Source organism: Hyperolius riggenbachi, chromosome 1, assembly GCF_040937935.1.
Source record: "Hyperolius riggenbachi isolate aHypRig1 chromosome 1, aHypRig1.pri, whole genome shotgun sequence".
Classification (NCBI taxonomy): Eukaryota; Metazoa; Chordata; class Amphibia; order Anura; family Hyperoliidae; genus Hyperolius; species Hyperolius riggenbachi.
Window position 1 is genome coordinate 662,091,102 of NC_090646.1, and position 121,896 is coordinate 662,212,997.

General features: G+C 47.5%; 2 protein-coding genes and 1 long non-coding RNA gene across 4 annotated transcripts in view; 2 read left to right on the forward strand and 1 right to left on the reverse strand.

Moving 5' to 3' along the window:
* The window catches only part of LOC137532233 (von Willebrand factor A domain-containing protein 5A-like), a 473,069-nt gene extending 439,535 nt beyond the window's left edge, over nt 1-33,534 (forward strand). For both annotated transcript variants that reach the window (XM_068252513.1, XM_068252522.1), the window contains exons 23-26: nt 13,766-13,935; nt 28,534-28,660; nt 32,539-32,675; nt 32,733-33,534. In XM_068252513.1, coding sequence (XP_068108614.1) covers nt 13,766-13,935; nt 28,534-28,660; nt 32,539-32,666 — 425 coding nt within the window. In that variant the 3' untranslated portion in view covers nt 32,667-32,675; nt 32,733-33,534. The remainder of the gene's footprint in view (nt 1-13,765; nt 13,936-28,533; nt 28,661-32,538; nt 32,676-32,732) is intronic.
* A 9,695-nt stretch (nt 33,535-43,229) lies between these two features.
* VCP (valosin containing protein) lies at nt 43,230-112,646 on the reverse strand. The gene is made up of 17 exons (XM_068252548.1): nt 112,485-112,646; nt 69,673-69,784; nt 68,872-69,044; nt 67,348-67,490; nt 66,617-66,747; nt 63,392-63,523; nt 61,531-61,633; nt 60,399-60,532; nt 60,160-60,295; nt 59,173-59,285; nt 57,569-57,733; nt 57,356-57,478; nt 54,876-55,088; nt 54,474-54,782; nt 52,703-52,858; nt 48,895-49,049; nt 43,230-43,929 (listed from the first exon to the last, which is right to left on the reverse strand). The coding sequence occupies exons 1-17, from the start codon at nt 112,640-112,642 to the stop codon at nt 43,827-43,829; spliced, it is 2,559 nt and encodes an 852-aa protein (XP_068108649.1). The 5' UTR covers nt 112,643-112,646; the 3' UTR covers nt 43,230-43,826.
* On the forward strand, nt 46,356-52,945 carry LOC137532254 (uncharacterized). Its single transcript, XR_011023896.1, has 2 exons — nt 46,356-46,444; nt 52,491-52,945. It is a non-coding gene; the product is annotated as an uncharacterized lncRNA (long non-coding RNA).
* Nucleotides 112,647-121,896: the final 9,250 nt, after the last annotated feature.

The following is a 121,896-nucleotide window of genomic DNA, read 5'->3' on the forward strand; positions in this document are numbered from 1 at the left end:
TACTAATAAATGTTACTTTAGACTGTAAGTAACCTGTCCATTGTCCGGCCATTTTTTTCAGAAGGGAGGTGAGTCCACCCACTTCCCCCTTTTTAACAATTTTAACTAATTTTATTCTGCTTGACGCCTCTGTTATCGTATTTCAATATGATGAAATGCCTGGACTATGCCGAAAAAACGGCCATTTTGAGTGCTTACAGACAGAATAACCAAAAGCTAGAGCACCGAGGGACGGCACTCAGGCTTTTTAATGACTTCTCATTAGAGGTATCACAACTAAGACAAAAGTTCAACGCAGCATGTAGCGAATGCGTACGGAGGAACTGGAAGTTTACCCTGCTGTACCCAGCCATTCTAAGGTCACCGATGATACAGGAACCACTCACATATTGAAAACGCCGCAAGAAGCCGAGTCTCTGTTCCTAGGTAAAGACACGGCAGAAATAGCCGCCAACAGACCATCTCATCAAGCAGATGACACAGGATGAAAATAAGATGATTTAAAGCGGCAAACTGACCTTCCAATTGTAAACGCCTCTTTTGTATGGAAGATTTAGAAATGGACCTTACACCTGGATTCAACTCAGTAGCCTTACAGTAAAGATCGTTTGTACAACTAACTGACAATAGATATCCAAGGCTTGGCTGATACAAACTATACCAGAATCAGAATCATTTATTTCGCCAAGTACAACGGGGGTTGTACCCGGATTTATTTTTGGCACATACAGGGTCGGTGATGGTACAGCAAAAACGCAAGCAGTCATGTACATTGCATTTAGTAGTGAGTACACAGTGCATGGGACAATACTTAGTTACATAGTGGAAGGCCCTGAGCAGACATCCAAGTGCTATGTGAGTGGAGCGCTACCTACTCTGCAGCACTCAACAGCTCTGCAGCTGTTTGGATGCCCCCCAGAATGCAGAGGAAAGAAGCGTAGAGAGATGCCTAGATGGAAGAACTTACAGATGGACCGAGGAGGAGAGGGGGTAATCCGCTGCCGTATGTGTCACTCAAACGCTTCTGCAGCAATACTTGAATCAGATACCCCCCCCCCCCCCCCCCCCCAGTCCAACCCTGGGGAAGAGAGAGGGATGCGAGAGAGAAAGGAAGGAAAATAAAGATGAAGTGAGAAGGACAGTGAGGAGTGAGTCCCCTTATGCAGGGCAGCTGTTAGATGAATCAGGTGAGGAAGTGACACAGGTCAGATGGATCAGGCGTCAAGGTGGCTGGGGTCGATGTGGCTCAGGAGGAGCAGACCGCGCGGTGAGCCAGTCGGGGCAGGGAAGCCGGTGGGACTTACCGCACGCAGGTGGCGAAAAGTCTTTTTGTCTTTTGTGATCATTGCCCCCTTGGCGGTGGAGGATCTGGAGTCAGCTCGGACCGCTGTGGTAACTGTCCCGTCTGGAGCAGCAGTAGTGTGAACTGGATCCCCAGTGGTCTTTCGCTGCATGGGTGGCCCTGGAGGTGATGCCAGCCAGAGGTGTTCCAGGGGGCCCTGGGGTGATGCCAGCCAGGGGTGTTCCAGGGGGCCCTGGGGTGATGCCAGCCAGGGGTGTTCCAGGGGGCCCTGGGGTGATGCCAGCCAGGGGTGTTTCCGGGGGCCCTGGGGTGATGCCAGCCTGGGGTGTTTCAGATGGGGGTAGGCTGTGAGGCGCTCTGAGGTTGCGGTGGACTGGTGAGCTCGGAGGAGAGGAGCTCCTCCACATGGATGGCTGAGCAGGCTGGAGGCTGTGGCTGGTGGAGACCCTCTCTGCGGCCTGAGGATCTCTGAGCGGTGTGTCTGGCCCCAGTGCAGTTTCTAGGCTAAAATGCACCCAGGGCGAGGGTGTAAAAATTGCCCCCCCCCCCCTAGGTTAGATAGGTAGGTGCCTCTCAGTATAGGTTAGATTAGGTAGGTGCCCCCTAGTATAGGCTAGATTAGACAGGTGCCCCCCAGAATAGGTTAGATTAGGTAGCTGCACCCCAGTATAGGTTAGATAAGGTAGCTGCCCCCCCAGTATAGGTTAGGTAGGTGCCCCCCAGTATAGGTTAGGTAGGTGCCCCCCAGTATAGGTTAGATAGGTAGCTGCCCCCCAGTATAGGTTAGATTAGGTAGCTGCCCCCCAGTGTAGGTTAGATAGGTAGCTGCCCCCCCAGTGTTGGTTATATTAGGTAGCTGCCCCCCAGTGTAGGTTAGATAGGTAGCTGCCCCCCAGTGTAGGTTAGATAGGTAGCTGCCCCCCAGCGTAGGTTAGATTAGGTAGGTGCCCCCCAGTGTAGGTTAGATAGGTAGCTGCCCCCCAGCGTAGGTTAGATTAGGTAGCTGCCCCCAGTATAGGTTAGATAGGTAGCTGCCCCCCAGCGTAGGTTAGATTAGGTAGCTGCCCCCAGTATAGGTTAGATAGGTAGCTGCCCCCCAGTGTAGGTTAGATTAGGTAGGTGCCCCCCAGTGTAGGTTAGATAGGTAGGTGCCCCCCAGCGTAGGTTAGATTAGCAGCTGCCCCCCAGCGTAGGTTAGATTAGGTAGGTGCCCCCAGAATAGGTTAGATAGGTAGATGCCCCCAATAATGGAGGGGGGAGCCGCAGGGAGGGCAGCCCGACCTCTCCCTCCCTCTCCTCTCCCGGGCGCCCTCCGTGCTCCCCCCTCAGATGCAGAGTCCGTGAGCAGCAGGGAAGCGCTGTTTACAACTCACCGGCTGCCTGGCTCCAAGCGCTGCTCTCTCGCCGCTGGTCTCCTCTCTCTGTATACATACTGATACACGCTGCTTCCGGCTACAGGAAGCAGCCTGTATCAGTACGTATACAGAGAGAGAGAGGAGACCAGCGGCGAGAGAGCAGCGCTTGGAGCCAGGCAGCCGGTGAGTTGTAAACAGCGCTTCCCTGCTGCTCACGGACTCTGCATCTGAGGGGGGAGCACGGAGGGCGCCCGGGAGAGGAGAGGGAGGGAGAGGTCGGGCTGCTCTCCCCGCGGCTCCGGCTCCCCCCTCCATTATAGCGCCCCCCTCCCAACAGCGTCCCGGGCGGCGGCACGCTCCGCACGGGGCAAGAAACGGGGCTGTCTGGCCCCAAACAGCAGCGGAGGATTGGCAGCTAATAGAGCATCCTGGCAGCGGTGGCGTCTCCCAGCATATCGCGGTCTGAGCACGTGGGCCCGAACAGCTGATGACGAGTGGTGGAGGACCCGTCTGTGTGCCGCGGCGATGATCTTCCCTTGCGATAAGAGATGCGGACCCAGCAGCAGTTGTAGAGAGCGGTGTCTGGCCCCAAACAGCATCGGAGGTTCGGCAGCTCATCCTGGCAGAGGTGGCTTCTCCCGGCATCCCCCGATCTGGGCACGTGGGCTCAAACAGCCGATAGCCCGAACTGCCGGCTGACCGCGAACCGCTGCCCGATGTCAGACACGCACGAGACCAGCATGCCTGTGACCTCCACAACTTATCCCGGAGGCAGAGGGGCCCGGAGGTGAGCTAGAAAGGAGGATTACAAGAGAAAATAGAGTGAAGCCCGGAGCCCTGTGGCCGTGGTGACCATGTACAGCGCCATCTTGATATCACACAAGTAGTCACTGACAGGCTGCTCTGCAGACAGCCATCCTCCACTAGGGAAGAAGTGGAGTCACCTTACAGGTTTGCAAGAGTTAATATGGCCAATGTTAAGATGCCGGGTTTCACCTGGCACGGTCATGTAAAATATTTTGAGTTCTATAGCATGTTTGGGGTTTTCCTGGGGATAAGGTTAATTTGGGGGGGAGGGCCTTGTCACTGTTTCTCTTATGGTATAAAGTCATATAATATTATAATGCTTGTTCTGAAACGTTACACATCTCGTACTAAGTCATCATGGTAATTAAAGTTTGCACGTGGAACGTGAAAGGGCTTAGAACACCACGAAAAAGATCTATGGTGCTTCGCCATCTTAAGAAACTACGAACAGAGGTGGCACTCTTACAGGGGACACACCTAGCTCAAGATCACTTCAAATTTTTAAAGCGGTACTGGGTGGGACAAATCCAGGGTTGGACTGGGCCACAGTAGTGCAGTTTTTCCCCTCGGTGGGCCCTGCCTCCAGGTCTCTGGTGGGCCCCCCTTCCTCCTCGCCTGACAGAGCTCCAATTGCTGCCTGCAGCACAAAAATTATCTTCTCAGTGCTGTAATCCCTCATGCTGAGAGCAGTGGCGTAGCTAAGGAGCTGTAGGCCTCGATGCAAATTTTACAATGGGGCCCCCCAAGCACTCTATACATAACAATTGATACGACGCACCAAAACCTGCCAATGGCAACTACAGTGTCAGAGGTGCAAGAAAGGGATGGGAAATAGCTTGTTAATTATTACCACTGTTCAAAGTATCTATAGAAGTGATTATTATGAGCACAGGACCAATAGAGGTAATACTGTAGTTGAGGGAGGGCCCTTCAGGGCCCCTTTGGCCCAAGGGCCCCAATGCGGTCGCAACCTCTGCAAAGTAGGACATAACTTTATATTGAAGGCGGGGACTCTATGCAAAGTTTTGCTGGGCAGCAGTATCTCTGAATTACAATGCTGTCCATAATACATCATGACCACGCCCACCTTCCGGTGCATGGTCACCCCAGGTTGAAATTTCTTTGGTGGGCCCCCAGTGTCCCAGTCCGACCCTGGACAAATCTATGGATCCCCTGCGTATGGCAGAAAGGCAGGGGTTATAATTGTACTACACAAATCCTTAAAGAGAATCTGTATTGTTAAAATCGCACAAAAGTAAACATACCAGTGCGTTAGGGGACATCTCCTATTACCCTCTGACACAATTTCGCCGCTCCTCGTCGCATTAAAAGTGGTTAAAAACAGTTTTTAAAAGTTTGTTTATAAACAAACAAAATGGCCACCAAAACAGGAAGTAGGTTGATGTACAGTATGTCCACACATAGAAAATACATCCATACACAAGCAGGCTGTATACAGCCTTCCTTTTGAATCTCAAGAGATCATTTGTGTGTTTCTTTCCCCCCGCAGCTATCTTCCACTGAAGTGTCAGGCTGTTTCTTCCTGCAGAGTGCAGACAGCTCTGCCCGTATGTAATTCATCAGTATGTGAAAGCCCAGCCAGCTCAGAGGAGGATTTATCCAGCTTGTAAAAGATAAGAGAGAAGCTGCTCTAATCTAAATAATACACAGGCAGTGTGCAGAGATGGGCCTGGAGGGGGGGGATGCATCACAGAACCACAACACTGAAGAACTTGGCAGCCTTCCAGACACAGGCTGACAAGTCTGACAAGAGAGAGATAAGTTGATTTATTACAGAGATGGTGATAGTAGACCGTGCTGCAGTAAGCCAGAACACATTAGAATAGCTTTTGGAACTTGTAGGATGATAAAAAACAGGATGCAATTTTTGTTACGGAGTCTCTTTAAGGTTTGATCTAGGCGAAATGAAACATGATGACGAGGGGGGATGGGTAGCAATAAGGGGTAAACTGCATGGTGAAAATGTTCAGATTGTAAATATGTACGGTCCAAATGAAGACAACAGAAAATGCCTCTTGGAAGTGCAAAAAGTTTTAATGGTTTCTCCCACTCCCAGCTGTATAGTAGGGGAGGGGGGGGGGGGACTTTAACACAATAATGGATGCCACAGAGGATAGAACCCTAAATACCAAATTGACCTCTACATACCAAAAGAAAATCAAAAATGGATGCTCTTTTGTAACAGAGACACAACCAGGGCCGGATTACCGATCAGGCAACAAAAGCAGTCACTTGGGGCCCCATTCAGAGTCAAAGGGGCCCCATCAGCACATAAACCAGCCCTCGCCATCCTGTCAGCAGTGGCTGGATGGTATGATGGTTAAAGGGACTCTGAGCCGTGCAGTAACTATGGAAAGATGCATATCATTTTAAAGCTCTCTTTCTCCTCTTTCCAATGATATATAAACCACCCTACGCCTTTTAGTTTTCGATATTTTCACGATCGAAATCGCGGCCCCAGCAATTTCGATCGTGAAAATAGCGAAAACTAAAAGGCGTAGGGTGGCAGATTATCTACCATTGGAAAGAGGAGAAAGAGAGCTTCAAAATGATATGCATTTTCCATAGTTACATTGTATTACACAGGACGACTTTTCTCCAAAGGCGGCAGCTCGATTCAGCACAATGCAATGAAATATAAGGAACCCAGGGGGATATAATTACAAACATCATGCTGGTAGGTGTGAGGAGGTAATTAATTAGTTGTGGGTATGCTTAAAGGCATGCCCACAGGCACTGCTCGGAGCCCCTTTAAGGGCCCTGCCTCTGACACTGGAGACCAGGGTTTGAATCTCGGCTCTGCCTGTTCAGTAAGTCAGCACCTATTCAGTAGGAGACCTTAGGCAAGTCTCTCTAACACTGCTACTGCCTATAGGGCGCGTCCTAGTGGCTGCAGCTCTGGCGCTTTGAGTCCGCCAGGAGAAAAGCACGATATAAATGTTATTTGTCTTGTCTTGTCAAATGATGCCGTGCGCTGCTAATTGATTTCAGAGCCAGGCTCTCCTCCTAGGTCCCCCTCCTGCTACTGTGCGCTCTGCCGCTGCCCACTCCTCCCTCCCTTCCCACAGAGAACCACAGCTGCAGCAAGAATGATAGCAGCAGATGGCAAACGCTCACTCACCTATCCATGATCCAATCGATAGAGATTCTGTCATCTGAAACCCATCTGTCTCTTCTACAGTACAGCCGCTCTCTCTGAACTTCCTGATTTTCAGATCAGACAGGAAGTAGGAAGTAGTAATAGTAGTAGTAACAGAGCGGCAGCACTCTAGAGGAGACAGATGGGCTCCGGGTGATGGGACCTCTATTGCTTGGATCGCAATAGGTGAATGTGATTCATCTGGTGCTGTCATTCTCCCCCACTGCGGCTGCCTTCTCTGCTGGACTATCGTATTCACTGGGATGGAGGCTGCATGGTGGCTGTCTAGTTTGGGAGGAAATCGGTTGTTCGGTGGTGGGGGTGGTTATGTAATTCTGTCTGGGGAACGGCTTCCGGTTTGGTGGTGTCCAGAGCTTTCTGCTATTGCCAGGCTGGAGATGCAGGGGGAAAGTGCTGCTGCTGTGATATCTGGCGCCCTCTTTGTCATTGCTATTCCCTGCATTGTGCACCCACAGAGGAAAGCGGGCTGTTGCCCATAGCAACCAGTAGCTCGGATGCCCTGGTGTGTGCGGCATGTTGCTGTGCAGCTGCATCTTCTGATTCTATTACGACATGATGGGGGGGCCCAAATCAGTTACTTTGCTTAGGGCCCCATTTAGCCTTAATTCGGCTCTGGACACAACTTATAGATGTCTGGAGGCTATTGCACCCATACGACAGACAATATTCCTTTTATTCAAATCCGCATGACATGTGGACACGCCTAGATTTTATATTCTTGTCAGCCCCAGTATTAAGCAAAATAACTTCTGTAGAAATATTAGATATGGTCATCTCTGACCACAGCCCGGTCCAGCTGGAAATGAGAGAAACTATACCGAGAGGATCAGACATTATCTGGTGCTTCCCCACTTACCTATATGGCGATGAAAATTTTGCAGCAATGATACGCCAGAGGTGGTTTGAGTATAGCGAAGATAATAAAATACATATGTCAAATCCGATATTATATTGGGTGGCAGCCAAACCTGTTTTGAGAGGCAAAATTATGGTTTATGTGCGGGGTGAAAAAGAAACAGACACAGGAGCAATACATAAAAGCAGTAGGACAGGTCAGGGAAGCACACAAACAATATCTGCAAAATCCTTCTAATAATCGCCAACAATGGCTTAAAGCCAAAGCAGGTGTAGATAGATGGATGAAAACTAAAGAAGACATGACACAATCCTTTACTGAAATACCGTAGACATGGAAATAAGGTAGGCAAACTCCTCAGCAACATTATAAAAGCAGAAAGGCCCCAATCCCATATATCCGCCATAAAAGACACAAAAGGTTCCATATTGAATGACCCACGGTGCATCAATGCATGCTTACAGCAATTTTACGCCAAGTTATATGCAGATCACCCTGATAGAGATGACGCAAACAAAACTGACAGCATCTTAAATGATATTAAGCTACCAAAATTATCAGAAGGGGACCTAGACTATCTCCATGCAGACATCACACAAGCTGAAATAAATGACACTATTAAACATTTAGCAAATCAGAAGTCCCCAGGCCCAGACGGCCTCTTGGCAGAATTTTTCAAACTGTTGTGTGCTGATATACTCCAGCCTTTGCAGTCCTTGTTTAACCTCCCTGGCGGTAAGCCCGAGCTGAGGTCGGGCTATGCCGCCGGGAGGCACCGCTCAGGCCCCGCTGGGCCGATTTGCATAATTTTTTTTTTGTTACACGCAGCTAGCACTTTGCTAGCTGCGTGTAACCTCCGATTGCCGCCGCTATACCCGTCGCCGCAGCCGCCCCCCTCAGACCCCATGCGCTGCCTGGCCAATCAGTGCCAGGCAGCGCTGTGGGGTGGATCGGATTCCCCTTTGACGTCACGATGTCGATGACGTCGGTGACGTCATCCCGCCCCGTCGCCATGGCGACGGGGGAAGCCCTCCAAGAGATCCCGTTCTTTGAACGGGATCTCTTGATCTCCGTTCGCCGAAGGCGATCGGAGAGGCTGAGGGGATGCTGCTCAGCAGCGGCTATCATGTAGCGAGACATTGTCTCGCTACATGAAAAAGAAATAAATAAAAAAAAAAGGTATTTGCTGCCCCCTGGCGGATTTTAACAAACCGCCAGGGAGGTTAATGTGATAATTAAAAAAAGGAACATTACCTCCTACCGCTCAGACAGCTTATATTAAATTGCTTCCTAAACCAGGTGAAGATCCCACACTTCCCGAAGCTTACAGGCCCATTTCCCTGATGAACCAGGATATTAAAATCTTAAATAAAATCATAGCAAAACGATTAGCAGAAACAATGCATAAGCTGGTCAGTCCCTCACAGTCAGGGTTCATTCGACATAGACCTGCAACTATGAACATTAGGAAGGTACTTACAGTCTTAGACTATGTAAAGTCATACCCAGCCACTTGTCGTAACCACACCATATTACTACTAGATGCTGAAAAAGCTTTTGACAATGTGCGCTGGGTATGGCTGCTGAAAGTCCTTGAGAGGATGAATTTTTCAAGGTCCTTTATTAATCTATTAAAAGCCATGCATGTGAATCCTAAAGCCCATATATATATATACTCAGGGCTTTATCTCTCCCAGCTTTCCCCTAGCCAAAGGAACACGTCAGGGGTGCCCCCCTCTCACCTTTACTATTTGATCTATCACTAGAGCCATTGCTGAGAGCATTGAATAAAAACATTAGAGGGATACAGGTAGGAAATATGTCAGTTAGTCAAGCAGCATTTGCAGACGGCATCTTACTTTTCCTGGCTAAACCAAAAGAAGACCTCCCCAAGGTTTTCCAGATAATCCATCGTATAGGGCAGCAAAGTGGATTCCGCATAAATAAGAGTAAGAGTGAATTACTATTTCTGACCGCTGGGAATGACTTGGTAAGAGTAGCACAAGAGCAAGGCGTAACAGTCAAAACTCAGGTGAGATACCTAGGGGTAAAACTGACAAAAGATCCTAATTCCCTATATACCCTCAACTACATCCCGCTTTTCAACAGCATAAAACAACTGCAAAGATGGACAAATTTGCCATTAAATCTCATGGGAAGGGCCACAGTCCTCAAAAATTTAATTTTTGGAAGACTACTATACCCATTACAAACTATACCCCTTTTACTGAAGCATAAGGATATACAAGAAATTGATAGATTACTTACAAAATTTATATGGGCAGGCCGCAAACCACGAATAGCCATGGCCAAGGTAAAACTACCGAAAGACTGGGCAGGCTTGGGCCTTCCTGACTTAAAGAGACACTGTAACAAAATTTTCACCCTTAGTTCTTCTATCCTATAAGTTCCTTTACCTGTTCTAATGTGCTCTGGCTTACTGCAGCCTTTCCTATTTGCACAGTAGCTGTGTTATCTCTGTTATATGATCTAATCTTCTCTCTTCTGTCGGCTCTGTCGGCAGAGACTGGAATGTGTGGAATGTGCAGGGCTGCTTGTGATTGGTAGAAGCGATACACACACCCTCCAGGCCCCCTGCAGGCTCTGTATGACTCACACACTCTGCTTATGTGAGCCTATCACAAGCTGGCTAGTTTGTTTGTAAACACTGCCTAAAACTGGCAATTACAAGCCAGGTTTGCAGCAGAGAGTGGCAGAAACAGCACAGAGGGGCCCAGGAGAACATAATGAATAGAATGGTATGCTTTTTGCTGTAAACATTTTAGAGTACAGATTCTCTTTAAGACTGTATAATCTAGCGTGTCTTTTCCAACAAATAAGAGTCTGGGTGATGAGAACTAACATCTACTCAAACACCCAACTGGAAGAAGCGTTCCTTGAACCCTGGACCACAATTGCAATCTTACATACCCCATATAAAAATCTCCCGACTTGACTCAAAAATAGTAGAACAATAATTGACACATGGGCTACATGGAAGGCAACTAGGAAACGGTTTGGTAGACCTTATCACCTATCAAAGTACATGCCCCTGTGGGGGCACCCAGGGTTTCCAGCCAGCATAGCACACAGTGGGTTTTTAGAATGGGAGAAAAAAGGTATAACGAAATTGGGAAATTTATGGTCTTTAACCTATTTTAGTTCCTGGACGTAGAAACTACGTCCAGGAACCATGCGCGCTCCCGCGGCCGATCGCGCACATGCACGCGCGCTCCCGGCCTGCGGTTCGTTAGCCAGGCAATCAGTGAATCAGGCTATGGTGCCCGATCACTGATTCCTCTCCCCCGCTGAAAAAGCGACAGCTTCTCTCGGAAGCTGTGCTTGTTCTGGCTGTTGCCTCCCCCATGTGTCTCTCTAAGCGTATGTTACGCTTAGAGTGACGTCATGTAAACAAACTCATGTCAGCCATCTTGTGGCCAAAAAGTAGAACTACAACAAAAAGTAAAAAAAATAAAATTCAAACACACATTTACATTATAAATCTCTTGTTTACATCCCACCCTCCCAAAACTACCCAAATAAAATGTTTAATATAAAAAAACAAAAAACATTACAATAAAAAAAAAACATGTAAATATTACTAAACTTTTTAAATATCAATGTAAAGATGAAATATTTCTATATTTTTTTTATTTTAAACTTGTAAATAGTGATGGATGCAAAACGGAAAAAATGCACCTTTATTTCCAAATAAAATATTGTCGCCATACATTGTGATATGGACATAATTTTAACGGTGTAAGGCCCGGGACATATGGGCAAATACAATACGTGAGTTTTAATTATGGAGGCATGTATTATTTTAAAACTATAATGGCTGAAAACTGAGAAATAGTGATTTTTTTCCGTTTTTTTCTTATTCTTCCTGTTAAAATGCATTTACAGTAAAGTGGCTCTTAGCAAAATGTACCCCCCAAAGAAAGCCTAATTGGTGGTGGAAAAAAACAAGATATAGATCAGTTCATTGTGATAAGTAGTAATAAAGTTATAGGCTAATCAATGGGAGGTGAATATTGCTCAAGTGAAAACGACGGAACGCGAATGGGTTAAAAGTGAAAACTGGTGGTATTCATTTCAAGAGATAAGAGCCTTATATGGGATTCCCAAACAACATTTCCTTTATTACGCACAACTAAAATCCTTTGTACATTCACATGAACGCGGATCTTTTTGATCTCTTTCCCCGATGTGGTTGAAGGAAGAGAACACTTGCTGATATTCACCACAATCTGCAAGTTCTAGAGTTGGAATCCTTAGCTAAAAATAATTTTAAAAGTTGGCTCAAAGACATAGACTCGGGAGATATAAGCACTGCCATCATAGAGACTAGTGAGGTCCCTGGTGTTGAGTGAAATTTGGAGATAATCCAATAAACTAATCCATCGAGTGAAGTACGCCTTCTTTATAAAATACAACAGCCCACCACCACATTATAATCCCGAGTGCCCCAAATGCGCAACCCCAAAGGCAAATTTGTTTCATTGTATGTGGTCCTGTAAGGTGGTAAATGATTATTGGAGAAAGGTTAAAGTCTATATACAAAAAGTTTGCAATATCTCCATTGAACTGTCCTTCCAATTATGCTTATTTAAAGGGACACAGTAGGGGGGTCAGGGGAAAATGAGTTGAAGTTACCCGGGGCTTCTAATGGTCCCCCACAGACATCCTGTGCCCGTGCAGCCACTCCCCAATGTTCCGGCCCAGCCTCTGGTTCACTTGTGGAATTTCAGACTTTAAAGTCTGAAAACCACTGCGCCTGCATTGTCGTGTCCTCTCTTCCCCTGATGTCACCAGGAACGCTCGGCGCAGGAACAGACCATACAGGGCCTGCACAGTACGCTCCTGGTGACATCAGCGGGAGTGAGAACATGGCAACGCAGGCGCAGTGGTTTTCAGACTTTAAAGTTTGAAATTCCAGAAGTGAACCGGAGGCGGGGTCCGGAGCATCGGTGAGTGGCTGCACAGGCACAGGATGCCTGCGGGGGACCATTAGAAGCCCCGGGTAAGTTCAACTCATTTTTCCCCTGACCTCCTACAGTGTCCCTGTAATTATATACCGGACACAGAACCAAGTGGAGCAAAAACCAAGTCCATCTCAAAATTGGCTCATCTCATATTAATTTCAGCGAGGAAAGTGATCTACAACAAGTGGATATACGCTAGTACTCCTACAACTTGGGATCTTAAAGAGGAGCTGTTACACTTGTTCAACCTGGATAACCTTGAAACAAAACAACATAAGGAGAGATCCTCCAAAAAGTTTTTCTCAATTTGGGAAAAGTTTATCCTAGCCACATTTACACAACAAGAAATCAGAGGACTAATGGATCCATATAAATATACGGCCTGGTACGCAGTAAGGGACCTACAAGGAAACTTGGGAAAGCTTAAAGTGTGAACCGGCTATACATTTTCCTGGCCTATAAGTAGTAACTACCAAACTAGTGAATCTATCTTTCTATGATGGCATAAACAAAACTATAAGCCATAAAAAGATGACTCTGATACATTTACCAACTTAAGAACACAGAGAAATAGTGACAAAGGTGGGGAGGTCGGGGAAGGTAGGGGGTTTAGTAGGTTTATTTTGTGGGGGGAAGGGGGGGAGGTTTCCATTAGATTGCAACAGTAAAATCCCCGTTATGCGGGGAAGACTCGAAATAACTTTTAGCAAACAAAGATGTACCTAAAATGAGTGTCCTTGCACTTTGCAGAGCTCAATGTACACACAAATACCGTTTTTATGCTCTGTACCATGACAAATGTTGGAAACTATTGGAAAATTATTCTGAAAAACAAATAAAACATTGTTATAAAAAAAAAAAAATTGCGAAAATAACTGGAGGGGGAGAGTGGAAGGGAGGACCCAGGTGAGGGAGGGGGTGGTCCAACCCTCCCCGCTGCTGTGCCCGCTGCCCCGCTTCCTGGCTGCTACCCCTCCAGGCTACCTGGGGGCAATTATACTAGCTATGGAGGTGTATAAGAGATCCGCAACGATGACGTTGAGGGGAGGAGCAGGCAGTAGGCAATCCGCTTTGGAATCCATTTCTGTGTGCAAAGTTCTCTGTGTAGAGGGAGATCCGATTTTGCATTGCCTTTCATTGTTCTGCATGTAGGTCTGTGAAAATCTGCAAAAATCAGTTCACTTTTTTTAAAACGGAGCTCACGGATACGTTTTTTGAAGTGTGTGAAGATGGCTGCTAGCTGTAACCTTAACCATGATTTTTATTATTATTATATAGCACTAGACGAAGTATACTGCGTACTACCACCTCCCCCCGTACCAGAGACCCCGGCTATGGTGAAGCTGGTCGCTCTTCAGAACGCGGACGGATCCTGGAACCTGACCCCCAAACTCTCTGCCATCCTGGGGATATCAGAGGCTGACATAAAGGCCAAGAACCCGGACCAGGTGAGGTCACCAACATTTACAGAGGGATGATGTAATTATTAATAATATATATAGCTCCACCCTATTCCATGGTGCTGTACAAAGTAAGGTACCAACGTGGCTGTAGAACACAGAGGTAGGAAACAACCTACATGTAACAGTAATCAGTACGAACCGCTGCATGACAAAACATACAGCAATGATGGGAAACAATAGGAAAGAGAGCTCTGCCCTTCACCAGCTTACAATTTAGGATACTAGAAGTGAGACCACGAGGAAGCTGTGCATCAGGAAACTGTTAGACTTTGTTCACATCTAAAATCGCAATCGCTGAGGCCAGCATTTTGTGATTTTGGGAGTGATTTTTTTTATTTCCCCTCCCGGCGCTTACCTGTGCACTACAATTTTTTGTTAAAGAGACACTGAAGCGAAAAAAAAATGATGATATTATGATTTGTATGTGTAGCACAGCTAAGAAATAAAACATTAAGATCAGATACATCAGTGTAATTGTTTCCTGTACAGGAAGAGTTAAGAAACTCCAGTTGTTATCTCTATGCAAAAAAGCCATTAATCTCTACGACTTTCAAAGTCGTGGAGAGGGCTGTTTTCTGACTTTTATTATCTCAACTGTAAGTGAACAGTTTTCTTTTTCTCTGCCAGAGGAGAGGTCATTAGTTCACAAGCTGCTCTGAAAGAATCATTTTGAATGCAGTGTGTTGTGTAATCTGCACATATTAGAGAATGATGCAATGTTAGAAAACACACTATATACCTGAAAATAAAAATATGAGAATATTTTCTTTGCTGCTAATCTTCTAGTAATTATTCATAGTACACAACCAATTCATTATATCATATTTTTTTTTCGCTTCAGTGTCTCTTTAACCTCCTTAGCGGTAACCCCGTGTGTGACACGGGGTAAGCCGCCGGAGGTTGCCGCTCAGGCCCTGCTGGGCCGATTTTAATAAATTTTTTTTTGCTGGACGCAGCTAGCACTTTGCTAGCTGCGCCAGCACCCCGATCGCCGCCGCCGCCGCGCGCCCGATCGCCGCTATCCGGTGCGGTGCGCGCCCCCCCCCCCAGACGCCTGCGCTGCCTGGCCAATCAGTGCCAGGCAGCGCCAAGGGGTGGATCGGGTCTCCCAATGACGTCCCGACGTCGCTGACGCAATCGCAATCACAAATCACAAACGCCAGCAATTGCGATTTTTCATTAATTCTGTTATGCGATTGCGATTTTTCATTTGCATTGCATTATCACTCTAGGCTCTTTTCCACTATGAAATGCGATTGCAATCGCGATTCAATTTCCACCATACGATTGCGATTGAGCTACTATACTCAGTATAGTGAAGCTCAATCGCATCCAAAGCGCAGCAGGACGACGATCGTTTTTTGACCAAAATCGCATTGCAATCGGATCGCACTAATGGAAATGGCTGCTGCAGTTTCCATTAGTTTAATGCACCTTGCGATTTGCGATCAGAATCAAATCGCAAATCGCAAGGTAGTGGAAAAAAGCCCTAAAAATCACTCCAGAAAGCGTTTGCGATTTCCAAATCGAATGGAAAATACTTCTCATGATTTCTATGATAAAGTGACAACCCTAACAATGTAAAAATCACTAGCGATTTGCGATTTAGCGATTCAGCTGTGTAGTGGAAAAAGGCCCTTCAGGTGATTTTGTAAATCACCGGCGCTTAAAGGAATACTGTAGGGGGTCTGTGTCTGCACAGTATGTTCCTGGTGACAGCAGCAGGAACGAGGACATGGCAACGCAGGCGCAGTGGTTTTCAGAATTTAAAGGTTGAAATTCCAGAAGTGAACAGGAGGTGGGGCCGGAGCATCGGTGAGTGACTGCGCGGGCGCAGGATGTCTGCGGGGGGCGGAGCATCGGTGAGTGACTGCGCGGGCGCAGGATGTCTGCGGGGGGCGGAGCATCGGTGAGTGGCTGCGCGGGCGCAGGATGTCTGCGGGGGCCGGAGCATCGGTGAGTGGTTGCACGGACGCAGGATGTCTGCGGGGGCCGGAGCATCGGTGAGTGGCTGCACGGACACAGGATGTCTGCGGGGGCCGGAGCATCGGTGAGTGGCTGCACGGACACAGGATGTCTGCGGGGGCCGGAGCACCGGTGAGTGGCTGCATGGACACAGGATGTCTGCGGGGGCCGGAGCATCGGTGAGTGACTGCGCGGACACAGGATGTCTGCGGGGGCCGGAGCATCGGTGAGTGACTGCACGGACACAGGATGTCTGCGGGGGCCGGAGCATCGGTGAGTGGCTGCACGGACGCAGGATGTCTGCGGGGGGCGGAGCATCGGTGAGTGGCTGCGCGGGCGCAGGATGTCTGCAGGGGGCGGAGCATCGGTGAGTGACTGCGCGGACACAGGATGTCTGCGGGGGCCGGAGCATCGGTGAGTGACTGCGCGGACACAGGATGTCTGCGGGGGCCGGAGCATCGGTGAGTGACTGCGCGGACACAGGATGTCTGCGGGGGCCGGAGCATCGGTGAGTGACTGCGCGGACACAGGATGTCTGCGGCGGCCGGAGCATCGGTGAGTGGCTGCACGGGCGCAGGATGTCAGCGGGGGACCGTTAGGAGCGCCGGGTAATCTCAACTCATTTTCCCCCGACCCCCCTACAGTATTCCTTTAAAAAAAAAACGCAAAACGCCCTTGGTGTGAACAAACCCTAAGTTCCTGTGTTATATTTAGGGCTCTTACACTGCATTTGTACTTAGAGATTTTTCCACTATTTTTCAGCAATACTCAGGGAAAATGCAACTTGCACGGCATATCTGATCAAGAAAAATCGCAACACAATCGCAACACTTGCACGCGTCAGCAGCAGTATATCTACGCCCCGCGGTTCCTCTCTTACCGCTCCAGGGGCATAGATATTCCTCTTCAGTTGTCTATGGGCGGCGCTAATGCGCATGGCCACGACCCCCCCTCCCCCCAGTGATGGTGCACCGATCAGTCAATGGGAACACAGTTTCCAATCATTGATCAAAGTACCGGTATCAATGATCGCCGGCATGAGATGCCTGCGGTCATTGTTATAATGAAAGTAACATAGCATTACTTCTTGTTGGCGTACTAACAGTGCGCTCAGGAAGATAATGCATGAGGACATCTTGTGGCCAAATAGTAAAATTAAACCTACATTTTTTTTTTTAATAAATGGCCTACACATATGATTAAAAAGAAACCCAAACCTCCCCCACTTTCCCATAGTTACCAAAATAAAACATTTGCATTTATTTAAAAAAAATGGCAGTTAAAAAAATACATAAATAGTTACCTTAGGGACTAAACTTTTTTCATGAGGGTATATTACTGTTAGTATAGCAAATAGGGTCTTGTAATTAGTGACTGACAAAAAATACATATTTATTTCCAAATAAAATATTGCCGCCATACATTGTACTAGAGACATAATTGAAACATTGCAATAACTGGGACAAATGGGCAAATAAAATAGGTGGGTAGTATGTATTATTTTAAAACTACAATGGTCGAAAACTGAGAAATAATGAATTTTTCCCATTGTTTCCTATTATTCCCATTAAAATGCATTTAGCATAAAATAATTCTTGGCAAAACATACCCCCCCCCCCCCCCCCAAAGTAAGCCTAGTTGGTGGCGTAAAAAACAAGGTATAGATCATTTTGTTGTGTTAAGTAGAGATAGGGGTTATAGGCGAATGGATGGAAGGAGCGCTAAAAGGGGAAAATTGCTCTGTACAAATAGTATCCGCCAATTACATTTTTAAATTCTGTGTGCTGCATTTTGTAAAACGCACTGTGACCTCAATTGCATCGCAAAATGCAGCAGGAACGCGATCAGTGTAAAAGAGTGCTTAGGGGATGAGCAAACAGATTTTGCAGAATTCTGAATTTTGCATTGGAGTTTTGTAATTTTGGGCTCAAAGTCGAAATTCAGATTTTTTTTTTTGTGTGTGTGCTAGTGATGGGCGAACAGTGTTCGCCACTGTTCGGGTTCTGCAGAACATCACCCTGTTCGGGTGATGTTCGAGTTCGGCCGAACACCTGACGGTGCTCGGCCAAACCGTTCGGCCACATGGCCGAACTAAGAGCGCATGGCCGAACGTTCCCCGAACGTTCGGCTAGCGCTGTGATTGGCCGAACGGGTCACGTGGTTCGGGCCCGAACGCGCTCTGATTGGCCGAACGGTCACGTGGTTCGGGTAAATAAATACCCGAACCACGTCATATCTCCGCCATTTCTCTGTGGGTTTAGCTTTGGGTAGGCAGGCAGGGTAGTTCGCTCTCCAGCCACGCTAGCCAGGGTCCCCCCCAGTCATTGTGTGTCGCTGCTGGGAACAGTAGTACACCGCTCGCTCAGCCACACTATATAGCATTCTGTTCACTGTTCTGTGTCTGCTGGGAATAGTGGTACACCGCTCGCTCAGCCACACTATATAGCATTCTGTTTACTGTTCTGTGTCTGCTGGGAATAGTGGTACACCGCTCGCTCAGCCACACTATATAGCATTCTGTTTACTGTTCTGTGTCTGCTGGGAATAGTGGTACACCGCTCGCTCAGCCACACTATATAGCATTCTGTTTACTGTTCTGTGTCTGCTGGGAATAGTGGTACACCGCTCGCTCAGCCACACTATATAGCATTCTGTTTACTGCCACTCTGTGTACCTCGCTCAGCCACATTATATAGCATTCTGTTCACTGTTCTGTGTCTGCTGGGAATAGTGGTACACCGCTCGCTCAGCCACACTATATAGCATTCTGTTTACTGTTCTGTGTCTGCTGGGAATAGTGGTACACCGCTCGCTCAGCCACACTATATAGCATTCTGTTTACTGTTCTGTGTCTGCTGGGAATAGTAGTACACCGCTCGCTCAGCCACACTATATAGCATTCTGTTTACTGCCACTCTGTGTACCTCGCTCAGCCACATTATATAGCATTCTGTTCACTGTTCTGTGTCTGCTGGGAATAGTGGTACACCGCTCGCTCAGCCACACTATATAGCATTCTGTTTACTGTTCTGTGTCTGCTGGGAATAGTGGTACACCGCTCGCTCACCCACACTATATAGCATTCTGTTTACTGTTCTGTGTCTGCTGGGAATAGTAGTACACCGCTCGCTCAGCCACACTATATAGCATTCTGTTTACTGCCACTCTGTGTACCTCGCTCAGCCACATTATATAGCATTCTGTTCACTGTTCTGTGTCTGCTGGGAATAGTGGTACACCGCTCGCTCAGCCACACTATATAGCATTCTGTTTACTGTTCTGTGTCTGCTGGAAATAGTGGTACACCGCTCGCTCAGCCACACTATATAGCATTCTGTTTACTGTTCTGTGTCTGCTGGGAATAGTAGTACACCGCTCGCTCAGCCACACTATATAGCATTCTGTTTACTGCCACTCTGTGTACCTCGCTCAGCCACATTATATAGCATTCTGTTCACTGTTCTGTGTCTGCTGGGAATAGTGGTACACCGCTCGCTCAGCCACACTATATAGCATTCTGTTTACTGTTCTGTGTCTGCTGGGAATAGTGGTACACCGCTCGCTCAGCCACACTATATAGCATTCTGTTTACTGTTCTGTGTCTGCTGGGAATAGTAGTACACCGCTCCCTCAGCCACACTATATAGCATTCTGTTTACTGCCACTCTGTGTACCTCGCTCAGCCACATTATATAGCATTCTGTTCACTGTTCTGTGTCTGCTGGGAATAGTGGTACACCGCTCGCTCAGCCACACTATATAGCATTCTGTTTACTGTTCTGTGTCTGCTGGGAATAGTGGTACACCGCTCGCTCAGCCACACTATATAGCATTCTGTTTACTGTTCTGTGTCTGCTGGGAATAGTGGTACACCGCTCGCTCAGCCACACTATATAGCATTCTGTTTACTGTTCTGTGTCTGCTGGGAATAGTGGTACACCGCTCGCTCAGCCACACTATATAGCATTCTGTTTACTGTTCTGTGTCTGCTGGGAATAGTAGTACACCGCTCACCCGCCACTGTATAGCATTGTGCTCTGTGTCGCTGCTGGGAATAGCGGTACACCGCTCACCCGTCACTGTATAGCATTGTGCTCTGTGTCGCTGCTGGGAATAGTGGTACTGTATAGCATTTCTGTACTGCCACTGTACAGCTGCCAGTCAGCGTGTACTGTAAGGATAAGTGAAATGAGGAAGAAATCCGGTGAAAGAGGGAGGGGCAAGGGAAGAGGTGTTTCCCCTGACGGTTCACGTACAGGCCACAGCGGAGCACCCAAGAAAACCCACTCAATACCGCCCATGTTGTCCAGGACAACAACCCTCACAAATCCAAAAGAACAGGACCAGATAATTACTTGGATGACCTCTCAAGCGTCCAGCAGTGGGTTAAGCAGCACCAGCACATCACGCACGAGGTCCGAGTCCTCAGCCAGTTACAAGGAGCCAGTGGGCACAAAGCTGACACAACCGGCAGCGACACCACGCACACAACTGCCAGATAACCAGTCCGATGAATTACCTCAGGACACAATGGGGTATTCGCAGGAGCTATTCCCAGCCCAACAAACTTCCACCTTTCAAAGGTCAATGGAGGAACAGCCAGAAATGTTGTGCCTGGATTCACAACCGTTAACTGTGGGAAATGCACCGCGCACTGAAATACAAGGCGAGTCCGAGGAGGACTCGGAAACCCAAATCCAAGAGCAATTTGGGCAGGAGGGGTTGCAATTGCAGGAGGTCGGCCGACAAGATCTGGAAGACGACGTTGGAGTGTGCTGCGCAGAGGTTGTTGTGGGGAGCTCTACTCCACGGCGGCGGCCCACAATGACATATGACGAGTTTGAGGAGATGGAAGAGGAGGGTATGGACAATGTGGACAGAGACCCAGATTTTGTTTGTGAACGAGAACATCGCCGTCGTAGCAGCAGCACAGATGAGTCTGTTGAAGAAACCAGTGCTGCACGAGTTCGCCTTGTGCCACAAGGTAGGCGGCGCGCAATTTCAGGCACCACAAGCGTGGAAGTTCAAGTGAGAGGCAAAAGAGGAGCAAACAGAAATCGCCAGCAAGGAGGCAGGTGCTCCAAAGTCTGGGCTTTCTTTGAAGACTGCACTGAGGATGTTACCATGGCGATTTGCAAGGTGTGCAAGACCCGCCTGAGCAGGGGGAAAAGTATTAACAACCTCTCCACCACCAGCATGAGCCGTCACATGCTATCCAAACATCCCACTCTGTGGGCAAACGCGTCAGGACAGGGTACCAGAAACAACACTGCCTCCCTTGGGTTCACCAGACTCACCACCAGACCCGCCTCAGCAGCAGCAGTAGCCCAGCCATTGCGTGGTTCACAACATTCACAAACATCAGACGACGCTGACACAGTCACTTTCCGGAGTAGTGCTCTTGAGGTCTCCCAGTGTTCATCAAACACAACAACCAACAGCCCTTCCGTGTGCAGCGCTACGGTTCAGTTGTCTGTGTCGGAGATGTTTGAGCGCAAGAGGAAATTGCCAGCAAATGACCCCCGGGCCGTGGCAGTAACAGCCAGCATAGCCAAGCTTCTGGCCTGCGAAATGCTGCCATATCGAGTGGTGGAGACAAACAGCTTCAAGGGCATGATGTCAGTGGCCATCCCACGTTACGTGGTTCCCAGCCGCTACCACTTTGCGCGCTCTGCAGTGCCTGAGTTGCATGAGCACGTGGTCAGCAAAATAACCCGAAGCTTGAAGAATGCCGTTGCCTGCAAGGTTCACCTCACCACTGACACCTGGACGAGTGCGTTCGGCCAGGGTCGATACATCTCCCTTACCGTGCACTGGGTGAACCTTGTGGAGCCTGGCAGCGATTCCTCACCTGCTACGGCACGGGTGTTGCCCACGCCACAAACAGCTGCACCGCCGTCCCTCCCACTGGATAACAACAGCAGCACCTACCTCTCTGACTCCTTCTCCTCCAACGCATCTCAAAGCTGTACCTCATCCGGAAACGCTAACCCAGCAGCAGTAGGATCGTGGAAGCAGTGCAGCACAGCTGTTGGCATGCGTCAGCAAGCGTTGCTGAAGCTAATCTGCCTTGGGGATAAGCAGCACACAGGGGAGGAAATTTGGAAGGGAATAAAGGAACAGACGGATTTGTGGCTGGCACCGCTGGACCTGAAACCGGGCATGGTTGTGTGTGATAATGGGAGTAGTCTCATTCGCGCTTTAAGGTTGGCTAAGCTGACACACATCCCTTGCCTGGCGCACGTGATGAACCTAGTAGTTCAGCGGTTCCTGAGGACATACCCAGGCGTGGCCGATCTTCTGTTGAAGGTGCGTCGAGTGGCCAAACATTGTAGAACTTCCAGTACTGCTTCGGGGGCACTCGCCAAGATGCAGGAGCGCTTCAATCTCCCCCACCATCGCTTGCTGTGTGATGTCCCTACGCGCTGGAATTCTACGCTGCACATGCTAGCCCGCTTTTGCGAGCAGAAGAGTGCAGTGGTCCAGTACATGACGGCGCAGTACCGAGGCGCATCCGGCCAGCTGCCAAGCTTCTGTGGTTCCGATTGGGCCAACATGTTGGACCTCTGCCAAGTCCTCCAAAATTTTGAGCAATCCACGTTGCTTGTGAGCAGTGACAACTCTTCAGTCAGCATTACCATACCACTGCTGTGTTTACTGAAGAGGTCGATGTTAAAAATCAAGGAAACAGCTGTCATGATGCAACTGGGGGAATCTGAAGGAGAAAACGATCAGCGTGATGGTACCAACATCAGGCCATCCGCCTCAGGGAACGCTGGCCCCAGCAGCTATGACGAAGAAGAGGAGGAGGAACAGCTGGAGTTGGAGCAGGAATTTCATGCCACCACTGACGAGGGCCAGAGCGGTGCACGTTGGACTTCCACAATTCAACGCGAATGGTCAGCAGAAGCAGACCAGGAGGAAGGTGACGACTATGATGCATCACAACAACTATCACAACGCTCACAAGAGGATGATGAGGATTCTGGTAGGACTCTGGCACACATGGCTCAATTCATGCTAGACTGCATTGAACGTGACCCACGCATTGTGCGCATTCTGGACAACACCAATTACTGGGTTTATACCCTTCTGGATCCACGGTACAAACACAATGTTCCAAAACTGCTTGAAGAAAGAGTCAGACAGGTCAAAATGGAAGAATACCAGCAGGCCCTTGTGGAGACTTTAGAGAGGAGATTGACATCCTCCCCCTCCTCTAGCCAGTTGTACGCCGACAGACTGACTTCCGCAAACCCAGGACGACCAGGAGGGCAGCAAACAACGCAAGCCGCAGCTAGTACCCAAAAGGGAATGGTATCGGCAGTGTCCTTGGAGTGGGAAAATTTTCTGACACCCATGCAGCAGCAGCCCACTGAACAGCAAGCGTGCAGATCCACCTCCAACACCGATCGCCTGGAGAAGATGGTCAAGGACTACATGTCAGATGACGTAGCTGTGTCTAACAATCCATCTGCACCCTTCAACTATTGGGTATCGAAGCTAGACACCTGGCACGAACTGGCAATGTACGCAATAGAGGTGCTGGCTTGCCCGGCAGCCAGCGTTATGTCGGAACGCTGTTTCAGTGCTGCCGGAGGCATCGTCACAGATCGGCGTATCCGCCTCTCCACAGAAAATGCAGACCGTCTGACTCAAATTAAAATGAATCAATCCTGGATTGGAAACGACTACGCAACACTCCAGGACCCCAACCAAGTAACATGACCAATGAACATCTGGGATGGTTTAGCGTTTCCGGTCCCTGTTTATTGAACCTCTCATCTGTATTACACTTATGACTGCATGGCGGCAAAAAGCATTGCTGTATCCGCACGCTTTTTGTCCTCATGCAAGGCCTGTGTTGTTGTGTCTCAAAAAGCTTGGCCTTCTCCTCCTGCGCCTGCTCCTGTTCCATCACGTCTGCTGCTGCTGGGTTAGCATTTCCAGTCCCTGTTTATTGAACCTCTCATCTGTATTACATTTATGACTGCATGGCGGCAAAAAGCATTGCTATATCCGCACGCTTTTTGTCCTCATGCAAGGCCTGGGTTGCGTCTCAAAAAGCGTGGCCTTCTCCTCCTGCGCCTCCTCCTGTTCCATCATGTGTGCTGCTGCTGGGTTAGCGTTTCCAGTCTCTGTTTATTGAACCTCTCATCTGTATTACATTTATGACTGCATGGCGGCAAAAAGCATTGCTATATCCGCACGCTTTTTGTCCTCATGCAAGGCCTGGGTTGTTGTGTCTCAAAGCGTGGCCTTCTCCTCCTGCGCCTCCTCCTGTTCCATCACGTGTGCTCTGTGCTGCTGCTGGGTTAGCATTACCGGTCCCTGTTTATGGAACCTCTTCTCTTTATTACATTTATGACTGCATGGCGGCAAAAAGCATTGCTATATCCGCACGCTTTTTGTCCTCATGCAAGGCCTGGGTTGTTGTGTCTCAAAGCGTGGCCTTCTCCTCCTGCGCCTCCTCCTGTTCCATCACGTGTGCTCTGTGCTGCTGCTGGGTTAGCGTTACCGGTCCCTGTTTATTGAACCTCTTATCTTTATTACATTTATGACTGCATGGCGGTAAAAAGCATGCTATCCGCACGCTTCTTGTCCTCATGCAAGGCCTGGGTTGTTGTGTCTCAAAAAGCGTGGCCTTCTCCTCCTGCGCCTCCTCCTGTTCCATCACGTGTGCTGCTGCTGCTGCTGGGTTAGCGTTACCGGTCCCTGTTTATTGAACCTCTTATCTTTATTACATTTATGACTGCATGGCGGTAAAAAGCATGCTATCCGCACGCTTCTTGTCCTCATGCAAGGCCTGGGTTGTTGTGTCTCAAAAAGCGTGGCCTTCTCCTCCTGCGCCTCCTCCTGTTCCATCACGTGTGCTGCTGCTGCTGCTGGGTTAGCGTTACCGGTCCCTGTTTATTGAACCTCTTATCTTTATTACATTTATGACTGCCTGGCGGTAAAAACCATGTTACCTGTGCAAAGAAACATGACATTTTCAGCATTTAAAAGACAATTTTTCCTTTGAAACTTTACAATCAATTTTCTCAAAAACTATAAGCTCTTTTTGCTAAATTTTTTTTTCCTCTTGTACCCACTCCCAAGGTGCACATACCCTGTAAATTTGGGGTATGTAGCATGTAAGGAGGCTTTACAAAGCACAAAAGTTCGGGTCCCCATTGACTTCCATTATGTTCGGAGTTCGGGTCGAACACCCGAACATCGCGGCCATGTTCGGCCTGTTCGGCCCGAACCCGAACATCTAGATGTTCGCCCAACACTAGTGTGTGCATAAATAGCATGTCGAAAATCTCATGCATCCAAGCAACATTCACCTCCCATTCATTCGCCAATAACTTTATTGCTACTTATCAGAATTAATTGATCTATATCTTGTTTTTTCCGCCACTAATTAGGCTTTCTTTGGGTGGTACATTTTGCTAAGAATTATTTTTTTCTAAATCCATTTTAACAGGGAGATTAAGAAAGAAATGAAAAAAAAAATAATTATTTCTCAGTTTTTGGCCATTATAGTTTGAAATTAATATACGCTACCGTAATTAAAAATCATGTATTTTATTTGCCCATCTGTCCTGGTTATTACACCATTTAAATGATGTCCCTATCACAATTTATGGTGCCGATATTTTATTTAGAAATAAAGGTGCATTTTTTCAATTTGCGTCCATCACTATTTACAAGCTTATAATTTAAAACAATATAATAATATACTCTCTTGACATGCATATTTAAAAAGTTCAGACCCTTAGGTAACTATTTATGTTGTTTTTTTTTATTGTAATTTTTTTTATTTTTTTTTATTTAATTTTTTTTAAAAAAAATTTTTATTTTTTTAAATAAAAAAAATGTATTTGGGTAATTTTTGGTGTGGGAGGGAAACAGCTAATTTTAAATGTTAAATAATTTGTTTAATAAAAAATGCATGTGGGTGCAGTTTACTATTTGGCCACAAGATGGCCACAGTCAAAAAACTCCTGGATGTGAACGATCTCGCATCCAGGAACTACAAAGAGGCTGGAGAAACGTTTCAGGGGCAGAAAGACGGCGGTCTCTAATTAGAAACCGTCGGTTTTTCTGCGGGGGAGTTAGAACGGTGAATGGGAATTATATTCCCATTCACTGATTGGGGGGCTAGCGGCAGGCAGCGGGAGCGCGCACGGGAGTGCGCCCGATCGTGCCCACCACCCAGAAGCAGCAGCAGAGCCTATCTGGACGAACTTACTCGTCCAGATAGGCTGAACTGGTTAAGCAATACCAGTTTCCTGGTTGTCCTGCCGATCTTCTGCCTCTAATACTTTAAGCCACAGACCTCGAACAAGCATCCAGCAGATCAGATGTTTTTGACAAAAATCTGACAAGATAAGCTGCATGCTTGTTTCTGGTAGGTGATTTCGACAATATTGCAACCAAAGAGATCAGCAGCAGCACAGCCAGGCAACTGGTATTGCTTAAAAGGAAATAAATATGGCAGCCTCCATATCTTTCTCGCTTCGGTTGACCTTTAAATATGGTCTTGTTGGAATGAACGCCCAGCCATGGTTCTCACAAAAAGCACAATTTCCCTAGACTGTGAGTTATAATTCTTCATAGAAAAGAATCTGGTTGGAACTTGGGAGTGGGATCATAATACAAGTTAAACTCTCCCTCTGTCCATCACATGATGTAAATCGTAGTAGACTTCAGCAAAAAAGATTCTATTGAAGCAAAGTTTGTCCATGCAGAATCCAGATCAGTGCTCATCTACCCGGCCATGTCTACTGTAACTTCTCCTCTTCCTCCTCTGCAGTGCTCATCTACCCCGCCATGTCTACTGTAACTTCTCCTCTTCCTCCTCTGCAGTGCTCATCTACCCCGCCATGTCTACTGTAACTTCTCCTCTTCCTCCTCTGCAGTGCTCATCTACCCTGCCATGTCTACTGTAACTTCTCCTCTTCCTCCTCTGCAGTGCTTATCTACCCCGCCATGTCTACTGTAACTTCTCCTCTTCCTCCTCTGCAGTGCTTATCTACCCCGCCATGTCTACTGTAACTTCTCCTCTTCCTCCTCTGCAGTGCTCATCTACCCCGCCATGTCTACTGTAACTTCTCCTCTTCCTCCTCTGCAGTGCTCATCTACCCGGCCATGTCTACTGTAACTTCTCCTCTTCCTCCTCTGCAGTGCTCATCTACCCGGCCATGTCTACTGTAACTTCTCCTCTTCCTCCTCTGCAGTGCTCATCATCTACCCCGCCATGTCTACTGTAACTTCTCCTCTTCCTCCTCTGCAGTGCTCATCTACCCCGCCATGTCTACTGTAACTTCTCCTCTTCCTCCTCTGCAGTGCTCATCTACCCGGCCATGTCTACTGTAACTTCTCCTCTTCCTCCTCTGCAGTGCTCATCTACCCCGCCATGTCTACTGTAACTTCTCCTCTTCCTCCTCTGCAGTGCTCATCTACCCCGCCATGTCTACTGTAACTTCTCCTCTTCCTCCTCTGCAGTGCTCATCTACCCCGTCATGTCTTGTGTAACTCCTCCTCTTCCTCCTCTGCAGTGCTCGTCTATCCATCACGTTTTGTGTAACTCCTCCTCTGCAGTTCTCATCTACCCCGTCACATCTTGTGTAACGCCTCCTCTTCCTCCTCTGCAGTGCTCATCTACCCCGTCATGTCCTGTGTAATTCCTCCTCTGCAGTGCTCATCTACCCCGTCACGTCTTGTGTAACTCTTCCTCCTCTGCAGTGCTCATCTACCCTATCATGATTTGTGTAACTCCTCCTCTTCCTCCTCGGCAGTGCTCATCTACCCTGTCACGTCTTGTGTAACTCCTCCTCTTCCTCCTCTGCAGTGCTCATCTACCCCGTCACGTCTTGTGTAGCTCCTCCTCTTCCTCCTCTGCAGTTCTCATCTACCCTATCATGTCTTGTGTAACTCCTCCTCTTCCTCCTCGGCAGTGCTCATCTACCCTGTCACGTCTTGTGTAACTCTTCCTCCTCTGCAGTGCTCATCTACCCTGTCACGTCTTGTGTAACTCTTCCTCCTCTGCAGTGCTCATCTACCCCGTCACTTCTTGTGTAACTCCTCCTCTTCCTCCTCTGCAGTGCTCATCTACCCCGTCATGTCTTGTGTAACTCCTCCTCTTCCTCCTCTGCAGTGCTCATCTACCCCGTCACATATTGTGTAACTCCTCCTCTTCCTCCTCTGCAGTGCTCATCTACCCCATCACGTCTTGTGTAACTCTTCCTCCTCTGCAGTGCTCATCTACCCCGTCATGTCCTGTGTAATTCCTCCTCTGCAGTGCTCATCTACCCCGTCATGTCCTGTGTAATTCCTCCTCTGCAGTGCTCATCTACCCCGTCATGTCCTGTGTAATTCCTCCTCTGCAGCGCTCATCTACCCCGTCATGTCCTGTGTAATTCCTCCTCTGCAGTGCTCATCTACCCCGTCATGTCCTGTGTAATTCCTCCTCTGCAGTGCTCATCTACCCCGTCACGTCTTGTGTAACTCCTCCTCTTCCTCCTTGGCAGTGCTCATCTACCCCGTCACGTGTTGTGTAACTCTTCCTCCTCTGCAGTGCTCATCTACCCCGTCACGTCTTGTGTAACTCCTCCTCTTCCTCCTCTGCAGGGTATGGACATATCGGTGTGGGCGACGGTGCTGGCGGTGATCTGGCTTCACCACAACTGCCGGGATCAGAGGGAGGAGTGGGAGCTGCTGGAGAGGAAGGCTGTCCAATGGGCCACATCTAAAGCAGGTAAGTCCTCTGGAGATTAGCCGGCTGGGTAGCGGACTCCTGAAGGTGTCCATGCACTGCTATTGTCTGGGACAGATGTACCAGGCAATAAAAAGTCAGAAAGATTTATTTTACACAGTTTTGCTAACTTTTTTTGTTTAATTTGTCTGCATCCTGTTGCCATACTGTACAGTTCAGTTCATTTAGTAAAAGATAAGAGCTTCGTTTAAGTATTATTAACTATAAACTGCATGCTGGTTTTCAATATATTCATTACTTATGTTTGTCACATGTGAATACAAACAGTAAAAGTGTACCTGAGACATTTAAAATGAAGGGTTTATACTTACCTTGGGCTTCCTCCAGCCCCCTTTAGTCTGTTTGCTCCCGTGCCGTTCTTCCTGTCCTCTCCATACTCCAAAATCCAGGAGCGTTCTGCACAAGCGCTGTTACTTAAAACTGCAACTACTCTTGTGCAGAACGCTTCCAGCTATGGGAGTGCATGGCCAGGACCCCGGCTGGATTGCAGACTCCACTGTGGGTCAACAGAAGGGACCAGACTGACACAGAAGGAGCTAACAAGCTACAGGGGACTGTAGGAAGCCCCAGGTAAGTATAAATCCTTTTGTTTTAAATGTCTCAGGTTTATCCTAGTCAGTTACTGAAGGTAAACAACCTTGCCTGTATTCATGCTACCTGCAGGAAATGGGAGTACATGAGAGAACTCTGACATGTAAAAAAACACACAATTGGTTCACACGATGGCCAGGGGCCCCGGACCTCTCTCACTGGCCGTGGGCCCCAAGGCCAACATGAGATACCTGGAGGGGAGTGCAGGTGGGTGGGCCTGGACCTCTCACACCCAGGCTCTGGACATCTCGCATCCAGAAAACCCACCAACACTGCCTCCATACTGAATGCTAAATTCAACACACACAAGCAATAGAACACAGCAGTACATGCATCCAGCTACATTTAAAGTGGTCAGCAGGTGCTTGTCAGCCAATCAGGATGCACTGTCATACACCCTTTACCTGCCATACCACATCTAGCAGCCATTAGCATTCAGGTGGAAGGCTTCAGTTGGACGCCATCGCAAGAATGCGTTGCTAGCAGGACCGCCCCGTGCAGGCATCCCTCCCACAGGGGTCCCTCCCTAACCGCTCACCTGTCCGCCATGTCCTAGAGCTGAAAGAAAACGTTTAAAAACACACGATTGGTTCACACGATGGCCAGGGGCCCCGGACCTCTCTCACTGGCCGGGGCCCCAAGGCCAACACGTGATACCTGGAGGGGAGTGCAGGTGGGCCTGGACCTCTCACACCCAGGCTCTGGACCTCTCACATCCAGAAAACCCACCAACACTGCCTCCATACTGAATGCTAAATTCAACACACACAAGCAATAGAACACAGCAGTACATGCATCCAGCTACATTTAAGAGCTCTGACATGAGCAGAGGAGGAAGTCAAATAGAATGATTTTTTTATTTTTTTTTATATATTTTCGTATTGGCTTTCTGATTGGCCAATTATAAAGCAGGAAGTTTGAACATTACCAGGTCCCGTGTCAGAGTTCACCTCAGCTATAGCGTAATAGCGTTCTGCTCTACTCATCCATTTATGCATTTAATTCTGCTTAACGTAGTTTCTTGCATACAACCCATGGTTTCTTGTGCTACTCCTGGACAGGGATGGTCGGAAATGGCAATTTCCGTTTCTGTGGAAAACCCGCATTCCGCCATTGCCGATTTCCGCTAACGATTTCTACGGTACATACCAACGCGGATTTCCGCCGAAAATCGTGGAAATTTCCGCCGACTTTAACATCGATTTTTCTCAAAAACTATAAGGTCTTTTTGAAAACTTTGCTATTAACCACTAAAGTCGTCGGCTTTTGACTGTAATGTAAAATGCTGAAAATCCGCATTATTTAATATGCGGTAATTTTAAGCCAATCAGAATACTCAGAATGAATAAGCCTATCAGAGAATCCGGAAATTTCTACCTAAATCCCCATTCTCTGATTGGTTTATTCATTCTGAGTCTTCTGATTGGCTTAAAATTACCGCATATCGGATAATGCAGATTTTCTGCATTTTACATTACAGTCATGTCACCGACTTTAGCGCTTAATAGCAAAGGGCTAGACACATAGCCGGCCTTTGACCTGTGCGACCAGAGCACAGGGCGCCGGCTTTCAAGGGGGCGCCTAATAGCTGGTTACCTATACTGAGAGCACCTACACCTGATTTCCTATACTGGGGCACCTATAGCTAGCTACCTTTACTGAGGGCACCAACACATGGCTACCTATACTGGAGGCACCTATTCCTGGCTAAGTATGGGGGTGATGGAGATCTTCAACTGACTTCCTATACTGGGGGCACTTATGCTTGGCAACCTACGCGTGGTGCAAATTGTTGGTGCTGTGCTATCATTGTAAATGGGGGTGGGGAGGGGGGCGGATAACTGTCCCACTGATTGTTTTTATTCCTGAAAGGTTCTAGCCTTCATTGCTAATTATATTCAGGATAATTCACTCTTTCCATCCATTCATGGTTATTAATAGTATTTTTCCTATTATACATATGTGAAGTGTCACAGAGATCTGAGCATTTGGCGTGATGTGTCACAACGTCAAAAAGGTTGCTAACCACTGTCCTAGGAGATATCTCAGGAGAAAAGGTGAATTGCATATGGGCCTGTGTGTGTGTGTGCGCGAGCATGCGCGAGGAGGATGTGGGGGGGCACAAAAATCTGGTTTCGCTCAGGGCGCTGTGAAACCTAAGGCCGGCCCTGGCTAGACACACCAGTTTCAGGGTTTATTAAACAGAAGACTGTGAACAAGATGAAAAAAAAAAGTTTTTAAAAAGACCTTATAGTTTTTGAGAAAAATCGATGTTAAAATCGGCAGAAAATTCCACGATTTCCGCGAAAATCTGCCTACTGCACATGCATTACCGATTTCCGCATTCCGATGCGGAAATACAATTTCCGACCGGAAATGTGGAAATTGCATTTCTGCGGAATCCGAATGAGCATCCCCTACTCCCGGACTCCCCCCCCCAAAAAAATTTTGCAGAACAGACGCAGTGAGCTTTATACTTTACCTCATTTCGGTGGCGGGTCAGGTCCTTTTCACTTCTCCTTGTAGCCAATCACCTTGTGGCTCCCAACACTGCATGTCACGTGATGGGCATCGGACGCCACAAAGTAATAGGCTGCACGGTGCCGCTACACATTGGGTGAGGAGAACCTGTCCCGCCACTGAAATGAGGTAAGCTCATCTGGATGGACGGACAGAGCATTCTGAAGGAAGCACAAGGAATTTCCACTGCCTTGCACACCAGGACACCCCTTCATCCCCATTATGGTGGGGGTCTGACTGCATAGGCTTTGGTTACACCCCTGCTGCTGTTGACTGATGAAATCCCAAGCTACCGTATGATGGTGGAAACATACACGTTCACAGTACTGCAGATACCACCTGCTGGCAGAATACAAAATTGCAGCACTTGTACATGGGGTGGAAGAGGCAACTTGCTGGCAAACAGCAAAAGTCCATCACAATTCAGAGGTATACTGCCAACAGCTGGCAAAGCACAGTAGTATCACTTTCCTGATCTCTTCTCAGGCTACTGGAAGTAATCTGGGGTTGCAAATATCGGTACAAATCCATCACACTAAAGGACCAACTTGGAGGACAAAAGTCCTCCTCCACACTGGGGGACTTCCGCCTGACGCTAGGACACTTTTGCCTGACAATCTTATGAAAGCTAGCAATGTGCATATGACTCCCCAGGGCATATTGATAGAAAGGGTGTTTTTGCTATGCTGTTTCCCAAAAACAGACTCTAGTTTATTGTCTATAGATGTTTTTTTGTTATGTCTCTGCAGGTTCCTCCATGGCAGAGTTTGTCAGAGTCGCTAATGAGCTGCTGAAGTCATCCGTGGACCCCAATGTGTTCAGCCAATCAAGAGAGACAGAGGGAGGAGCCAAGATGGCAGAAGGTTCCTCTCTGTAGTTCCGGAAGGTTTCTGCCCTGTAGGGAGGAGCCAAAATGGCAGAAGGTTTTCTGTAGTTCTGGAATGTTTCTGCCCTGTAGGATGAGGCGGCTGATACTGTGCCGAGTTATATTTGTGTGTTGTTATTATATGTAGTCCACGATGATCGGAGCTGCACGGAGCTCACTTATGCGGGATCGGGAGGAGATATTTCTGCGCAGTTTACATCTTGGGTTTTTGCCATTCACATCTTTTATTCATTAAACTTTACTGTAATAACGCTTTAAGGACAACACTACACTGCTGCCTGCAGTTCTGGCTGTAGTAAATGAAAGGGATGCTCTTATACTGACCACTAGAACACTGTGGCAGAACTGTGGTTTAGAAGCTCACATGGAAGCCCGGCTCATATAAGGGTTGCCAATAATGCATTGTAAGTCCCATTATTTGGATTTCAGGCAACTGGAGATCTCAACTAACCATCAGGATAAGCCATACCGGCTATATCCTGCGCCCAAGTCTCCTGCCGGCGAATTCTCTCGTACTCCCTCCATCTTGTATCCTCCCACATGTTCCTGCTATTAATAAGTTCTGTTTACTTCTGTTGGTTAAGGCTTGTTCAGGAATGTTGTGATACTAAAAGTCAAATTTTTTGTTCTTTTAAACCAGGGGTCTCAAACTCAATTTACCTGGGGGCCGCAGGAGGCAAAGTCAGGATGAGGCTGGGCCGCATAAGGGATTTCACAATCAGCAGCAAAACCATCCCCCCCCCGTCCCTTGCATGGATTTTTATTTCAAAATCAAATTCACACTGAAGCGAATTATTTTGTCTATTTTACCTTATAGTTCGCTTCAGTGCTCCCATTACAAGTAATCCGCCGTGTCCCCGCCGCAAAACAAGGGTTGCAGAGCCCCCAAATCGCCCGGGGGGGGCAATCCGCCGGCATTTCCTGGAAGGGGCAGAGCTTTCAGCTTCGGCTCTGCCCCTCCTGGCGTCAATCGCGGCGCATGGCCGCCTCTGCCCGCACCTCTGTCTTCCTTCACAGAGAGGGGCGGGGAGAGGCGGTGATCCATGCGGCGATTGACGTCAGGAGGGGCAGAGCTGAAGCTGAAAGCTCTGCCCCTTCCAGGAAATGCCGGCAGATTGCCCCCCGGGCGATTTGGGGGCTCTACAGCCCTCGTTTAGCGGCGGGGATGCGGTGAATTACTTGGGAGCACTGAAGCGAACTATAAGGAAGCTTTTGCAGGTGAGGGCCACAAAATATTGTATCGAGGGCCGCAAATGGCCCGCGGGCCGCGAGTTTGAGACCCCTGTTTTAAACCCTAAGAAGATATGTTTTATTCTACTAGTGTGAATTTAGATTGATTGTTCATTTATTAGCTGGGAGTATACTGAAGTTCCCAAGTTCTGTATATCGGTTATTCAATCAGAGGAATGGTTACACCAAAATCCTAAAATTATAGATTACAGGGTTAGTGGTGGAACCCCAATGTGTGCAATTTTTAAAGGAACAATAAACAAATGAAATCACCAAGTGAATCTATCCTCCTTCTCCTAAAAATGACTTAAGATATTACACTGTTTTATATTTAAATCTATTTTATAAGTTTTGACTGTTTTTGTTCAATGAAACATTAATCTAAGTATTCCAGAGTTAAAATCTATGAACTTCTGACCCTTTTTATCTCTTCCCTGCTCTCAGAAGCCATTTTCTGCTAGGAAAGTGTTTTATAGTTGTAACTTCTTATCAGTTAGGGTCACACTGTAGCCTGACCCAGTTCTAACTCAGGCAGGAACTGCCACTTACATACCTGATGGTTAACACAACATAGTTATGTGTGCTAGGTCTCTACATACATGTCTATTTCATCATGTCATGTCACGTCACCTCGGGTATCCTTTAAGTAGATATAGTGCATAATGGATGACTCCACCAAAAATAGATGCTCCCAGTGGTCAGAGTTCAAGATGGGATATACTTGAGTGAGACGAGGACCGGGTCAGCAATGAATACACTTATTTTATTGTTTTTCTGAGTGTCTATAGATGAAAATAAAGGCTTGCAAGGAAACGAGCAAATGTGAAACATGGAGGTGGCTTGACTAGGTTTTGGGGCTGCTTTACTGTGCCTAGAACAGGGTGGTTTTAGTCTGTGCAACAATGAAATATAACAAGTACCAAAAAATTCTGGAACAAAATATCATATTGCCCAGCACCAGAAAGCCCCACCCCTGTCCCAAGTCATGGATTCTCCAACAGGAGAATGACCCAAAACACACAACCAAAAGCACCCAAAATGGCCAAGAAGTGATCTTTTATGAGGTCCAATTACGTATCCCATGCAACATCTCTGAAAAGAAGTGAAACATGCAGTCTTGAGAAGCCTCCTACAAACCTGACAACTGCAGCAGCTCACTCAGGAAGAGCGGCCAAACTACCTACTGATAGGCACAGGAATCTCACTGGGAGCTGTAGAAACTTCTAGTTTAGTGATGGACTCAAAGGTTGAGTCCCAACATTCCATTAATTCGCTTTCTGGTAGTCTGCAGAATCAACACTATAGAGTAAAGTCTGGAAGTGAGGGTGAGGGGAAATGAATAGGGATGACCAATGAGATGCAGATATTTCCAAGTTCATGCTAGGTTATGTACATTTTTATGCAAATATATGCAGCCTGAAAATAGACCAGTCAAGTCCCACCAAGTTTTAGAGCGGTCCACTTTGAAGCCGCATATATTTGCATACAAAATGTCATAATCCTGCATGAACTTGCAAATATTTGCATCTCCCTAGAATTAAACTCCTGACTTAGGGTACGTACAGACATACGATAACAATCGTTCGTTCTGAACGACGTTAAAGGAGGTATCGACCGATGATCGTCTGAAGAAAGGCTACTTTGAACATCGTTCGTGTACGAACGATCTTGGAACGAGCGTTGCGTGCGCAACATGATGTATAAACTGATTTCAAACACAAGTGTCAAAAAGAACTGTTTGAGCATGTGCAAAGCTTTGAGAACGAACGAACGACCAACGACCGATCGTTGTACAGACATTACTTTTTGAACGATGGTCGTTGGTAAAGAACGATCCATTCTGCCAGATCTTTTCCAACGACATATCTCGTTGGTCGGTCGTTTTAATGATCGTTCGTGCACTTTTTACGAATGATCGTCGGGCAATGCCGTCGGTAACGATCGTTTTAAACGACTATAGTCGCATGTCTGTACGCACCCTAAGGATGATCAATGGCATGCATAGAATATCTCCTAACATTCAGATTACATGTAAATTATATGCAACTTGAAGTTGGGCCAATCAGAATAACTTCGTCAATTTTTATTGGTCCAAATTCAAGCTGCATAAAATTTACATGAAATTTGAATGCTAAAATGTAATTGCATCTCATTGATCATCCCCACTTGCGGAGGTTCCGTGTTGCTCAGTGAAGTTATGTTACATGAAAGTTGCAACAGGGAATGATGTTAGCTTTGAGTAGCTATGAGTATGTAGCTATTGGAAATTGAAATTTTAATTAATTAGATAACCCCCTCTCTGCTGCGGGCAGCGCTAACTTACAGTACACCTATGCCACCACCTATAGCCGATGCATTCCGCTTGCTGTCTAGTTATGGATTCACGAGTAGTTACCTACAGGGCAGCCATCAGGGGGCTACAAGAGGGACAGTAGTATGGGGCCCAGGAAGGGTCTTGGGCCCAAACAGAGGCAGTGCCAGTCGAGCCTCTGCTGGCAAATACTGTGGCATAACAGGAGTTGTGTGGTCATCTCCCTCTTCCCTGGTGTGTGATTGTTGAACATGCATCAATGCAGGGGGGGGGGGGGGGGTGGTTATGGGCGAAAGGAAAGCTACTTTGACTCCACCCCGCATACCGTGGCTCCACCCCCCCCATACAATCTACCTATCAGATTGTTATTTGGTGTGAGGAGGGCCCTGAAGATTTACCAAGTATGGGGCCCAGAAAATTCTGATGGCAGCCCTGGTTACCTACTCAAATTTGTGATTCAGCTGTGTGCATGGGAGATGGGGGGTTAATTACCCAGAATTCCATCTATGCATCCCAAACGTCTTGCACGCAGCCTATTGGATGCGTTGCAAGACTCAATACCGCGCACTTCTTCCTTCAAGCTGGAAGGAGGAAGTGCAGTAGTGAGTCTTGCAAGACATTTGGGCCACATAAAAGAGGACGGACTTATAAGTAACCCCCCCTCTCCCAGCCGCACAGCTGAGGCAATTAAGCCTCATTTGAATCATGAATTTAAGTAGGTAACTACTCGTAAGCCCATCACTATTGCTGTCCACGTACTGCCGCTACTTCCTCCTGGGTTTGAAGGAGCAAGTACCGTGGAGTTACCTGGACCACATAGGCTATAGGCGACGGTATAGGTAAGTTAAATACCCCTAAGCTACAAGTAATCAAAATGTAACTTAGATAGCGCTATGTACTGATAGCAAACAATAATAGGAGAGTTTGAAAGCCTGGAGAGGGATTTCCTTCTGACACTGCTGAATTTCCTCCCGATACTCTCAGCAATGACAATACCTGTAATACTTTTCCTGGTCGCAGCTCTGGAACAGTTTTCACTAAGGTTTAACCTCTGGGAACATCATCTTGTTCAGTTTATGAGGCGTGGCTACTACATGAGACTGGCTGGGATTTATTACTACAATTGTACAACTTAATTGTTTCCCCCTTCAGCCTATATACCATTGCATACTAATTTCCCATCATTGGTGCTGTAGATCAGGGACAACGAACTCCAGTCCCCGAAGGCCCAGGTCCTCACATATTTTTGGCACAGCTCAAATTGATGGGACTGAATCAGGAAAGGTGCAGCCCACCAAATAGAATACATCTCAGTCCATCCTAAGCACTGGCATGGATATGGTCTTTGTGGACTGGCGTTAAACACCCGTGCTGTAGATCGTCTGGCGTCATCTGCATCCGTAGCACTGACATTTTCTTCTATAACTCATCTGAAACCTGCTGCCCTTCAAGGCTGATTCTCACCGTGGGTGACAGTGCTGTCCAGAATCCAAGCACTGTTCTTCCACAGCTCATGCCTCCTTTTCCTCAATCCTAGCTTGGCAAAGCCTCAAAATAATAATATTGGTTAATAATCTGACCCTCTGCAACTCATTCAACTATTATGCCATGGATATGATGAAAAACAAAAAAGCATGGTTTGTTTTGGAGTTGCTCATGCTTGCTTTTGGATGACCTGGGTATTCCTAGCTTTCTTCTGTTTCTGAATAGTACAAACCCTCTGCAAGAGATGCAGCAGTGGAGATGAGAGAGCATCAGACCTTGCACTTAAAGGAATACTTAAGTCAAAAAAAAAAAAAAAAAAAAAAAAGACTTTTACTCACCTGGGGCTCCCTTCAGCCCCCTGCAGCTGAACGGTGCCCTCGCCGTGTCCCTCCAATGCGGCTGGTCTCGCCGGCGGCCACTTCCGGTTTGGCCGTCACCGGCCGACAGGCTGTGAACGCGGCTGATTATCCGCGTCCCCGGACGCAATAGCATTGTAGAAGGCGCTATTGCGTCCGGGGACGCGGATAATCAGCCGCGTTCACAGCCTGTCGGCCGGTGAGGGCCAAACCGGAAGTGGCTGCCGGCGAGACCAGGCGCATCGGAGGGACACGGCGAGGGCACCGTTCAGCTGCAGGGGGCTGAGGGGAGGTCCAGGTGAGTAAAAGTCATTTTTTTTAAGTGACTTAAGTATTCCTTTAAGGTTTAACAGTGAAACAATACAGGCATTCCAGACAGACTTAAGATATCAGCCTTACAGCAGTTTCGCGATGTCATCACTTCCTCAGAGACAAATAGGGCATCTCTCGGTCTCTGAGGAAGCGATAACATCGCAAAATGGCTGTAAGGCCAGTATCTCAAGTCCTTCTGTTTATCTGGAATTCCTGTACTCTTTCACTTAAAAAAAAAAAAAAAAAACACCCTAAGTGGAAGCCGGCGTAACTTGGCCCCACCTGCAGGATTTTAGAGCAGGCAACCCCCTGGGGCCGTTTTGTGGGGGCTGGAGAGGGCGCAGCATGAGGGGAAAGTCGTGGCCACAGTCGGCGGAGCATTCCCACCCCCGTCCCCTCGGGGCTCTCCCTTCTGCGCTCCCCTCCAACTTAAATGTGTGTCCGCGGGCAGCAAACAGATACATACCTTCCGTGCGCTCCACCAGCCTGCATTCCTCTCGCTAGCCTAATGTGACTTCCTGGTATCGCATCAGAGTCTAGCGAGAAGAACGCAGGCTGGAGTGCATGTATCTGTTTGCTGCCCACGGACACACATTTAAGCTGGAGGGGAGAGCACCGAGGTGAGGGAGGGGGAGGGAACGTCCCCCTCTCCGCCGACTGTGGCCTCTGCTTTCCCTTCATGCTGCGACCCCTCCAGCCCCCACAAAACGGCCCCGAGCGGGCCGCCCCGCAGGAGCAGGGGCTGCAGGCCCTATTGTTACGCCAGTGTCTGGTGCTCTGTCTCATCTCTACTGCTGCATATTGAAGGTCTCTATGTGAGCACAGCCTGAAGGGGATGGTGAACAGTTCTCTCAGCCAAGCATCTAGTGGTGACCATCTTGTCTTCACTAACAGCTATCCCGCTGTAAGAGACTTCAATTGTTCCAGGAGTTTGGAGTTTAATACACTGCTCCAGTTTAACCTTAGAAATCATTCCAGCAAAGCAACTTCACACTTTGTTTTATAGCTGCCTACAGACCAGCTACAAAGAAAAGAAAACGATGCTCATCTCAACTGCTTCTGATAATTCACCTCGAAAGCCCCACAGCTTCAAGTATACGACTCACGCCACAACCAGTCTTGTTAAAGTGTACAGAAAAAGCTCTGGTACAAAAAACAGATCCTGATCTAAAGAGTGGGAAGCCTCTGGATCCTATTGAGGCTTCCCTCAGTGTAGTCTGGTCCAGCATTGCTGAGCACAGATCGCCAGAAGATTGCCGACTAGACCTTATCAGCCATCACATCGAGCCGCGCTGCTAGACAGGAGCTGCACCAGAGGGTGCCAAGGGAAGCCTCATGATCTACATGCTTCCTTCTATTTAGCTAACTACGGTAGTATCTAGTTACAGTAAACCTCTGGATATAGTAAACTCAGTCCTCAGGTCCCAGCAGGGCTGTGGAGTCGGAACAAAAACCATCCAACTCAGACTCAAGTTTGTGAAACCACCGACTCCAGGAAACTAAAATGACTCAAACACTTCAACTCCTTAGTCCAGGGGTCTCCAAACGTTTTGGGTCGAGGGCCGGATTAACATACTTCAGACTGCTGGGGGGCCGGAGGATACATAAAATGATGTAGAAGTCTTTGCGGGCCGGACAGTGAAGCATACCCAGATGACAACCTGCAGTCCTATTGGACAGCAGTGTCACCTGATGTGGAGTTTGATTGGAAACCAGCAAATTACGGCTTTCTGGCTTCCATGTGGATGGATGGTGCCAGCACATGCGGACCACCAATATTTAAAGAGAACCAGAGATGAAGCAACCTCATGTATTTTACCTTATAAATCAGTGGGAACATGACAGTAAACACCTAATCTGCTCTTTGTTACATTGTTCTCTGTTTAATTTGCCTGTTATCACCTCTAAGATAAGAATCCCGACTAAGCAGTCGGTCTGGCTTTGCTACAGAATAATTATAGCTGAGACTGTGTTCTTTGCTGTCTTCAAGTCCAAGCCTGCCCCCTGCTGGCTTTGCTCAGGAATCATTATAGCTGAGTCATTATAGCAAAGCCAGAATCAATGCTCAGTCCGGGATTCTTATCTCAGCTAGATAACAGACACTTTTAGCAGTGAGGATGGAACAGAGAGCATGGTAAATGTTTTCTCTAATGTTCCCACTGATTTCTATGGTAAAATACACAAGGGTGCTTCGTCTCTGGTTCACTTTAAAGATGTAGCTGACCGCATTTATAAGTAATACATTTTGTGCGGCGGGGGGGGGGGGGTAAAAAAGCCTCAGGGGGCCAAATTTGGCCCATGGGCCTTCGTTTGAGGACCACTGGCCTTAGTCTAATAGTTACCAGAACTGTGGATTTGGTACAAAAATCATCCTGCTCAGTTTATGAAACCAACTCCTGGTACCCGAAACTGCCCCGACTCAGACTCCACAGCCCTGGGTCCCAGCATGTGTCTGTATATACAATATATGACCAATTCTGATATACTATCATTTTGATGTAGTGAACTACTCCCTATATATATAGGGATTCTACTGATCTATTTGAAAATAGCCACACCCTGTATATTGGCAGAATTATTCAGGGTTGTTTCAAAGCGGTCTTAAAGTGAACCAGAGACGAAGCACCCTTGTGTATTTTACCATAGAAATCAGTGGGAACATGACAGTAAACACCTAATCTGCTCTTTGTTACATTGTTCTCTGTTTAATTTGCCTGTTATCACCTCTAAGATAAGAATCCCGACTAAGCAGTCGGTCTGGCTTTGCTACAGAATAATTATAGCTGAGACTGTGTTCTTTGCTGTCTTCAAGTCCAAGCCTGCCCCCTGCTGGCTTTGCTCAGGAATCATTATAGCTGAGTCATTATAGCAAAGCCAGAATCAATGCTCAGTCCGGGATTCTTATCTCAGCTAGATAACAGACACTTTTAGCAGTGAGGATGGAACAGAGAGCATGGTAAATGTTTTCTCTAATGTTCCCACTGATTTCTATGGTAAAATACACATTAGAGAAAACATTTACCATGCTCTCTGTTCCATCCTCACTGCTAAAAGTGTCTGTTATCTAGCTGAGATAAGAATCCCGGACTGAGCATTGATTCTGGCTTTGCTATAATGACTCAGCTATAATGATTCCTGAGCAAAGCCAGCAGGGGGCAGGCTTGGACTTGAAGACAGCAAAGAACACAGTCTCAGCTATAATTATTCTGTAGCAAAGCCAGACCGACTGCTTAGTCGGGATTCTTATCTTAGAGGTGATAACAGGCAAATTAAACAGAGAACAATGTAACAAAGAGCAGATTAGGTGTTTACTGTCATGTTCCCACTGATTTATAAGGTAAAATACATGAGGTTGCTTCATCTCTGGTTCTCTTTAAACTCTGACAAAACATTCAACATAAGGGCTTGTTCAACTACAAAAACTTTAAGTGCTAGTGATTTTGAGAAGCTCTTGCTAATGCAATGGGGGATTTTTATAAGATCACATCGCTCCAGTGTGAACACTAACTTAGGACAACATTAGCATGAGCTTTTAAAAGCACAAAGAGCTTAGAAAAAGCTCTCGTAGTGTAAACAAGCCCTAAGGGTCCATTCATACTAGAAATTGCGAAACGCAAACGCTGAGTGTTCTTCTGGCGTTGTTTCCCAGCGATTCTTCACTGTATAGAAAGCATTTTTCCAGCGATTAGCATTTTGTGATTTCTAGTTCAATTTAGCCTGCAGAATCGCTCCACAATCGCTCAGAAAACGTTGCAGGCAATACGTTTGCGTTTCAGCAAATCGCCTAGATGAGAACACTTCCATATACTTTCATTGTACACACTTTTTAAACCGCTAGCGATTTTCAGCAATGCTGAAATCACTCTGAAAATGCACAAGTGTGAATGGGCCATAAATGTATTTCCCAACCTTTTAGTACCCATACAGTTATATTTGCTTTTGTGCACAAGTAATATTGTCTGTTTACAAATTACAAGATCCCAACGTGTAGGTTATCTGCTCTGAAAACTGCCATTGCATTTTACTCAAGCTGCTTTTATTATTTAAATCTTCTAGTGAGTTATTCTGAACTGTGTGCATGCTTGAAGCAGAGAGAGCTTGTTTTCAGTTGTTACACACAATATTACAACTGCGGAATGTAAACGAAAGAGGTTATTGCCTTTCTGGATGCGGATCATAAGCTGAAGGGGCGTTCCAGTGCAGAGCAAAGTGCTGTGTTTAAAGGGAACCTGAGCAGCATACCCACAGCTTCTGCTCGGGGGCCCTTTTTCTATTTGTTTTTTCTTGTTCTGCTACAAATGGTTTTTGTGATAGTAGCTTTAAAAGCTGTAAGGAATCTTTTAGAGCAAAGAAGAAAAGCAGAGTTTCAGACCATTTTAAAGGGGTTCTGTAGGGGGCTGAGGATAAAAACCACCACTTACCTGGAGCTTCTATCTGCATCTGTAGCAGTAATGTCCCACGCCGTCCTCCTCTGATCTGCCGTTCCCCGCTGCCGGCACCGGGCAATTATTCATCTGACATAGCCGAATAATGTGCTCTGCCGCTCGCGTCATCGGAAGCTTACTGCGCAGGACGAAGTTTTCATGTACTGCGTCTGAGCAGTAAGCTTGCAACGACACAGGCAGGAGCAAGCACGGCCGCGCAGCTGCAGTTGGACGGCGTGCCGCGCTAGACCGGGTCCGGCAACGGCGGATCAGAGGACGGCAGCATGGGACATTACTGCTACAGGGGGCTGATGGAAGCCCCAGGTAATTGGCTTTTTTTATCTCAGCCCCGTCCCTACAGAACCCCTTTAAGCATTTTATTCAGCAGCAGACCGTGCAGTGCGGGGAGATGACATATGACAGGAAGGCCAGCAGAATCAGTGAACAGTCAGTTTATTCTCACGTTAGACGTCAACCTGCGTATTTTTTATATTTTTTTTGCTTTTTATTTTTTAATCCAATAACATCAATATTTAAAGTGGATCTTTCCTCAGATTCACGCAATCAGGTTTCTTTTGCTTTAAAACACAGTAATGCAGTATATATAGATTTATATAAAGGGGGAAAAAAAGTATACCCTATAATTGCCCCTGTAGCCCAGGAAGCTGCTTTCCGAGCATGGTGCAGTGCATGCTGGGAGCGCAGGCTGCAACATGAAGGCGGGCAGCCTGGGGACAGCACAGCGCATGCACAGCCCCGGGGACAGAAAGCCGCCCGCTAGGCTGATATATAATCCCGCTCTGTGTGTTAGAGCAAGTCCATTCTTGTGTGGATCTGATGAAAGGTTCTCTTCAGAGCAGTGACAGAACTTCAGCCTTTATCCAGAGACCTTGCACCCCTCTTCTCGAAAAAAACAAAAAAAGCAGGAGGGGGTGCGCAGCTACACTGTTCTAACTGAGTAATGAAAAACAGAGTGTCCATTCAATGGAGGAATTTATCTGCTGTACAACTGGAACGGCGCTCGGGGCCCAGTCTAGGCGTAAAGGTCATCTTCTTCCTCAGCAAAATGGCTGCCTCCGGATCCCCCTCCTGCTCCTGGGTTTGGACCGGTTCCTCCCTGTCCTCCAGAGGGGAATCTGAAAGAGAGGAAACATTGCGTCACAGGCATGGGGGCATCATAGCAACTAAATGATGTTTAAAAGGACCACCATCACAAAATCATAACATTAAAAATACAAACATGTAAAATGCACTATAAATGACTTCTCTCCTATGTTGCCGTCGCTTACAGTAGGCAAGAAAAATCTAACAGATGTAACAAGTTTTGGACTAGTCCAACTCCTCATGGGGGATTCTCAGGTATTTAAAAAAAGCACTTACTGAACACAAGTTGCTCAGTCCCGCTGCTAAAATAGTGTGCAAGAGTAGGGAGGCTGGCATCTTTCTATAAGCCCTTTCTAGGGAGTGTTTTTTCAAAGAATAAAAGATAATACTGAAACTCCCCATGGGGAGATGGACTAGTCAAAAATCTGTCAAGATTACTGCCACCTACTGTGACAGCAACATAGGAAAAGGTAATTTATAGAAGTGTGCATTTAACCACTTCAGGACCACAGTGCTAAACCCCCCTAAAGACCAGGCTGCTTTTTACTAAAAGGGCTACCGCAGCTTTAACACCAAGCTGCAGGACCACAACTCTGCACACGAGTGATCTCTCCCCTCCCCCCCAACAGAGCTCTCACTGATCGCAGTGCTGTACATGTAAATAGACGGCGATCATGCCGCCTAACAGTCTCCCAAGTGGCAATAGCCGCTCAGAGACTGAAGAGGGGCGGAGCTCCGCCCCCGAGAAGGTGATGCGCGCAATCTCCTTCAGTAGCTGGCTCCAGGACTTGATGCCAATTGGGGCTGCCGCTGTGGCCACACCCATTGGCGCGGGGCGGTCTTCGAGTAGTAAAAAGGAGTTCTGTGGGGGTTCTGCTAAGGATAAAAACCACCACTTACCTGGGGTTTCTATCTGCCCCATGTAGCAGTAATGTCCCACGTCCTCGTCCTCCTCCGATCTGCTGTTCGCCGCCGCCAGTCCAGCGCAGCACACAGTCCAACTGCAGCTGTGCGGCCGTGCTCGCTCCCACCCACGTCATCAGAAGCTTACTGCGCAGTACAAGAAAACTTTGTACTGCTCCTGCGCAGTAAGCGTCCGATGACGCGAACGGCAGCGCGCATTATTCGGCTATGTCAGACGACTAATTGCCCGGTGGCGGCAGCACGGAATGGCAGATCGGTGGGGGACGGCGTGGGACATTACTGCTACAGGCGGCTGATAGAAGCCCCAGGTAAGTGGCGGTTTTTATCCTTAGCAAACCCCCACAGAACCCCTTTAATTTATATAAATTTTAAAAACTAGAATGTTTCACGGTAGTGGTGCTTTAAATGACAGAATTGCTACAAAGACTGGTCACATGCCCGCTGGAGTGACATCATACAGAGCGGGTGCGCTTTGCATTTATGGTCCAGCATTTCGGATTTTTAAGTGACAATTGGTTGTAAGCTCAACCGACTCATGAGATTCACAACAGATGTGCAGGGAATGTAAACAGAATATAGTCTTGCTGAATAATCCTGATTAACACGATATAAACGCTAAGTTCAAAAATAATGATACAGCAAGCCCCCCAGTACCTGGCAGAGACGAGGGTTACCGGCTGCATGAGCTTACAGCTTGCATGAACCCGCGAGAAAACATTAACCATCTTAGCGGTATGGACGAGCTCAGCTCGTCCATCGCCGCCGATGGCTGCCGCTCAGGCCCTGCTGGGCCGATTATGTTCAAATAAAGAGCAGCACACGCAGCCGGCACTTTGCCAGCCGCGTGTGCTGCCCGATCGCCGCCGCTCTGCGGCGATTCGCCGCGAGCAGCGGCGAAAGAGGGTCCCCCCAGCCGCCTGAGCCCAGCGTAGCCGGAACAAAAAGTTCCGGCCAGCGCTAAGGGCTGGATCGGAGGCGGCTGACGTCAGGACGTCGGCTGACGTCCATGACGTCACTCCGCTCGTCGCTATGGCGACGATCTAAGCAAAACAAGGAAGGCCGCTCATTGCGGCCTTCCTTGTTTATTCTGGGCGCCGGAGGCGATCGGAAGAACGCCTCCGGAGCGCCCTCTAGTGGGCTTTCATGCAGCCAACTTTCAGTTGGCTGCATGAAATAGTTTTTTTTTTTATTTAAAAAAAACCCTCCCGCAGCCGCCCTGGCGATCTTAATAGAACGCCAGGGTGGTTAAAGGGGCACTATGGCGAAACATTTTAAAATTTAAAATATACGCAAACAGACAAATAAGAAGAATGTTTTTTCCAGAGTAAAAATGAGCCATACATTGCTTTTCTCCTGTGTTGCTGTCACTTAAAGTAGGTAATAGAAATCTGACAGGTTTTGGACTAGTCCATCTCTTCATAGGGGATTCTCAGCAAGGCTTGTATTCTTTATAATGATATTCCATAAAAAGGATTTAAACAATGATGTTGGCCAGCCTCCCTGTACGCTACAAAGTTTTTTGGCAGTTGGAAAGAGTAACAGCCATCCACTAAGTGCTTTTGAAAAGAAATAAATCACTGAGGATCCCCTATGAAGAGATGGACTAGATTTCTACTACTCACTGTGACCGCAACATAGGAGAAAAGTAATGTATGGCTCCTTTACTCTTATTTGTATACATTTGCACATATTTTAATTTTACAATTTTTCGCCCTAGTGCCCCTTCAAACTCCCCCCATTACCACCCTGGAGCAGCAGAAACCACTTGCCGATCCGGGAATTCTGTTACACATCCTGCGTCTCCCAATAGTTTCCCGCATCCCCGTTTGGCTCCCGGCGTGTCACCTGACTGGTATGGGGACAAGTGACATGCTGGGAGCCACACATGGACACTGGAGAGCCGCTGGGAGATGCAGGATGTGCAGCAGATGGCTCCGGATGAACAGCAAGTTATTTCTGCTCAGAGAACCCCTAAAGCTTCGCCCTTCCTCTAATCCCCCAGGCTTGCCGGTTAGTTGAGACCTCCGGATACCAGAGTTCTAGATAACAGGGTTTTGCTTTACATTAATTTAAATTTATTTAATGAGCCAATTAAGTTTTAAACTGATGAGGAAGTGAAGAAGAGCAGACAATAGTTACACGTCTTCACTCTAAAATGAACTTCTTTCAATAAATAAAGTGCAAGTAAAATACTAACAACTTTTTATAGTTACTATAATCTGCTTAAACTCACTGTCCATATGTCAGGTTGTACAAAGGTGTCCATTAACAGTACAATATTTTTCTCAGATGTGATCATTCGATCAGGATTTGCAGGATTGTAAGTAATCAGGTAATTATTGATTGTTCCCATAAACGGGTCAATAAAGGCTGGTGCACACTACAAGCACTGTTTAAAGCGGTATGGTCAATCAAATTTCAACAGCAACTGGTCTGAGTGTATTAAGTGATAAAGATGCTAATCCTGCATTCAAAACTTTGCTGCTGTTATGATTTGGAGTTATCACATACATTAGGAGCACTGGCCCTTTAATAGCCATTGCCATTCAGTTGCATGCTGGGGGTTCTTTTTAACTAGAATATATTCCTCCTCTTCCATTTCCCTGCCTAGCTGCTTATCTCAAACACCTCTGTTCACTTATTGTGTTTACAAGCAAGGCTGAGGTGACTGTGCAGTTCCCAGTATACACCTCAGTGGGAGTGTGAAGACTCTGGGAGGAGGGCAGCTAATGAATACACAATGAGGAAGAGAAGGGAGGGGGGGAAACAAGAGTCAGGGAGGATATGATGTCAGCATTAGCTTGGCAAGATGTCCACTGCCTAGAATAGGATTTTCTGCTTTTCCTTTGTAAAATTCACAGGAATCAGTACGTGGATAGCACAATACATCTGTTATGTAAGTAGAAGTAGTATTTATCTACTTATACTGTAGATGTGTTTTTTATTGCTAGGTTAGCATGGGTGTCGCTTGTTCTTTAAAGAAAACTTGTAACAAAAAATAAAATTAAAAAAAGCCCTCTGGGGGATAAGTACCTCAGGAGGGGGAAGCCTCTGGATCCTAATGAGGCTTCCCCCGTCCCACTGCCCCCTGAAATTTGGCAAGGTAAATACTTACCTACCGCTATCCTGCGCAGGTACACTAGCGCTCTACTGCGCAGTTAGGAGTCAGTTTGTGTCTGCGCAGTAGAGCGAATACGATTGGGCTTGGCTATCTCTGCGCAGCCCAAAGGAAGAGCGGCTACTGCGCATAATCGTGGAAAGTTAAATATATCAAGCCTTAACAGACTTGTTGGGGCGGGACCAGCGCTGGGTCCCCCGCGGCTACAGGGATGGGGAAGCCTCGTTGGGACCCTGAGGCCTCCCCCTCCCGAGGTGAGTACCCCCCAGAGAGCTTTAAAGTGGATCCGAGGTGAACTTTTACTCATTGCATAATTGTGTTCCTGTACTGTAATTCCATATAAACTAAACAAGCCACGCCCACAGGTTTTCAGAGAGCCAAGGCATTTTCAGACAGTAGCAAAGGCTCATGGGAGCTCAGTCTGGGCAGGAGGAGGTGTTACTAGCAAATTGATTTCAGAGGCAGAGGGGAGGAGGGGGATTAGGTTTTTTTCACAGGCTGAGTGCTCAAGATACAGATAAGCCTGCCTCTGTGTAATGCTTACAAACAACATGGCCGCTGTCATTGTACCACAGGAATAAATAATCATATTCTATTAAAGCTGTTTGCAGCTAGATTTGCTGTGTAAACCATCTAAACTTCAGGTAACATATATAGACAAGTTACATGTTATAGTTAGTTTTTCATCTTGGATCCGCTTTAAGCGCTAGAGATTTGAAAAGCTCATGCTAATGCAATGCAAGATTTTTACAAAACCACATCGCTCAAGTGAGAACACTCACATAGCATTAGCAGCAGCTTTTCAGATCACAATCACATACAAAAAGCTCTTATGTGAACCAGCCCTAAGCGCACTCTCCCTTCAGATACGATCGTAAAATCCAACATTCCGATCGCCAAAATTCAGTATTCCAATCTCTGCCAATCACACAGCAGTAATAATAGCTCAGCTTACCTGAAGCTGCCGAAGCCACGGCTCTGCTGCAGCGTCTGTGCAAACATTTCGTATTTTCGGATGTCGTTGTCGCTGACGGAGCGGCGGGCAAAACGCATGGCTTCCTCGAAGTGATCCCGGCGGATTTCAGGTACTGGATCGTCCTCTTCTACTTCCTGTGTTAGAGAGAGGTGTGGCCAGGGTCAGTGTGGGGGTAGCTACTCGCACGAATCCTCAGATCAAGGTCTGTACATGTGGGGAATACCTCGCTGTACTCTAACTGGTAACACACCAAAGCCCAGAGACTCAGTGATCAGGACAGGCTCTACAATATCGTGCAGAGTGCAACCAGGATCTCCCATGTGTACAGAAATGGAGGATAAGCACACAGATGCAGCAGCTCAGGCCTAGTACACAGGGGCCAATATTCACAGAACTTACTTTCACTTTCTCCCTGGAGCCAGAGACTGTGCCACTACTGTTATCTCCAGGCTGTGGAGGAGATTGTGACAGCAGCAGATAAAGGTTTACAATGCGAACAATGCAGATGTATTCTGGATGGTGGTTGCGAGCGCTGCACTGATTCTCAGTAGCAGACCGCCGTTTCTCTTCAGCTCCAGCAAAATGTAACTTTAGGCATACATGCAATGGCAGCTTCCTGCACTGTACGGTGGCCTGAGGGTGATTTCTTAGTGGTTTGCAAAAGTATTCGGCCCCCTTGAAGTTTTCCACATTTTGTCACATTACTGCCACAAACATGAATCAATTTTATTAGAATTCCACGTGAAAGACCAACACAAAGTGGTGTACATGTGAGAAGTGGAACGAAAATCATACAAGATTCCAAACAATTTTTACAAATACCTACAAAGTGGGATGTGCATAATTATTCAGCCTCCTGATTCAATACTTTGTAGAACCACCTTTTGCTGCAATTACAGCTGCCAGTCTTTTAGGGTATGTCTCTACCAGCTTTGCACATCCAGAGACTGAAATCCTTGCCCATTCTTCTTTGCAAAACAGCTCCAGCTCAGTCCGATTAGATGGACAGCGTTTGATCAGCAGTTTTCAGATCTTGCCACTGATTCTCGATTGGATTTAGATCTGGACTTTGACTGGGCCATTCTAACACATGGATAGGTTTTGTTTTAAACCATTCCATTGTTGCCCTGGCTTTATGTTTAGGGTCATTGTCCTGCTGGAAGGTGAACCTCCGCCCCAGTCTCAAGTCTTTTGCAGACTCCAAGAGGTTTTCTTCCAAGATTGCCCTGTATTTGGCTCCATCCATTTTCCCATCAACTCTGACCAGCTTCCCTGTCCCAGCTGAAGAGAAGCACCCCCAGAGCATGATGCTGCCTCCACCATATTTAACAGTGGGGGATGATGTGTTCAGAGTGATGTGCAGTGTTAGTTTTCTGCCACACATAGCGTTTTGCATTATGGCCAAAAAGTTCCATTTTGGTCTCATCCGACCAGAGTACCTTCTTCCACATGTTAGCCGTGTCCCCCACATGGCTTGTAGCAAACTGCAAACGGGACTTCTTATGCTTTTCTGTTAACAATGGCTTTCTTCTTGCCACTGTCAATTAGTTGTGCACTACACAAAGTTGGTCTTTGTGGAAGAGTCTCCCACCTGAGCTGTAGATCTCTGCAGCTCGTCCAGAGTCATCATGGGCCTCTTGACTGCATTTCTGATCAGCGCTCTCCTTGTTCGGCCTGTGAGTTTAGGTGGATGGCCTTGTCTTGGTAGGTGTACAGTTGTGCCATACTCCTTCCATTTCTGAATGATCACTTGAACAGTGCTCCTTGGGATGTTCAAGGCTTTGGAAATCTTTTTGTAGCCTAAGCCTGCTTTAAATTTCTCAATAACTTTATCCCTGACCTGTCTGGTGTGTTCTTTGGACTTCACAGTGTTGTTGCTCCCAATATTCTCTTAGACAACCTCTGAAGCCGTCACAGAGCAGCTGTGTTTGTACTGACATTGGATTACACACAGGTGCACTCTATTTAGTCATTAGCACTCATCAGGCAATGTCTATGGGCAACTGACTGCACTCAGACCAAAGGGGGCCGAATAATTATGCACACACCACTTTGCAGTTATTTGTAAAAATGTTTGGAATCGTGTATGATTTTCGTTCCACTTCTCACGTGTACACCACTTTGTGTTGGTCTTTCACGTGGAATTCCAATAAAATTGATTCATGTTTGTGGCAGAAATGTGACAAAATGTGGAAAACTTCAAGGGGGCCGAATACTTCTGCAAATCACTGTATACAGGTGCATTACTTGCAATAAAAGCTGGTAGAATATATCGGTGATAAGGGATACGTAGGCAGGTTTGTATTCCATGTTATAAAAGACTTATTTTGCTCTGAAGTAAAATTCATTCAAAAAAAATGACCACCATTTATTGGTACTCCATGCCAAGTGTAGTGTGCCTTCCGAAAACAGAAGAAATTTGTGATAATTCAGCTTAAAGTGAACATCTGGTTACCCACAATGCATCACTACTGAGTATGCAAATTATCTATTTATACCCAGCCTGTTTCTGACTTTTGGTCCTCTTCAGTGTATGGCAGGGATTGATATGGCTTTATGGGATAGGGGCTTGGATCATTACGAGATACCCAAAATCTTGGGGTGACCCATAACCACTAGGAAGGTATAGGGGACTTAAAGAGACCGAAAAGCCCTCCTATCAAAAAGCAAAGTGTGCTTTGCCTTCTCAAAACAAGAAATTTGCGATAATTCAGCTTAAAGTGAGCATCTGTGGTTACCCACAATCCACTGCTGCTGAATATGCAAATTATCTCTTTATGCCCCAGAAGCAAAGCTTGCACCCAAAACCGCTGGTGTATAGCAAGCCTGTAGCTTTACATTTTACAGAGTACGCCATAAAATTATTGTGATTTAAAAGGGAACTCCAGTGAAAATGTATTAAAAAAAAAAGGTGCTTAATTTTTACAATAATTATGTATAAATGATTTAGTCAGTGTTTTTCCATTGTAAAAATCTTTCCTCTCCCCGATTTACATTCTGATATTTATCACATGGTGACATTTTTACTGCTGGCAGGTAATGTCAGTGGAAGGAGATGCCGCTTGCTTTTTTGGCAGTTGGAAAAAGCTGTTATTTCCCACAATAGCCTCAACTCACTAAGCTTTATCAATCACTTTATCAAACGTTTGATAATTTACCTCATGGGTAAAATCTAATTTTGAATTCACTAAAGGGTTATAGATTTATTGAACGTTTTATTGATAAAATATTCGATAAATATTGAACGCCTTAGTAAATTCAAAATTAGATTTTACCCATGAGGTAAATTATCAAACGTTTGATAAAGAGATTGATAAAGCTTAGTGAGTTGAGGCCAATGTAACAAGGCTCCCACAGTGTGATGTCAGGAGCTCAGAGCTGTGAGGCGCTGACATTTGTGGGAGGGGTTTCACCACAATATCAGCCATACAGCGCCCCCTGATGATCAGTTTGAGAAAAGGAATAGATTTCTCATGGGAGAGGGGGTATCAGCTACTGATTGGGATGAAGTTCAATTCTTGGTTACGGTTTCTCTTTAAGGTTGTTATAAATTACTGCTCCATTTCAATTTGCAGTCAGCTGTCAACTTCCAAGCCTGCCTGTGAGCTGTAGCTCTGACCCTCGTTATTTGGCCGTCTCTTGCAACAAATACAAGGAAGACCTTGATTGGCTGGCCAATCCAGCGTGCGGCACGAGACACTCAACTATACCCTGGAGGCCCATCAGCACCTCGACGTACAGCACACAAGGACAGTTCGGGGATCACCCGTGTGGATTATCCGCTCACCATGGCTGCAGGGTTCGTCTGTCTCTCCCGCTCTCTCCTAATCTCGTTCTCGATGGATTCACGGATTGCCAGCTTGCAGGCTCGCTGACAGATCTCCGTCAGGTCAGCTCCAGAGAAGCCATTGGTCATCTTGGCCAGGAAGTCCAGGTCCACGTCCTGCAGATTACACAAATTACACAAATACAGGTCACTACAATCCGCTGTATGCTACTCAACACAAAACAAGCAGCTACATGTACTGTATAGGTGGTATATCGGCTGGTCATTTACAAGCATCAACGGGTGCAGCTGGACAGAGTTATACAACATTACTGAATATAGCTCAGCGAATACATTTGCTGATTAACAATATTACTTTAGAAATCATTTAAAGTCCGTGTTTGCCCATTGTAAAATCCTTCCTCACCCAGATTTACATTCTGAAATTTATCACAGGTGGCGATATCTCTACTGCTGGCAGGTACAGCTCTGCGGAATGTTTGTTGTGTGTTCCGAATACTCTGGGAGAATGCTGCACAACTAAACAGCCTAGGTCGACATGCAGGACCAGAGACTGCACAGCACAATAATGTGCCAGTAGATTGGCTAAGTAGGTGGAAAATAGAGCAATGCTTGAAATTTCTGCTGAGCCAATTCCATCTTGAACAATGTTCCCCAACCCTCTCCTCAGGGCCCACTAACAGTGCATGTTTTGTGGAAATTCACAGAGGTAGTTAGTTAACCAGCTCTGCTGAGACACTAATTACCCCACCTGTGCAGGTTTGTGGTTTTCTGCAAAACATGTACTGTTGGTGGGCCTTAAAGAGGAACTTCAGCCTAACATACTTTCATTAAGTTACATTAGTTAGGTTAATTAAAATAGGTAATATAATTTCTTACCCACCCAGTTTTAAAACAGGCAAATGTTTGTGATTTCATGAGCGCTGCCATCTTTTTGGTTGAAAGGAGGAGACCGGGAGCATGAGACAGTTCCAAACTGTCCTGTGTCCTGATCACGTCTCCCAGTTGCTAGGCAACGAGAACATCAGAAATCCCATCATGCTTTGCACAGCATCATGGGAAAAATGCTCGGGCAGTTTTCTTTGATGGGGTGGAGCTTAGCTTCTAAGCAGCTAAAATTAGGTTTGAGTATGAAAAACAAAGCTCTGATGCTGTAAACCTGTTAAACACCAAGCCTTTTCAGTGCTGTGGAGTAGATTTTTAGTCTAGAGGTTCACTATAAAGGAGTTATCAAGCAAATTAATGAAAATGAGGTTTACTACCTGGGGCTCTCTCCAGCCCCTTGCAGTCGACTGTCCCACGCCGACCGCTCCGCTCCCCGCAGGTGCCTGATCGGTATTCAGGGGGGTGTCGCGGGTCGGTCGGACTTACTGCGGCTGCTGCGCAGTTCGCCGCGGCCCAAGTGCCCGTGATTGACAGCGGTGCTTCGTACGGCCGCAGTAAGGCCGACCCCGCGGTTAGCCTGAATACCGAGCGGGGGAGCGGAGCGATCGGCGTGGGACAGTCGGCTGCAAGGGGCTGGAGAGAGCCCCAGGTGAGTAAACCTAATTTTCATTAATTTGCCTGTTAACTCCTTTAAAAGGACAGGGCTGGGGAACTCCGCTATATAGGCCTTGTGTCTTATAGATCAAACTCCACGAGTCTAAATAACACTTCCACGTCACAACATCTATGCTTTAGCCGACATCTTCATATCAGCCGTATCATGCTCACATTTTCTAAGAATTGTCCAAAAAAAAAGTAGGCTGCGGAGAAAGTGGGGATAACTTACCTTGGCAACAGGAGACTTCCTCAGGTTGGCCTTTAGGATGGCAATGCGGGACTTCTCGTCGGGCAGTGGAATGTAGATAAGCTGATCCAGACGGCCAGGACGTAGGATGGCTGGGTCAATGATATCTGGTCTGTTGGTGGCTCCGATGATGAAGACATTCTTTTTGGTGGACATTCCATCCATTTCCGTCAGGATCTGGTTGATGACTCTGTCGGCAGCTCCACCGCCGTCACCGATGTTACCACCACGGGCCTTGGCGATGGAGTCCAATTCATCAAAGAAGAGGACGCATGGAGCAGCCTGCCTGGCCTACCACACAACAAACATCTTGTTACTGATCACATATCCTCCAAGAGAAAACCAGCAGGCAATCTCGACAAATCACTCCACAACGGCCCTTACCTTGTCGAAGATTTCTCTGACGTTGGCTTCGGACTCTCCGAACCACATGGTGAGCAGCTCGGGCCCTTTGATGGAGATGAAGTTGGCCTGACACTCATTGGCAATGGCCTTGGCTAGCAGAGTCTTACCACATCCAGGCGGGCCATAGAACAGCACGCCTTTGGATGGAGTCATGCCAAACTTTAAGAACTTATCTGGATGCTCCACTGGATACTGGAATCACAAAGGAAACACAAAGCTTCAGGTTTAGTTTCAAATAGTTTTTTTTTTTTTTGCACATTAAAGAGAATCTGTAACATCAAAAAGATCCCCTGGGGGGTACTCACCTCGGGTGGGGGAAGCCTCAGGATCCTAATGAGGCTTCCCACGCCGTCCTCCGTCCCTTGAAGGTCTCGCTGCAGCCCTCCGTACAGCTGTGACGTCAATATTTACCTTCCCAGCTCCTGCGCAGGCGCTCTGGCGGCTCTGAAGTAGGCGGAAATGCCCAATCGCCATTGGGTCTGCTCTACTGCGCAAGTCTCAGGCCTGCGCAGTAGAGCGGACCCGACTGAGATCGGGTATTTCCGTCTACTTTGGAGCCGAGAGCAGCCACAGCGCCCCCCCTGGAGCCTGCAAAGGTAAATATTGAATCAACAGTTGGGTCTGTCGGCGGCTGTTAGGAGGGCTGCAGCGAGACCCCCGTGGGACAGAGGACAGCGTGGGAAGCATCATTGGGATCCTGAGGCTTCCCCCACCCGAGGCGAGTTCCCCCCCCCCCCCCATCTTTTTGATGTTACGGTGTCTCTTTAAAGGATTACAGCCATCAGGTATGTGTAGTCATTTCAAGTGTAGCATAAATGTAAAAGCACTCTCTAAACTACAGGTGTCAAACTGAAGGCCAAATGTGGCCCTTCTTGCCATTTTGTGTGGCCGTCGAAAGCTTACAAACGTCCATCATTGTAAGCAGCAAAAGAGACAGCACGCTGCCTTCCCGTCCAGAGGAACACACCGGTGACAGTTTCTCTGATTGAAACATGGTCAGTTTGAGCCAGGGTGCAGCAATAATCCATGCACACATCTCCCCCCCCCCCCCCAAGGTAATTAGCACATTGGATCCAACGTGTTTTGTCTTGTGTTCTTCCTGGCAGCTGCACACTCTGTGGTTCCATACCGCCAACTCCTGACCACATGACATGCCTCAGGAGCCAGAGGTATGCGCATAGAGCGCGTGGCTTTCTGGAAGACCAGAGGATACCTGAAGCTGTGCTGGAGCAGGGAAATATGAAACTCTTCCACTAGGCTACTCTGCAGAAGTGGGAGGAGCAAGCTCCCCCCCCCCCCCCCGTCACTATAGTTACAATACTTAGTTTGAGACTGTCCAAAAAAAATGTTAAACATTTTAACAGTTTGGCCCGCAACTTATTAGGTTTTAGATTTTCTCCCCATACATGATTTAGTTATACACCCCTGCAGTCTGAACAGTCATATTTGCACTGCCAAAACGAATAGGACCCACTACAGATCGATGATCACAGATGCAATTGCTTGCATTTTGTAAAATTATTTCAGCAGTGATTCTCAATGCCTATTTTAGTGCCAGCGTTTGTGATTAGCGATTTTATTTTTTTGGTAGTAAAACAGCTGCAAAATCTCTTTCACAATTGCAAAGTGATTTTGCAGCGTTCCTATCCCTAATGTTGAAGTGCAATTTCTGAAAAAGGCTGTAGGCAGAGCGGCTGCATTCTCTCCAGTGTGCTCATCACCCATCCCTTTAATCGGCTGAAAGTGGGACCCAGACTCCCAGGCCTTACTGTTTTCCTTAAAGTCCCACTGTAAAAAATTCTGTTGAACCCAAATACTGGACAGGAAATGCAGCTTGGGTCTGGAAGTCGACCTTACACCTCTCACCTATACTCAACTAGTGACACAGCCTCCTGAGCGCGCGTGCGAGAGTAGAGTGCGAGTGGTAGTGAATGAGAAGATCCAGCACTTCAATATCCTCCTATGTGTACATTGGTTAAGACCGCTGTCTTTTACTAAATGCCGGCAAGTAAACCTTTGCACATTACTTCTGACGCAACAGGGATTTCTTTATTTGTAATTAAGAAAAAGCTGTAGTGCACTATTTTCAAATGTGCCTTAATAAAGCTCTTTTTTGAACACTAAAGTATATCCATTGGAAAAAGTATACCCAGTTAGATGTAAATCATTCTAACAATGAAATATTATGCAAAGTTTGGATGCAACTTTGTGTGGGTTCAAAACAGACCAATCAAAACCCACCTTGGTTTCACTGATTGGTCCATTTTCAAGCTGCATCAACTCATTGACCACCTCTAATACCTGTCAGAAAAACAAACCCTTCCCCTTCCTGGCATTACAACTTACCTGACCAGGAACAAGACTCCAGACAAGAACCACGTACATACTGCATGGGCACACTTGTTCCAGCTAAGTGACGTAGTGGAGAAAGCCTAGTCCATGGCCTGAAAGGAACTCACCTGTACCAACTCCTGCAGTTCCCTTTTAACGTCTTCTAAGCCACCAATGTCCTCCCAGGTCACCTGCGGCACTTCCACCACCGTCTCACGCAGCGCTGATGGGTTGCTCTGACTTAGCGCCCACTGCAAGAGAGAACCATGTGATCAGGAATGATAGGCCACAGCCACACGTCTTCCAGAAAATGAGGTCAGAGGAACAGTCATTGCACATACCCTGAAGTCATCCATAGTGACAGCCAAAGAGTTCATCACTTCAGCATCTATGGTTTCGTCTTCTAAGTCTATGAGATCCATCTTCTTCCGGATGGCCTGGAGTGCAGCTTCAGAACACAGGGCGGCAAGATCGGCCCCCACGTGACCGTGAGTCTCATTCGCAACCTGGAGAGGCACAAAGAGGAGGAGCTATAGAGAAGCACTAACATACAGGGCAGGAAGATCTGCCCCCACGTGACCGTGAGTCTCATTTGCAACCTGGAGAGGCACAAAGAGGAGTTATAGAGAAGCAAAAACATACAAGGCGACAAGATTCTCCCCCACGTGACCGTGAGTCTCATTCGCAACCTGGACAGGCACAAAGAGGAGTTATAGAGAAGCAAAAACATACAAGGCGGCTAGATTCTCGCCCACGTGACCGGTGAGTCTCATTCGCAACCTGGAGATGCACAAAGAGGAGGAGCTATAGAGCAGAACGAGACCATGAGTCTAATTTGCAACCTGGAGAGGCACAAAGAAGGAGCTATAGAGAAGCACAAACATACAAGGCGACAAGATTCTCCCCCACGTGACCATGAGTCTCATTCGCAACCTAAGAGTCGCACAAAGAGGAGGAGCCATGTGCTTGGACCCCGGACAGAAGAGATGTCGGCACAGGTCTGAATGTGCTCGGACCCCGGGCAGAACAGATGTCGGCACAAGTCTGAATGTGCTCGGACCCCGGGCAGAACAGATGTCGGCACAAGTCTGAATGTGCTCGGACCCCGGGCAGAACAGATGTCGGCACAGGTCTGAATGTGCTCGGACCCCGGACAGAACAGATGTCGGCACAGGTCTAAATGTGCTCGGACCCCGGACAGAACAGATGTCGGCACAGGTCTGAATGTGCTCGGACCCCGGACAGAACAGATGTCGGCACAGGTCTGAATGTGCTCGGACCCCGGACAGAACAGATGTCGGCACAGGTCTGAATGTGCTCGGACCCCGGACAGAACAGATGTCGGCACAGGTCTGAATGTGCTCGGACCCCGGACAGAACAGATGTCGGCACAGGTCTGACTGTGCTCGGACCCCGGACAGAACAGATGTCGGCACAGGTCTGAATGTGCTCGGACCCCGGACAGAACAGATGTCGGCACAAGTCTGAATGTGCTCGGACCCCGGGCAGAACAGATGTCGGCACAAGTCTGAATGTGCTCGGACCCCGGACAGAACAGATGTCGGCACAATTCTGAATGTGCTCGTACCCCGGACAGAACAGATGTCGGCACAGGTCTGAATGTGCTCGGACCCCGGACAGAACAGATGTCGGCACAGGTCTGAATGTGCTCGGACCCCGGACAGAACAAATGTCGGCACAGGTCTGAATGTGCTCGGACCCCGGACAGAACAGATGTCTTGCTCGGACAGAACAGATGTCGTGCTCGGACCCAACAGATGTTGGCACAGGTCTGAACAGATATCCTATTCAGCATAGGATCGCTTGACAAGTCCTTTACCAGTTATGCTCTGTTCCGTGAATAGGAACATTTTAGGCTCGAGTGTGAACTGAGCCCAAGATTAATACATCATTATTATGCCTATGCCAGCACCACAATACAGACCTGTTCCAGATCCACGTCATCCGCCAGCTTCATGTTCTTGGTGTGAATCTGAAGGATTTCCAGCCTGCCGGTAGCATCAGGGATTCCGATGTCCACTTCCCTGTCGAAACGGCCTGAGAAGAAACACAGAACAGGATCATTGCCAACGCTCCGAGTAACAGGAGAGCAATGAATCTCCAGATACAGGCTGGAGCTACTTCTTGGTTACCAACAGGGAGCAGCAGATATAAAACACAAGTCAGATGGATCTGCCAGTGGGTGGGCTCTGCGGCTACTAGCGGGACTGGGATCAGAGCTAGGTTTCTGCCTTTGATTTTTTGTGTAAAAAAAAAAAAAAAAAAAAAAGAAAAAAACACAATCTCTGGGCTGGGCCCTCTAAATAGTGATTGCAGTTTTCAAAGCGCTTTTAGTAGCGATATTGGCAACGTTTCTAGAGCGATTCATCGTATTATGAAAGCAGTTTTTAATTTGAAGTGTATCTGAACTCTTGCACAGGACAGAAGGAGAAACGTAGAGAAATGCACCCTGAATGTATTTAGAGAGTTTAGGCCATCTAAACCCCCCTCATCTGTGTCTAATCACAAGCTGTAATTTCATCTCCCCTCTGTGTCACATGACAGATAAGCCCATTTGGAAGCACAGGCTGTAAACAATATGTCCGCTTCCATGAATCAGGAAGTAGAAACTGTGCAGATTTATTTTAGGATTTGTATCGGCTGTAAAAAAGAAATAGTTTTTATGTTTAAGGGTTATTATGCTGTTGTGTGCCTTTTAGAGCAGAGAGGAGTTCTGAGTTCAGGTCCACTTTAATTCTAGAGATTTGTATAGGGATTGCCCTTTTTAAGTTCTAGGTCATAAAATAATTTTGTGAAGTGAATAAAAGCAATTTTGCAACAATCCTGTACTTTGTAGAGAAGCGCAGTCACTCCAAAGACGCTGCAGGACCCGCTGTGGTATCAGCCGGACGGAAAGGGGGGGGTACCTTACCGAAACGTCGCAGCGCTGGATCAATGCTGTTGGGTCGGTTGGTGGCAGCCATGACTATGACGTGCGCTCTCTGCTTTAGGCCGTCCATGAGTGTTAGCAGCTGAGACACGATACGACGTTCCACTTCTCCGTGTGTCTGTGGGGAACGAGAGACAATCACATTCAGTCCAGAGCTGTCAACAAGGAAGGTGCAAAAGGCAACAGACAGCATTTACAGAGACCTTCCTTCCTAAACCCACCTTCTCTCTCTTGGGGGCAATGGCATCCAGTTCATCAATGAAGATAATGGCGGGAGCGTTCTTCTCAGCTTCTTCGAAGGCTTTGCGCAGGTTGCTCTCAGATTCACCGGCCAGCTTACTCATGATCTCAGGACCTGGAGAGGAGAACCAGCACATATCACTCTCCTATACATGCCGGGCAATTTACCTTCTCATCATCCTCTAAAGTGACTAGCAGATGACATCCCTCCATCAGACAATAGACCAGTCTCCATCTGACCATGCTCTGGTAGACTGGGTCAGTGGGAGATGCAGCTGGCTTCACTTCTGTTTGGCATTTCTGGTCTAAAGAACTTTCTCTGCTGTGCCTGTGACAATGCCTCCCTGGTGCCCAGCGACTGCCGTCAGCCGGGGCCACGCCTCCCTGGTGCCCAGCGACTGCCGTCAGCCGGGGCCACGCCTCCCTGGTGCCCAGCGACTGCCGTCAGCCGGGGCCACGCCTCCCTGGTGCCCAGCGACTGCCGTCAGCCGGGGCCACGCCTCCCTGGTGCCCAGCGACTGCCGTCAGCCGGGGCCACGCCTCCCTGGTGCCCAGCGACTGCCGTCAGCCGGGGCCACGCCTCCCTGGTGCCCAGCGACTGCCGTCAGCCGGGGCCACGCCTCCCTGGTGCCCAGCGACTGCCGTCAGCCGGGGCCACGCCTCCCTGGTGCCCAGCGACTGCCGTCAGCCGGGGCCACGCCTCCCTGTTGCCCAGCGACTGCCGTCAGCCGGGGCCACGCCTCCCTGTTGCCCAGCGACTGCCGTCAGCCGGGGCCACGCCTCCCTGTTGCCCAGCGACTGCTGTCAGCTGAGAACGCCTCCCCGTTGGGTGACAGCCTATTATGGTCACCAGTCTCTAGTAGGCAGGCATAAAAAAAAAAAGTAAGGATGACAATGAGCAGGTAGAGAAAATTAAAGTGATTAAAGAAGGCGATGCAGTTCTATAAATCGGTAAGGAGTTTTTGTAGCACTTTTGCATGACTATTCTTAGATAATGCTATTATGGAAGCTGACTGAGAACAGCAGATTGTGGTATTAGTGCACCAACCCTCCTCAGCCAGGTCCCAGCGTAGCCTGGGGAATCAGTGCTTACTGAAAGAGAATATTTCTTACCATTGATAAGGAAGAAGAAAGCGCCAGTTTCATTAGCCACCGCTCGGGCAATCAGGGTCTTTCCAGTTCCGGGGGGTCCGTACAGTAGAATGCCACGCGGAGGCTGTGTGTAAAATTCAACAGATGCATAACTCAAGCTAACAATTTCAAATAGTGGAAAAGTTCTGAATGGTCCAGAAGCTTTCCAGATCTACTTCAAGCCCACCCCTGCTGTCCAGTATCCTCTTATTTCTGGCCATCCTCTTGTCAGTGTACAAGCGCATCTATACCGGGCAACTGTGAGTAATGTCTGCACATGCCCAGTAGAACAAAGTTCTCATGCATGGAGGAAAAGCTGTGCTGAGCGGCTGTGTTCTACTGGGCATGTGTGGACAATAACTGAGCGCGCCCAGTACAGATGCTCTTGTACACGGATAGAGCGCTGTCAGAAAATACATTCAACAAGCTTGTCAAGTATGTTTAAAGGGACCCGGTGGGTAAAACATACTGTGGGGTGCAAGAGGATCCAGGAAGCCTCTGACTTCCCCACTAATGGTTTCTCATTCCCCTCTCACCCTTTTCCACTTCCAGTATAGTTACATAGTTATTTTGGTTGAAAAAAGACATACGTCCATCGAGTTCAACCAGTACAAAGTACAACTCCAGCCTGCTCCCTCACATATCCCTGTTGATCCAGAGGAAGGCGAAAAAACCCCCACAAGGCATGGTCCAATTAGCCCCTAAAGGGAAAAATTCCTTCCCGACTCCAGATGGCAATCAGATAAAATCCCTGGATCAACATCATTAGGCATTACCTAGTAATTGTATCCATGGATGTCTTTCAACGCAAGGAAAGCATCTAAGCCCCCTTTAAATGCAGGTATAGAGGTTGCCATAACTACTTCCTGTGGCAATGCATTGCACATCTTAATCACTATTACTGTAAAGAACCCTTTCCTAAATAAATGGCTAAAACGTTTTTCCTCCATGCGCAGATCATGTCCTCTAGTCCTTTGAGAAGGCCTAGGGAGAAAAAGCTCATCCGCCAAGCTATTATATTGCCCTCTGATGTATTTATACATGTTAATTAGATCCCCTCTAAGGCATCTTTTCTCTAGACTAAATAAACCCAGTTTATCTAACCTTTCTTGATAAGTGAGACCTTCCATCCCACGTATCAATTTTGTTGCTCGTCTCTGCACCTGCTCTAAAACTGCAATATCTTTTTTGTAATGTGGTGCCCAGAACTGAATTCCATATTCCAGATGTGGCCTTACTAGAGAGTTAAACAGGGGCAATATTATGCTCGCATCTCGAGTTTTTATTTCCCTTTTAATGCATCCCAAAATTTTGTTTTAAACTGGACCTGAACTCTTGCACAGGACAGAAGGAAAACCGAGAGAAATGAACACTGTATGTATTTAGAGTTTAGCCTGTCTAAGTCATCATCTGTGCCTCATCACTGTCATTAGATCTCTCAGCTGTGTCAGCTGGCTGCCTCGGCAGAGCAGCTAATTTGTAAACATAGGATGTGAACCCTATGTCTGCCTCCATGAAACCATTAACTAGACACACTGCAGATTTATTGCAGGATTTGTATCAGCTGTAACAAGGAAATGTTTTTCTTTAAAGATGATGTTGCTTATCTTTTAGAGCAGAGAGGAAGTTGAGTTCAGGTGTGCTTTAAGTTCTGGTTGGTAGTTGAATAATATCTCCTTCTTGAAGGTAAAGCAAACGCCACCTGCCTTTCATTATTATATCACACTTTGAGCTTTTCCTAAAACATCCGTCTGTGTTCCTACCAGAGAGCCGTGCCAACCAATATCTGTCGCTGCCCATACACTAGTCAATCTTTACAGACAAGATCAATAAATGAGATTACCTTCACACCGATAGCCTTGAAGAGGGCGGGGTGCCTAAGCGGGAGCTCCACCATCTCCTTGATCTGTGCCAGCTGCTTCCTGCAGCCCCCGATATCATCATAGCCCACTTCATTCAGAGACTCCTCTTCATCCTGCCAGAGGAGGGGGGGGGAAGCAGAGGGCTTATACAGGGAATCATAACTCACAACCAGCATCTGGATCAGAACACTAACGCTACAGCAGAAGACAAAGCACAGAAATGCATTCTCTGGACTGGTGAATGACAGGTGGCGATATAGGCCTGTAAACATGAACAAGGCAAACTGAGGCTTGGTGGTGGGGGAGTGATAGTCTGCGGTAGTGTTGCTGTGTGAATTTGGGTTTCCTCAGGTGCATTTCAAGTGACCAAGGTGCTTTATCCTTCCTGCTTGGAATGCAGTCATGGTCCTGAAGTGCTGCCGGAGGACATTATGCGGTCTCCAAATTAGGAAACCCAGATTTGAACAGCACCGCTAGCCTGCGGCTATATTTACTGGTAGGGAGCAGGTCTTATTTCCAGTGGAGGGAAGTGAAATATTTCTCTTAAGACCGAATTGGAAAGCATAATTATTTTGTTCCCTATCAATTTTGTAGATCTCCTCTAAGGTTGGCATATTGTGTTTTGGTTTCAAATATTTTTATTGGTGTAAAGCATAACAAAGACACATGATCTGTAATCATACCCACACAGGAGTGATATATACAGAGATAAGCCACAGTCAAAGCAATTAATGATTAAAGTAAATAAGAACATCAGGAACACATTAAAAACCAGTTGTACGCAAGTCTCACGCCCCGTTCACACTACATGCGTTGCCGTCTGCATGCGGGAGGCAGACACGCGTGAACATCAGAGGTGCATAGACTGACCTGTCTGATCTTCACATTACATGCGTTGTGGACCAGTGTGGTGCGCATAGGGGAGGGATTTTTAGCAAAACACGCAGCTCACCCATTCACTACAAGTAAATGGGATCAGCCACGCAACGCAGATGGCGTGCGATCGTACGCGTTGCTTTACGATCGCATGGCCATCTGCTGGTTGCAATGTGAACGAGGTGAGAACAATATGATGGACAGTTAAAAAGAGTGCAAAACTAATTCAGGCCACAATTCTTCAACCATGAAATTCAAGGCATCCAAGCATTATGGAAACTACTCACGTTTAGCAGTAAGATGTTCAGCCAGCATTACATTATTAAAATTAAAAACATCAACTGGCAAATGCAAGAAAATTAATTTTGTGCTTTTCTTTTAGCCGTTCAGGCTATATCAAACATGTGACACCCTGGCCTGCGGGACAAACTGGAGGCACTGCCACCAAATGTGCCAAAGCGTGCGTAGATAGGCACAGCCTCTAAAACATATCAGAGGCTTACTGTGGTCAACAACAACAACAAATAACATTTGTAAAGCGCTTTTCTCCCGTGGGACTCAAAGCGCATAAGCATGGCTCCGACCATCGTGGTACAGAGGAAGAATTTTATAAATCTGGAAATGCCAGGCTAAACAGGTGGCTTTTCAGTCTGGATTTGAATAGCTCCAGGGATGGTGCTGTCTTTACTGGGTGTGGCAGGGAGTTCCAAAGAGTAGGGGCAGCATGACAGAAGGCTCTGTCTCCAGATTTTTTGAGGTGCAACCTGGGAGTGACCAAGTTTATAGAACTTGCTGATCTGAGGTTGTGAGAGGTGTGGTGCAGCTTCAGCAAGTCCTTCATGTATCCAGGGCCCAGATTGTGCAGGGATTTGAATGTCAGCAGTCCAAAGCTCATGTTCTCAGTCCGGAGGGATATATGCTTATTGTAAGAGCTTGACAGAGGTCTCTAATGCTGAATAGTACATATCCTTACTGAGAGCCTGGCAGCAATGAACCTAACGCTTTTCAGACGAGGCTTTTCTTTCCGCCGTTGAGGCTACATCATACATGTGACACAGATTTGGCCCTCAAATGGTTTCCCCACTTTGCATTAGGTTTGGTCCACTCTAGACCACCAGGGCAGCTATAAAGGGGTGAAGCCCTAGGTCGATAGGAAGCCATATGGGGGTGGGGTGGAAGAGTAAAGCTCTAGACACCAGGGAGCTGGATAGGGGAGGGAGGAGGACCACTAGACACCAGGGAGCTGGATAGGGGAGGGAGGAGGACCACTAGACACCAGGGAGCTGCATAGGGGAGGGAGGAGGACCACTAGACACCAGGGAGCTGCATAGGGGAGGGAGGAGGACCACTAGACACCAGGGAGCTGCATAGGGGAGGGAGGAGGACCACTCGACACCAGGGAGCTGCATAGGGGAGGGAAGAGGACCACTAGACACCAGGGAGCTGTATAGGGGAGGGAGGAAGACCACTAGACACCAGGGAGCTGTATAGGGGAGGGAGGAAGACCACTAGACACCAGGGAGCTGTATAGAGGAGGGAGGAGGACCACTAGACACCAGGGAGCTGCATAGGGGAGGGAGGAGGACCACTAGACACCAGGGAGCTGTATAGGGGAGGGAGGACCAACACTAGACACCAGAGAGCTGCATAGGGGAGGGAGGACCACTAGACTCCAGGGAGCTGGATAGGGGAGGGAGGAGGACCACTAGACACCAGGGAGCTGCATAGGGGAGGGAGGAGGACCACTAGACACCAGGGAGCTGTATAGGGAAGGGAGGAGGACCACTAGACACCAGGGAGCTGGATAGGGGAGGGAGGAGGACCACTAGACACCAGGGAGCTGGATAGGGGAGGGAGGAGGACCACTAGACACCAGGGAGCTGTATAGGGAAGGGAGGAGGACCACTAGACACCAGGGAGCTGTATAGGGGAGGGAGGAGGACCACTAGACACCAGGGAGCTGTATAGGGGAGGGAGGAGGACCACTAGACACCAGGGAGCTGTATAGGGGAGGGAGGAGGACCACTAGACACCAGGGAGCTGCATAGGGGACGGAGGAGGACCACTAGACACCGGGAAGCTGTATAGGGGAAGGAGTGAGGGCCATTGAACAAGGAAACTGTATAAGGGAGGAGGAGTTAGACACTACGGTACTGAATAGGGAAAGGAGGGCCGCAACTAAACACCAGGGAACTGTACAGGGGAGAATGGAGGAACTAGACACAAGGAAACATTGCAATATTAGCGCATAATGAGACTGTCAAGCAGTAACCAACCCTCAGTGAGGTGAGTATTCTATGGACACAGTGTGGAAGAAGGAGCGCACCTACCTCACGTTTAATGGGTTCCCCTTCGCAGTGGATTACAGTATCTGGAGCTACTATACAGTATGGGCTGGGGTCTGTCTCCACCACCTTGAACTCTACAGCACGCATGCCACCGCGCACCAGAAAGATGTCACCTGCAGGACAGAAACATCACATCAACTGAAAATCATGCAAACTGCTAAATGGATTAAGGTACGAGTCAGATAAAAAGCGGTTACTCGGGGTTTACACTGACCGTAAACAAATTGCAGTGTGTGAATAATATTCTTGTATGATGTTGCCACTAATAAGTCCCAGCACCCAGTCCCAAGTGTCCGTGATGGCAAACTGAGTGGAAGGAGTTACCAGAGATATTGAGAGAGTTGAGTGGCAGCTTGGACACACCTCCTCTCCCAAGAGTTATTGCTTTTTGGCTGAAGAGACATTAGAAAGTAGCTGCGGTCACATGACCTCTGCCGTCACACCTAACAGTCTAAAGCAACCACTGAGGGGCTCAAAGGGGTTCACGTTGGCTGCAGTAGAGTCTGAATTACCCACCTGTAACCAGCATGCAGCTAATGATCACACAAGAGTTAAAACAACATGTGAAGAAACTACCTATTTCCCATATAGATGGAATATTCCATCCAGTAAAAGCAGAGGGAGAGAGAGACCTTTCAACATCAGGCAGTACAGGACTGTGCGAGGTCAGGAAACTGACAGCACACAATAGAAGCTCATTAGAGTGTAAATACCTTTTCTGATTGGTCGGTAGGCCTCCAGGAAATAAGGCTTCAGGTAGACCTCAAAGAGATTTCCTGTGATTCCCTCTACAGTGTCATCAATAGGCAATACGTGGATCCGCTTGCCATACTTCACATCGGGGCATGGCTGGATGCTGGACAGGAGGAAGGCAAGAGTATAAATGTACAAATAATAGTAATAAGGCTACAGTACAGAACATGGCGGCATTGTCTTAGGGTCACTCCAGAGAGGGTGGGCGCACAATGCAATTGTTTTAATATTTCTTATCAATTCAAGAATTACAATCAATTTTTCTGATTGTAAAATTTGAAAAATCTGACCAATGTAACATACGCATGTTCAATTGAGAAGAAGATTCAAAAAAAGTGCTCAGGTCTATAAATCAAGAAGGTGACAATCTACACAGCACCATTAAAGTGTCTGGAAAACTGATCAGAAAAATCAGCCAATCCCACATGACCTATGGATAATAATGGGGATAAAACATGGAGCAGAACTAGCGCAACAGAGATGTCATCTAAAATAATTCTGATTGGTCGCCTGCAGTTTAACTGGCCCCACATTTATTCGATTCCTCAACCATCCTCTATAACCTTTGCTATGTTCAGCAACTGAAATGTATGGCCCTGCTGGAGCAACACCCCACAGCACTGACTGCTGCCACGGAATTATATACTGCAAACATAAACACCCTCAGCCATGAGCATCTGTGACACTGCTTTACTCTCTCCTGTGCCTGCACCACTTACCTGTAAGCCCAGTGTTCTCCCCAGACCCTTTTAGCCAGGGTGCTCCCCCCGGCTAGTTTTGGTGAGCACCCAGCTGTCATCAGCTCACTTCCTCCTATGCTGTAAGCAGAGTTGCTCACAGAAGCACCGCCCCTACATTCTCATCTCGCCCCACCCGGCTACTATTTCATGCCACCCGGTTGGAAAAAATTTCTGGAGAGAACACTGAAGCCCCTTTATCACACTCGTGTTTACAGACACATTTTGTGGCAACATGATGCCACCTGCAGGGATAACACAGAATTGCAGCGCATGGTTGCTGATGAATTTACACAAAAACACTTTGTGATTCCCATTCACACTAATGAAAAAGGTGGTGGCTGGATAGTGTACAGCCAGCATCTATTCAGTAAGGAGTCATTGGGCTACACTCCCCATCTCTGCTACTGCCTAAGGAGCACCCCCTATTGCCTGCAGCTCAAGTGCTTAGAGTCTGCCAGGAGAAAAGCGCAATATAAACGTTCTGTGTTGTCTAATGAAAAGCAATCACAGCTGCATCAACAGAAATCACGTAGGAGCGCGAGTGTTGTGTGTTGTAAGGTCACACGTTTCCTGCTGCACTTACATGGGGTAAGGGGGGGGGGGCAACATACAGCTGCAAACAGAGGCTTTCTGAACCCAGTCAAGTAGCTGATAGCTCATGTCTCTACGGTAACTGTGGGGTGTTTGGAGTACAACTGCCTGCAGCTCGCAGGTAAATAAAGCTGATATGTATAAGAGACTTACGTGATGACATCGCCAAGCCTGACGCGCAGGTTGTTCCGGACCACCCTGTTCATGCGGATCTTCTCATCGGAGCAAGTCTCGTCTGACAGGACGATGCACACAGCTTCCCGCCTTTTCTTCCCCTTCAGAAGGACAGTGTCCCCTCGGAAAAGCTGCAGCTCGTCCATCTTACCCTGCAACACATACCAGACCATCGATTATTTCACCTTCCTAGGAGATCCGGCAGCAGATCTCCGGCTCCAGGAGTGGCAGACACAGGGCTGGCCATAGCCAATCATAGAAGCTGACCAATCAGGCTGAACCATGAACTTCCATGTACTGTATATCCGACTCCTCCTCTAACAAATTACTTTACACCTCAGGTGGGATCCCGATTGGTCCTTCTTACATCTTATGCCTAGTACACAACAAATCAGATTGATGGTCAAATCAAACATTTCTAGCATTTCCGATATGCTTCTGATCAAGAACAGGATACATTTTCAGCTCAATACTACACAAAATCAATCTTGTTCTCAAAATCGGACAAGCCGGAAATGATTGATCCGATCTGTCAATCTGACTTTATACCCGGGCCTAAGAAAAAGGTTAACACTTCATTCCCTTGTCATGCGCAATACGGCTAAGGCATGAATCCTTGTCTATGGCAACTTACTTACAACCGCCAATCATGTACACAGCTGCCCCGACCCCCCCACCCCGCAGCCGGCTATTTGAAATACCCCAGGTTCAAACAAGCACAACATAAAACATCACAATCCATTTGGACATATAACCCCCCCCCCCCCTCAATACACTCACCTGGGACAGGGAGACCACACTGTTATCTTCATTGATTGCTTCATCTACAACTAACCGATTGGGTCGGCTCTTCTGCTTTAGGATTGCTGTGGATAAATCATCCGCTTTGGAGCTGTGGAGACAGACAAGGATGCTGGTGAGATATACGGACCTCTGGCAGGTTCCCAGTACAACCTCATATAGTATAAGTCCATCAGAATACACAACCATACAAAGCTCAGAGCGCATCACCACTCTCTGCAGGGAGCCACTGGGGATGGTCGATAACATTCTAATCATTCTGAGCGGCTTCAAGTTTTGTGCCACTTAAAGCACACCTGCAGCGCCAAGGATATGGACTCTGCCATAGTTATTTTCATTTAAACAGTGCACATTGCCTGGCTGTCCTGCTGATCCTCTGCTTAGGACACTTTTAGCCATAGACCCTGACCAAGCATTGCCCATCAAGTGTTTCTGACTTAAGTGTAACTGGATTAGCTCCATGTTGGTTTCAGGTTGATTCAGACACTACTGCAGCCAAAGAGATCAGCAGGGCTGCCAGGCAACTGGTATTGTTTAAAAGGAAATAATATATGGCAGCCACCATATCCCTCTTGCTTCATGTAAGTGGTTATCTGCAAAATCGTTGGCTGCATTTATACATGCATACATAAATGCTGCAGGCATTGCTATTTTCAGCAAATTCATTCGTCCATCGCTTTTGGATTCTCAGGGGGCGGCGATTCCTAGAAAGCACACAACACTGCTGAAACACCGCTATTGGTCCCAGACCTCAGTGCACACAAACTGCTTTTTTACAGCTGACAATGTATGGAAAGAGTTATTGACAGAGCTCATTGTGTACAGCAGAGCAGGTCTCGGGGTTGCTGCACGTTGCATCATATTCAGCAGCCTCCCTTAGGCTGGTGCCCTGAATACAGGAGATTGCCCGGGCCTAGTGGAGATCAGGCTGACATATTACACACAATTCAGGCTGGATCTCTGCTGCGCTGCTCACAACAGCTACAGCGTGAAAAGACAAAGCAGCGAGAGGAAGAATGGGGCACCTATGGGTGTTCTGCAGGCCATGCAGGGCACATTCTGGTGGCTTATCCAGGAGATACAAAAAGCTAACATGGGGGTCATCCTGATCAACAACATTTTAGATGTCATTAGCTAGACAATGGAAACATATATGCAAATCAGCACCGTTCCTAAACATTTCAGGAAGAAGACTCCTGATTTAGGGCCGGTTCACATTACAAACGCGGATGGCCACGCATGCGAACGCACGCCATCCGCGTTTGTATGTGTTGCGTGGCTGATCCAATCACTGAAAAGTGAATGTGACAGGCGCGCGTTTTTGCTAAATCTGCGTGCAGCATGCGTTCCTGGACCGCACAGGTCCGAAACGCATGCAGTGTGAACATCAGACAGTGCACTCTATGCACTGCCTGATGTCGTGCGCGTCGGCCTCCTGCGCGCGTTTCCAAAACGCGGCTGGAAACGCGTGCAGTGTGAACGGGCCCTTAGGGGGAAGTTCCTCCCCTACAACCTTCCAAACATGGCTATTGGTCCTTCAATGTAAGCCAGTGTTTCTCAAACCTATCCTTGTGACACCCCAGCGGTGCATGTTTTGCAGGCAGCCTCACCTATGCACAGGTGGGGCAGGGTCGGGGGAAAATGAGCTGAACTTACCCGGGGCTTCTAATGGTCCCCCGCAGACATCCTGTGCCCGCGCAGCCGCTCACCGATGCCCCGCCTCTGGTTCACTTCTGGAATTTGACTTTAAAGTCAGAAAACCACTGCGCCTGCGTTGCCGTGTCCTCGCTCCCGCTGATGTCACCCAGAGCTCACAGCGCAGGCCCAGTATGGTCTGTGTCTGCGCAGTACACTCCTGGTGACATCAGCGGGAGCGAGGACACAGCAATGCAGGCGCAGTGGTTTTCAGACTTTAAAGTCTGAAATTCCAGAAGTGAACCGGAGGCGGGGCCGGAGCATTGGGGAGTGGCTGCGCGGGCACAGGATGTCTGCGGGGGACCATTAGAAGCCCCGGGTAAATTCAGCTCATTTTCCCCCGACCCCCCTACAGTATCCCTTTAACTGATAACACCAGGGCTGTGGAGTAATTTTTGGGTACCTGGAGACTGAGTCAGTGGTTTCATAAACTGAGGAATCGGATAATTTTTGTACCCACTCCACAGCCCTGGATAACAGTACAGTACTCTTCTGCAGGGGTCCAAGGCGGAAACAGGCTAAATGGAAATCACTGCATTGCTTAGGGGTGTCCCCATACTACATAGACGGGGTAAAATGCATGACTGTCCAGTGTCTCAGCACCTGTGATAGAATACGATGACACTAGATTTGCACTGGAATGAGGTGAAGCAATCTGCAATGAACTGTATTAACATGCAGGAAATGGATAGATTTTCTGGGTTTCATTTCCTGGAAAGTGAAACTCTCCTGGGCTGACAGCGTTAGGGGCCGTCACACAATGTTCACTATCAGGAAATGAAACAAGACAAAGCCTGCAGGCTCTGCAAATGTCTGAGGGACTTCTTTTAGCCAGAACACGGGGAATACCCTTCTCTTTGTATACATCATAGTCCAGTGAACTGTTCTGGAGACTTTTACTGTCACTCCAGAGCTGAAGCACCCACAGGAGGAGAGGTGCACTCACAGCAACTACCAGGACATGTTGTGGCATCTGATGTAGCCGAGGATGCCCAAAAAAACCCTGTTAGGCCAAAAATTCTGTATTACCGACTATTGTTTTGCAGTTCTGTAGCCCTTTCCAATCCCATGTCAGACATACATTGTACTTTTCCAGCATAGTCCAATGTCTGACATAGACATAGGAAAAATGGCTGCCGCAAGGGGGCGCTGTTACCAGATAAAACCCAGCACAGCACCAGCCTCTTTAGATAACTGTCAGACTAATGGTGGCCATACATGGTACCATTTTTTCATCCAATCTTATCATTTCTATGTAGTATAAGGGTAAATTAAGTGAAGATACTGAAAGGATAATTTAGGCAGTTCCCTTATATTACATAGAAATGGTAAGATTGGATGAAAACATGTTACTATGTATGGCCACCATAAAGCGGAGAACCCACAGCCAGATGGGGAGATCTCCACAGAAGAACGCTCGTTCCATGATCTATCTGGCCGTATCGCCAAGTGTTTGCGCCATTGTAAACAAACGATCATGCAAACCCTGTAAAAGTCGATGAGTATTGGAATGATCTTCTGCGATTCAATCCAACATGGCAGTTGTGGGTCGCCGTGGGTGGAGTACATCGTGAAAAATCGTTTTAAGTAATTTTCGGTAATTGATGTTACAGGATATTGCGATACAATTGTGCAGCGCGAAAGATTATTCTGAAAAATCATCCTGTGGGTATGCGCCATGTGCCTTTAGTCCGACACTGACTGCCACCAGGCCCATCCTCCGCTGCACCACAACTGTAATATACACCGGCGCATATGGCTAATCGCTAGGGGCACCAGCTGCCATATCTAGGCTGACATGTCAGGTTATGGGGATAGCATGCTATGATCCCCTACAGCGCCACATAATTGTACTTTCTGTGCAGTAGCACAGAGCCTCCCAGGAACTGCTTTTTTTCCTCCATGCATCAGTGTGTCTGATAATGCACAGGCACAAGCCCCACTGGCGGGACCCCCGTGGGAGGGATGCCTGCACGGAGCGGTCCTGCTAGCGACGCAATCTTGCGATGGCGTCCAACTGAAGCCTCCCACCTGAATGCTAAGGGCAGCTAGATGTGGTATGGCAGGTAAAGGGTGTATGACAGTGCATCCTGATTGGCTGACGAGCACCTGCTGACCATTTATATGTAGCTGGATGCATGTATTGCTGTGTTCTATTGCTTGTGTGTGTGGAAACAAGCCCACTGGCGTCTGAAACATGTGGCCACACTTGTACGCAGAGGGTAGTGTGGCTGCAAAGAGGAGGGGGGTCCCGGAAGTCTCTGGAGCATCCTAAGGCTAAAGCTGGGTCTACACGCTCCTATGTGTCTTATCAATTGAGCCGATAAGCTCGATTGATAAGATCCGACAGGTCCGATCTCACCACCGCCGATTCCCTGCTCGTTCCCCATGAGCGGACAATGGCAGGGAATCGAGCGGAAGATAAGCGGCGCCGGCGGAGACGCGGCAGAGGCGATCCGGCAGCTAATCAAGCCGCCGGATCGCTCCGTGTAGATTCAGCTTTACCTCTACTGGCGCAAGTACGGAACTTTTTTTTTCTATTTTATAAAGTTACAGATTTACTATAAGAGCTTATTTTTCTCACTGAAGAGCTGAGTAAATGAACCTGATAGAAACCATCCATGTAATGGCAGCTAGTGGCACTGAGGCACTCTGACCTGGGGGGGGGGGGGGGGGGGGGGGGGGGAATTGCTATTTTTACTCAGATAACATTACCTTGGGACAAAATCTAGCAAGAGTAACTGTATAAGCAATAAATAGGGAAACAAGTTTTTATTGCTGTTTTTATTTTACTATTATGCTTTATAGTGGACCTGAACTCTTTCACATGACAGGAGGAAAAAATAAATTTAGCCCGTTTAACACCCCCCCCCCCCCCCCCTCAGCTGGCTGCATCGGCAGAGCAGCTAATTTGTAAACAAAGGATGTTAACCCTTTGTCTTCTTCCATGACAGCAGGAAGTAGACACTGCAGATTTAATGCAGGATTTGTATCAACTAACAAAGAAATGTTTTTCTTTCAATGTTATTCTGCTGTTGATTATCTTTTAGAGCAGAGAGGAAGTTATGATTTCTGGTCCACTCTAAGAGCCAACCTGAGGCACCTTCAGCAGAACTCCCAGCTGGGTGAAACGCTGGATAGTGACACTCCGCCACACAGAAGGCAGCAGCTGCAGAGCCTGTCCTTCCAGTCCCTCCATCTGAACAATGTCTGCCTATATGAGAAGCTCCACCAAAAGGGCGGGGCTTCTGTCAGAGAACTGTTTACAGCTGCCAGGAGGAGGGCGTGGCCACAGCGAGACATCTGCAGGTTATTAGCATAGAACTCTAGGCAGGTGTTCCAAACACAGATCCACCCAAGTACTCATTTGTGACAAAGTCACCCGAACAGTTCTATGACTGCAGTCAGAACTTTACTTTAGTGTTATATACATGCAGTTTGTGGGATTCTGTATTTGCATTACAATAACAGCAAGTAGCTCTGTATGTGGCCCCCCTACACTGGCAGCCATACTGGGAACTGGTATTGTTTAAAAGGAAATAAATATGTCAGCTTTCATATCCCTCTCACCTCAGGTTCCCTTTAAGATTTTAGAAGTAGACATCAGAATCAAACCAAAGCCACCTCCGTCGCTGTACCACTTAAAGAGAACCAGAGACGAAGCACCCTCATGTTTTTTATCATAAAAATCAATGAGAACATGACAGTAAACACCTACCATGCTTTTAGTTTCTTTCTTCTCTGCCTAATTACTCTGCTATCAGCTGTGATAAGAAAGCCTGACTGAGCCAGTCTAATGGTGGATACACACCATGCGTTTCCGCGTTCGATGCGTCCGTCGATACGCATCGATTCGATTATTTCCGACATGTTCGATTCGCGGTTCGATGGATCGTTAGGTCGATTTGCCATACTTTACATAACATTCGACCTAAAAATAATCGAAATGCGCTCGGAAATAATTGAATCGCCGCGTATCGACGGACGCGTGCGAAGCGGAAACTCATGGTGTGTATTCACCATAAGTTTGACCTGGAATCAGATTAGCTGAGTCCTCTGCTGTGTGCAGTCATTTCAAGCCCTCCCCCTCCTGGCTCTGCCTTCCTGCTTTACATACACATCATCACGGAGGGCTGTGATGAGAAGAGAGTGTTTGCTGCTGCCTAGCAATGCCTGCTGATTCCTCCGTGCTGCTGCCGAGTCTGGCGACTGCCCTGCTGATTCCTCTGTGCTGCTACTGCCGAGTCTGCCGACTGCCCTGCTGATTCCTCCGTGCTGCTGAGTCTGCCGACTGCCCTGCTGATTCCTCCGTGCTGCTACTGCCGAGTCTGCCGACTGCCCTGCTGATTCCTCCGTGCTGCTGCTGAGTCTGCCGACTGCCCTGCTGATTCCTCCGTGCTGCTACTGCCGAGTCTGCCGACTGCCCTGCTGATTCCTCCGTGCTGCTGAGTCTGCCGACTGCCCTGCTGATTCCTCTGTGCTGCCACTGCTGAGTCTGCTGACTGCCCTGCTGATTCCTCTGTGCTGCCACTGCTGAGTCTGCCGACTGCCCGGCTGATTCCTTCGTGCTGCCGCTGCTGAGTCTGCCGACTGCCCTGCTGATTCCTCCGTGCTGCCGCTGCTGAGTCTGCCGACTGCCCTGCTGATTCCTCCGTGCTGCCGCTGCTGAGTCTGCCGACTGCCCTGCTGATTCCTCCGTGCTGCCGCTGCTGAGTCTGCCGACTGCCCTGCTGATTCCTCCGTGCTGCTGAGTCTGCCGACTGCCCTGCTGATTCCTCTGTGCTGCCACTGCTGAGTCTGCTGACTGCCCTGCTGATTCCTCTGTGCTGCCGCTGCTGAGTCTGCTGACTGCCCTGCTGATTCCTCTGTGCTGCCGCTGCTGAGTCTGCCGACTGCCCTGCTGATTCCTCCGTGCTGCTGCCGACTGCCCTGCTGATTCCTCTGTGCTGCCACTGCTGAGTCTGCCGACTGCCCTGCTGATTCCTCTGTACTGCCACTGCTGAGTCTGCCGACTGCCCGGCTGATTCCTCCGTGCTGCCGCTGCTGAGTCTGCCGACTGCCCTGCTGTTTCCTCCGTGCTGCCACTGCTGAGTCTGCCGACTGCCCTGCTGATTCCTCCGTGCTGCCACTGCTGAGTCTGCCGACTGCCCTGCTGATTCCTCCGTCCTGCCGCTGCCGAGTCTGCCGACTGCCCTGCCGATTCCTCTGTGCTGCCGCTGCCGAGTCTGCCGACTGCCCTGCTGATTCCTCCGTGCTGCCGCTGCCGAGTCTGCCGACTGCCCTGCTGATTCCTCCGTGCTGCCGCTGCTGAGTCTGCCGACTGCCCTGCTGATTCCTCCGTGCTGCCGCTGCTGAGTCTGCCGACTGCCCTGCTGATTCCTCCGTGCTGCCACTGCTGCCGACTGCCCTGCTGATTCTGCCGACTGCCCTGCTGATTCCTCCGTGCTGCCGCTGCCGGTCTGCCGACTCTCCTTCCATCCCATGTCGGGGGAAATCCAGGTCGGGCTAGTCTGCAGTGGGAGGATGATTTCACCGCATTAGGTCTCCCAACACTGCGTCCTCCACACTAGGCTTGTGCGCTGAGCAGCACAGAAGCGCAGCAAGCCTAGAGATTAACATTTAGAGCGGCTCATGACCCGGAAGAAGAAGGGTATGAGCCGGCAGCCATCTTTGATTTATCCCGGGGGAAAAAATGTAAAAATAAATGTACTAAAGGCACACCAGAGCGGCGAAAATAGTGGTAAAATAATTTCCTCATGAAAAGCCATTGATGTATATATATTTTGTGTGTATAACATTCATCTCTGGTTCCCTTTAAAGGGAACCAGAGACAAACGATCTCTAAAAAGAGGAAAAAAGCTTTTATACATACCTGGGGCTTCCTCCAGCCCCATAAGCCTGGATCGCTCCCAAGCCGCCATCCTCCACTGCCTCCATCGCCGGTACCGGGTCCCGTCACTTCTGCTGGACGCGATCAGTCTTCCGCATGCACAGGGGCTCCCTCCGGCTCTGTACGCATGCGCAGTACGGAGGGAGCACACTGCACTTGCGTCGACTGGCCGAACTGACGTGACCCGGTACCGGCGGACAGAGGCAGCGGAGAAAGGCGGCGTGGGAGCGATCCAGGCTTATGGGGCTGGAGGAAGCCCCAGGTATGTATAACATCTTTTTCTTTTGTCTCTGGTTCTCTTTAAAAGGACAACTGAAAAGAATATGGAGGCTGCCATATTGATTTCCTTTTGAAGAATACCAGTTGCATGGCAGCCCCGCTGATCTATTTGGCTGCAGCAGTGTTTGAATCACACCTGAAACAAGCATGCAGCTAATCTTGTCAGATCTGACAATGTCTGAAACACCTGATCTGCTGCATGCTTGTTCAGGGTCTATGGCTGGAAGCTTTAGACACACAGGATCATCAGGACTGCCAGGCAACTGGTATTGCTTAAAAGGAAATAAATATGGCAGCCTCCATATACTTCTCCCTTCAGTTGTCCTTTAATGGAGACCCTGGATCCCCCACCTCTCCTCTGCCTGCCTCTGTATTCACATTTACTGCTGCATAGTCAAGCTTTTAAAATCGACAAGATGTCCAGCATACATTAAAGTTTATTGATCCGATGCTCTGGGGTCAATAAATCCCAAAGTTGGTGAGACTGCTTGAAGCATTGACCTGTCTTATGCCGGCTACCTTTATATGCAGACTCATGATAACACCAGCAATGGCAGTCTCCACATCCCTCTCACCACCTGCATGTAGGAAGATTCCCTATAGGGAGAGTCTTCAATGTCTCTTCCCCTCCCCCAATACTGGCTGCAGCCCTCCTGTCCCCGGATACCTGTCTGCAGACACTCAACATCTGTCAGCTGGCTACATGAATGCAGACAGGTGGGCCTCTTTCAGTAACAGTCCCCTCCCCCCCTCGTCCAGCCACTGTCAGCAAGTTCACAGAGTGTGCTGACCTGCCTTTGTTCTGCCTCTTTACACAGCTCGATAATGTACTTTCTGCAGGGACTAAAGGCATTGTGGGAAGAATGGGCGGCACAACCTTTTTTTTCCCAGACAGTTTTCAGTAAAATGAAACTGAAGAGGGGCAGAGGCTGCTGCGTCACCACGGTGTTCCCTCCCAGCACATGCAGCCGCACTGTGTGACGTGATGGGTGAGGCGGCTGTGTAATTAGTGATGCTAAAGAAAACACACAAAGGCCTCTCCTGTACCTGGCAACACAACAAAGCCGCTCTACCTGCATTTATCACATCAACACAATACAAGCTACCAACATCTCACAGATGAGCAGAGATAGAGCCTTAAAGGAACACTATTGATTAACATGTTTTTTTCAGTTGAGAGAGAAAATGTTTGGGAAGTGCTGCTAAGTACTGGTGTATACATTTGAATGCTCATCCCTTTGTTTACGGTTATCCAATTCATGTCACAATTTTGTGATGGCAATTCTGACGGCACAGTGAGCCATGAGGGGAGGGGGAATTCCCTCACAGTGCTTCTGTTAATCCTGTTTGAGTGAGAAAGTTCTGCCTGTCTCTGACTGAGCTCTCTGCAGAGAGCAGAGGAAATGTATCTTATGTGCAACAATACACATTTGTAATGGTGTGTGTGTGACACCAGGCTTTTAACCGCCTTAGCGGTAACCCCGTGTGTGACACGGGGCAAGCCGCCGGAGGGTGCTGCTCAGGCCCTGCTGGGCCGATTGTCATAATTTTTTTTTGCTGGACGCAGCTAGCACTTTGCTAGCTGCGCCAGCACCCCGATCGCCGCCGCCGCGTGCCCGATCGCCGCTATCCGGTGCGGTGCGCGGCCCCCCCGACCCCTGCGGTGCCTGGCCAATCAGTGCCAGGCAGCGCCAAGGGGTGGATCGGGTCTCCCAATGACGTCCCGACGTCGCTGACGTCATCCCGCCCCGTCGCCATGGCGACGGGGGAAGCCCTCCAGGAAATCCCGTTCTTTGAACGGGATTTCCTGATCGCCTATCGCCGGAGGCGATCGGCGGGGCTGGGGGGATGCCGCTGAGCAGCGGCTATCATGTAGCGAGCCCTGGGCTCGCTACATGATTTAAAAAAAAAAAAAAAAAAAAAAAAAAAAAAAAATCAAAAAAAAAACTGCTGCGCTGCTCCCTGGCGGTATTTTTCATAGCGCCAAGGGGGTTAATATAACTCGGCTTCAATATTACACTGTTAACATGTCAGACTGCAGAGATTCATACCTCTGCAAATGAGACATTCTAAAACGTAGCTAAAATCTACACACAATGAATTACAGCTTTTGCCTGTGATATTTAACATGAAAAGTAGGAAAATGTTTACAGCAGTGGCTGGATAGTGAAATGGTTAAGGGCTCTGCCTCTGACACAGGAGACCTGGGTTCGAATCTCGTCTCTGCCTGTTCAGTAAGCCAGCACTAATTCAGTAAGGAGTTCTTTGGGCAAGACTCCCTTACACTGCTACTGCCTACTGAGTGCGCTCTAGTGGCTGCCTCGCAAGCGCTTTGAGTCCAACAGGAGAAAAGCGCTATACAAAAAAAAAAAGGAAATTATTATTATTACTTAAACATTATTTGTACATTGTCATTTTAGAACAATTGGTGTGATAGTGATAGTGTTCCTTTAAGAGGCCCATACACTGGTCGATTTCAGCCATCAATTGGAAATAGAGTCTATAGTTTTGCGGCGGATTTGATCCGATAGGATGGAAAATCTAGGTTGATCTACTGCTGGCAGCAGATCGATGGCCCATAGAGTTGCATTGGATGTAACGGTCCAATAATGCATTTAGATTGATTTCCAATACACTTCATTCTGAAATCTATTGGAAATCTGTTCCTTGTGTGTAGCACACATCAGATTCCTGTCAGAATCAACTTGACAGGCATCTGACAGAAATCTTTTGGTCGAATCTGCTGCAAATCTACAAGTGTATGGCCACCTTTATTGCAACCACAACTACCACCACAGACCAGCAGACACAGCCTTACTGCAACTACAGCGCAGACCAGGCCACCTCAAATCAGCAGAGGCATCCTTATCTATTTAATGACCGCTCCACGCCAAGTAGCGTGGACGCGGCAGCAGCCCTAGGACCACTCAACGCCAATTTGCGTGAAGTCCTGGGGGCGGAGATTGCAGAGGATCATTCATGCCAATGCGCGCACTTCCCCGCTTCAAAGACGGAGCGGAGCTCTGTCATCAGTCTCCCAGTGGCCGCTAGGAGACTGTTAGACGGCGAAACCGCCATTTACATTGCACAGCGCTGCGATCCACGGTAGTGCTGTACTGGGGAAAGCAGTCTTACTTGGCTGTCCCCTCTGCAGGCACAAGAGTGATCTGTCCTCATAGACTGAAGTCTTTGCGAGCTGATCGCAGGGATTGACTGGCGGGGGAAGGGAGGACGGGTCCATAGTAAAATAAAAAAAATAGCATATTAAAAAAAAAAAAAAAAAAAAAAAAAAAAAAAATTTGTTGGGCAGAAAAGGGGAGGGGGAAATCACTTAAGTCAAACAAAAAAAATGAGTTTTACTCACCTAGGTCCTCCAATAGCCCCCTGCAGCTGTCCGGTGCCCTCGCCGTCTCCCTCCGATCCTCCCCGCCCAGCCGGCAGCCGCTTCCTGTTTCGGTGACAGGAGCTGACAGGCTGGGGACGCGAGTGATTCTTCGCGTTCCTGGCCACAATAGCGCCATCTATGCTGCTATATGGTATATGATATATGCTATAGCAGCATAGATGGCGCTACTGAGGCCAGGAACGCGAAGAATCACTCGCGTCCCCAGCCTGTCAGCTCCTGTCACCGAAACAGGAAGTGGCTGCCGGTGGGGCCAGGAGGATCGGAGGGAGACGGCGAGGGCACCGGACAGCTGCAGGGGGCTATTGGAAGCCCCAGGTGAGTAAAACTCATTTTTTGTTTGACTTAAGTGTCCCGTTAAAGATGCAGTGGCCTAACTTGTAAAAAAAAAAAAAAAAAAAAAATATACCCTGGTCACTGAAGGGGGGGGGGGGGGGGGTAAAGCCTGTGGTCCTTAAAGGATACCTGAAGTGACATGTGACATAATGAGATAGACATGGGTATGTGCTATGTACAGTGCCTAGCACACAACTAACTATGCTGTGTTCCTTTTTTCCTTTCTCTGCCAGAAAGAGTTAAATATCAGGTATGTAAGTGGCTGACTCAGACAGGAAGTGACTACAGTGTGACCCTCACTGATTAGAAATTCCAACTATAAAACACTTTCTAGCAGAAAATGGCTTCTGAGTGCAAGAAAGATAAAAAGGGGAATTTCTTATCAGTGAGGGTCACACTGTAGTCACTTCCTGTCTGAGTCAGCCACTTACATACCTGATATTTAACTCTTTCTGGCAGAGAAAGGAAAAAAGGAACACAGCATAGTTAGTTGTGTGCTAGGCACTGTACATACACATGTCTATCTCATGTCACCTCGGGTATGCTTTAACCATTTCTCCGTCCCTTTTTCCACCCCGTTAACACCAGGGACAGAGAAATCCGCACCCGACGCCGCACCCGACGCCGCCCGGAGATTAATGAACGGGGCAAACATTCCCGTTCGTTGATCCAAGCCCCCCCAATGATCAGCTGCTTCTACGAGAAGCAGCCCGATCATTGTGAGGGAAAAAAAAAAAAAACAGTTTCCCAGCCTCATAACACTTCCTGCAAGCATACTTCCGGACGCTTGCGGGACGCATAAACAAAAAGTTACTGTGGCCAAATAGTAAAACTACACCCTAAAGCATTTTTCATATTCAAATACATTAGTCATACACTACAAATTTAACTCACTACCTCCCACACTCCCCAATTTTTATTTTTTTTTGGGTAATTACCGTATATACTCGCAAGCAAGCCGAATTTTTGACCCCCCAAAAGTGGGCCAAAAGTTGGGGGGGGTCGGCTTGCTTGCGAGTCACGTTGGTCGGTGGTCATGGTCGTAGTGCGCTCCACCCCCCCCCCCCCCCGCGGCCGCCGCTGCTATTAGCTTACCCTGCGGCTGCCGGCTTCCAATAGTCCCCCTCTCCGTCACCCGGGCATGTAAATAGATCACAGCAGCTCGCTCCACGGCGGCTGCTGTGTGATGACAGGATTGGAAGCTGTAGGCAGAGCGGTTTCCATAGCAACGGCGATACACATCGCCGTTACAGGAAGCCGCTCTCCCTACAGCTTCCTGTCACCACACAGCAGCTGCCGTGGAGTGAGCTGCTGTGATCTATTTACATGCCCGGGAGACGGAGAGGGGACTATTGGAAGCCGCACAGTAAGCTAATAGCAGCGGCGGCCGCGGGGGACAGGGGTTGCTTGAGGCGGGGGCACTATACTAGCTATACTGGGGCGCTATACTGGGGCACTTCACTAGCTATACTGGGGCACTTCACTAGCTATACTGGGGCACTTCACTAGCTATACTGGGGCACTTCACTAGCTATACTGGGGCACTTCACTAGCTATACTGGGGCACTTCACTAGCTATACTGGGGCACTTCACTAGCTATACTGGGGCACTTCACTAGCTATACTGGGGCACTTCACTAGCTATACTGGGGCACTTCACTAGCTATACTGGGGCACTTCACTAGCTATACTGGGGCACTTCACTAGCTATACTGGGGCACTTCACTAGCTATACTTGGGCACTTCACTAGCTATACTTGGGCACTTCACTAGCTATACTGGGCACTTCACTAGCTATACTGGGCACTTCACTAGCTATACTGGGCACTTCACTAGCTATACTGGGCACTTCACTAGCTATACTGGGCACTACCTACCCATACTGGGCACTATACTAACTATACTGGGACACACTGGGGGGGGGGGAAAAATCACACGGCCAGCATTTCCTACCCCCGGCTTAAATGAGGGTCAATCATTTTTTCCTGTTTTTTTCAGGAAGAAGTTGGGGGGGGGGGGGGGGGGGGTCGGCTTATATGCGGGTCGTCTTGCTTGTGAGTATATACGGTAAAAAAAAAATTACAATTAAAAAAAAAAAATACATAAATAGTTCCCTTAGGGACTGAACTTTTTAAATATTTATGTCAAGAGGGTATAACACTGTTACTTTATAAACTATGGGCTTGTAATTAGGGATGGACGCAAAACTGAAAAAAATGCACCTTTATTTCCAAATAAAATATTGGCGCCAAACATTGTGATAGGGACATAATTTAACCACTTCCCGACCGCCGTATGTACAATTGGCGGCCGGGAAGTGCACCCCGCAAGGACCGCCGTATTGACAATTGGCGGCGGTCCTTGTAGGGGCATGGGCGGAGCGATCGCGTCATCAGTGACGCGATCCTCCGCCTCCGCCTGGCGCCGCTCACCCGCCGCAACATCCCGCCGGCCATACGGAAGCGCCGGCGGGATGTTAACCCCGCGATCGCCGCATACAAAGTGTATAATACACTTTGTAATGTTTACAAAGTGTATTATACAGGCTGCCTCCTGCCCTGGTGGTCCCAGTGTCCGAGGGACCACCAGGGCAGGCTGCAGCCACCCTAGTCTGCACCAAGCACACTGATTTTCCCCCCCCCCCCTGCCCCAGATCGCCACAGCACCCATCAGACCCCCCCCCCTGCCCACCCCCAGACCCCTGTTTGCACCCAATCACCCCCTAATCACCCATCAATCACTCCCTGTCACTATCTGTCAACGCTATTTTTTTTTTTATCCCCCACCCTGCTCCCTGCCCCCTCCTGATCACCCCCCACCCCTCAGATTCTCCCCCAGACCCCCCCCCCCAGACCACCCCCCCTGTTTACTGTATGCATCTATCCCCCTGATCACCTGTCAATCACCTGTCAATCACCTGTCAATCACCCATCAATCACCCCCTGTCACTGCCACCCATCAGCCAGCCCCTAACCTGCCCCTTGCGGGCAATAATCTGATCACCCCCCCACACCAATAGATCGCCCGCAGATCCGACATCAGATCACCTCCCAAATCCATTGTTTACATCTATTCTCTCCTCTAAACACACACTAATTACCCATCAATCACCCATCAATCACCCCCTATCACCACCTGTCACTTTTACCTATCAGATCAGACCCTAATCTGCCCCTTGCGGGCACCCAATCACCCGCCCACACGCTCAGATTGCCCTCTGACCCCCCCTTATCAATTCACCAGTGCATTAATTACATCTGTTCTTCCCTGTAATAACCCACTGATCACCTGTCAATCACCTGCCAATCACCTATCACCCATCAATCACCCCCTGTCACTGCCACCCATCAATCAACCCCTAACCTGCCCCTTGCGGGCAATCTGATCACCCACCCACACCATTAGACTCGCCCGCAAACCCGCCGTCAGATTACCTCCCAAATGTATTGTTTACATCTGTTATCTTCTCTAAACACCCACTAATTACCCATCAATCACCCATCAATCACCCCCCTATCACCACCTGTCACTGTTACCTATCAGATCAGACCTCTAATCTGCCCCTTGCGGGCACCCAATCACCCGCCCACACGCTCAGATTGCCCTCAGACCCCCCCCTCTTATCAATTCGCCAGTGCATTAATTACATCTGTCCTTCCCTGTAATAACCCACTGACCACCTGTCAATCACCTGCCAATCACCTATCACCCATCAATCACCCCGTCACTGCCACCCAACAATCAGCCCCTAACCTGCCCCTTGCGGGCAATCTGATCACCCACCCACACCAATAGATCGCCCGCAGATCCGACATCAGATCACCACCCAAGCGCAGCGTTTACATCTATTCTCTCCTCTAAACACCCACTAATTACCCATCAATCACCCCCTATCACCACCTGTCACTGTTACCCATCAGATCAGACCCTAATCTGCCCCTTGCGGGCACCCAATCGCCCGCCTACACGCTCAGATTGCCCTCAGACCCCCCCTTATCAATTCGCCAGTGCAATATTTACATCTGTTCTCCCCTGTAATAACCCACTGATTACCTGTCAATCACCTATCAATCACCCATCAATCACCCCCTGTCACTGCCACCCATCAATCACCCCCTGTCACTTCCACCCATCAATCACCCGCTGTCACTGCCACCCATCAATCAGCCCCTAACCTGCCCCTTGCGGGCAAACTGATCACCCACCCACACCAATAGATCGCCCGCAGATCCGACATCAGATCACCACCCAAGCGCAGTGTTTCCATCTATTCTCTACCCTAAACACCCACTAATTACCCATCAATCACCCCCTGTCACTGCTACCTATCAGATTAGACCCCTATCTGCCCCTAGGGCACTCAATCACCCGCCCACACCCTCAGAATGCCCTCAGACCCCAGCCCTGATCACCTCGCCAGTGCATTGCTTGCATCTATTCCCCCCTCTAATCACACCTTGAGACACCCATCAATCACCTCCTGTCACCCCCTAGCACACCTACCCATCAGATCAGGCCCCAATTTGCCCCGTGTGGGCTCCTGATCACTCGGCCAATCCCTCAGATCCCCCTCAGACCCCCTTCCGATCACCTCCCCAGTGCATTGATTGCATCTATTTTCCCCTCTAACCACCCCCTGAGACACCCATCAATCACCTCCTGTCACCCCCCTAGCACTCCTATCCATCAGATCAGGCCCAATACAACCTGTCATCTAAAAGGCCACCCTGCTTATGACCGGTTCCACAAAATTCGCCCCCTCATAGACCACCTGTCATCAAAATTTGCAGATGCTTATACCCCTGAACAGTCATTTTGAGACATTTGGTTTCCAGACTACTCACGGTTTTGGGCCTGTAAAATGCCAGGGCGGTATAGGAACCCCACAAGTGACCCTATTTTAGAAAAAAAGACACCCCAAGGTATTCTGTTAGGTGTATGACGAGTTCATAGAAGATTTTATTTTTGTCAAAAGTTAGCGGAAATTAATTTTTATTGGTTTTTTTTCACAAAGTGTCATTTTTCACTAACTTGTGACAAAAAATAAAATCTTCTATGAACTCGCCATACACCTAACGGAATACCTTGGGGTGTCTTCTTTCTAAAATGGGGTCACTTGTGGGGTTCCTATACTGCCCTGGCATTTTAGGGGCCCTAAACCGCGAGGAGTAGTCTAGAAAACAAATGCTTCAAAATGACCTGTGAATAGGACGTTGGGCCCCTTAGCGCACCTAGGCTGCAAAAAATTGTCACACATGTGGTACCGCTGTACTCAGGAAAAGTAGTATAATGTGTTTTGGGGTGTATTTTTACACATACCCATGCTGGATGGGAGAAATTTCTATGTAAATGGACAATTGTGTGTAAAAAAATCAAACAATTGTCATTTACAGAGATATTTCTCCCACTTAGCATGGGTATGTGTAAAAATACACCCCAAAACGCATTATACTACTTCTCCTGAGTACGGCGGTACCACATGTGTGACACTTTTTTACACCCTAAGTACGCTAAGGGGCCCAAAGTCCAATGAGTACCTTTAGGATTTCACAGGTCATTTTGCGACATTTGGTTTCAAGACTACTCCTCACGGTTTAGGGCCCCTAAAATGCCAGGGCAGTATAGGAACCCCACAAATGACCCCATTCTAGAAAGAAGACACCCAAAGGTATTCCGTACGGAGTATGGTGAGTTCATAGAAGATTTTATTTTTTGTCACAAGTTAGCGGAAAATGACACTTTGTGAAAAAAAACTATTAAAATCAATTTCCGCTAACTTGTGACAAAAAAATAAAAACTTCTATGAACTCACCATACTCCTAACGGAATACCTTGGGGTGTCTTCTTTCTAAAATGGGGTCATTAGTGGGGTTCCTATACTGCCCTGGCATTTTAGGGGCCCTAAACCGTGAGGAGTAGTCTTGAAACAAAAATGACCTGTGAAATCCTAAAGGTACTCATTGCACTTTGGGCCCCTTAGTGCAGTTAGGGTGCAAAAAAGTGCCACACATGTGGTATCGCCGTACTCGGGAGAAGTAGTATAATGTGTTTTGGGGTGTATTTTTACACATACCCATGCTGGGTGGGAGAAATACCTCTGTAAATGACAATCTGTTTGATTTTTTTACACACAATTGTCCATTTACAGAGGTATTTCTCCCACCCAGCATGGGTATGTGTAAAAATACACCCCAAAACACATTGTACTACTTCTCCTGAGTACGGCGATACCACATGTGTGGCACTTTTTTGCACCCTAACTGCGCTAAAGGGCCCAAAGTCCAATGAGTACCTTTAGAATTTCACAGGTCATTTTGAGAAATTTCGTTTCAAGACTACTCCTCACGGTTTAGGGCCCCTAAAATGCCAGGGCAGTATAGGAACCCCACAAATGACCCCATTTTAGAAAGAAGACACCCCAAGGTATTCCGTTAGGAGTATGGTGAGTTCATAGAAGATTTTATTTTTTGTCAAAAGTTAGTGGAAAATGACACTTTGTGAAAAAACACAATTAAAATCAATTTCCGCTAACTTTTGACAAAAAAATAAAATCTTCTATGAACTCACTATACTCCTAACGGAATACCTTGGGGTGTCTTCTTTCTAAAATGGGGTCATTTGTGGGGTTCCTATACTGCCCTGGCATTTTAGGGGCCCTAAACCGTGAGGAGTAGTCTTGAAACGAAATTTCTCAAAATGACCTGTGAAATTCTAAAGGTACTCATTGGACTTTGGGCCCTTTAGCGCAGTTAGGGTGCAAAAAAGTGCCACACATGTGGTATCGCCGTACTCAGGAGAAGTAGTATAATGTGTTTTGTGGTGTATTTTTACACATACCCATGCTGAGTGGGAGAAAGATCTCTGTAAATGGACAATTGTGTGTAAAAAAAATTAACAAATTGTCATTTACAGAGATATTTCTCCCACCCAGCATGGGTATGTGTAAAAATACACCCCAAAACACATTATACTACTTCTCCTGAGTACGGCAATACCACATGTGTGGCACTTTTTTGCACCCTAACTGCGCTAAGGGGTCCAAAGTCCAATGAGCACCTTCAGGCTTTACAGGGGTGCTTACAATTTAGCACCCCCCAAAATGTCAGGACAGTAAACACACCCCACAAATGACCCCATTTTGGAAAGTAGACACTTCAAGGTATTCAGAGAGGAGCATGGTGAGTCCGTGGCAGATTTCATTTTTTTTTGTCGCAAGTTAGAAGAAATGGAAACTTTTTTTTTTTTTTTTTTTTTTTTTTTTTTCACAAAGTGTCATTTTCCGCTTACTTGTGACAAAAAATAATATCTTCTATGAACTCACTATGCCTCTCAGTGAATACTTTGGGATGTCTTCTTTCCAAAATGGGGTCATTTGGGGGGTATTTATACTATCCTGGAATTCTAGCCCCTCATGAAACATGACAGAGGGTCAGAAAAGTCAGAGATGCTTGAAAATGGGAAAATTCACTTTTTGCACCATAGTTTGTAAACGCTATAACTTTTACCCAAACCAATAAATATACACTGAATGGGTTTTTTTTTTATCAAAAACATGTTTGTCCACATTTTTCGCGCTGCATGTATACAGAAATTTTACTTTATTTGAAAACTGTCAGCACAGAAAGTTAAAAAAATCATTTTTTTGCCAAAATTCATGTCTTTTTTGCTGAATATAATAAAAAGTAAAAATCGCAGGAGCAATCAAATAGCACTAAAAGAAAGCTTTATTAGTGACAAGAAAAGGAGCCAAAATTCATTTAGGTGGTAGTATGAGCGAGCAATAAACCGTGAAAGCTGCAGTGGTCTGAATGGAAAAAAAGTGGCCTGTCCTTAACCCCCCTGGCGGTTTGCAAAAAATCCGCCAGGGGGCAGCAAATCTTTTTTTTTAATTTTTTTTTTTTTTTTTTCATGTAGCGAGACAAAGTCTCGCTACATGATAGCCGCTGCTCAGCGGCATCCCCCCAGCCCCTCCGATCGCCTCCGGCGATCGGAGATCAGGAGATCCTGTTCAAAGAACGGGATCTCCTGGAGGGCTTCCCCCGTCGCCATGGCGACGGGCGGGATGACGTCACCGACGTCATCGACGTCGTGACGTCAGAGGGGACTCCGATCTGCCCCATAGCGCTGCCTGGCACTGATTGGCCAGGCAGCGCACGGGGTCTGGGGGGGGGGCGGCCGCGGCGAGAGGAATTGCGGCGGATCGGCGGGTAGCGGCGGCGATCAGATGCTACACGCAGCTAGCAAAGTGCTAGCTGCGTGTAGCAAAAAAAAAAATTATGCAAATCGGCCCAGCGGGGCCTGAGCGGTGCCTCCCGGCGGCATAGCCCGTGCTCAGCACGGGCTTACCGCCAGGGAGGTTAAGGGGTAGAAAGCCCTAGGTCCTCAAGTGGTTAAACTGTTTTATAACCGGGCCAAATGGGCAAATACATTTCAAGGGTTTAATTACAGTAGCACGCATTATTTAAAAACCTATAAAGGCCGAAAACTGAAAAATAAAAAAAATTTCGCACATTTTTTCCTATTTTCCCATTAAAACACATTTAGAATAAAAGAATTCTTGGCATAATGTCCCACCTAAAGAAAGCCTAATTGGTGGCAAAAAAAACAAGATCTAGTTCATTTCATTATGATAAGTAATGATAAAGTTATAGACGAATGAATGGAAGGAGCGCTGAAAGGTGAAAATTGCTCTGGTGCTCAAGGGGTAAAACCCCTCAGTGGTGAAGTGGTTAAAGAGAAACCGTGACCAAGAATTGAACTTCATCCCAATCAGTAGCTGATACCCCCTTTTACATGAGAAATCTTTTCCTTTTCACAAACGGATCATCAGGTGGCTCTGTATGGCTGATAGTGGTGAAACCCCTCCCACAGGAGACAGAGGACCATTTACCTGGCAGTTTCCTGTCTGAACCTCATTGCATTGTGGGAAATGGCTGTTTACAGCGGTTTCCAACTGCCAAAAAAGCAAGCAGAAGGTACTTGCACTTACATCACCTGCCAGCAGTAAAAATGTCACCATGTGGTAAATGTGAGAATGTTAATCAGGGAGAGGAAAGATTTTACAACTGGCAAACACTGACTAAATAATTTATATATAATTGTAAAAATGAAGCACTTTTTTATTACATAATTTTCACTGGAGTTCCTATTTAAGTGGTTAAGGTAGCCATACATCTAGTGATGGGCAGATTCGACCAAGAGACAGATCTCTCTCTGACGGAATCTGTTAGCTGTCCATACACTGTAGGCCGATTCCCGATCAATCTCATGCTGAAATCAGCTGACTTCTAGATGCTACAAGTAGCTTGCAAGACAATGGGATCTACTGCAATGTTTACTTGGACATCGCCAACTGCTGTCACTAGTTCCATTCATCTGAATGGAATGGTGGTAGAAGCCTTTTTAACAATGCGTTTCGTCCAGTGAAAAGGTCGTGTTCACCGCCCGTGTGACCCAGCCCTCAATCAAGAAAATGCTGAAGGCAGCATCTGTCAGTTGCTAATATACAAAACAGTCTCGCGACTATAGGGGTTTTTTTTTTTAGGAACAGCAAATAGTCTTATTCTTCAGCGATTAAAAAAAATTAACTTTCCGATTGCAGTCGTAGAATATTAAGGATTGTAGCAAAGATCCATTGTGCAGAATAAAAACTGCCTGACACGTGTTTCACGGCAAAAAGCTGCTTCCTCGGAGGCACACTTGTATAAATATCAGGAAGAACACAGGTTAGGAGACCACAATCTTAACTGCTGGAAGTCTAACAAGTGCTGTCCACCATCACTGAACGGAACATGTGGAAATCTGTCAGTTGCTACCATTATTATTATTATTATTTATTTATTTATAAAGCGCCAACATATTCCGTGGCGCTGTACAATGTAAGAAAACAAACAAGGGATACATAATGATACAGACAATGATATACATGGAAATATGAACACTGATACAAGATACAGCACTGCTGATTACAATTTGATTTAACAGGATGACTAAAATGTATAAATTTCTAACAGTGTGCAAGCAATTGCATTAATAACATTCCATGACACAAAAGGGTGAGAGCCCTGCCCTTGCGAGCTTACAATCTGAAGGAATGGGGTGGAAACAAGAGGTGGGGGAAGTATACAGTATATGTACAGGCAGTGCGTAATTAGGTTATTTAGTGGGTGCATGGCCTAAGCTAGAGAATATGCTTGTCGGAAAAGGTGGGTTTTGAGGGAGCGTTTAAAGATTTCAAAGGTGGGAGAGTGGCGGATGTGTTGTGGAAGGGCATTCCAGAGGAGGGGTGAGGCACGTGAGAAGTCTTGTACACGTGAATGTGAAGAGGTAATTGTAGAAGAGGATAGAAGAAGCTCGTGTGCAGATCTGAGATTGCGGTTGGGTTGGTATCTGGAGACTAGTGAGGAGATGTACAGGGGAGAGAGATTGTGGAGAGCTTTGTAGGTTATGGTTAAGAGTTTGAACTGAATCCTCTCATTAATTGATAGCCAGTGAAGAGCTTGACAGAGAGGGTCAGCAGAGGAAGAGCGAGAGGAGAGATGAATGAGTCGAGCAGCAGAGTTCAGTACAGAATTGAGCGGTGATAGTCGGTTAGTTGAAAGTCCACCAAGCAATATATTGCAATAGTCCAATCGAGATATAATAAGAGCATGTACTAACATTTTGGTTGTGTCATGGGAGAGAAAAGGTCGGATACGTGCTATGTTTTTCAGTTGGAAATGGCAGGAGCTGGTTAGGGAGTTAATGTGAGGAGTAAATGAGAGAGAAGAATCAAATATTACCCCCAGGCACCGTGCTTTGGGAACTGATGTTATAGACGTGTTGTTAACATTTATTGTAATATCAGGCAAAGGAGTGGACAGGGATGGTGGAAAGACTATTAGTTCAGTTTTATTCATATTGAGTTTTAAGAAGCGAGAGGACATAAAAGAGGAGATAGCGGACAGGCAGTCGGGAACCCGTGTGAGGAGGGAGTTAAGGTCTGGGGCCGAGAGGTACAGTTGTGTATCGTCTGCATATAGGTGGTATTGGAAACCGAATGAGCTGATTAAGTTACCAAGACCGTGCATGTAGATGGAGAAGAGGAGGGGACCGAGGACAGAGCCTTGAGGTACCCCTACAGACAGAGGATGTGAAGAGGAGGCCTGATCTGAATAGGAAACAGTGAAAGACCTTCCAGACAGGTAGGAAGATATCCAGGAGAGAGAGAGGTCCTTTATTCCTATAGATGAAAGGATCTGTAGGAGTAGAGTGTGGTCGACAGTGTCGAATGCTGATGACAGATCTAGAAGGATGAGTATGGAATAATAGCCTTTGGATTTAGCTGTGAGGAGATCATTAGCTACTTTGGTGAGTGCTGTTTCTGTGGAGTGGTTTGGCCGGAAGCCAGATTGGAACTGATCGAGCAAGGAATTTGCAGATAAATACTGACTTAGTTCAGCATGGATGTGGCGTTCAAGTAATTTAGATGCAAATGGAAGAAGTGACACTGGGCGGTAGTTAGCAAGTTCGGTGGGGTCTAGAGATGGTTTTTTAAGTAGTGGTGCTACAACAGCCCTCTTGAGTGAGGATGGAAAAATTCCGGAGGAGAGGGATAGGTTAAACAGCGATGTTAGGGCAGGGATGAGGGATGTGGATAGCTGTGGAATGAGATGTGATGGGATAGGATCCAAAGAACAGGTGGTTAGATGGGATTTGGAGATAAGGGAAGAGAGCGAATGTTCAGAGAGTGGAGAGAAACTGGAAAGAGAGCAGTCAACAAGAGGAGTGGAGATGGAGTTTGATGTCTGCGTGGAAAACACACTACGGATTTTTGCAATTTTATCTGTAAAGTATGTTGCAAATTCTTCAGCTGATAAGCATGAAGAAGGAGGAGGAGGGGGTGGACGGAGAAGGGAGTTGAAAGTACTGAACAGGCGCTTTGGATTGTGCAAGTGGGAGGATATGAGGGAGGAGAAGTGCACCGCCTAAGCAACTGGGACAGGCAGCCAGCAGAGAGGCACCTACACATGGAAAATCCAAGGCTTGGTCAGCACACCGGACTGCATTTCAAGCTGTATTTATTGCCTCCATCACCGGCGATCAGTAGGATTGTCGGTGGTGGGGGCAATAAATACAACTTGAAATACAGTGAGTTGTGCAGACAAATCCTTGAATTTGTAATGGTGTTTGGCCATTGCCAAGTGTCCCTTGCAGCAGTACTTATTCACTCGCTCTGAGAAGCGCCTGCACAAAAAAAAAAAAAAAAAAAAAAAAAAAAAACAACTTTGCCGACACCTGCCACATGGAGGCACTCCTGAGCACAGTCACCGCCATAACCAATCTCACATCTGCACACAAGCTTCTTTTATCCTCTTCTACAATTACCTGCTCACATTCACGTGTACAAGACTTTTCACCCCTCCTCTGGAATGCCCTTCCACAGCACATCCGCCACTCTCCCACCTTTGAAATCTTTAAACGCTCCCTCAAATCCCACCTTTTCCGACAAGCATATTCTCTAGCTTAGGCCACGCACCCACTAAATTACCTAATTACGCACTGCCTGTACATATACTGTATACTTCCCCCACCTCTTGTTTCCACCCCATTCCTTTAGATTGTAAGCTTGCAAGGGCAGGGCTCTCATTTAATTGCTTGCACACTGTTAGACATTTATACATTTTAGTCATGTTAAATTTGCTATTGTAATCAGCAGTGCTGTATTTTGTATCAGTGTTAGTATTTGATGTACATCATTGTCTATCATTATGTATCCCTTGTTTTCTTACATTGTACAGCGCCACGGAATATATTGGCGCCTTATAAATAATAACCAGACTTAATAACCTTGCTGCCCTGGAACTGCACTCCTCATCAAGCGCTGATACACATGGTGTCACAATAGCTGCCGTTTCATAAACCTTAAAGAGAACCCGAGGTGGGTTTGAAGAATGTTATCTGCATACAGAAGCTGGATCTGCCTATACAGCCCAGCCTCTGTTGCTATCCCAAACCCCCCTAAGGTCCCCCTGCACTCTGCAATCCCTCATAAATCACAGCCACGCTGCTGACAAACAGCTTGTCAGAGCTGGCTGTGTTTATCTCTATAGTGTCAGTCTGCTGCTCTCCCCGCCTCCTGCAGAACTCCGGTCCCCGCCTGAATCCCTTCCCTCCCTGCTGATTGGAGGGAAGGGATGGGAGCAGGGATCGGAGCTATGCAGGAGGCGGGGGAGCAGCCGAGACTGACACTACAGATGTAAACACAGCCTCACAGCACGGCTGTGATTTATGGGGGATTGCAGAGTGCAGGAGGACCTTAGGGGGGTTTGGGATAGCAACAGAGGCTGGGCTGTATAGGCAGATCCAGCCTCTGTATGCAGATAACATTCTTTAAACGCACCTCGGGTTCTCTTTAAACTGCAGCCAGAAGGCACTGAATGGCCAGCAAGCCCGGCAGCAACAGCTTACAGGAGTACTAACAGCAAGACAACAAGCTTAGCTGCCCCACTGCCGGCCAGCTTGCCATGCAAACCACCAGGAAATCACACAAGCAACTTTCCAAATGAATTAAAAAAACAAGTATGCCTAAATGAAATTGACTATAACAAGTCAGATGACTTCCAGAGAGATAAAGGATTCAGAGCCTGCAACCAATAAATGAAATGTTTACACCGCAGTAACAGAAAGCACCGTGAAAACTATGTGCATACATGTGGCAAAAGACAAAGTCCTTCCATTTATCACCTAAGCAGCAAAACAAAACTGTAAACAAAGCTCAATATTCTCTAGGCTCTTTCCTTGTAAAATCATGTATGGTGGCTGCTGGGTAATTAAAAGGGGAACCAAAAATCAAATTGAAGACTGCAGCTGGCCCGGCCTATAATAGTCACTGCAGCAATACACAAGAGGATCCACCCAAAATATAAATCAGGGCTGTGGAGTCGGGGCAATTTTGGGTGCCTGGAGTCGGGAAAAAATGCACCGACTCCTAATGAATTTAAACCAGGGCTGTGGAGTCTGTCCAAAAATCCACCGACTCCGACTCCTCAGTTTAGGATTCCACCGACTCCGACTCCTCTAATTTGCTTATTACAATTTTGTTGATTAAAAGTATGTAACATGAAATTCGTCTCTTAAAGGAAATGTCCAAGCAAAATAAAAAAATGAGTTTCACTTACCTGGGGCTTCTCCCAGCCCCATGCAGCCATCCTGTGCCCTCGTAGTCACTCACTGCTGCTCCAGTCCCCCGCTGGCAGCTTGGCGACCTCGGAGGTCGGCGGGACGCATTGCGTACATTTTTACGCATTCCAGCTAGTGCAGGAACATTAACACATACATTTTTACGCATCACTGGTTCATTGCGTAAAAATTTACGCATAGAACCAGTAACGCGTAAAAATGCATGTGTTAATGTTCCTGCACTAGCGGGAATGCGTAAAAATGTACGCAATGCGTCCCGCCGACCTCCGAGGTCGCCAAGCTGCCAGCGGGGGACTGGAGCAGCAGTGAGTGACTACGAGGGCACAGGATGGCTGCATGGGGCTGGGAGAAGCCCCAGGTAAGTGAAACTCATTTTTTTATTTTGCTTGAACCTTCCCTTTAACTGCCAACGCTTAGGAATTTTACAAGACAACTGAAGTGAGAAGGATATGTAGACTACTATATTTATTCTCTTTAGACTAAAACTAGTCCTTGGTAAGAGTACTTGTAAAAGGTACAAACCGGAACAAAGAACATCTATCAGGCCCTAGGCAATGTAAGTGTGGGTACATGTAAGAATGATGTGCAGGTACTCTGCAGGGGGAATGAGGAGATTGTAAACAGACAACACCTCTGTGTTCAATGTGCACAGCATTCTCAGTGGATTCCCTGCAGCTCTGTGGGGAGTGCATATGTAGAGTATAGTACTACTGTGTAACAAAGTAAACCTGAGACAGATGAAATTCAAGTTTTATACATACCTGGGGCTTCCTCCAGCCGCCTTCAGGATAATCAGTCCCTCATTGTCCTCCACCACCTGGATCTTCTGCTATGAGTCCAGGTACTTGAGCCAGTCAGGCGTAGTGCGCATGCACACACTCCGCCGCCAGGAGCATACTACACCTGTGCAGCACTATTGCGCAGGTGCAGAATGTTCCTGGCTGTGGGAGCGGCATGCGGCCGGACAGCACTGACTGGCTGAATTACCAGGACTCATAGCAGAAGATCCGGGTGGTGGAGGACAGGGAGGGACTGATTAGCCTGAAGGGGGCTGGAGGAAGCCCCAGGTATGTATAAAAAAAACTTTACTTTTCATCCGGCTCAGTTACCCTTTAATTTGTAGTCACCAAACCAAATTTTATAACATATCACATTATTTGATTTCATCAGCAAAGGGAGTGCATACATTTGCATAAATCAGCATCAATGCAGAATTATTTCCATCTCGTTGACCATCTCTATTAGTGACACGGCTACACATCAGGCTTTATTCTTACAGCATAGATGTTTAGTATATATAAGAGATTCCTGTGTACACATCATATATACAGTCACAATCAGATATGTATATCTGACCTTAAAAATACGGGGACTGCTTTATTGAAGCAGCACAAGTAACTAATTTTGATTGGTTTATTTCATTTTTGTGGACTAAACACAGCTATTACTGTATATATACATTTTTTTAATGACTATTATCCGAGAAATAGAACATTTTATCATATTTTCTATTTTAATTACAGTTACAAATTCATTAGGAGTCGGAGTCGGTGCATTTTTTCCCGACTCCGACTCCAGGCACCCAAAATTGCCCGACTCCACAGCCCTGATTTAAACTGTAATTAAAATAGAAAATGTGATAAAATGTTCTATTTCTCAGATAATAGTCATCATAAATAATTTCTACATACAGTAATAGCTGTGCTTAGTCCACAAAAATGAAATAAACCAATCAAAATTAGTTACTTGTGCTGCTTCAGTAAAGCAGTCCCCGTATTTTTAAAGTCAGATATACATATCTGATTGTGACTGTATATATGAGATGTGTACACAGGAATCGCTTATATATACTAAATAACATCTATGCTGTAAGAATAAAGTCTGATGTGTAGCCGTGTCACTAATAGAGATGGTCAACGAGATGGAAATAATTCTGCGGTTATTCTAATTTATGCACATTTTTGCTAATGAAATCAAATAATTTAATATGTTAAAACTTGGTTTGGTGACTACAAATTAAATGGTACCTGAGAAGGATGGAAAAAGTTTTATACATACCTGGGGCTTCTTCCAGCCCCCTTCAGGCTAATCAGTCCCTCGCTGTCCTTCACCACCCGGATCTTCTGCTATGAGTCCTGGTAATTCAGCCAGTCAGAGCAGTTTGGCTACATGCCGCTTCCACAGCCAGGAGCGCTCTGCACCTGCGCAACAGTGCTGCGCAGATGTAGTACGCTCGTGGCAGAGTGTGTTCATGCACACCACGCCAGACTGACTCAAGTGCCTGGACTAATAGCAGAAGATCCGGGTGGTGGAGGACGACAGCGAGGGACTGATTAGCCTGAAGGGGGCTGGAGGAAGCCCCAGGTATGTATAAAACTAATTTTATCTGTCTCAGGTTTACTTTGTTACACAGTAGTACTATACTCTACATATGCACTCCCCACAGAGCTGCAGGGAATCCACTGAGAATGTTGTGCACATTGAACACAGAGGTGTTGTCTATCACCCATACACCTGGTTCAGATTGTGCATGAAGAATGTGTAATAGAGGAAGAATCTCCTCATTCCCCTGCAGAGTACCTGCACATCATTCTTACATGTACCCACAGTCACATTGCCTAGGGCCTGATAGATGTTCTTTGTTCCGGTCTGTACCTTTTACAAGTACTCTTACCAAGGACTAGTTTTAGTCTAAAGGGAATAAATATAGTAGTCTCCATATCCTTCTCACTTCAGTTGTCTTGTAAAATTCCTAAGCGTTGGCAGTTAAGAGACGAATTTCACGTTACATACTTTCAATCAACAAGATTGTAATAAGCAAATTAGAGGAGTCGGAGTCGAGGAGTCGGAGGAATCCTAAACTGAGGAGTCGGAGTCGGTGGATTTTTGGACCGACTCCACAGCCCTGATATAAATATAGGCCATCATACGCTAATATAAATACAATGAACTTGTTAACCTGCTGGCAACCTTGCACCATAAGGCATTGCATCACAGAGATACCATCAGAAATAGATAACCTGGTGGCCACTGCTAGCTGTGCTGTTCCCTTCTACCCTTAAATCCCAATGCAACTATCACACACGCACACCCTTCCCAAATGACTAAAAACTACTTTTCCCAATCAGCGCTCTGAAACAAACAGTCTTCATGTCCAATAAATGTACTGTTTTTATTGACTAATGTATAGTGGTGTATGGTGGCATTAAAGTGAACGTTATGAAACAAATAAAGGAAAAAATACTCCCCTCAGTAGAGAGAGGCCTCAAGTTAGTCCTGGCCAGAGGCGATGGGGTCAAGGAGGACAGAGGCTTACCCTCTAAGAATCAATTTTCACTTTTTCTATACAGGTTTGCTTTAAATACTCCTTGAACTGGGGTAACAAAAAGAAAATCCCTAAAGCCCATCATGAGCTAAATTATTGTCTAAAAAGTATCCCGGCAGTCTAGGTCATTGGGTGGTCTTCATATTCAACAGAATACTCCAGTCGAATAGTAAAACGGGGAAGCTTTCGCTTGCGATGGCGTGCAAATTGGACCAGCACAGGCGCAAGCCCCAAACCGCATAAGCAGAAAGAAAAGGGTTTATTCACAAGTGCCAACTTTCACTGTGCAGGCACAGCTGGAGACGTGCAAATAGCATGCTAGCAATGTGTTTTAATGCTATGCAGGCAGGAAGGGGCAGAGCGGGAGTGACAAAACGCAGCAGGCGGGTTACAAGGGGAGAACAACGCTCTCGGCCATTGCTCATCATGTGGATCGCTGATCAAGCCGCTGAGAAGGGCTGGAGACTGCAGTACATACGCTGGAGAGGTGGTCGTTATCGGTCTGCTCAGCCAAGGTCCATCTAGCGTGAGTTCAAGCTTTGGCTGTGGTCTGGTCTCCCTTCCCTACAGGTGAACATTGCATACACTCCACTCGTGTGTTTCCTTATACTAGTCTACTGAAAGGTGTTACACAGTGACAGAGCTCTGAGTGACACCTGGGATGAGCAGATACTGAGTTACACGTAACAGGGATACCACGTTACACCAGGGCCAACCAATAGAGAATTCAGTAAGGGCCGTTTCCACTTGTACTCCACGCTTACAGGGTCTGCGGAAACGCAGGCGAATACCAGAAGCCGTGCCACGCACGGCTATGGGAGTCGCAGCCTCCCATGCGAAAACTGTGGGCAGTGTCGGCCAAATCACCAAGGTAAGCGATTCAGCCGGCGGCGTCATAGTTTCCTCTGGCAGAGTTTCCCCGCGCGATTTGCCTGCGGGGAAACTCTGCGGATTCAGAGCGGAAACCACTCCAGTGGAAACGGGTCCTTACTGTGTAACTCTGTTCTGACACCCTTTCCATCAGGCCAGGCAGAACTCCTACAGCCCCACTGGGAAACAGATCTCAGTAAATCCTCAATTTTGATGGACAAATTGCTATAAATGCAGGGCTGTGGAGTCAGTTGAGGAGTTGGAGCAATTGTCGGGTACCTGGAGTCAGAGTTGGTGGTTTCATAAATGGAGGATGCACAGCATCTTCATGGATATACAGCAATGCAGTTCTAGATTCCCCCATGAGTGATGTCTAATCAATTCTCTCCTCTTCTCCTCAGTGATGGTCAATGATTTGGTAATCACTACAAGCTGAAGCGGTTGCCAATTTTAAGCAAGTTAATATAGAGCTTGAAAATGGACCATTGCTGTATACTGGTATGTAATCCCGCCCTCTCACTGATATTTTGCCTAGGCTATGTCATGCTGCCCTCTCACTTTCTGTCCCAGAGCACTCTGGGAGATCGACTGATGTTCCTTCTTAATAAATGGGAGGGGGGGGGGGAGGCACACTGATGCACCTCGCCAGCTGTAAAGATGCCGGCATCACTATTACATTTAGGAATGTAAATCTAGGTGGTGAAAGACTTTTCAATGGGCAAACACTTACTAAATAATAAATATTGTAAAAATAATCGGAGTGTTCTCCCCAGGCTCTTTCAGCCAGGTGCCCCACCCGGCTAATTTTGGAGAGCGCGTGGCTGTCATCTGCCGCCTCATCCTCCTATGCAGTAAGCAGAGTTATGTATTCTCCTGTTGATTCTGTATTCTCCTGTTGAGCCCCACTTGGCTACTTGTTTGGCTACCACCCGGCTGAAAAGAAATTCTGGGGAGAACACTGAATCCATTTAAGTTATACACAGTAAAGTTTCTCTTTAGATAATTTGTGACAAGGGATTTCTAAGCATGCATACCCAGATTCTATATCTAATGTGTGCAGGAACCTTTGAATGACAAGGGTTAATGTGCGTTTGCGCTGTGCGATTGGTCCTCCCCCAGTGCCTGAAGTATAAGTGCAGGTTTATTTGCATGTGAACATATGTAGCACACGAGCAGCCATATGTAATGAGCTCATAGTGCCAGCTACCAGGATGGCAAATGTGATACTGTATGAAATCTGATGACATGTCATGCTACCAAGTGATGCAGAACAGGCCTGCAGTGGCCCCATCATACAACTACCAGGATTACCTACACAGAGATAAACAGGGACACAAGGAAAGCGACCCACTTACACATACCGAGAAACCAAACTGCCAGTAACGCCGGTTCCCACCTGTAGCCGGATCACATGCGGCCTGCGGAAGGACACAAGGAAAGCGACCCACTTACACATACCGAGAAACCAAACTGCCAGTAACGCCGGTTCCCACCTGTAGCCGGATCACATGCGGCCTGCGGAAGGACACAAGGAAAGCGACCCACTTACACATACCGAGAAACCAAACTGCCAGTAACGCCGGTTCCCACCTGTAGCCGGATCACATGCGGCCTGCGGGAGGACACAAGGAAAGCGACCCACTAACACATACCGAGAAACCAAACTGCCAGTAACGCCGGTTCCCACCTGTAGCCGGATCACATGCGGCCTGCGGGAGGACACAAGGAAAGCGACCCACTTACACATACCGAGAAACCAAACTGCCAGTAACGCCGGTTCCCACCTGTAGCCGGATCACATGCGGCCTGCGGGAGGACACAAGGAAAGCGACCCACTTACACATACCGAGAAACCAAACTGCCAGTAACGCCGGTTCCCACCTGTAGCCGGATCACATGCGGCCTGCGGGAGGACACAAGGAAAGCGACCCACTTACACATACCGAGAAACCAAACTGCCAGTAACGCCGGTTCCCACCTGTAGCCGGATCACATGCGGCCTGCGGAAGGACACAAGGAAAGCGACCCACTTACACATACCGAGAAACCAAACTGCCAGTAACGCCGGTTCCCACCTGTAGCCGGATCACATGCGGCCTGCGGAAGGACACAAGGAAAGCGACCCACTTACACATACCGAGAAACCAAACTGCCAGTAACGCCCGGTTCCCACCTATAGCCGGATCACATGCAGCCCGCAGACTGCAATGGATTCCTGATCACCAACAAGTGTGACACACACACCCCACACACACCACACCACACACACACCACACCACACACACACCACACACACCACACACACACCACACCACACACCACACACCACACACCCACACACGTGTCAGTTTCACAATGAATGGAGAATGGATATTAAAAGTCAGCTCAAGTGGAAACACAGCCTCACAGAGATAGGAGAGGCACAGGAAAAGCAAATCACATAAGCTGGGTATAGAACCATTACTGGGGGTTATGTATAACCCCAGATATAAATCCGCCACATCTGAGGGGATCCGAGTGATCAACTAGTTATCTTTTCTGGGATCCGCTAGGAAGAAACTGCCTAACATTGTTAAAGAGAAAATGAGAAACTTTAAAAGCAATAAAATTAATTAAATAAAGCAAATAGAGGGAGGCCTTTGGATTCCACGCTGTCCTCTGGTCCCCTCCTTAACATCGGGGCTGCACTCCTTTTCTGGCACAAGCGCTGCCAAAGTACACCTGTGCAAGCATGGCTGCCCCTGCGCAGGCACAGTATAGCTGCGCTCGCACCTGAAGAGAAGCTCGGCCTCGATGTGATTAACGACAAGCCCATCAGCAATCTTCAGGCGGTCAGAGCTTCACAACTAGGGCCAGAGCACTGCAGGGGAAACCTTCCTTCTCGATATTTACTTTTCTTAACTTTATGTATCGGGTACACTTTAAAGGGAAGGTCCAAGCAAAAAAAAAAAAAATGAGTTTCACTTACCTGGGGCTTCTACCAGCCCCATGTAGCCATCCTGTGCCCTCGTAGTCACTCACTGCTGCTCCTGTCCCCCGCTGGCAGCTTTCTGACCTCGGAGGTCAGGGCCACATTGCATACATTTTTACGCATTCCAGCTAGTGCAGGAACAAAAATGTACGCGTTGCACCACTAACGCGTAAAAATGTATGTGTTAATTTTCCTGCACTAGCGGGAAAGTGTAAAAATGTACGCAATTCGGCCCTGACCTCCGAGGTCAGAAAGCTGCCAGCGGGGGACTGGAGCAGCAGTGAGTGACTGCGAGGGCACAGGATGGCTGCATGGGGCTGGTAGAAGCCCCAGGTAAGTGAAACTCATTTTTTTTTTTTGCTTGGACCTTCCCTTTAAAGGTAACCTGAAGTGAGAGGAAATAAATATGGCAGCCTCTATATACCTCTCGCCTCAGGTTCACGTTAAGCAATGCACATTGGCTGGCAGTCCTGCTGATCCTCTGCCTATAATATGTAAAGCCATAGCCCCTGAACAAGCATGCAGCAGATCAGGTGTTTCTGACTGAAGTGTGACTAGATTAGCAGCAGGCTTGTTTCAGATGCTACTGATGCCAGAGAGATCAGCAGGGCTGCCAGGCAACTGGTATTGTTTAAGGAAATAAATATGGCAGCCTCCATATCCCTCTCCCTTCAGGGATGCTTTAATAAGAGATGAGGGTCTTGGGACCCCTTACAGATTTGGTACCATTTTGCCACCTACTGATAGAGAAATCCTCCACTGCCCACAATGGCGCTTTCACTTTCATTTACTAACCTCTAGTCATCCAATAAAGGAAGTGAAACATTTCATGTGCTGCAGAACAGGGAAATCAGGGGGATTCCTGGCTTATCAGTGACACGATTACACAAAACCCTGCATACAGTCTGCAGGAGTCACAACATGCAAGTCACGTTCAAAGCTTTTACCCGTTATTAAACGCAGTCACAGCAGACAAGTCCAGGCAGGAGCCACAGCATAAAATGTGCAAATTATACACATAGTAGGCAAATTAAATTACCAATAAAAACCAATTACCTCCAAAAGAATGTCAACTGTTTCCTCAACCAGCACCTGAGCCAAGGGAAGGCTGTGGGTATTATGGAACCTTCCTGGTCCTCTGTGCAGCATGCCATTCCTGTTCCCTCCTGCAGGTAGCGACTTGACCCGCTCAGGCCAATAGCTCTTCAGAACTACCTGCATCCCTACTGAACATGCACGAGTCTGGTCTGCGCACGTGCTTCTTCATGGAACCACCCCCGGGATGCGAGGATGTATAGTCACATCCAGGGCTGTGGAGTCGGTACAAAAATCTTCCGACTCTTCGGTTTATGAAACCACGACTCCGACTCCGGGTGCCCAAAATTGCCCTGACTCAGACTCCACAGCCCTGGTCACATCGGAAGAAAGATCTCAAATGACGGACTGGACAGAGGAGTGCCAAGGCTCTATATCCACTGCCTTCCCGCCACATAGGCAAGTATCAAACCTAAAGTCAGTGTTTGGCACTAAGAGTCACTGTCATTACAACAGTAGTGCCTGACTTGCTGTTCTGTTGCAAAGAATCATGGGATCGTAGAAAGTAGTGGGCTGCTCCTAAAGACACAGTGCTCAGCAACTTCATACAAGTGTAACTGACCGCACACAGTAGCCTGAAGCAGATACAGGGCCTGCCTGTTCACTACAAACACAGAGAGCAGCCTTCCACATGGCATTATTTGAATGGAGGAAGAACATGTGATCAATGGATGTAGGCATGTGTTTACTTGATTACAAATAAAATGTAAAGGGCATGCAAAACTACATGAAGAGGTTTCTCTCATTTGCCTGGACTTTGGATTTAACAATAAGTCAAATGGGTTCCCCACCAGTGTACATGTTATTTTGGCACTGACAACTTGGAGCTGTCATCACAGCCTAGTGCCAGGGGAGTGTCAGAACATGCCAACTATTAAACTTAATCCCCCACGTAAAATACTGTTCTACACTGCCCCCCACAGGTGAATACTATTTCCTCAGTACGTCTAAGCAGTCCCCTTCATGTACCTCACCACTTAATATAAAAGCAGCAGGAACAGCCTATGCCAGGAAAGAAAACATATATAAGTAGATAAATACTAGTTATACTTACATAACATATGCATTGTATGGTCCACATTTGATTTCAGAAAATTTTATGTAGTAAATAAAGAGAAATCTTTTCCAGGCATTTACAGCCTCCGACTGAAGCCAATCCTGATGCCATTTCCTCCCTCTTTTTCCTCCTAGAAACTGCACTGTCATATCTAGCTTGTTTTGTAAACATACGTGAGCACAGCATAGATTGTATTTCAGCAGCTTCTCCCTTCCCAGACTCATGTCACACTGAACTGCCCTCAGCCAATCAGTGATGAGCACGAATGTGGGAGGGTAGCTTCCCTCGCCTGGCAATGTACCAGAATAGAGCCAGGCTGACTGAGAAGATCAATTACAGCAGAACCATTTTTATTTATATTGGAGTGCTTGCAATGCAGATTGCATGCAGACTACATAATAAACACTGGAGTAGTGGATAAATGGAATTTGATTTTGTGGCCGACAATCCTGCTTTAACTAGTCTCCCTACATGACCTATAAAATATCCCTGAATTAACCCCCCCTTAAAGGAGTCATCAGGGGATCTTTAAGAAAAGGAGTACTACGTACCGGGGGCTTCCTCCAGCCCCCAGCATGTCCCTCACCGCAGCTCCGTCCCGTCTGCTGTGCCTGCACAGTCTGCTCCGGCTCACGTGGCGGTGATTGACAGCGCCGCTCGCGCAGGACGACCTGGAGGTCGCCCTGATATCATCGAGCTACGGCGAACAGCTGAAGGCAGAGCTGCGGCGAGGGACGTCCTGGGATGACTCCTTTAACCTCCCTGGCGTTCTATTAAAATCGCCAGGGAGGCTGCGGGAGGGTTTTTCTTTTATAAAAAAAAACTATTTCATGCAGCCAACTGAAAGTTGGCTGCATGAAAGCCCACTAGAGGGCGCTCCTGAAGCATAATTCCGATCGCCTCCGGCGATCAGAATTAACAAGGGAGGCCGCAATGAGCAGCCTCCCTTGTTTTGCTTACCTCGGCGCCATAGCGACGAGCGGAGCGACGTCATCCGACGTCCTGACGTCAGCCGCCTCCGATCCAGCCCTTAGCGCTGGCCGGAACTATTTGTTCCGGCTGCGCAGGGCTCGGGCGGCTGGGGGGACCCTCTTTCGCCCGCTGCTCGCAGCGGATCGCCGCAGAGCGGCGGCGATCAGGCAGCACACGCGGCTGGCAAAGTGCCGACTGCGTGTGCTGCTTTTTATTTCGTAAAAATCGGCCCAGCAGGGCCTGAGCGGCGACCTCCGGCGGTGATGGACGGATATATTCGTCCATACCGCCAAGGAGGCAAGGTAGGAGGTCTAGCGTCTGCCACTTTGACTCTAGGGTAATATCGGTATGGCTCTGTTCAGCATTCAGAGACTTGATTTGCTGGCAAAACTATATATCAGCTACAGACTGAACAGATTCTATGACAGCACTGTGGCAAGTAGGAGCCCCCTTGTGGGAATTGAGGCCAACCTAGTGATGAGTTTCCATTCTGTATATTCAGAGAGTGATATGGTAAAGGGGTCCAAAAGACCCTTCCTCCAATGCACAAGTAAATCAAATCTAATGCTGGGCATACACGGTGCATTTCTTATCAATCGAGCCGCTGATGGGCTCGATAGATAATATCCGACAGGTCCGATCACGAATGGATAGATTCCCCGCTCGATTCCTGTGGCGGACAATCGAGTGGAAGATAAACGGCGCCGGCGGGGACAATCGGTAATCGATACGGGCGCAAGAGCGGACGCGCGGGGACGCGGCGGGAGTCGATCCGGCGGCTAATCGAGCCACCGGATCGTACCGTGTATGCGCAGCATTATTCAGGAAACCGGGGGATCTACCAGTACATGTGAATTCAGCCCAATCCTTGTAAAATGCTATTTGTATACAGTGTTTTAGTAAAACCGTGTTAGTATTTGATAGGATATGACATCTAATGTATCTTTACAACCCAATACTATTGCATTATATGGAAGTTATTTAGCTGGATATAACAGGAATACAGGCCTGCCAAGCTATAAAGGGACAAGTCTCACACTATAATGGGGTGGCCAAGCACAATACAAGGTTACCAAATTATACATGAGCGGGATATGGAGTTGCCCGGTTATATGTAATAAGGATACACGTGTGCCTATTCATACATAAGACATAGAGGACTCTGATTACATGACAGGGACACAGAGGGGAAACTGAGTCATATAGGATAGGGAGGAACCAAGTGCAATGCAGTGAGGAAAGCAGAGCAACAAATAGAACGTCCTTTGACATGAGGAGTGGGAACAGGAAGATAGGTGTAATAAGACCAGAGTGGCATGACTGGAAGAGAGGTGTGTGGTACAGTGATGGGGATGATCAGGCCTGTATACTGAGGTGGAGGATGAGAATGATCAGGCCTGCATTGTACAGTGATGGGCAGGGCTGTGGAGTCGGAGTCGTGGAGTCGGGCAATTTTGGGTGCCTGGAGTCGGAGTCGGGAAAAAATGCACCGACTCCGACTCCTAATGAATTTGTAACTGTAATTAAAATAGAAAATATGATAAAATGTTCTATTTCTCAGATAATAGTCATTAAAAATAATGTATATATACACACAGTATATATACAGTAATAGCTGTGCTTAGTCCACAAAAATGAAATAAACCAATCAAAATTAGTTACTTGTGCTGCTTCAAAAAAGCAGTCCCCGTATTTTTAAGGTCAGATATACATATCTGATTGTGACTGTATATATGATGTGTACACAGGAATCTCTTATATATACTAAACATCTATGCTGTAAGAATAAAGCCTGATGTGTAGCTATGTGACTAATAGAGATGGTCAACGAGATGGAAATAATTCTGCATTGATGCTGATTTATGCAAATGTATGCACTCCCTTTGCTGATGAAATAAAATAATTTGATATGTTGTTAAAATTTGGTTTGGTGACTACAAATTAAAGGGTAACTGAGACGGATGAAAAGTAAAGTTTTATACATACCTGGGGCTTCCTCCAGCCCCCTTCAGGCTAATCAGTCCCTCGCTGTCCTCCACCACCCGGATCTTCTGCTATGAGTCCTGGTAATTCAGCCAGTCAGCGCTGTCCGGCCGCATGCCGCTCCCACAGCCAGGAACATTCTGCACCTGCGCAATAGTGCTGCACAGGTGTAGTATGCTCCTGGCGGCGGAGTGTGTGCATGCGCACTACGCCTGACTGGCTCAAGTACCTGGACTCAAAGCAGAGGATCCAGGTGGCGGATGAGGACAACGAGGGACTGATTATCCTGAAGGCGGCTGGAGGAAGCCCCAGGTATGTATAAAACTTTAATTTCATCTGTCTCAGGATTACTTTGTTACACAGTAGTACTATACTCTACATATGCACTCCCCACAGAGCTGCAGGGAATCCACTGAGAATGCTGTGCACATTGAACACAGAGGTGTTGTCTGTTTACAATCTCCTCATTCCCCTGCAGAGTACCTGCACATCATTCTTACATGTACCCACACTTACATTGCCTAGGGCCTGATAGATGTTCTTTGTTCCGGTTTGTACCTTTTACAAGTACTCTTACCAAGGACTAGTTTTAGTCTTAAGGGAATAAATATAGTAGTCTACATATCCTTCTCACTTCAGTTGTCTTGTAAAATTCCTAAGCGTTGGCAGTTAAGAGACGAATTTCATGTTACATACTTTTAATCAACAAAATTGTAATATGCAAATTAGAGGAGTCGGAGTCGGTGGAATCCTAAACTGAGGAGTCGGAGTCGGTGGATTTTTGGACCGACTCCACAGCCCTGCTGGGTTGTACGCGTGTATGTGGATACTAAACTCTGTAATTGTAGAAATAGCCCTACCTTATTAGTAGTAATCAAACAGTGTAAAAAGAAGTTCAGAATTTATTTGTGCACATCGACAACGCGTTTCACGGTCGCAGCCGATTCATCAGGTCAAATATACGTGCTTATGTGTCCTGCAGTCAGCCTGGGCGCCATAGTCTATGGCGCCCAGGCTGACTGCAGGACACATAAGCACGTATATTTGACCTGATGAATCGGCTGCGACCGTGAAACGCGTTGTCGATGTGCACAAATAAATTCTGAACTTCTTTTTACACTGTTTGATTACTACTAATAAGGTAGGGCTATTTCTACAATTACAGAGTTTAGTATCCACATACACGCGTACAACCCAGGGACCCTACCAAAAGTCCACCCGGTCCAACACGGGCGCCTTCCAACTACCCCTAAGCTTATGCTACATCCTCCCAGAGGATCCACAGATACCAGGAATCCCCTGTCATATCTGAATTTTTTCTGGAGCGACGACCGAACCGGACGGTAAAAGGCCGAGTGAGGGCGGTACTCCCCCACATGCCTAGACGAGTGGTTGCCTCCAGCAACCCACACTTGTGAGTATTACTCTTACTCTACTACTAACCTGACGTTAGTCCAACGTTAATACACCAGCTTGGGCTCCCGATCTCCCTGTATTTTTGTCTTTTCAAGTCTGGATTTTTTGACATGAGGAGTGGGAACAGGAAGATAGGTGTAATAAGACCAGAGTGGCATGACTGGAAGAGAGGTGTGTCGTGTACAGCAATGGGGATGATCAGGCCTGTATACTGAGGTGGAAGATGAGAATGATCCGGCCTGCATTGTACAGTGATGGGGGATGATCAGGCCTCTGTAGTGAGGTGGAGGATGGGGATGATGAGGCCCTGCATTGTAGTGATGGATGATCAGGCCTGTATAGTGAGGTGGAGGATGGAGATGATCAGGCCAGTGTTGTGTACAGATTAGGGATGGGAATAATCAGGCCTATGAAGTGTGGGATGGAGATGTCAGGGCCAGCATGACACAGCAGCACACATAGGAAGATAATGGGAAGAGATGAGGAGGAGGAGCAATAGCATCATCGCTGCGTAATATGTTGGCACTTTATAAATACAATAAATAATAATAATATGTGGTCAGTAGAAGAGCCAGGCACCTACAGCGGTGCCTGGCTCTTCTACTGACCACATATGCTATTACTCCGTTGTTATTGCCTGATGAAGCGGGATCAAACCTGCGAAACGCGTTGCATATTTGGAGTTTATAAATAAAATATATTGACTGCAGTGTTCTCCCCAGGCTCTTTTAGCCGGGTGCTGCACCCAGCTGTCATCGGCTCACCTCCTCCTATGTTGTAAGCAGAGTTGAGCACAGAAGCACCGGCCCGGCATTCTCTCATATTCCCCCACCCGGCTACTTTTTCATGCCACCCGGCTACTATTTTATGCCACCCGGCTGGAAAAAGTTCTGGGGAGAACACTGGACTGTCTTTACTACAGTTGTTGTGTGTCTACTTGGAGGAGGTAATTCCACCACTACCGCCTCTATTTACCAAGAATTTGGTTTTTAAGCTCATTTAGCTTCCTTTTATCCTCTTGGCGCCTCTGTTCTCCTGCATAATATTGAGTCCACCCTGGGTGGAGGGTTGAACCCCTTTTGCTCATCTACAGAGAGCGACTTTTTATTCCTGAGTGGGTTCAGGAAAATCTCCCCACCTGCCTTTACAGTGGTTGCCTAATGGTAATCCTGGTTTGTGAGTATTGATATTTACTCTATCTAGTAACCATTTACCAGTACATATTACACTATTGGGGCTCTTGGTGTTCCTTGTTTTTATGATCTGAGGAAAGTAACAGGAGGACAACAGTAATAGACGCGCTAGATTAAAGTTGGCCTATAATGACCACTTCTACCTGGGGCTTCTTCCAGCCCCCTTCAGGCCAATCGCTACCTCGCTGTCTCCCCAGATGGCCCGGGTACATCTCAGATGTCACGCTTAGCCACGCATGCACAGCCCAGCATTGCACATGCTCGAGGTCGGGATCATACTGTACAGGCACAGAATGCACTGGGCATAGAAGCGAGATGGGGGAATGTGCGCGGCCAGACTGCGCATGTGCTGCCTGGCAGATTTACCGGGACGCCTAGAGAAGGATTGAGGTGATCTGAAAGGACAGCGAGGCAGCAAGAAGCCCCAGGCATGTATACATTTGTCTTCCCCCATCTCAGGTACACTTTAACTCAGTAGGGAGAAGCCTCTAGATAGGCCAGGGCTTTCCCAGTCTTCCAAGGCTTCTCTATTCCTGTGCTGGGAGCTCTTTTGCAATCTTCGAAACATAAGTCTAAAAAAATTGCTTGTGACTTTGCACCTCTCAGTGTATGAAGGCAGACACACTACATAGTCCACACCGTATCAGGGGGCCACTTCTGCACTACTATTTCAGCTCTGCAGGGCTTATGCTATAGAGTGACTGGGAGGAAGAGGATGTGGATAAGGAGGCCTGTGCTGTATAGTGACTGGGAGAGGAAGATGTGTTCTATTGTTCTTGGGGCAGCTGTTCTGTGCAGAGATGATCAGACCTGTGCTGTACAGTGATGAAGGATGGGGATGATCAGACCTGTGTAGTGAGGGAGAGGATGAGCAGGCATGTATTGTATAGTGATGGGGATTGATCAGACCTGTGTAATGAGGTGAAAGATGGGGATAATTAGGCCTGTGTTGTACAGTGATGGGGATGATCAGGCCTGTATAATGAGGTGGAGGATGATTAGACCTGTGTAGTATGGTGGATGATGAGGCTTGTATTGTACAGTGGAGGACAGTGATGATCACCAGACCTGTGTAACGAGGTGGAGGATGGGGATAATTAGGCGCGTACATTTGAATACGGCGCTGGTAGACTTGGGCGCAGGATCCAGCTGTTAAATGGCTGGTCCTGCTTCTGCACAAGTCCGGGGCGTTTTAATTATTATTCCCCCTCCAGGCCGACATGGATAGTGGGGGAATGAAATAATTCGGCTTCCAGCGATTGCTGGAGGCCGAATTATTGTGTTTTTTAAGCAACTTCGGCTCCGTCTTCTGACGGAGCCGACCTTCCTCACTGAGCGCCGCTATAGACTGATTCCCATTACAGTCTATGGCGGCGCTGGCTGCGCCCAAATCTAGCAGCGCTGAAAAGCACTGCTCCGAATTAGGCCTGTATTGTACAGTGATGGTAATGATCAGGCTTGTATAATGAGGTGGAGGATGGGGACGATTAGGCCAATATAGTGAGGTGGAAGATGATCAGCCCTGTGCTGTACAGAGATTAAGGATGGGGATGATCAGGCCAGTGAGGTTAGGGATGATGAGGCCTGTATTGTGTAGTGATGGGGATGATCAGGCCTGTATAATGAGGTGGAGGATAGTGATAATTAGGTGTGTATTGTACAATGATGGGGATGATCAGACCTATGTAGTAAGGTGGATGATGGGGCCTGTGCGGTGGTGAATGGGGATGACCAGACACGTATTGTACAGTGATTAGGGATGGGGATGATCAGGCCAGTGTAGTGAGATGTAAGATGACCAGGCCGGTGCTGTACAGAGATCAGTGATAGGGCTGATCAGGCCTGTGCTGTACAGAGATCCAGGGATCGGGATGATGAGACAAGTGAGGCTGGGGATGATGAGGCCTGTGCGGCGAGGTGGAGGTTAGAGATGATCAGGCCACAGTGTTGTACAGTGATTAGGGATAGGGATGACCAGGCTGGTACTGCACAGTGATCAGTGATGGGGATGATGAGGCCTGTGCGGTGGGGGATGGGGATGCCGGCATGACACAGCAGCAGCAGCACACAGGCCCCCCGGCCGGCCACTACAGAACCCCCTCTCCCGGGCTCCCCCCTCACTCACTCTGATCCGGAGGCCATGTTCAGGATAGCCGCCGCTCGTGCTGGATGCTCCGCCCCCTGGCTCCGGTGTAACTTGCTCTGGGCGCCCGGTGTCTCCTCACTGTGTGACTGACTGCGGCCGGGGGAGGAGCCTGCGCTTCCAGCAAAGAGCTGCGTCATTCAGCGGCACCGCGCCTGCGCCTAAGCACGCCGTGGCCAATCAGCGAGCGCGCCGCTGACCACGAGACCGAGAGCGCTGCTCCCGCCTTTCCCCCAACCGCCGCCTCCAATTGGTCGGGTCCGGCCCCGCACACGAGAGCTGCCTGGCAACTGACACAACGCGGCTGCTGATTGGTGGGGATTATTGCGGGGAGGCGGGGCCTCGCCTGGCAGCGAAACTGAAGGCCGGTGGGAGGGCGGAGAGGCGGTTGGAGGAAGCTGTTATCTGGCTGATGCTGATTGGACGGCAGGGCTGCCTGTCACAGCAGCAGCAGCCATAACTCCAGAAGTGATTAGTCACAGACATGTGTCACTATAGTGTGAGGCTGGGGCCTGGGCTCGGTTATATATCTGTTCTATTATCCCCAGAGTACAGCCTGTCCCTGCACATGTCACATGGCTGACTCTCATGTGTGGAGAATGAGCAGTGTGAAAGGGGCATTGCTGTCAATAGCAACCATTAAAGGACAACTGAAGTGAGAGGTATTTGGAGGCTGCCATATTTCTTTCCTTTTAAAGAGAACCTGAACAGAAAATAAAATGTCAAACTAACCATACACAGGTCATACTTACCTCCTATGTAGTCTACTCATCAATCTCTTTCTCCTCTCCTGCATCCCATTTGTCCACTGTGATCAATGGAATTCTCTGTCCTCCATTTTAAAAATGGCCATTACCCCCTAACAGCTTCCTGGTAAGCATGCAATATCACCCACTTGAGCCATAGGGAAACATGGACACTACCTTGCACATTCAGTTGTAACTGACATCTGCTGATATATAACTGACAGAAACAGGTATGTTTCAGTTCTGACAAAATCTTGTCAGAACTGGAAGGGGTCACTAGGAAGAAAATGGTGAGCTTCTGAGGGCTCATTTCCACTATCGCGAATTCGCATGCGTTTTTCGCATGCAAATTCGCATAGCAATACAAGTGAATGGGACTGTTTCCACTTGTCAGGATTCCTTTGCGTTTTTCTGTGCAGAAAAAATTCGCATGGCAGAGCCATCAGAATTCGCATACCGCTATGCGAATCGCATACAATGTATTTAATAGGAAATTCGCATGAAGTTTGGGTATGCGAATTTTCATGCAAATTCGCATAGAAACAATGGAAAAGCACACCAGCAGTGCCATGGTTAAATTCGCATACATCGTCATCCATGCGAATTCGCATGCGAATTTCGCATCCACATGCAAATTTTTACCGCGGCGATTCGCACCGCACAAGTGGAAATTCAGCCTGAGAGGAACTGACGGTGAGGTTAGTATGTAATATTCATTTGCTGCTACTTCATCTGTTTATTTTAAATAATTTTCCTCGCTTCAGGTTCCCTTTAAGCAATACCAGTTACCTGGCTTCCCTGCTGGCTCTCTGTCTTTTAGCCATAAACCCTGAACAAGCATTTAGTAAATCAGTTATTTCTGACATTAATGTCGGGTCTGACAATATTAGCTACATGCTTGCGTCTGGTGTTATTCAGACTCTACTGCAGCCAAATAGAGGGCTGCCAGGCATCTGGTATTGTTTAAAAAGAAAGAAATATTGCAGCCTCCATATCCTTCTCACTTCAGTTGCGCTATGAAGGGGTTCTGTGTATTATTAAAACAAAAAAAACTGACACCTGGGGCTTCTATCGGCCCCCTGCAGCTGTCATGTCCCGCGCCGTCCTCCTCCAATGCTCCATTTGACACCGCCGGTCCACTTAGCCATCTGATGCAACTGCGGTCATGCGCATGCTCGCTCCTGCCGCGTCTCCGGGACCTCGTACTGCGCCTGCGCAGTAAGCCCCCCGGAAATGAGCGGGAGCGAGCATTATTCGTCTAATTAGATGGATAATTCACCGGTGCTGGAAGTGGGTAACGGAGAATCGTAGCAGGGCGGCGCAGGACATGAAAGTTGCAGGGGGCCAATAGAAGCATTAGGTAAGTGCTAGTTTTTGTTTTTTTAATTATCCACAGAACCCCTCTAAAGGGAACCTGAGGGGAGAAGTATATGGATGGAGGCTTATTTCCTTTGAAACAATGCCAGTTGCCCGGCAGCCCTGCTGATCTATTTAGCTGCAGTAGTGGCTTAATCACACTCACGGTCGGCCTTTGACCGGAGCGATCGCTCAGGACGCCGGGCCGCCGGCTTCCAGGGGGGTGCCGCACCATGCTTCTGCCGCCCGGCCGCATATTGTTAATGTGCTTACTGCTGCGGCCTCTGCGGGCTCCAGCTTAGTTGCGTGGTCTGATTCTCCCTCTCGCTCCGCCCCCTGGTGCCGCTGGGGGTGATGGAGGCGAAGACCAGCAACGGCTGCGGCGCTGTCTCTTGGAGGCAGTATGAGACTCCGCCCCGCGCCCAGCCGCATGATAGGGGATGGAAATGCGCAGGTTGTGTACCAGCCACCCTGGCTGCCTGTGACTGTCCTCGAGACCTGGTCATCTCCCCACCCAAGTGACCAGCTAAAGTAAGGCTCTGCTCCCCATCCCGGTAAAGCTATTCCCGCTCGCTGCTGCTGGCTGCAATTTTGGAGGGAGGGAGAGTGCGGAAGGGGGAATGCGGAATGGGGGGCCCCTAGGTGAGGGGGGGGGGGGAGCTTCCCCCCTTCCCCGCCGCTCTGTGTGCCCAATTTCCCCCTTCCTGCGCTGTGCCCACTTTGGGGCCCCCAGGAGGCGGGGCCCACCATACGAGCCTGTATGGTACTAGCTGATGACTCGGCGTTGCCCGAGTATGTATTTGGCTGGTGTTGGCTCTGCCCACTTTTTCTAACCCTGACACACAAACACTAAATGATCAAGTTTGTGAGCTTTGGGGTCTTTGGCATCAATAATTTGTATTTTTCCACAGAAATTAAACAAATCAGATTGGTTGTTTTTGGCTCCGCCCCTCTCCAGCATTTGAACCCCAGTCAACCAATGGCCAACTGTAGCAGGTTTGAGACATCTGCTATTAACAGTGTAAAAATGGCAGCAATTCAGATATTCCCCTTTAAAATCAACAAATGCATTTTGATTGGCTATTATAGGCTCCACCCACTTCCCTGAATATTAATCTCAGTCACCCAGTGATCATCTGGGCAAAGTTTGAGAACCCTGCCATTAACTATGTAAGAAGGCCTGCAGTTTATATTTTCCCAGTGAATTTTTATGGCTCCACCCACTTTTTGTAACCTGGACACACAGTCACTCAATGACCAAGTTTGTGAGCTATAGGGTCCTCGGCATCAATAATTTGTATTTTCCCAATGAAATGAAAAAAAATCTGATTGGCTGTTTGTGGCTCCATCCCCTTTTCAGTGACCCAATGACCATCTGTACCAGGTGTGAGGCTTTTGTCATTAACAGTGCAAGAATGGCAGCAATTTTAATATTTCCCTTGAAAATCAACAGGTGAATTTTGATTTGCTTTTTTTAGGCTCAACCCACTTTTCTGAATATTATTCCCAGTCACCCAGTGGCCAACTGTTCAAAGTTTGAGAACCCTGCCATGAACAGTAAAGAATGGCTGCAGTTTACATTTTCCCAGGGAAATCTATTTTTGACTCCACCCACTTTTTGTAACCTGGACACACAATGACCAAGTTTGTGAGCTTTCAGGTTCCTGGCATCAAAAATGTTTGAATGGAAGCAGTTTATCCACCAAGGAAATCTGATTGGCTGTTTGTGGCTCCGCCCCTTTAGTGAATTTGGACCCCAGTCACCCAATGACTGACTGTAGCAAATTTGAGACCTCTGCCATTAACAGTGTAAGAATGGCAGCAGTTTAAATATTCCCCTTGAAAATCAATAGGTGAATTTTGATTGGCTATTGTAGGCTCCAACCACTTTCCTGAATATTAATCCCAGTCATTCAGTGACCAAGTGTGCCAAATTTTAAACCTCTGAGATTAACAGTCTACAAACGGCTGTAGTTTACATTTTCCCATTTAAAATGAATGTCTGAAATTTGATTGGCTGTTTAATACTTGCTTTTCCTGGATTAGTAACCTCAGTCACCAAGTGACCAACTGTGCCAAGTGTGAGGACTCTGGCTTGATTACTATGAGAATGGCAGCCTTTTCCATTTTTTCTATTGACATGAATGGGTGAAATCTGATTTGCTGTTTGTAGCTCCGCCCACGTGTGCAGGGGGGCCGTGAGACCCCCAGAACATATCATTCCAGGTAGTAAGGAATCTGTATACCAAGTTTCGTTCAAATCGGTCAAGGTGTTTTCGAGTGATGGAGGCACATTTTAAGTTCTTACTGTTTCATTGTCTCTGCTCAATGACACCTTCATTAAAGTATGTCAGAACTCAAATCTATGAATTATTGACCCTGTTCTCAGAAGCCATTTACTGACAGGAAAGTGTTTTATGGCTGTAATTACTTATCAGTGGGGGTTATGCTCTAGTGCAGGGGTAGGGAACCTATGGCTGCATCTGGCTCACAGACAAATCAGTAGGGGTTTATTCACAAAGCTACACTGCTCAAGCAGTGCAGCTTAGTGTGGCAGCGCAAGTAACATTTTCAAAGTAGGCACGCTACTGCTGTAGCAGGCACTACTAACTTACTCACGCTTCCCCAAAACGAACGGCCGCTCCAATTGTCCCACTCTGGACCCTGTCAGGTCCAGTGACTTTGTAGGACGAGATGCCCGCACTTTGATTAACTCAATAGGCTGCCTGTCACTTGACAGGCAGCCTATTGGACCAAGGTGCGGGAATCTTGTCCTACAAAGTGAATCAACCCCCAAGTCAGCTAGCTAATTGTACAAGCTGTTAGTCGGTATTTCTCCTGTCTGGGAAATTGCTAATGTTGCTAAAACCCAAGAGAAGCTGAAGACGTGTCTGACACTTCCGCTGCCCGGCGGATCAACTGTATACACCTCACCATGGCAACATGACCCTCTGCTGCACATGCACTGTCCTGTCCCAGTTTGAAACATATTGTATGGCTCTCACAGAATTACATTTTAAAATATGTGGTGTTTATGGCTCCTTCAGCCAAAAACTGATCCCTGCTCTAGTGTGACCCAGTCCAACCGGGTCCCGACCTGGGCAGAAACTGTCACTTGCATACCTGATGTTTAACTTTTTCAGGTATAGAAAGAAGAAAAAGGAACATGGCCTAGTTATTTGTGTGCTGGGCACTGTACATACACGTCTATCTCATCATGTCACCTCGGTTGTCCTTTAAACATAATGTACTGTAGGTCAAAAACATGTCCTTCCTTCATGTGTGTTTCTATTGGATAAGAGATGGAGCAGGCAGTAGGCAATCCACTTTAGCATCCGTTTTGTGTGCAAATTTCTCTGTGTAGCGGGAGATCAGTTTTTGTGTTGCCTTTCATTGCCTCTGCGGGTATCCGGGCTCCGGGAAAAAGTGCAAAGTCCGGACTCTCCATTCAGTTTTCATGCACGGATCCCACAAAGCCGGGTTTTTTTCACCAGAGTGAAGACGGCTGGTATTTTTAACATTGGGATTTATGGCTCCGTTTTTGTCCACGTCAAAAAACGTACAACGTGGATACGGTTCCTGAACAAGTGTGAACAGAGGACAAAACGTACAACGTGGATACGGTTCCTGAACAAGTGTGAACAGAGGACAAAACGTACAACGTGGATACGGTTCCTGAACAAGTGTGAACAGAGGACACAAATACTTGCATCGGTATCTGTAATTGGTTTTTAACTCCATGCTGAAAATGAATAGCTGTACCACTGGCTGGCTAGCTTTCTTGGGATTTGGCATAGAACTTTGTGCCTGTAAGGAGTACCTACCTGGCAGATGGTTATTTGAGAGGTGTGGCTGTGTGACACAAGGGTTGGCATTGAGGTGTCCATACACATGGCAAGATTGGCAGAAGCTTGTATATGGATTGTTGAACGTCAATGTCCACTGGGTCCAAAGATAAAATTCAAACTTACCGGTATCCAAAACATGGAAGTGCGCACAATATAGGGATTCTTATAGATCATTCAGGGCGATTATGAATTGGCCACATGCCTGCTGTCTGTATGGGTGGGGGGAACGGCGCGTTTGTGCAAGTGCCGATAAAAGCCCGGCACAAACGCTCCTATTCACTTGAATGGGAGCGTTTAACGCCCGAGTCCCGAACTCCGGCAGTAAACGCGGGGCAGACGCCCGTGTGAACCAGCCCTTATATGGAGGCTGCCAGATATATTTCCTTTTAAAGAATACCAAGTTGCCTGGCAGCCCTCCTGATCCTCTGTCCTAATACTTTAGCCATTGACCATGAACAAGCATGCAGCAGATCAGGTTCTCTAACTCAGGTTTTACCGGATTAGCTATATGCTTGTTCCAGGGTTTTGACTCAAACACTACTTATACCAGAAGATTAGCAGGGCTGCCAGGCAACTGGCATTGTTTACAAGCTCACAAGGGCAGGGCTCTCTCACCCTTTTGCGTCTTGGATTTTGTTGTTCATTTCCTAGCTTGCACTCTGTTATACATTTTATTCATCATGTTACATCTGTCATTGTAATCACCAGTTCTGTATTTTGCACCAGTGTCCATATTTGATGTATTAATTGTCTGTATCATTATGTACCGCTTGTAAGGCTGCTGCCGGAACTTCCGGGTCCCGACAGGCGGCTGACGTCATTAGAACGCAGGGTGATTCTCATATTGCATTGGGCAAGCGGAGGACGTGTTCTCAATACGCACTCCGCAGTAATGCACATGTGTTAGCGTCAGCTGATCGCTGACACGCTGGGAACTGATTGGTTGTATTCAATGCTGTTCTGCATTCATTGGTTAGTTTGCATATTTAAACATTGAGAGCGCCCCCCGTCATCGCCCGTGATAGCATTCTGCTTTTGGCTTGTTGCTGGGTATGCGCTCTCGTATTGGATACTCTGTTGCCGACTTCTGCTTGTTCATGACCACGCTAACTGTCTGATTAGCCGTTGCTAACCTCTGTTTCCTCCTGACCACGCTACTGCCTGATTACCTGGTGCCAACTTCTGCTTGTTCTTGACCATGCTAACTGTCTGATTACCCGTTGCTAACCTCTGCTTGTTCCTGACCATGCTAACTGTCGGATTACCCATTGCTAACCTCTGCTTGTTCCTGACCACGCTAATTGTCTGATTACCCGTTGCTAACCTCTGCTTGTTCCTGACCATGCTGTCTGATTACCCATTGCTAACCTCTGCTTGTTCCTGACCATGCTAACTGTCTGATTACCCGTTGCTAACCTCTGCTTGTTCCTGACCATGCTAACTGTCTGATTACCCGTTGCTAACCTCTGCTTGTTCCTGACCACGCTAACTGTCTGATTACCCGTTGCTAACCTCTGCTTGTTCCTGACCACGCTAACTGTCTGATTTCCCGTTGCTAACCTCTGCTTGTTCCTGACCACGCTAACTGTCTGATTACCCGTTGCTAACCTCTGCTTGTTCCTGACCACGCTAACTGTCTGATTACCCGTTGCTAACCTCTGCTTGTTCCTGACCACGCTGTCTGATTACCCATTGCTAACCTCTGCTTGTTCCTGACCATGCTAACTGTCTGATTACCCATTGCTAACCTCAGCTTGTTCCTGACCACGCTAATTGTCTGATTACCCGTTGCTAACCTCTGCTTGTTCCTGACCACGCTAACTGTCTGATTACCCGTTGCTAACCTCTGCTTGTTCCTGACCACGCTAATTGTCTGATTACCCGTTGCTAACCTCTGCTTGTTCCTGACCATGCTACTGCCGGATTACCTGGTGCCAACTCTGCTTGTTCCTGACCATGCTAACTGTCTGATTACCCGTTGCTAACCTCTGCTTGTTCCTGACCATGCTACTGCCGGATTACCTGGTGCCAACTCTGCTTGTTCCTGACCATGCTAACTGTCTGATTACCCGTTGCTAACCTCTGCTTGTTCCTGACCACGCTACTGCCGGATTACCTGTTGCTGACCACGGCCTGTTATCGGATATCGCAAGAACACTGCCTGGACTGATATTGGCTTTCCACGACTACAATTATTCTGGATTTCCACACCTCTGGTCTAGTCCTGCTTCAATCATCTGGATTGCCTCCACTACTAGGCCTCAGGTGACTATATCTCAGATTAACTTATACTGTGCTCATTGCATTCTCTGTCCTTGGTGAGTTACTATAAGTCAGTGTGTATGCCACATCTACCTGCAGGGTGTATTGTAGTTTTACGCTAGGTAGGAGTTCTGTCGCAGGTGTTAGGGCTGGGTTATAGGTCAGTCATATGGGCATATAGCCTGACCTATAGTTATTGACCAGGCAAGCCTGACACCCCTTGTTTGTTTTCCTACTTTGAACAGCACCACGGATATGTTGGCGCTTTATAAATCAACTAGTTGACCTAAGCCCATTTAAAAACGGGCTCTAGGTCTCTTCACGCCGCCACCAGTCAGTGCACACGCACACATCCGCCCGTCCCGTGCGTACCCGTCTGCCCGGCTCCCTGGCCCAGGTTCCTGTCCCAATGGTTGTCTGTACTGCACATATGCGCAGTACAAAAAACCCACAGACAGGGACAGGAAGGATGACACAGGGACAGTTAGGTTTTATTGTATAGGACAATAGGATAATAATAATACTAATGGCAGCCTCCATATCCTTCTCACCTCAGTCACCTTTAAAACGGGATTGTCAGCCATAAAATCAAATTCCAATTACCCACTGCTCTGTGTTTATTATGCAGTCTACAACCTGACCCTGCATTACAAGCATTCCAATATAATCATAAATGTGTCTGCTGTAATGAATCTTATCTCAATCACCCTGGCTCTATTTGGTCCATTGCCAAGGAGAGGGAAGCTTATTATCTCCCTTCCCACATTCCTGCTCCTCACTGATTGGCTGAGGGCAGTTCAATGTGACAGAAGGCTGAGAAGAGAAATACACCTCACCCCTCTATAGAAGCTGCTGAAATATGATTTATGCTGTGCTCACATGTATTTATAAAGCAAGCTAAATATGACAGTGCAGTTTCTAGCAGAAAAAGAGGGAGCAAATTACACTAGGATTGTCTTCAATCAGAGACAGTAAAGATGGAAATGCCTGGAACAGTTTTAACTTTATTTACTAAATAGAATTCATTGAAATCAAAATGTGGACAGTACAATGCATATGTTACGTAAGTATAACAAGTATATATCTACTTATATATGTGGTTTTTTTTCCTGGGATAGTATAGCTGACACTGCTGCTTTAAGGAATTATGTGGTATTTAAAGTGACACTGAAGCAAAAAAAA

Excerpts from the sequence above, each read along its gene's own strand:
- VCP (XM_068252548.1), bottom strand. The coding sequence starts at position 112,642 with ATGACGCAGCTCTTTGCTGGAAGCGCAGGCTCCTCCCCCGGCCGCAGT. Across the intron at positions 67,491-68,871 it reads AGGCTTGGCGATGTCATCAC|CATCCAGCCATGCCCCGATG; the intron begins GTAAGTCTCTTA and ends CCTCCTGTCCAG. Across the intron at positions 59,286-60,159 it reads TCCAGCGCTGCGACGTTTCG|GCCGTTTCGACAGGGAAGTG; the intron begins GTAAGGTACCCC and ends GTTTCTTCTCAG.